The sequence below is a fragment of the Papio anubis genome, chromosome 6, assembly GCF_008728515.1.
Source record: "Papio anubis isolate 15944 chromosome 6, Panubis1.0, whole genome shotgun sequence".
NCBI lineage: Eukaryota > Metazoa > Chordata > Mammalia > Primates > Cercopithecidae > Papio > Papio anubis.
In genome coordinates this window covers 93574382-93718560 of record NC_044981.1, presented here as the reverse complement: position 1 = coordinate 93718560, position 144179 = coordinate 93574382, and the positions used below count along the sequence as shown (strand labels likewise).

General features: G+C 36.1%; 1 long non-coding RNA gene across 1 annotated transcript; it reads right to left on the bottom strand.

The window, feature by feature from the left end:
- Positions 1–34723: 34723 nt before the first annotated feature.
- On the bottom strand, positions 34724–103977 carry LOC103883874. Its single transcript, XR_646249.4, has 4 exons — positions 98166–103977; positions 96209–96334; positions 72350–72526; positions 34724–35116 (listed from the first exon to the last, which is right to left on the bottom strand). It is a non-coding gene; the product is annotated as an uncharacterized LOC103883874 (long non-coding RNA).
- Between the last annotated feature and the right edge of the window lie 40202 nt (positions 103978–144179).

Sequence of the window (144179 nt, the reverse complement as noted above, 5' to 3'; positions counted from 1 at the left end):
GTAATTCTCTCAATATTTCAAAATTTTTCATTATTATTATGTGTTATGATAATCTGTGATCAAAGATCTTAGATACTGCTATTGTAAAATGTTCTGAGACACCCAAAACCACGTCTATATAAGACAGTTAACTTGACCAATAATGTATGTTTTCTAACTGTCTCACCAAAAAGATTCCCCATCTTTTTCCCTCCGCTTGGCCTCACTGTTTCTTGAGACACAATGATATGGAAATTAGGCCAACTAATAACTGTATAATGGCCTCTAAGCGTTCAAGTGAAAGGAAGAGTCACCTCTTGGAGTGAGAAGTCTACCTTAAGAAGAGTTTGGAAAAAGTTGATTCTAATCTTCATGGATGACTTTGAGAGATTCAATACTTCAGTGGAGAAAGTCATTACAGATGTGAAATTAGCAAGACAGCTAGAAGTAGAGGTGGAGCCTGAAGTTAAGAGTCAGTTATTAATCTTATGCTAAAACTTGAAAGGAGGAGGATTTGCTTCTTATAGATGAGCAAAGAAAGTGTTTTCTTGAGATAGAATCTACTCAAGAAAGGTATTGGAATGACATCAAAGAATTTAGAATATTACATAAACTTAGTTGATAAAGCAGTGGAAGGATTTGAGAGAATTGACTCCAATTTTGAAAGAAGTTCTACTATGAGTAAAATGATATTAAACGACATCACATACTACAGAGAAATCTTTCATTAGAGGAAGAGTCAATCAATATGTCAAACATACCTGTTGTCTTATTTTAAGACGTTGCCACAGCCACCCCAACTTTTAGCAACTACCACCTTGATCAGTCAGCAGCCATCAGTATGGAGGCAAGACCTCCACCAGCAAAAAGATTATGACTTGCCGAAGGCTCAGATGATCATTAGCATTTTTAGCAATAGAGTGGTTTTTTTTTTGTTTTGTTTTTTTTGTTTGTTTGTTTTTTTACCGTAAAGTCTTTTTAAATTAAGGATATATTTTAACTTTTGTGGATATAATTCTTATTGCACACTGAATAGAGTACAGTATAATGTAAATGTAACTTTTATATGTACTGAGAAACCAAAATATTCATGTGACTCACTTTATTGTGATATTTACTTCATTATGGTGGTCTAGAGCTGAACCCACAGTATCTCCAAGATATGCCTGTATTTCTTTCTGATTATTCTTTAGATTTTTTATCTCTCTGCTTATGTTTCCCATTTATTCCTGAATCTTGTCTACTTCTTCCATTAGAGCCCTTGACATATTAATATAGCTATTTAAAATTCCCTCTCTGATAATTCCAATATTTATCTTTTATTTGCATTTATTTATCTATTTATTTTAAAGTTGTTTATTTTTAAATGTTGTGGGTACATAGTAAATGTATATATTTATGGGGTACATGGGCTATTGATGCAGGCATGCAATACATAATAATCACGTAACGAAAACTGGGATATCCCTCCTCTCAAACATTTATTCTTTGTGTTACAAAGAATCCAATTATACTCTTTTAGTTATTTTAAAATGTATAATTAAATTATTATTGACTATAGTCACTCTGTTGTGCTATCAAATACTAGTTCTCCTTCTTTCTAATTTGTTTTTGTACCCATTAACCATCCCCATCTCCCCTCCACTTTCCCTACCTGCCACCCCCAGCCTGTGATAACCATCCTTCTATTGTCTATCTCCATGAGTTCAATTGGTTTGATTTTTAGACCCACAATAAATGAGAACATGAAATGTTTGTCTTTTTGTGTCTAGCTTATTTCACTTAACATAACAACCTCCAACTCCATCTATGTTGTGGCAAAAGACAGGATCTCATTCTTTGGTGTAGCTGAATAGTACTTCATTGTGTATATGTACCACATTTTCTTTATCTATTCATCTGTTGATGTACATTTAGGTTGCTCCCAAATCTTGGCTACTGTGAACAGTGCTGCAACAAACATAGGAATGCAGATATCTCTTTGATATATTGATTTCCTTTCTTTTGAGTATATATCTAGCAGTGGGTTTGGTGGATCATATTCACATGGTAGCTAAATTTTTAGTTTTTTGAAGAATCTCCAAACTGTTCTCCATTGTGTTTTACTAATTTACATTCCCTCCAATAGTGTACAAGGGGTCCCTTTTCTCCATATCCTCATCAGCATTTGTTATTGTCTGTTGTTATGGTTTGGTTGTGTCTCCACCCAAATCTCAACTTAAATTGTAGCTCCCAGAATTGCCATGAGTTGTGGGAGGTACCCAGGGGAGGTAATTGAATCATAGGGGCTGGTCTTTCCTGTGCTATTCTCGTGGTGGTGAATAAGGCTCACAAGATCTGATGGGTTTATCAGGGGTTTCCACTTTCGCTTCTCTCTCATTCTTTCTTGCTGTTGCCATGTAAGAAGTGCCTTTTGCCTCCCGCCGTGATTCTGAGATTCTGAGGCCTCCCCAGCCATGTGGAACTGTAAATCCAATTAAACCTCTTTTTCTTCCCAGTCTTGGGTATGTCTTTATCGGCAGTGTAAAATCGGAATAATACACCTGTCTTTTGGATAAAAGCCATTTTAACTTGGATGAAATAATATCTCATAGCAGTTTTGATTTGCATTTCCTTGAAGATCAGTGATGTTAAGCACCTTTCCATATGCCAGTTTGCCATATGTATGTCTTCTTTTGAGAAATGTCTGTTCAAATCATCTCCCTATTTTTCAATGGATTATTAGATGTTTTTTCCTATAGAGTTGTTTGAACTCCTCATATATTCTGGTCATTAATCCCTAGTCAGATGGGTGATTTGCAAATATTTTCTCTGTGGGTTATCTCTTCACTTTGTTGATTGTTTCTTTTTCTCTGCATAAGCTTTTCAACTAGATGTGATCCCATTTGTCCATCTTTGCTTTGGTTACCTGTTCTTATATGGTATTGCTCAAATTTTTTCCCAGACTAATATCCTGGAGAGTTTCCCCAGTGTTTTCTTGTAGTAGTTTCAGAGTTTGAGGTCTTAGGTTTAAGTCTTTAATAAATTCTGATTTGATTTTTGTATATGGTGAGAGATAGGTGTCTAGTTTCATTCTACTGCATTTGCATCTCCAGTTTTCCCAGCACCCTTTATTGAAGAGATTGTCTTTTTCCAAAGTGTGTTCTTGGCACCTTTGTTGAAAATGAGTTCACTGTAGGTGTGTGGATTTGTTTCCGGATTCTCTATTCTGCTCCATTGGTCTATGTGTCTGTTTTTGGGCCAGTACCTTGTTGTTTTGATTACTATAGTTCTGTAGTATAATTTGAAGACAAGTAATGTGATTCCTCCAGTTTTGTTCTTTTTCTCAGAATAACTTTGGTTTATTCTGGGCCTATTGTGGTTCCATATAGATTTTAGAACCTTTTTTTTTTTTTTTTCTATTTCTGTGAAGAATGTCGTTGGCATTATGATAGCCATTGTGTTGAATCTGTGTGGACATTTTAAGAAGACTGGGTAGTATAGATGTTTTAATAAAATTGATTTGTCCAGTCAATTGAACATGAAATATCTTTCCAATTTTTGAGTTCCCTTCAACTTCGTTTATCAGTATTTACAGTTTTCATTATAGAGATCTTTCATTTCTTTGGTTAAGTTTATTCCTAGGTATTTTATTTTATTTGCAGCTATTGTAAATGGTATTACTGTTTTGATTTCCTTTTCAGACTGCCCACTGTTGGCATATAGAAATGCTACTGATTTTTGTGTATTGATTGTTCACCTTAATTTTTGGTTCCTGTGACAGTGCTTTTTTGTGTGCAATAGTTGTTAACATTTGGTGTTCCTACAATAGGGATGAACTGTGTCAGTTTCTATTTGACCATCTCGCTCTGCCTTCCTTATTTGAATTTAGTTCTAGTGCTTGCTTTGTCTCTTCAGGTTGTTTTTTCTTGCCTTTTGGCATAACTTTTAATTTTTTGTTGAATTTGGATATGCTGTGTAGGGTAATAGGAACTAAGGTAAATAGGCATTTAGTGTGACAGTTTATGTTAATTTGGTTAGGATTTAAGCTGTGTGTAATGCTTATTGTAGCTGTAGATACTAGAGGCTTAAAACTCCTTTAGTGTCTTTGTTTGTGTCTTCCCTTTTAGCTTTGGAGTTTTCCTATGCATTGCTCTAGGAGAGAGTCTGTGCTTTGCAGATCTTTCAGCCATAGTCCAATGTTATTAAACTGGAGCATCATTGGTATGACCATAGTGTGGTGGGAGGAGCATTCTATGTTCTAATTAAGACTCAGCATTTTAGTGGACCTGTGTCTCAGAGCTGTAGCCTACATAGCAATTTGTATCCCTCTTCCAGTGGTGTAGTGTTTTTCTCTTTTTTCCTACTGCCCTCTTCCTAATAAATATATTCCCCTGAAGCCCTATCTCCTGTTTACTATTTTTCAGTCTTACCCCTCAAATGAGACAGAATCATCTGGAATGGGGTGGAGTGGGGACTTATTTTCTTCTTCCATCTAGGATAAAGTTTCAGAATTGTGCTATGGCCGTGTCCTTTTCCCTGGAGAGTAGGCCTTCGTTATGGAGAAGGCTCCTCATATAGTTCACAATCTTTTTCAGATCCTCCCCGTCAGAAGCTTAGAAGTTTCCCTTAGGAGGGAAAACCTAGGAAAATGCGAGACTCCCTTAAGACTGGACCCCCAGGAGTTTCTCATTTTCACCTTAGTCCACATTCAGTAATTTGTCAAATTTACCATTGAAATGTTCTGACTAGTTTATGGCTGTAATAGCTCCTGTTCTAGAGAAGTGTATTTCAGTCTTGTATTTCTCTTGAATGCACGTTCCTCTTCAGATTTTTAGGCAACAATTTGTCCTGGAACCTTAGATCTCTGATGGGTTAAATTAAAGTTATTGATTTTTAGATTTTCTATTATTTTGTTGTTGTTGTTGTTGTTGTAAGGATGAGTGAGAGTGATAGCTTTCAAGATCTTTAAATATTAGAGCTAAAACCAGAAATTTCTCTCAACTCTATATCTAATTATAAAAGTATAGTTGACTTAAGAAAGAAAACATCTGGACAATAAAACAATAATCTAGAATTTATTCCAAAATTATGTAGGTGAACAGTTCCTTAGACCTTTATGCGAACTGTTTGGGAATTGTTTACCAAGCTCTGTATTTGAGGTGCTCCCAGGTTATACAGTATGGTCAATTTCTAGGTAGACTTCAGCTCACTGAGAAGTTATGGATATGGTTGTGGTTATGGTTATGGTTAGAAAAGAAGTGGTATCTGAACATGCAAGTCTCTTTACTTTTGTTGACATATTGGCAAATATAGATATTTGACCTTGGCCTTTTTCTTAGGTCTCCTCACAGTTTTTTTTCTATCTAATATTAAGTATAGATCCTAATATATATTTCTATGAAGAGCAAACAAACATTCATGTATGAATGAGTAAAGATGTTATAGCTACTATTACACCAGTAGCTTCACTTTGCTATTTTTACATAAAACTTGAATGCTGATATTGCTATAAATAGCAGCTACAAAAGAATTTTGGGTGCATTGCTGGCAGGTTTCTGGTACACAAATGAACATGACTTGCAAATAACAATTTTACAGTTTCCACATATGGAAATTCAGTTCTGTGTATAATATTCTGCTTCAAGGTTTAGAACAAGTATGCAGAGCAATGTTCATTCACACAACTTTGAAAAATGTGTTTGTGTAGCTATTTTGATTTCTTTCATGGAAGAGTCCCAATTGCATCAAGAGTTACTGTGCTCTGAGTTCAAGGTTGTTGTGCTCAAAGGGTTCAGGACAAACTTGGATCCAAGTCAATGGATTTTCTGGCTCATCTTTGAGATTTTCTGGTAGTCCTTCATCACAGCATTCAAAGTAGAAGTTTCTTTTACATGTGAGTTTCAAGTCTTGGCATCCCATATCTCTGAATCATTTCTGGAGAGAACTGCTCAGCCTCAGACTACATTTCTCAGATCCTATTGTTACTATGTGGTGCCATGTAACAGGTACTTGGCAATAAATGTGAACAAAAATGGTGTGGGTCACTTCTGAACCACATGAACGTCTCACTATATGCTTTCATTTGTTTTCCACTTCTTGAGTGCAGAGTATTCAGAGCACTGTAAGATAGTTGTGCCAAAAGGTGGTAGGAGTATCGTTCTCTGAAACCAACAAATGGAGGAAAGCTGCCCACCAACTAGAAGCACTATATTGCTTCTTTATATAAGTGCCAATAAACTTCATTGTGTTATGCCACTGGTATAGTTTATATATATGCTAGCAGTTAGCATTAACCTATAGAAATTATTAGTGAAAATGATAAGCTGCTGCAGCAGTTAGTGGCAATAATCCACTTGTAGTCCACTGAAATAAACCATTTAAAGCATGTTGTCCTTGATTTATAGCTACCAGCATCTACATTTCTTTGCATGAAGATAAAGACATTTGTGCCCACACCTATGGCAGGCTCAACATCAGACAGAATTAGTTGAAGCCCCAGCAGACTTCAATCAACGGATGGAGAGAACTGGTCTATAAATGAATACATATTTTTTTTTCTGGTGGAGTCTGTACAAAATTCATTTGACTGTGTCAGAAATTCCATGTTCATCCTTGCTTAGTGTAGAGTTATTACTCCCTTTCCCTCTTTGTAGTGGGTGGTAGCGATCTCTGTGTCCCTAGAGGATAACAGAGCAACACAGTAGAAAGAACCTGAGTCTGTTCGTCACCATGCTGAAGTAAGCCACTTGACTGAGCGAGAGAGAAACTTATTTGAGGTTAAGCCTCTAAAATTTCAGGAGTTTATTTCTTATAGTAGTTTGTCTTGCATTAACTAATAATAGAGGTAAACTAAAGAGATCTTCTTCAAGAAAGATAATAATATCAAACATGAGTCAGGAAAGCATGTCTTTTAATCACCAACCAATGGCAGAAAATATTAGGATCCAAATTACTGAAGAAAACAGAGGGTTGGAGAATTAAGGAAGATGAGAGTAATATGCAGTAGGTTAGAACAAGCAAGTAGAAATAGGTTTGGACTAATGCCACACAAACAGTTTTTTTCTATGAAAGTTTTTTATGTTCACCTGCCTGCAGGTTGTATGAAAACACTGGATTCATGGAACAGGGCTAACTTGAGATGAACCATTTACTTGAGATCTGACCTTTGTGATCTTTTTAAGAGAGATGATTGGAAAGGCTACAACAGGGATCTGCCATTCCCATAAACTCTACATTGTGATTTAGTATTATAGGGTTTCAGCAAAAGCCATAAAAAGACAAAAAAATCCCATTGAGGACATTAAGCCTAAACTATTGCTCAGTATAAAAATCTTTTTTGTGATATTACAGAAGATTAAGTATAGAGTTTCACTCGAAGCTTTCCAACGATTAGAGAACTAATGACCTTATGATGCATCTGGTTCCATAGTTGGCTAGGACTCATTGCTAAAGATTACCAAAGTGTTAATTTATTTTGATTATGTAACCTCCTGGTTTATTCTTTTGGCTTCCATTCTTTTTAGGTAAGTTCTCTTCTTTGTCTAGGCCCCCAAAAGTTGCTCTTCTTCTATAACCTACTGAGGCTCTACTCTTATCTCTTTACTGTCTCCCTGTGTGAGCTCAGGTTCCCACTACAACCCACATGCTCATAATCTCAAATAAATGCAACCAGTTAAGTGGCTTGTCCTGAATTTACATGTGTCTTTCCATTTGTCCACTGCCCATCTCCATGAGCATGTGCTATGGGCACCTCAATCTCAGTGTACTAAGCTTAATTCCTCAGCTGCTCCTGAAAAGCCTCTCCTCCTTCTGAGTTTCCTATCTCAGTGAATGGCTTATAGTTCTATCTCCTAAATAGTTCATAAATTAAAGCAACTTACTCTCGCACTACTGGTGATACTTTAATGCAGGTCAGAACTGTCTCTTGCCTAGATTATTACAAATTCTTCAAAAATGTTCTCCATTTTTCCAATCTTGCTTTTCCAGTCTATTGTCTAGGTAGCAGGCACGACAATATTTCTGACTTGTGTTTGATTATGTCACTTCTCTGCTTAAAAAATCCCTTCAGAGTCTCTGAGAATAAGAGCCTAAATCTTTAACACGATTTATACTCCAAAATCTTCCTCGTGTTTACATTCAGGCTCAACTTTTAAACTGCTTGCTTACATTCTGTAGTCTGTCTTCGGACTTCTTTTGATTTCTCAAATATTCAAATATATTCTGCTTTTGTATTCCTAGAATACTTTCCTTACCTTGTCTTAACTTCATCAGTTTACCTCCTATCCATCTTTTACATCTTGGCTTAGATATGTTCTGGAAAGACTGAACTGACTACCAAAAACAAAACAAAACCCTGAATTATTAGTGTCCTCATATGCCCTTGTAGTTTCTGTATTATAACAATTGTATGTGTTTTTTTAATATAAAATGGGATCTTATATGTCATAAAACAATTAAATTTCTTTCATTTGACAATATATCACAGACATAGTTACATGTCAGTGTAAATACAATAACCTCATTTTGCTAAGTCTCTGTAACTTTCCATTTTAGTGTTATAACAAGATTTATTTAACCTTTACCCTATTGGTTCATGTTCAGTAATCAATACTTCTAGATTATAGGTTTCAATCAGTGGAAAAATAAATATACAAAAATATTCTTATGATGAGATATATGTAGGTATGATATATAAATCTTGAATTCAATGTATCTTCTCATTTCTGGATTTTAGCCATCTGTAGTTTCCTAAACTTTTTCATGAATCTGTAATTAACATCACTTAATCCAAACCTAGTGATTTGCCACTGCCCTACTCTGAATCTCTGAGAAAAAGTTAAACAAACAACAGGTATGGGGTTGATTTGTGTGATATGGAGTGATGACAGTGTACCCAGAAAGTTATCTTTGGAAGGCAAATAGAATGTAAGAATGCAAAGGCTTAATGAAAGAAAGACTATATTTTAAGTCAAAATATTTAGGAAAGTTCCCATAGTATAACAGTTTAAAGAAAGATCGTATCATTTTAAAGAAAGATTGTATCTAGCACAAAAAGGAAAGCCTTATTTGGGCTTCAGTAACTGTCTTCAAACACCGGAAATGTTCTCAGAATTTGTTAGCTTCAAGCAATCAGTTTTTCTTTGCTGTTGTTTGTTTAATCTCAGTGAAACCTCTAAGAAATATGTCACCAAATGATAATGTCTTAGTCTGTTTGAGCTGCTATAACAAAATAGACTGGGAAGCATATAAAAATGGGAAGTTATCTCCTACAGTTCTGTAAGCTGGGAAGTCTAAGATCAAATCAAGGCACTGGCAGATTTGGTGTCTGGTGAGCACCCATTTCCCAGTTCATAGATGGTGCCTCCTTGCCATATCCTTCTGCAGTGGAAGGGGGAAAAAAAAAGAGCTATCTTTGGCCTCTTTTACAAGGACACTAATCCCATCCATGAGGACTCCACCCGCATGATCTAATCGTCTCCCAAAGGTCCAACCTCCTAATGCCATTGCTTTGGGGATTAGGATTTTAACATGTGAACTGGGTTGGCAAGAAGGGTTGTGGGGTGGCAAACATTCTGACCATGGATGATTTGTGTGTTTGCCAAATGATGATTACAGATCATTATAATGCGTTAGGTTTTAGTATACTTGATTTATATGTTTTCTTTGCAAAGGTGCTACATTAATGTGTACTAGAAATGTGTGTAAAGTAACATCTAATGAAATTGTTCCATTGCATTCTATTTGAATACATACATATATATCTGTGTGTATATATATATCTATACATATATATGTGTATATATATATCTATACATATCTATCTCTATCTATATCTATATACATAGAGAGAGAGAGAGAGAGAGAGAAAGACAAGGTCTCGCTTTGTCACCCAGGCTGGAGTGCAATGACGTGATCTCACTGCAACCTCTGCCTCCCAGACTCAAGCAATTCTCCTGCCTCAGTCTCCCGAGTAGCTAGGACAACAGGTTCCTGCCACCATGCCAGGTTAATTTTTGTATTTTTCGTACAGATGGGGTTTCACCATACTGCCCAGGGTCTCAAACCTCTGGCCTCACATGATCCACCTGCTCCAGCCTCCCAGAGTGCTGGGCTTATAGGCCTGAGCCATTGTGCCTGGCCTGGATATTTTCATTGTTAAATTCTTAGGCCGAAAGGACTCTTTTCATTCTTTCCTGCTCAGTCTGATCAATGATGAAGGCAATTTCTGGACATATGTTTTATGGTTAGTTGAAACTGTACCAAATTAGACAAGTTTCCTAAATTATGATTAGTAATACAAAAATAATTGTTCTGGTCAAGTAGAATTTGGTGGGAAAATTCTCCAACCTGAAAAGTACCTAAAAACCAAACCGTAAGAACATCGTATCTGACCAAATCCCACAGGGAGTTGGTTTTATGTGACTTTTATAAACATTTTGCTTTGAGTTCTATGACTTGCTCAGATATATACATACAACCACAGCAATCTAAATGTTTCAGTTAAATCATCCATTTTAACCATTTCCATTATGTAAATTTTCAGATAATTAATTGACAGTCCCCGAAGACTTCATTTTGCACTACATCAACCTGATTTCTTCAGAATTGCAGCTAGTTCTTCCGTAGTTTTTAAAGCAGTCTCACCTAACTTCCACATAGGAATTTATAAGCTAAAAAAATATATATATATATTCTAGATTAACTGTCTTTTTATGATCTATGCAACACTTTAAACAGGTAGCTGATTAAATGCCCTACATGTACATACACTGAGAAAGCACACTCGTTTAGCCCTAGGACAGACACTGAATATCTTACTACCTCTGCCAAATAAGGAAAATAATGAACCTGCTCTGAAAGCCATACCCATGGGTAAGCTGCAAGGCATGCTTCATAAGGGTTAACTCTCCAGTGAATGCCAGGATGTATTCAGCCTTCAACAAGATGTCTGTGCATTTAGCTCTTATGTAGGCATACTCCAGTCTTCAGAAAGGTGAAACTGGGCTGAGAGGATGTCATGCACTACTGTTTGAGCAGGATGGAAGGCAAGATGGGTCTTTTCAAGTGTGTGCTGTAAGCCCGAAGGAAGAATAGCAACGTCCTTGGAGCCTTCCAAGGAGAGGCGAGCCTGGCTGAATAATCAGTGTGCAGAAACCAAAACCCTGCAACTTATCAGGCAAAGGGACATGAAGGCTAGAGTTGCTGTGATGATGCAAATGAAGGGCAAAATGGTACAAATTCCTGTCTCCCAGAAGGTGTAATTAGGGAGCTACAGTAGAAAAACAGCTATCTCTAGAAATGCAGAGCAGATACATATGCAGACTACCTCAGGCCTGGGTTAACAGTTAAAAGATATTGACGATTTTCATTTCTTGCCTTCGTTTTATGTAAAAGTTTGCCTAAGTTCCAATTGATAATACTAATAACAGATCACAAAATAGACACAGCACAATGTTAAAGCAGAAGCCATGCACACAAAGCACTTAAAACATCTGAGCCAAAGGAAACCTGGGCCAAATATGAAAAACATATCTATGATAATCAATCTAAAATTATGCACATAAAGTCTCAGTTTAAATCATGTGAACTATTTGACATTCTAGCCATAAGAAAAGCCAAGTTACTTCTAAATGCTTTGCTTTGATAACACAATAATAAATTCTACTTCTATTCTACTCCCATTTAAATGGTATTTATGCTCTATGGCGTTTATAAATGGGCATATACAGTGCACACATGTTGGGCAGTTGCCATGGTGTTTTTTCTTACCATTGGAAGTTATTCCAGTAGCTTCAGCGTAGGGTCAATGAGATAGTTTGCTTTGCAGGGACATCAGTATCGGAGACCTGCAAAGTATTTTCTCATGTACAAACACAGAGGACATTTCAGTTGTTTTATGAGTCTGCATTAGCCAATAAAACTCTTAATTTAGCCTAGTGTTGTTGGTGAGATGGTCTTATCTCTTCTTGATACTGTTTAAGTTGCTTTCAGTTTTCTTCATGTTAGATGATGGTTTTCCTCTTTATACACTTGGCTAATTAAAATAACAAATCTTCACAACCGTCTTTTTGGAATTCCTTCTTATCACTCTAAACTAATTAAACTGGAGGGGAGAAAAAGAACCTGCTGCAACCTAGTAGCAAATCTTCACGTATCAACTATATTTAGTATCCTCTATAAAATAAAAATATTTTATCTTGGACAACTCTCTTCTTCATGGCTAATACATTGTCCCTTGTAATACTCAATCCTTTTCTATTCTATTTCCAAGTGGAGAAACTTCTGGGTCTGTGTTTCCAAGTGGGCATCAGGAAGAACAGAATACATTTTGCAGAACTCTCATTGAATGGAATCAATCTTAAATCCAATATCTACACTCTGAAAGGTAATCGGTATGAAAACAATGAAATATTGAATGGCCAATAGGAAAAAAAATCTGAAACGGCAAACTTTAGCATGTGAATGCTATGGGCAGTCAGGAAATTTTATACAAAGTGAAGTTCTCTTGCCCGATGGAGCTATCATTCTCTTATTCTAACTGTGGAGATACAGAGCTTCTTTAATGGTTAAGATTCATGTACATTTATATTTGCTTGGGACATTTTAGATGTGGCCTGAAATAACTTCTCAAGTTTCCTTCCAACCATTTGATACTGAAATATTTAGCAACTTTGAATACCACATTTTTTCACTCTCTGGAACCTCAAATTATAACTCCATGTCAAAAAATTTGAATAGGGAGATGAGGTTAATCTTGGCATCCGATATATTATTAGTCTTTCTATTTATTTGAACTATATACAATAATTGTGCTATATCTTAATTTACATAATACATTGTATTTTCTTATAGAATCTTCCCTTATGGATATTCTAAGTTAACCAGACTGATCTGCAGTCTCCTTCAGTTTTATTTCTGAAGAGTTTAAGATCAAGCACATTGAATGTGAACAATAAAGCCTAACTAAATAGTTAGAGATTAAGTAAATTAATTGCTGGATTTAAAATTCAGTGAACAACTAATTTATTTACTGTATAATTTGTTCCATGAGGCACTCAGAGAGGAATCCATAAAGGAGTTAATTTTCAAGGATTCCAGTGCCCAGAGCATCTTGGAATTAAGTGATTACTATGAGGCACATTTGGTAGAAGAATGGTCAGAATGATGGATTACCATCTGAGGACATTTTAAATTGAGGAAAGTAGCAAACTGAAAGAGAAAACTAAAGCAAAAGTGGCCTGGCAGATTTCAAATGGGGGTACTCTTATGATCTCTAACCTAGGTCAGTCCGAGGCTGCTCAGCAGAGTTCTGCTGAGCACCACTCAATTGGTTCTGACCTTAAAATCTACCTTTCTTCCATTCAGTTACACATTTGGGAAGGTGGGGTTGAAAAAACTAAAACCTCACATTTATTGGGTATTTTATGTACCATCCATTATTCTAAGTGCTTTATGTGTGTTAACTCACTACCATCAAAACAACTCAATGAGGCAGGCACTGTTATTAGCCTCATTTTATAGACAAGGAAGCTGAACAGAGAGAGGTAAATAACTTGCCCAAAGTCACACAGCTTACCAGGGGTAGAGCCAGAATTTGACCTCAGGAAGACTGGCTCCAGAACTCACTCTTAAATACGTTCTACAGTGGCTCTGTGGGAAGGTAGTACCATCATTTTATTTAGTACTTTTAGGATAATTCCTAAATTGTCTATAATTCCTATAAGGTATCAAGAAACTATCAAGTCCATGAATCCTCAAGTCATTTAGGACTATTACAATTAGCATGAATCCTTTAATATAGAGTTAAAATTAATTTTTGAAGATTTTATCCAAGAAGTCTAGCTTACCATAAATGTTGACTTGAAATAAACAGAAAAGATTACTCCAATTACTAATCCATTTCGAAATATATAACAATGCTTACCAACGAAAAGTTCAAAACAAAAATATTAAACTTTTCTTCATTGTATACGAAGATGGAGTTTCAAAACTGTTATTGAAGATAAGGGAAAGTAGAAGGTATACTTAAGCTAGGGTTGTTTGAAGTTTCTTCATATATAGGATGGTTACTCAGTAAAGGATTGTTGCAAGAATGAATCTAAAATGAACTAATGTATTCCTGATGTCTTTGTCTGCTTGTGCTGTTATAACAGAACACCATAGACTGGGTGTCTTATAAACAACAGAAACTTACTTCTCATGGTTATGGAGCCTGGGAAGTCCTGGATCAAAGTGCCAGCAGACTCACTGTAGGGTGAGGGCAAGTTTTGGGTTCAAAGACGGTGTTTTTCTTGTTCTGTCCTCAAATGGTAGAAAGAACTCTTTGGGGTCCCATTTATAAGGGCACTAATCCCATTAACCAGGGCTCTGTCCTCAGGACTTAATCACCCCCTAAATTTCCCCACCTCCAAATCACACTGGGGATTAGATTTCAACATACAAATTCTGGGAAGACATAAACATTCAGTCTATAACACCTGCCTTTTGGAAAGATGTTCTCTAGGGGCCCATTCTTTTAATGACACCTGGTATTTATAATCAATCCATGTGATGTCTTCTGAGTTGCAGACAATATAATACCTTCAGACCCTAGACCTTCAAATAAGTCTTTTTTTCTTTATTTTTATTTGATTTTCATCTGTTATAAGCAACAAGCTCTCCCAGGACACACTATTACTTCATAATTACAAGTATAATACTAGCCCTATGTTACTGATTTAATACTATGTTTCTCAAGAAAAACTGCAGCTTTAAAAATTTGGATTTCTCCTGACAAAAGCAATAATGGGGAAAGGATTCCCTATTTAATAAATGGTGTTGGGAAAACTGGCTAGCCATATGCAGAAAACTGAAACTGGACTCCCTCTCCTTACACCTTATACAAGAATTAACTCAAGATGGATAAAAGACTGAAACCTAAGACCTAAAACCATTAAAACCCTAGAAGAAAACCTAGGCAATGCCATTCATGACACAGGCATGGGCAAGGACTTCATGACTAAAACATCAAAAGCAATGAAAGCAAAACCCAAAATTGACAAATGGGATCTAATTAAACTAAAGAGCTTCTGCAGAGCAAAAGAAACTATCATCAGAGTGAACAGGCGACCCACACAATAGGATAAAAGTTTTGCAATCTATCCGTCTGACAAAGGGTTAATATCCAGAATCTACAAGAGACTTAAACAAATTTACAAGAAAAAAACAAACAAGCCCATCAAAAAGTGGGCAAAGGATATGAACAGACACTTCTCAAAAGAAGACATTTATGGGGCCAACAAACATGAAAAAAAGCTCTCCATCACTGGTCATTAGAGAAATGCAAATCAAAACCACAATGAGATACCATCTCATGGCAGTTAAAATGGTAATCATTAAAATTCGGGAAACAACAAATGCTGGCGAGGATGTGGAGAAATAGGAATGCTGTTACACTGGTGGTGGGAGTGTAAATTAGTTCAACCATTGTGGAAGACAGTGTGGCAATTCCTCAAGGATCTAGAACCAGAAATACCATTTGACCCAGCAATCCCATTACTGAGTATATACCCAAAAGATTATAAATCATTCTACTATAAAGACACATGCACACTTTTGTTTACTGCAGCACTGTTCACAAGAGCAAAGATTTGGAACTAACACAAATGCCCATCAATGATAGACTGGATAAAGAAAATGTGGCACATATACTCCATGGAATACTATGCAGCCATAAAAAAGAATGAGTTCATGTCCTTTGCAGGGACATGGAGGAAGCTGGAAGCCATCATCCTAAGCAAACTAACACGGGAACAGAAAACCAAACACCGCATGTTCTCACTCATATATGGGCGTTAAACAATGAGAGCACATGGACACAGGGAGGGGAACATCACACCCCAGGGCCTGTCAGGGGTTGGGGGACTAGGGGAGGGATAGCATTAGGAGAAATACCTAATGTAGATGACAGGCTGATGGTTGCAGCAAACCACCATGGCATGTGTGTACCTACATAACAAACCTGCATGTTCTGCACATGTATCCTAGAACTTAAAGTGTAATAAAAAAAAGATGAGGATTTCTACTTTAGCAAAATCACTGGGCCCATTTCTTATGCTATTCTGAGTTTGGAAGAGCTCAGCTGAGCCAAGATGAGTGTGGAGGGAGGTGAGATGCAGTCCGACTGAGATTTGCTTCATTATATAAAGGGGTTTTCTATTCTGCATCCAGTAGCCTCAAATTGTAAGTGCTTTAGGACCAACCAAGTGTGAGATATTGCTCGAACAACAGTCATTGCATTCATTTAAAAAATGTGTGTAAGTAGAATTACTTATTTAAAGAAATGAAAGTAATACTTTCCTGTCTTCAGCTATAAAGTTGAGCTTGCAGTGACTCATTTAAAATGTTTAGTTGATAATTGTTAGGTCAGTGGTTGGGAGGGCAATCCAAATTCTATACAGATAATAGAGTTCTCTAGTCCAGTGAATATTTGATTTTTTTTTTTTAAGTAAGCTTATGTTTGGTTAGTATTTACTATGCGGATACACAGATCTGCAGTTCTCAAGTGCCAAATTCAGGAGTAAGTGAATTTAGATTTTATCAGTATTCCTTTTTGATGCAGCACATATAAAAAATGTTAAGGGAAATGTGCCTGATGCTAGCTCAACTTGGAAATGCAGATATTATAAGTCAATCACCTACAAGAACATAGTTTCCATTCTGCAGTATGTATGTGTACAATGTATACTTCCTGACTAAAGGTTTATTATCAAGAAAACTAGCTACCAAACAGTGCATCAGCACATCAGCTAGCCTCAGACCCTTAACAAATTTGCAGTCATTTTTAAGTCCAGTATAACTGAGATAGATGTACCATTGATATTATATACATGCTTTTTAAAACTGTCTTCATGGTTTATATGAACCTAAGCAACAAAAATTAAAATGAATGTCATGAAAAATGAGATGATAGAGCCATCTGTGTTAGATTAATACCATTATTCAGAAAGATGAGTCCTGTATACCAGGTGTTAGAAGAGGAAAGAAGGTGGAGCACATTGTCAAGGATTCTAGTGCAAACATATATTCCTGGAGTTGGTGAACTGCTGGTTCTAACTGGCACAACTAGGGGGGTTGGAAATGAACTGGCTGTATGACACAGTGGCATTGTTCAACTTGAAGGCAAAGGGATAAAGCCAGAAACAGAGCTAATGACTGCAGTCATAATACCATTTTAAAAAATGACTTCAGATCAAGGTGTGCATGGAGTAAATACACAAGTTAACACTCTGATCTCTTTCATCTATTTTTATAAAGGATCATTCTATAGAGTTCAAGATATTTCTAAAATGTAGATATTATTTGTGAAAGGTGGAGAGCCTATTAGTGGGTCTCAATTCAGTGGGATGATTCCATCAAAAATGTGAGTGGACATTCTTAACAGTCCTCACCTGACTGAATGTACTTTTGAATGAATTAAGAAATTAAAACTTGCAAGGCATTTTAGGAAGTTTTGAGATAAAATAGGATATGAAAATGAAGTAAAATTATCATTAGACACTCCTACATAAAGTAGGTTACATGTTGTTTTATATTTAGTAGTAAAGGAATTACTATTGAATTACAAAGTTTATTTACTTCCTCGAAGGTAGCTATTTTTGATTTCTCAATTTCAGTGCCTGTAGTTCCCCATCTTCAAATTAAATCATGACCAATTTCCCTCTGGCTTTAGGTGTTTCCATGGCTCAAATGTCATATGAAATTTTGTTTGATATTCTTTTTCTTTAATTTGTTAGGTCACCTTTTTGTGGGGTGACCTAACCAAGGTAAGAGATAAGACTACATTTTAACATCTGTAGCTCAAAACTTTAACTGACACCTGACTTTTATTTATATATGTATATATTTTAAAAATTAATAGTATACTCATTTAATTTTGATTTGTTTACATATCCTTCGCCTTCCTGGCTTTGCCACTATCTATTCCTATGACTTCTGGGAGTCATTTAATATCAACAAGTCTAAATTTCCCTATCTATATAATAGGATTAATGAGATTACAGTGTGATGTTTCTTCAGTGGTATATTTTACTAAGAAGCTTTTTAGAATATTTTGATGCCGCATCATTAACTTATAAATTTTTAATATGGAGAGTTTACATTTAGATAAGGGGAGTTTTTCCTAGTTACTACTTTCTTTCTAAATCGTGAAAGAATTGTATGAGAGGTTTGTAGATGTCAGCAGCTATGCCGGTTGTGTACTGTGTTAGATTTTTCACATTAAAACTGAATGGGCCCAAGTATGAGAAAGCAATACAGTTCCCATGAATTTTTTTTTATTATTATACTTTAAGTTCTGGGATACATATGCAGAACATGTAGGTTTGTTACATAGGTATACACATGCCCTGCAGTGAGTATCAACCCTTCATGTGGTTTGCTGCAACTATCAACCCTTCATGTATAATAGGTATTTCTCCTAATGCTATTCCACCTCCAAGCCTCCTACCCCGACAGGCCCTAGTGTACGATGTTCCCCTCCCTGTGTCCATGTGTTCTTATTGTTCAACTCCCACTTATGAGTGGGAACATGCAATGTTTGGTTTTCTGTTCCTGTGTTAGTTTGCTTAGGATGATGGTTTCCAGCTTCAACCATGTCCCTGCAAAGGACATGAACTCATCCATTTTTATGGCTGCATAGTATTCCATGGTGTATATGTGCCACATTTTCTTTATCCAGTCTATCATTGATGAGCATTTGGGTTCGTTCCAAGTCTTTGCTATTGCGAATATTACCACAAGAAACATATGTGCGCATGTGTCTTTAGAGTCGCATGATTTATAATTCTTTGGGTATATACCCAGTAATGGGATTTCTGGGTCAAATGGTATTTCTGGTTCTAGATCCTTGAGGAATTGCCACACTGTCTTCCACAATGGTTGAGCTAATTTACACTCCCATCAACAGTGTAACAGCATTCCTATTTCTCCACATCCTCTCCAGCATTTGTTTTTTTCCTGACCTTTTGATGATCGCCTTTCTAACTGGTGTGAGATGGTATCTCATTGTGGGTTTGATTTGCATTTCTCTAATGACCAGTGATGATGAACTTTTTAAATATGTTTATTGTCCGCATAAATGCCCTCTTTTGAGATGTGTCTGTTCATATCCTTTGCCCACTTTTTGATGGAGTTGTTAGTTTTTTTCTAGTAAATTTGTTTAAGTTCCTTGTAGATTATGGCTATTAGCCCTTTGTCAGATGGATAGATTGCAAAACTTTCCTCCCATTCTGTGGGTTGCCTGTTCACTCTGATGACAGTTTCTTTTGCTCTGCAGAAGCTCTTTAGTTTAATTAGATCCCATTTGCCAATTTTGGCTTTTGTTTTCATTGCTTTTGGTGTTTTAGTCATGAAGTCCTTGCCCATGCCTATGTCCTGAATGGCATTGCCTAGGTTTTCTTCTAGGGTTTTTATGGTTTTAGATCTTAGGTTTAAGTCTTTAATTCATCTTGAGTTAATTTTTGTTTAAAGTGTAAGGAGAGGGGGTCCAGTTTCAGTTTTCTATGTATGGCTAGCCAGTTTTCCCAACACCATTTATTAAATAGGGAATCCTTTCCCCATTGCTTGTTTTTGTCCAGTTGTCAAAGATCAGATGGTTGTAGGTGTGTGGCATTGTTTCTGAGCCTTCTGTTCTGTTTTGTTGGTCTATGTATCTGTTTTAGTACCAGTACCATGCTGTTTTGGTTACTGAAGCCTTGAAGTATAGTTTAAAGTCAGGTAGCATGATGTCTCCAGCTGTGTTCTTTTTGCTTAGGATTGTCTTGGCCATGGGCTGTTTTTTGGTTCCATATGAAATTTAAAGTAGTTTTTTCTAATTCTGTGAAGAAAGTCAATGGGGATAGCATTGCATCTGTAAATTACTTTGGGCAGTATGGCCATTTTCATGATATTGATTCTTCCTATCCATGAGCATGGAATATTTTTCCATTTGTTTGTGTCCTCTCTTATTTTCCTGAGCAGTGGTTTGTATTTCTTTTTGAAGTGTTTCTTCACATCCTTTGTAAGTTGTATTTCTAGGTATTTTATCCTCTTTGTAGCAATTGTGAATGGGAGTTCTCTCATGATTTGGCTCTCTGTTTGTCTATTATTGGTGTATAGGAATGCTTGTGATTTTTCCACATTGATTTTGTATCCTGAGACTGCTGAAGTTGCTTATCAGCTTAAGGAGATTTTGGGCTGAGACAATGAGGTTTTCTAAATATACAATCATGTCATCTGCAAACAGAGACAATTTGACTTTCTCTTCTTGAATACCCTTTCTATCTTTCTCTTGCCTGATTGCCCTAGTGAGAGCTTCCAATACTACATTGAATAGGAGTGGTGAGAGAGGGCATCCTTGTCTTGTACCAGTTTTCAAAGGGAATGCTCCCAGTTTTTGCCCATTCAGTATGTTACTGGCTGTGGGTTTGTCATAAATAGCCCTTAATATTTTCGGATATGTTCCATCTATACCTAGTTTATTGAGAGTTTTTGCAGGAAGGGGCGTTTAATTTTATCGAAAGCCTTTTCTTCATCTATTGAGATAATCGTGGTTTTTGCCATTGGCTCTGTTTATGTGATGGATTACATTTATTGATTTGCATATGTTGAAGCAGCCTTGCACCTCAGGGATGAAGCCAACTTGATCGTGGTGGATAAGCTTTTTGTTGTGCTGCTGGATTTGGTTTGCAGTATTTTATTCAGGATTTTTGCATTGATGTTCATTAGGGATATTGGCCTAAAATTTTCTTTTTCTGTTGTGTCTCTGCCAGGTTTTAGTATCAGGATGATGCTGGCCTCATAAAATGAGTTAGGAAGGAGTCCCTCTTCTTCTATTGTTTAGAATGGTTTCAGAAAGAGTGGTACCATCTCCTCCCTGTACCTCTGGTAGAATTCGGCTGTGAATCCATCTGGTCCTGGGCTTTTTTGGTTGGTAGGCTATTAATTACTGCCTCAATTTCAGAACTTGTTATTGGTCTTTTCAGTGATTTGACTTCTTCCTAGTTTAGCCTTGGAAGGGTGTACATGCCCACAAATTTATCCATTTTTTCTAGATTTTCTAGTTTATTTGTGCAGAGGTGTTTATAGTATTCTCTGACGGTAGTTTGTATTTCTGTGGGATCAGTGGTGATATCCCCTTCATCATTTTTTATTGTTTCTCTTTGATTCTTCTCTCTTTTCTTATTAGTCTGCCTAGCAGTCTACCTATTTTGTTAATCTTTTCAAAAAACCACCTCCTGCATTCATTGATTTTTTTGAAGGACTATTCGTATCTGTATCTCCTTCAGTCCTCCGCTGATCTTAGTTATTTCTTGTCTTCTTCTAGCTTTTGAATTTGTTTACCCAAAAAAAAAAAAAAAAAAAAAAAAAAAAAAAAAAAAAAAAAAAAAAAAGCAGGGATTGCAATCCTAGTCTCTTGCAAAACAGACTTTAAACCAACAAAATTCAAAAAAGACAAAGAAAGGCATTACGTAATTTTAAAGGGATCAATGCAACAAGAAGAGCTAACTATCCTAAATATATATGCACCCAATACAGGAGCACCCAGATTCATAAAGCAAGTATTTGGAGACCTACAAAGAGACTTAGACTCCCACACAATAATAGTGGGAGGCTTTAACATCCCACTGTCAATATTAGACAGCTCAATGAGACAGAAAATTAACAAGGAATTCAGGACTTGAATTCAGCTCTGGACTAAGAAGACCTAATAGATATCTACAGAATTCTCCACCCAAATCAACAGAATATACATTCTTCTCAGCACCTCATCACACTTATTTTAAAATTGACCAGATAATTGGAAGTAAAACACTCCTCAGCAAATGCAAAAGAATGAGAATCATAACAAACAATCTCTCAGACCACAGTGCAATCAAATTAGAACTCAGGATTAAGAAATTCACTCAAAACTGCACAACTACATGGAAACTGAACAACCTGCTTCCGAGTGACTACTGGGTAAATAACAAAATTAAGGTAGAAATAAATAAGGTCTTTGAAATCAATGAGAACAAAGACACATCATACCAGAATCTCTGGGACACAACTAAAGCAGTGTTTAGAGGGGAATTTATAGTACTAAATGCCCTCAGGAGAAAGTAGGAAAGGTCTAAAATTGACACCCTAATATCACAATTAAAAGAACTAGAGAGAAGCAAGAGTTCCCATGAATTTTTAAAGCAATTGGTTTACAGAAAAGAGAAAGTTACAACAGATATAAACCTTGAAAGGAACCAAATTACATTTCACTCTGTTTACTTTATAGCAAGTCAGTGGCATTCTGTTAAAAGATCAATGGCATTAGAATGTATAGGAGCAAATTATTTTTAAATTTGTCAGGTGACTTTTAGTATATTTTCTTCAGTTATTTTGCTAATCTAAGAAACAGTGCTGTAAAAGAGTGTTGTGCTGGTTACTTTTACATATCAATTTGAATGGGCCATGGGTTGCCCAGAGATTTGGTTAAACATTGTTCTGGGTGTGTCTGTGAGGATGTTTCTGGATGAGATTAACATTCAAATCAGTAGGTTGAGTAAAAACAGATGAATCTTCCTAATGTGGGGCAGCCTCATCCAATCTATTGAAGGTCTGAATGGAATAAAAAGATGAGTAAGAAAGAATTATTTTTCTCTGCCTGCCCATTTTCCAGCTAGACATCAGTCTTCTGTCTTTAAACTTTGACCATGGCTTATATCAATGGGTCTTCTTGTTCTCAGGGTCTCAGAGGACTCAGACCGGAACTTACTCTGTTTGCTCTTCCGGTTCACAGTTCTTCTGACTCAAACTGAACTCTACTATTGGCTCTCCTGGATTTCCACCTTGCCAGATATAGACCTTAGACTTCTTGGCATTCATAATCACGTGAGCCAGTGACATATATATATATTTTAATATGTATTTATATATTAACATAATATATAATTAATTGCATATTAATTATACATTATATAATTAATATATTATATAATTAATTTAAAATATATTTATATATTAATATACTACATAATTAATTATATATTATATAATTAATACATTATATAATTATATATAATTAATATATTATATAATTATATATAATTAATTAAAATATATATTGATATATTAATATACTATATAATTAATATATAATATATTATATGTATTATATATACATATATAATTCTTCAATTAATATAATATATTATATGTGTAATATTATATATTACATATATATATTTAAATCCTATTGGTTTTGATTCTCCAGGGAACCCAGATTAATATAGAATTTTGTATTGAAAGTGGTTCCAGAGGAACAGAACTTTAAGGATGTGTTTTCTGAATTGATTCTGGGATTTTGGGAATTCTGTGCCTAATCTGATTAGATTTAACAACACTAATGACTCTTTCCAGTGGTAAAGAGAACACTGATAGTCTATTCCATGGTCTTGCAATAAAGATATGCATATGCAAAATATCTGCTTCATATATTTCTAATCAACAACTTATAAACAGCAAGGGGTTGGGTGACTGTGCATATGATATTTTTGAACATCTTTGAATATTTAACTTCTATTGAGGGAATGTGTACATCCCCCCGCACATCCTCCAACTCACCAACTCATGTGTTGAAACCTAATCCCCACTCTAATGGCCTTTAAATGTGGGGCCTTAGATAAGTGATAAGGTCATGAGGGTATAACTGTTATGAATGAAACAAATGCCCTTTAAAAGGGACCCCAGAGAGCACCCTTGCTGCTTCCACCATATGAAGACACAATGGGAAGATGGCCATCTGTGAATAAGGAGGCAGGCGCTCACCATACACCTAATCTGCCAGCACTTTTGTCTTGGACTTCCCATCCTCCAGAACTATGAGGAATAAATTTCTGTTTTTTATAAGCCAGCCAGTTTAGTACTTTGTTATAGTTACATGGATGGACTGGGACACTCTCAAATATAGTGAGGTTGGCTAGTTACTCCTAATGTCACTGGGCAGAGGGGTGAAATGAAGGCATGAGATAAGAAATTCAAAGTCTCAGCTCAAGCACTGCTTAAATGACCTGGATGCTTTATGTGTGTCTTTTCTTTTATAGCCACAGAACTGGGATTCCTGAAAATCAAATACAAAACTCATCGTACTATTGATTGAATTACAATGTAAGTTCAACTCCTAGACCCTCAATGTATCTACTGTTAAAGTGAGAACTTTGATTGTGAGAAAACTGGGATCCTGTAAGTTGTAATGTGGATGAGTGGGAAGACCCTAATGAAGCTGAGGACATTGAACTCCTGAATTCTGATGTCTTCTTTGCCAGTGGAAGAGGCCTGCTCCCCTCCAGCAGAAGTGGCCTCTCCAATCACAGCTGCTTTCCTGCCTTGGTGGTCTCAGCCTCTCCACCCTTGTCTGAGGGGATTAATCCTGCATTGCCTAAGGAAACTGTAATGACCTTCTCTGAGGCAGTTTCCATGCAAGACAATGTTCATTCTTCTCAGGACCTGTCTCTTCCACCCCGCTTTGCTTCTAGACCTAGTAGTAGACTAAAGTTCCAGCCAGCCCCTAAAGGGAGGTGCTCATTGTGACCCATGGTGCACTACTTTCCAAAGGAATAGCTTAAGTTTTCTAATATAGGTAAGCAGAAATCCAGGAAACACTTATGGGAATAGATATTAAGGGTGTGTGATAATGGGTGCTAAGAACATTAAGTTGAATCAGTATGAATTCATTGATATGGGCTCACATAGCAGAGATTCTCTAATATCATAGCTCAGAAGTTAGATTCTAATCTAAGGTATGCAGACCTTTCAGAATGGGCAAAAAGTGTGAAGATATTTGTGTCCCATGTGAATGCCCATCAGATGGTGAACTCAGCAGAGGAGGATTTTACTAATCAAGTGGACAGAATGACTTTTCCTGTGGATATTCAGGAGTTAGAAAGCGTTCTAACAGTTTGTTTGCTTAGTTGGTTGAAACATGGACTGAATGGTGGCCCACAGTGAGCAAATGAGAAATACAGGACCTGCCTTGGTTTAACACAGAGGAAGGGAGTCACCACACGATTGGAAAGTATTAGAGTGGATTTGTCATTTAATGCTTATTCAGCCACACTAGAAGGGTACAGAAAACATACTTATTTATTACTCTTACCATGAGAAATAAATTTTTGAGGGGATTCATGGCATCTTTAAAGAGCTCTGTGGTTGCTGTTCTCTGTAGGACAGACCTTACCATAGTGCCTGCAGACCACTGGGAAAACTAAAGGCAATGGGGACGATTGTATCCCAGGTGGCTGCAGTCATGTGGCTGCACTCAACCACCAAATGCAAAGTGAGTGTGTGGTTACTGTAATGGACAGCAGGGTCAAAGAGGCAATCAGAATAGCCTGATTCATACAAACTTATGGTGCTGGCTAGTTAACCATGGTGTTCCCAAAGTGAAATAGATAGGAAGCCTACCACATTCCTTTTCAATTTATATAAGCAGAAAAGCTTTATGTCACATGAGCAAAAGTCTAACCTGAATTGTAATAATAGAGTCACAGCCTCTCAAGCAATTATCAGGATTGAGCCAGTTTTCAAACCCAGAACTGCTAGAATGAAGGGAAAGGTCAAGACCCCTAGAGAAAGGATCTTGGTAAAGTACTGAAAATTTGTACTGTTAATTTTTCTCCCAGCCTTCCCCAAAGGGACTTATGGCCTTTTACCAGGGTAACTGTGTACTGGGGAAAAGGAAATAATCAGACCTTTCAGGTACTACTGGACACCAACTATGAAATCATATTGATTCCAGGAGACCCAAAATGTCACTGTGGCTCACTACTTAGGATAGAGGGTTATGGTAGGCAGTGAACCAAGGAAGTTTTATCTCAAGTTTGTCTCTTAATGGGCCCAGTGTGTCCTTGACCCCATCCTATGGTTATTTCCCCAGTTTGGGGATGTAAAATTGGAATAGATACATTAAGCATCTGGCAAAAGACTCACACTGATTCTCTAACCTATGATGTGAGGGCCATGGTAGCGATAAAGACCAAGTGAGAGCCACTAGAATGATGACTTCCTAGCAAAATAGTAAACTGCAAGTAATACTGCATTCCTGGAGGGATTGCAGAGAATAATGCCACCATCAAGGACTTGAATGATGCAGGGTAGTGATTCCTACCACATTGCTGTTCAATTCACCTACTTGGCTTGTGCAAAAGACAGAGGAACCTCGGGGAATGACAGCAGATTATCATAAGCTTAATCATGTGGTGACTCCAATTGTAGCTGCTGTGCCAGATATGATTTCATTGCTAAAGAAAATTAATATTAATACGTCCCCTGATACCTGGTGTGCAGCTATTGATCTGGCAAATGCTTTTTTATTGATATCTGTTAGTAAAGATCACTAGAAGCAGTTTGCTTTCAGCTGCCAAGGCCAGCAATACACCTTCACTGTCCTACCTCAGGGGGATATCACTTTTCCAACCCTGTGTCATCATTTAGTTTACAGGGATCTTTGCCTTACTACAAGACATCACACTGGTCCACTACATTGATGACATTATGCTAATTGGACTTAATGAGCAAGCAACAGCAACTAATTTAGGCTTAATGATAAGACATTTGTGTAGCAGAGGATGTGAAATAAATTTCAAAATTCAGAGGCCTTGTACTCTGGGAAATTTCTTAGGGTCCTGTGATGTGGGGCATGTTGAGATATACCTCCCAAGGTAAAGAATACGTTGTTGCAGCTGGACTCTCCTTAAAACCAAGAAAAGGGGGCACAACATTTAGTGGGCTCATTTATCAAATGACCCCCAAAGTTGCTAGTTTTGAATGGAGACAAGAGGTGGCTGTGCAACAGGTCCAAGCTGCCGTGCAAGCTGCTCTGACACTTGGGCCATATGATCCATTGTATCCATTGGTGTTTGAAGTTTCAGTGGCAGATAAAGATGCTTTTTGAAACCCTTGGCAGGCCCCTACTGATGAATCATGAATAAGGCCCTTAGGATTTTGGAGCAAAGCTCTGCCATCTTCTGCAAGTAAATACTCTCTTTGAGAAACAGCTCTTGGCCTGTTACTGGACCTTAGTAGAGACTGAACACGGAAGCATGGACCACCATGTTACCATCCAACCTGAGCTGTCCCTTATGAATTGGGTGTTATCTGACTCACCAAGGCCTAAAGTTGGGCATGCCCATCAGCACTCCATAATAAAGTGGAAATGATATGTATGCGAGGGGACCCAAATAGACCTTAAGGAAACAGGTAAGTTACATGAAGAAGTGGCCCCAAAGCCTAAGGTCTTCACTTCTGCTACTCGGCCTTCTCTTTCTCAGCCCATACCTGTCACCACATGGGAAGATCCTGATGATAAGCTGGCAAAAGAAAACATCTAGGGCCTGGGATGTGAATTATATGCAGACACAACCTGAATGTAGGTAGCTGTAGCACTGTAGCCTTGTTCTTTGGTATCCTAAATGAGAATGGTAAAGGGAAATCCTTCTGTCAAGCAGACTATGGTGGTTCACTTAGCTCAGAAGGAAAACTGGCCAGATGTATATACTGATTAATGGGCTGTCAATGGTTTAACAGTATGGTCAGGGTCATGGAAGGAATATCACTGAAAAATTGGTCAGAAGAAAAATTTTAGATTAGAGGTATGCAGACCTTTCAGAATGGGCAAAATATGTGATGATATTTGTGTCCCATATGAATGCTCACCAAATGGTGAACTCAGTAGAGGAGGATTTTACTAATCAAGTGGACAGAATGACTTCTCCTGTGGATATTCAGTCAGCCTCTTTCTCCAGCCACCCCTGTCATCACATAATGAACTTATGAACAAAGTGGCCATGTTGGCAGAGATGGAGGTTATTCATGGGCTTAGCAACATGGAATTCCACTCACCAAGGCAGACCTGGCTATGGCCACTGCTGAGTGCCCAATCTGCCAGCAGCAGAGACTATCACTGAATCCCTGATATAGCACCATTCCTTGGGGTGATCAGTCAGCTACCTAGTAAGAGATTGACTACATTATACTGCTTTCATCATGGAAGGGACTGTGTTCTGTTCTTTCTGGAAAAGACATTTACTGTTTTTTATTTTTGTTTTCTAATCTTAAAGCTTTTTATCCCTAATAGACATTACTTTGAATATGGATTTTCCTCCCCTGCATGCAATGTTTTTGCCATCTATGGACTTACAGAATACCTTATCCATCGTCATGATATTCCACACAGCATCGCTTGTGACCAAGATACTCACTTCACAGCCAAGGAAATGTGGTGATGGACCCACATTTATGAGATTTACTGCTTTTACCATGTTCTCCACCATCTTGAAACAGCTGGCTTGATAGAAAGGTAGAATGGCCTTTTGAAGACTCTTTTATACTTCCAAATATATGGCAATAACTTACAGGGTTAGGGCAGGTTCTATGAAAGGCTATATATTCTCTGACTTCAATATATTGTGCTATTTCTCTAATAGCTAGGATGCATGGGTCCAAGAATCATGAAGTGGAAATGGGAGTGGCATCACTCACTATTAACCATAGTGATGCATTAACAAAATTTTTCTTCCCGTTCCTGTCAACTTATGTTCTGCTGGCCTAGAATTCTTAGTTCAGAAGGGAGTAATGCTTCTACCAAAAAACATAAGAATGTTTTCCATTGAATTGGAAGTTAAAATTGCAGCCTGACCACTTTGGACTCCTCATGCCTCTGAATCAATAAGCAAAGAAAGAAGTTACCATGCTTAGTGACCACCTGACTACCAAGTGGAAATTGGACTGCTACTTCACAATGAAGGTAAGGAAGAGTATGTCTGGTATACCGAAAGTCATCCCTAAAGTCATCTCTTACTATTACCGCACCATATGATTAAGGTCAGTGGAAAACTGCAACAATCAAATCCTGGCAGCAAAACTAATGACTCACATCCTTTAGGAATGAAAGCTTGTGTCTTTCCACCAGGTAAAGAACTATGAGCAACTGAGGTACTTGCTGAAGGCAATGGGAATGCAGAATGAGTAGTGAAAGAAGGAAGTTATATGTACTAGCTATGGCTACGTGTCCAGTTACAGAAATGAAGACTGTAATTGTCATGAATATTTATTCATTATTTTGTTATAAACATGTTTTTGTATATGTATGTGTGTATATCTTTGTTTTATTTGTCCTTTATTTTATTATTATATAATGTAAAATATTTGGATTTATATCGTATTTAAGTGTGGTTAATTTTATATCATAGTATTTAAGTTATGAAATATTGAGAAGACTAAATATCACTTAAGGACTTTGACTCCTCTGTGGAAAGGGTTAATGTCTTTCTGATTATATGCAGTATAATTATATCATGTTAGACATAATTATGACCTTATTATCATCTTCATTTGGAGTTTAGGTATAGTTTAAAGAAATGCATATGGGTGCCAAGTTAATAAGGAGTGGACTTGCGATGGTTAATTTCATTCCTCAGTTTAAGTGGACAATGGGATGCCCAGATATTTGGTTAAGCATCATTCTGGGAGTGTCTATGGGGGTGTTTCTGGATGATATTAACATTCAAATAAGTAGAGTGAGTGAAACAGATTTCTCTCCACAATATGAGTGGACCTCATCCAAATTGTTGAAGGCCTGAATAGAATAAAATGATTCTTTCTGCTTGACTGCCTTCTAGCTGGGACATTAGTCTTCTCCTCCCTTTAGACTTGGACTGAAACTTATACTATCAGCTCTTTCTGACTGCAGATCTTGGACTTTCCAGGTTTTTTAATTGTGTGCACCAATTTCTTATTGTTAGTGTGTGTGAGTTTATCTCCTATTGAGTCTGCTTCTCTGGAGAACCTAGATTAATACAAGTGTCTAGGGGAAGACTGAAAATTAACAAAATCCTTTGGAGGATGATTTCAAAAACGATCAGACACATTGTTGATATGTCAATATGTTTTTAAGTATTTTGTTATTCTTTATAAAAATTGTTCTATACCTAAATGGTAATAATTTTGAAAAGTAGTCACTGGTATATTATATTTTTCTCATTGTCTTAATTTCTTTGAGAATATATATGGTCTAATAGCTTCATAGTGTTTTTATATGAAGTAGTTTTATCATGTGATCACTACACAAAGTAAGTTTAAAGTTTCTAAGTTTTTGACCAAAGGTTTTTTATTTAACTTTAATGTCTTCTTTTATAAAACAGCCTTGAAATGTTCTAGAACAGAATGGAGTAAACTTCTTCCAATTTGTTTCTGTGAATTTTATCCTTCTTTGAAAACCCTGAATTTCTTCACCCAGGTTCTACTTTAATTGGGCACTTACAAAGCAATTCTTCAGTCAGTGTCTCTAATGTCTCCCCGCTTCCCAACAAATCTATGAAGACAGAACAAAAGATGCAACTCACAGAAACACAGAAAATTAAGACTGTCAGAGGACATAATGCTTGATTCGGAGGTGGTTGGGAGAAAGATTTTCACTGAATAGCAGAGTAATGGAAGATTATGATAAAAATAATTAATGGTCTTCTCCAATCTCTTTCCCTACAACAGAGGAGTCATGTTTCCTTAAAAACAACAGGCAGACGTCTCATTGAAACCTCACTGAATGCCCACAATCTAGAGACACCAGGTCAGAACCTAACAGGACACTAGGCCGTCATTCTTATGTAAAAGTGTTGTTTCTTAAGGTACCAAGGCTCACTTATCCTCCACCTTCCCCTAACACCTCTTCCAACCCCATCACACATGAGTATGCACATCTGAATTAAAAACACAAGCAGGTGGTACAGGGTTGAACAGGGGGAGTTACATCTTAGAAAATATCATCCTCCAGGTGTGGAACCATAAATGGACTATAGGCAGAAGCTCCTAAAGTAGTACAGTATAGTATTGCCCTTGTATTTCATCTGCAAAGTGTCAATGATACAGATAATGGAGTTGGAAAATGGTTCTATTTCAGTCTAGAGACATGAAACTGATAAACTTTTGTTAGACACTGATGTATGGCTAAGACTCAGACATTAGGTACCCTTTCATCTATACTGATATTAAAAGGTGATTTGGTTAGTACCTGGTAGAGAGTGAGCAGCATCAAATGAAATTGATACATTTTCTGATGGTAAACACTGAATCTGGATGACTTTGACTTAAGAATAGCAAAGAGGAAAAAACAAAAACAACACCACAAGGTCTCGCAGGAAAGATAAAGAGAACATTATACTGAGGCCCAAGAAGAATCTGAAAATGATTTATTACAGAAATCTGAGCTCACATAAGAAAACGATATGAGAGTATTAAGCACTAAGACATGGCCTCTAGAAACCTTTTGAACCTCAACCAGAGAATTTAGCGAAGGAAAGTCAGGTGTTTTAGTAATAGACATAGAAATGTGTATGTGTGTGTTGTAGTATATGCTATGCATGCAACTACATATATATGCATCTTAATGTATAGAGTGATATTTATATATGTGAATAGACAGGGAGATAAATAGATAAGTAAGTAGGTAGGTAGATATAGATAGGTAATACAAGAGGAAATCCCATAAGATTTATTTTGATCTCATTTGTTGGTAAAAATGCCTTCAATAGCACTCACCACTCATTCCTAATTTTTCAAAATTAATTCCTACCAAATTATGAATTGATAACATACCTTAAAAATTATTTTTAAAACTATTGAATATTATATTTACAAAAAAAGAGTATTTGCTAATACCCTTACTAATTAACACAGACTTTGACTTTCTTGCCAAGGCAATAAAATATAATACTGAAATAAGTGAAGGCAAATTTTTGTTATTATTTGTAGACAATATGACTATTTAAATAGAGAACTCAAGAGAATAATCTGCAAAAGTCTGAGAATTAATATTAAAGTTCATTACAGTGATTGGATACAAATTAAATGGCAAAAGTTGATAGTTTTTCTGTACAGCAGCAATAACCAATTAGTGTACCTAATGTGAAAAGGTACTATTCACAAAATAGTAATATGTTATTAAGAAATGTACACAACCTATATCAGGAGTCTTAAAATACTTTATTAAACAATATAAATAAAAACTTCGATATAATGAAAATAGAAACTGTATTTCCATAACGGAGCACTGGATTTTTAAAAATATGCAAATAACTTTCAAATTAATGATAGGGTTAATAAATGTTATTTGAGATCATGGTAAAATAATTCAAAGTTCATTTGTGAGAACAAACAGGTAAATGTATCTATGAACATTATGGAGAAAGAAAAATAATTCACCTCTTTTAATATATTAAGACAGGTGTTTAAATATGTTATGACGTTAAAACACTGTAGTTCTGGTTCATGAACTACAGTCAGATTAATAGAACAGAATAGATAGTATTTGGACACACTATAGTATATATCATAATTTAGGTTATGGCAAAAACAGAGGGCATCATAAACCAAAGGATTAAAAGATGTAAGTTTCTAAACAAATGGTATTGGGAGAATTAATTATTGAGTTAAAAAAGAGCCCTAATTCATAATATTTACTAAACAAATAACTTGCAAAAAGTTGTTAAATAAATAAAGCAAACAAATAAATGAATATACAATGACGCTTTAAAAATTTTTTAAAGTATACTTTAAGTTTTCCTTCCTTCCTTCCTTCCTTCCTTCCTTCCTTCCTTCCTTCCTTCATTTCTCCCTCCTTCCCTCCCTCCCTCTCTCCCTCTTTTTCTTTCTCTCTTTCTCCCTTTCTCTCTCTCTCTCTCTCCCTTTCTTTCTTTTGTTTTGGAAGTCTCGCTGTGTTGCCCAGGCTGGAGTTCAGTGGCACAATGTTGGCTCACAGCAAGCTATGCTTATCAGGTTCAAGGGATTCTCTTGTCTCAGGCTCCCGAGTAGCTGAGACTACAGGGGTGCCCTGCCACACCCAGCTAATTTTTTTTATTTTTAGTAGAGACAGGGTTTTGCCATGTTGGCCAGTCTGGTCTCAAACTTCTGACCTTGGGTTATCCACCCACCTCGGCCTCCCAAAAATTTGGGATTAGAGGCACGAGCCACCACACCTGGCCTGGTTTACGTTTTTTATATGGTCTTGGAACAGATAAATAGCTTCTATATAGGTCAACTAAAATGTATTCTGAGACACACCAACCGCACGAAATGCTTTATGAATGGAGGGTGCCATAGTCAAATATGTTTTGTCAATGCCCTTTGGCACTACAGTGTGTATTAGCTTCCTACAAACATAAAAAATATGAAAGAAAACCACTTAAATTCATATATCTTCATTTTCATCAAACTTATTACACCATATAATTTTATTTATTTAACAAAACTTTTTAGAAGCCTAGTGTTTCATAGATTAAACTTTGGGAAAAACTATTCTAAGTATAAAAATAATAGCATATATAATAATGTTTAAAGTATCAATGTATTTTATTAATCATTATAGACTTTTTATGCAAAATAATTCATAAGAAATTAAAAGGTAATTGATAAAGAAAATATTCAAAATAAAAATAATAAAGGGATAATATTGCTACTACATAATATAGTGTTTTTTAACACAAAATCTAGAGAAAAAAGAAATATACTGATAAACAATAAATAAAAGACAAGAAAATTCACAGAAGAAATATGAATGGTCAATAAATATAAGACATAACCCACTGATAATAAAAGAAAGTTTAAGCATTCATTTTCCTAGTAATTGAGCAAGTATATGTACGTCATTATTAGCAACAAAATTTACAATAATACCATTATGTATGATACCTCATTATATGAGACACTATGAAAGGTACTTTAAATGAGTTCTTTAATTTATTCAAAATAAAATACAGTGCAAAATGCTAAAAATTAAGGAAGAGAAAAACTTTTACATATTTGGGCATTGTACCGTTATTCACTAAACTTACTGAGGGCTTTGGGCATCCAGTGGAAAGAGCATTAAAATAATGTATACACCTTATGGAGTAAAATCCTAACATTATAACATTATATTATGTAAGATTGTATAAACATTATATTAAATAGAAAATAATAAAAACATTAAAACAAAACTTATAAATGAGGTTATTTAAGAAGATACTGTGTGGCAGTGATAAATTGCAATTACAAAATGTATGTTAATAGGGAAATGACTGGATGAATCACTGTATATTCACTTTCCAGAATATTCTGTAATAATTACAATTATGTTTTCATAGAATATTGGTGAGACAAAATGCTCATGATATAGTATCTTGTACTTAGCAGGATATTAACTTTATACGCTAATTGAAAATTACTGTGTGTTTAAGTGTGTGCACTCATCTGTGTTTTGTTGCAGGGTGATGAGTTCATGTGATTTTTTAAAGATGTTTAATTCTTAAATATTTTATGTATTTTCTAAAATAAGCATGGATATTTTATGGCAGAAAGTATTTAAAAATAAATTTCTTATTAACTTGTCGTTCCCCTCTTCCCCACCTCCATTACAGGCATTAATTGCCTTCCATTTTGTCATCTTTATTTTTACATGTCTGACTTGTTCACTTTGCAACCCTTGTTCCTTGCAGGGTGGCTTCCAGATTTAGGTGGTTTCAAAAACACTCGTATTACTTGAAATCTATTTCAGTATTTAGCAGTTAGGGCCAATAGAAATTTATTTTGCAAATTGTTGTCCTCTTGTATATTTAAGGGGTGAGGCTTGGAGAAATAAAACTTGGAAGGTATCATTAAAACAAGAAGTAAGGGAGGAGAGAGAAAATAGAAATGATGTGTTAATCCATGTAATCATTAACCAATCAATCTAATCATTCACAGATTTGGTTGGAAAACACAATATATTTATTATCTTGTTTCTTGCTAGATTTACAGATCATTGAAGACATGGCCTCTGCTCATTCTAGTCTTCCACAGGCGGAGAGGCAAGCTTAGGCATTAAACAAAAAGAATGAAGGTGGGACTCTGAGCTCCTGGGGAAAATAAAATTGTAACAATGGCAGCATCCAAAGTTTTGTGTAATATTGGGGGCAGAGAAATTAATTTGTCTTTCTCATCAGCCATAATTTCATTTAAATAGGGGGATGGTTTCACTCTTATTGGGTCTGGGACCCATGTTGGTTTATCACGCATTGCAGTGATGTTTTTCTCAACAGCGTTCCATCAGGTGGGATAAGTGTGGAGAATGGACGGCAGCTGGGCACCCGAGTGGTTCCTGCAGAGACAAGAGAAACAAAGTGAGAAGAGAAAAAAATAATTCCTTCCAAATCCTCTGAAGAATATATACCAAACAGATAGAGCATAGGTCCTGGGAGATAAAGCCGACTAGCACTGAAGTTGGGATGGGGTGGGGTGGGGGAGTGGCATGTCATTTTCTGAACCTTGAAATATATATATGTCTTTATTGAGTTATAACTCATATAACATGAAATTTACATCATAAAGCATATAATTAAAAGGTTGTGGTGTATTCACAGAGTTGTGCAACCATCACCAGATTCTAAGTTTATAACATTTTCTTTGTTGAGAACTTTTTAAAAACAAGTTTATGGGAATAATTTTTAGAATCAAATTCTTTAAATATTTGCCACGTGTACAAATCAAAATCAGTTTGGCAAACAGTGTTTTCAGTACATTAGCAAAAAAAAAAAAAAAAGCAATCTCTTTTCCTTTTCATGTTTCCTCAACATTTACGAGAGTATGACTTAATTATATATTTTCATACGATACTGTTAAGTGAACTTCTCACTATTTTTTCAAATCTTGTCCCCTCAGTTGGTGAGTAAGATCCTAGGGGCTGGGAATTTACAAATATGTATACATGAAAACAAGGTCATCGATCTTCCAAAGAGAAAAAAAAAAGAGGGGGGAAGATTTTCCTAAAATTTCTGCTATTTTCCACATTGTGCTTCTAACTCTACAAAACATTGGTTAAAAACTGCATGCCGAGGTGGGCAGATCACTTGAAGCCAAGAGTTTGAGACCAGACTGGCCAACACAGTAAGCCGTTTCTACTAAAAATACAAAAAATTAGCCAGATGTGGTGGTGCACACCTGTAGTTCCAGCTACTCGGAAGGCTGAGTCACCAGAATTGCTTGAACCCAGGAGGCTGAGGTTAAAGTGAGCCAAGATTGTGCCACTGCACTACAGCCTGGGTCACAGAGCGAGACCCTACCTCAAACAAACAAACAAAACTAAAACAAAAACTGCATGCCTTTTAAAGGTAGGCAGCAAAGCCTCCAAAAATACAGTCTCCCAGGTCATTGCTTTCAGGCTGAGAATCATTTCTTTGGAACGTTCTGTATCTTGAGCAATAATTTTGGGATTCAGGAAAATTATGGAGAGAGTTAACTAGCAGAAAGATATAAAATCTACCTTTTTCTCACATAATATAGGATTTTGAAATTGCTAATAATTATTACTCATCAGAAATGAGAAGCCTGTCATAATATGAAATGAAGCCTATTGATATGATTTGCAACTTTAATATAAAGCAAACTCGAGCCTCAATGCTTTGAGGTGACACTGACTGTAAAGCCCCTCATCATCTCGTCATTCAGTAAAGACGTTCTATGGGGATAACTGTGGAGACTGAGAATGAATGAGGGAAATAAACTCAGAACAGGTTATTGTTGTTTTCTGAAGGCAGGTATAATTTCAACTTATAAGAAAATCCATGTTAACTGAATGATGAGTATATCTTCTTTTCAAAAGGGATAATATTTAGTATTAAACCTTCATTGTTTTAATTCAAATAATGCTGGTCCCCTGATCTTTTATCCAGAAAGGACTGAATCCCTAAACCTTAATTCAAATGTTCCTATTTATTCCCAGTAGCCTTAGGCAAAGATATTCAACCTCCATGCCTCATTTTCTCCATCTGTAGAATGGCAGTAATGATGCTTACCTGTCTTTCAGGAGTGTTACAAGGCTTCATTAGTTGTTTGTAAAGTACTTTGTAGATGAAGAACTCAGCATAAATGCTAAGTACCATTGTTATTACGGCAGTTTTATGTTCTGTGCATAATTGCATTTTTTTCTTTTAAAAATATTTCAATTTTCCATCTGTCATTTGTAATATATCAAACAAAAGCTAAATTCTAAAATTTTCTCACATTACCCTGCTGAGAAATGTACATAACTAAAAGTCTCCAGACAGTATGCACAGTCCCCAAATGCTTCAGGGCAGTCTCACAAAACTCACTGTCACCAAGCAACAATATTACACAGCCCATGTATAACTATTTTCAGAAATGCTCATCGTCCTGCAAATATTAAGATACTGAAAATAAATGAAAATCAGTGATGGTTTGGTCTTTGAATATTATCAGGACTGCGTTTTGATTTCACAATAGTGAAAAGCCATTTGAGGTGTTGGTGGGTTTTGCCTCCTTTTCCTCCTCACTTCCTCTTTCCCATGCCTTCTACTTTCCTTGTCCTGCCTTCATTCTTTTAAAGATATTGTCAAACAAAGCAATTTAACATGGACTGAATCAGAATTCATAAATACTTTTTAAAAAATCTTACATGTAGGTGATGGCTCACTGTGGCTACTTGTATTGTGTTTTTTTTGCAAAAACAAGTTTTTCCAATACCATTTCCCTTCTGTTTGGACCTACTTCAACACAGCCAACATTAAACGGTGAGCAACAAATAAAGACACATTACAGCAGGTCTAAGCACAATTGTCTCCCCAATCCATGTACTTGATAAATGCCCTGTTTCAGCTAAAAAAGATGTATAACGTTTCCCTTATACTAAATTTAGTGGTGAAAATCTTTAATAACTAAAACTGACTATAATTTCCTTCTTTCGACTGTTCTATTTCAAGGTCTCATAAATCCTTTTTATTGATTAGTTTTACACAGAATGCTGTAGAGCTCTAAACACAAGAAATTAAACTGAATGGCAGGTGGATTTTTTTCATGGTCTTTTCAGCTAACCCAGCAAAAATGAATTTTAATGTAATGGTTGACTTTGTGAATATTTCTTCCTTTTTATTATTTTTAAAGTTTCTGCTAATGTGTGTAATTTTATGTCACATACTTTTATTCTGAACTTAATTATAGAAAAGGATAACAACAACTTAAAATACTGCCCCAATTTTATTTTTGCTTCTTTGAAGTGTATCATCTGAATTCACATGTTGATATACATTATCTCTTAAGAAGAAATAATGAAATTTCTCATCAAAATGATTGGCATATAATTATGAAACTGGCTTCTGAATCGAATGTCAAGAAAATCTCCTGCATGGAAGCTAGGAAATAGATTTTTCACCTCTCTTGTATATGGAAAAAACACACTAGCCTTAGATTTAGGTAATTAATACAGTCTTCCAATAACATATTTGAATGGGAAAAACAGTTCCTACTAAAAAAATACACAATATAGCACAAATAGTTAAAAGATTTTAATGCATTAAAAGGGAGTATAGATGTTTGGAGGCAATTTGCAGCTTCTGCATATTGTGCTTACAAATTCTGTTTTCTCTGAAGAGGAGATAGGTTTTCATAAGAGGAAAAAGAATAGGAGTAGCATCCCTGAGGTCTTTCCTTGAGTTTTTGGGTATTTGCTTTTCTTAAGTCACTCTATTAGGAAGCTTCTAGCTCCAAAACACAACTGTGGTACACAGAGTATGAAAATAAGAGGTGTTAGAGATCTCATATCTCATAGTTAAGGTGACACCTCTTGGGGAAGACCTGTGTGGAACCAATGATAACTCTGGGTACAGAATGGACAATAGCTGCCTTCTTTGGTTAAGAAGATCAGAGTAAATAATGACTGTGAGATGCCTGGAGTTCACTTATTTTGAGATCATGTGATTCAAACTAGTAAATGACAAGGAGCTTATATTTAGGGAGAGAATAAAAGGGAATTCAAATCCTGAGAAGCAGATAGAGAAGTGGAATGAGAAGTGGGTACTGCTTATCCTAATTCAGCCATTATAAAATATGGAAGACTCAGTCTAGGACAGAAACATGAAACATATTAAAAGCAAAATAATTTTTAAAATACTCAGCTAGAAGAAAGAAAAATCATAACAGCAGCCACAAAGAAGTTAAAGAAAATGTGCTACCTTTTAAAACAGATTAGGAAAATTAAGAGGTTTTAAGGAGACACATTTTCTTTCAGAGTTATTGGTTCTGCAGAGAATATGTATGGGTACATAAAGATGACATCACGGAAGCCAGCACTGTATGTCTTTGGATCTCTCCCTTAATGGAAAGATTTGATCCAACATTGGTAAAGTAGAAATCATTTCTGTGCTGTGTTCCCTGTAATTAGTGATATACATGTATATACTAACTGCAAAATCACAATACAGGGACATCTTATTTTTTCTTTAATAATGTCTTTGCAATTAGAAAAAAAGATTCTAAAATTATACGGAGTCAACAAACAGCCCAAATAACCAAAGCAAGTCTAAGCAAAAGGAATGGATATGGAGGCATCATATTACCTGACTTCAAATTATACTACAAGGTTATAGTAACCAAAACAGTATGGTACTGGTATAAAAGTAGACATATATTGGATAGTCACATGTGAAATTGTGACTCCTATAGCCACAGTGAAATTGGATCCCTATCTCTTATCACATACAAAGATTAATTTAAGATGAATTAAAGACTTAAATTAAGACCTGAAACCATATAGATTCTAGAAGAAAACCTAGGAAAAACTCTTCTGGGCATTGGCCTAGGCAAAAAATTTATGACTAAGACCTCAAAGGCAAAGACAACAAAAAGGAAAATAAATAAATGGGACATAATTAAACTAAAATACTTCTGCACATCAAAAGGAATAATTCATAGAGTAAACAGACAACCTACAGAATGGAAGAAAACATTTGCAAACTATGCATCTGATGAAGGAGTAATGTCCAGAATCTACAAGGAACTCTAACAAATCATCAAGAAAAAAAAAAAAAAACAATTCCATTAAAAAGATTAAAAAGTGGGCAAATGACGTGAGCAGACATTTATCCAAAGAAGATATACAAACATCCAACAAACATATGAAAAAAATGTTCCACATCAATAATCATCAAGGAAATGCAAATTAAAACCACAATGAGATACCATCTTACCCCAACCAGAATGGCCATTATTAAAAAGTCAAAAAACAATAGATGTGAATGAATGTGAAAGGGAACTCTTACACACTGCTAGTGGGAATGTAAATTCGTATAGTATGGAGATTTCTTGAAGAACTAAAAGTAGATCTACCATTCAATCCAGCAATCTCACTACTGGATATCTATCCGAAGGAAGGGAAGTCATTACATCAAAAAAACACTTGCATGCATATGTTTATTGCAGCATAATTCACAATTTCAAAGATGTAGAATCAACCTAAGTGTCCATCAACTGATGAGTGAATAGGGAAAATGTGATTGAGATATATATATATATATATCATAAAATACTACTCAGCCATAAAAAGGAATGAAATGTCTTTTGCAGCAAGCATTATCTTCAGCAAAATCACTCAGGAATAGACAACCAAATACCACATGTTCTTACATAAGTGGGAGCTAAGCTACGTGTATACAAAGCCATATAGAGTGGCTTAATGGACATTGAATACTCAAGGAGGGAGGATGGAAGGGGGATGAGGGATGAAAAAAATCAAGCATTGGGAACAACGTACACTATTTGGCTGATAGGCACACTAAAAGCCCAGACTTCACCAATATACAATTAATCCATGTAACTAAAAACTACATGTACCCCTAAAGCTACTCAAATAAAAAATTAAAAAGAAAATGATGTCTTTGCTTCCTGAATCTCCAGGTAAATAGCTTCATCTTTACACCTTTAAAATGGAAACACTTAAGTCATTGTACCCAACAAAACATCCAATGTTGATCCAAGAACCCAGATACACTTGACCTTGAAAGATGGTGCCAACCCATCTGTTACATGGCTGCTACTGATCAAACCAGCAAAAGAGCAGGGAACAAGCTTTAATCAAGGTAACTTAGGCTTGTTACCCCCCAAAACTGTTCACAGTAAAATAACTCAATAAGTAGATGAATGAAAGTCTGCTTAGCACTGTGCTTGATACTGATATTAACATTGCTGTTACTATCATTACTATTATATTCTAAAGAACAGTATACAAAATAATATGTATACTATTATTATACTATATATTATATTATGCTTATATACATTAAATATTATATAATATAAAAACATGCATTAAAATACATCATACATAGTATATATTCTGTAATAGTACTCTGATATATTACATATTTTATAGTATATAGATTCTAATATAAAATACATATTCTATATATGTATTACAAATATTGATATTCTATAAATTAACATATTATACATATAAATGCATTATAAATATTATATATTTTAAAATTTAGAATAAATAATATAAATATTATAATATATAATATGATATAATATATTTTATGTTATGAGTATAGAAGATATGGAATATTAACTTACATATTATATATAAATTATATATTTATAATATATTAAATATATAATTAGGATATTAATTATTTTTCTTAATATATAATAAATATTAATATAATTAATATATTTTAAATATAAATTTTTATATCTTCCATACATAGAAGATATGAGAAATTTATCTTCTATATACAGAATCATATATATTCTATATGTAGAATATTTATATGAGATTTTTGTGAACACAAGTGGCATATGTGAGTATTTGATTTAGTTTTTAAAACTTTCAAATAAGTCAGTAGTGAGAATTGTATTTAGGTTTTATTTAGGTCCATAGTTTTGCTCCTGATTGTGTTGAGATTAAGTGGTAAATAAAAGGTATAGACTCTGTTTTGCCACACTGACAGAAAAATGCATATTTTCTAATCAAGCCTCCTCTTGGGGGGGAAAAAAATATATATATATATATATATTTCCTCTTAGGTAAAAATATATTATACATAATATAATATTATAATATATTATTATAATACATATTATTAACACATAACAATATATTAGTATAGATATGCTAATAGTATTCCAATTTTCTTGTGTTAAACATCAAAACTTCTTATAACATTTCTTCTTCATCCCTATAAAATCTTTTAAAATGTTATGGATGATGGTATTTGGTTAATACCAACAAACTAAGCTGAAAATCATGCAACACTTTCCAGTTTTCAAATTAGAGTGTTTGTGATCAATAGCTTGCTTTTATAATTGTCCATTACTGTATTACTGTGGGCTATCTTTGTTTTAGGAATGTTTTACTTGCTGTAGGCTAAGGCTTTATTAAGACAATGGTTGTCAACCAGGAGTGATTTTGACTCCAGGGACATTTGGCAATATCGTTGCCATTTTTTTGTTGTCCCAACTCAGGGCTGGAGCCACTGGTATCTAGAGGGTAGGTCCAGAGATGCTAAACACCTTACAATGTGAGCAAACAGCCCCTTATAACAAAGATTTATTTGGCTGTAAAGGTCAATAATGCTGAAGTTGAGAATTCGTGCCTTAAAATATGAGCACTTGCCTAAGTGCTATTCAGAAAGCAAGTCAGAAAACACACACTTTGATCTAAAATTAAGTCATAATAATATTAAAATATTTTAAAATATTCTTTTAAAAATATGATCTTGAAATTGTATTGGTCAGTAAAGAGTTCTGTCCAAGTTTTCAGTGATTTTCATTGCTGCATTTAGAGAAATGACAAGGTCAGCTAGGGATCTCAGAATCTCATAGGCTGTGTGTGTCTGCGCGCACACTAGCTTTCCACTTTCAGTTAATTAATTAATTCATTATTTATTTTGTTTTTGATTAATTCAATATTCTTCTAAGAGGAGGATTGACTAGAAAATATGCAATTATCTGGCAATGCATCAAAATAGAGTCCATCTATTATATTTAACTCTTAACCTCAACATAATCAGCAGCAAAACTATAGACTTAAATAAAATCTAAATACAATTCTCACCACTGACTTACTTCAAAGATTTGAAAAATAAATTAAATACTCACATATGCTACTTGGGTTCCCAAAAATCCCATGCATAAGAACTAAACGGCTAACCCCTTTGCTTCTCAAAGGCTCATTTAAAGCTCTTTACATATAAGGCAGCTGTACTATTGCCTACTCATTCTGACTGCACCTTTTGGCTGATTTTGAGTGTGTAAGCAATCAGCCATGTGTGCACCTTTTACAGGGAGAAGTGATTGACAAAAACTTGGAAATAATCTTTGGCTGAACTGCCCTGTTCTATGAACAAAGAGTGGCTTATCCGATCGCCTGGAAGTTACAAGCATAGGAGCTCTGTTTTGCTCTCCGTTTTACCCTGAGATAAAGAGCTTGAATTATGAGTTAGATGTTACTCTTTGCACAAAGAATGTTTTTCCTAAGAAAGGATAAATGTGCATTATAAATTGTCATTTTAGAAACACTTATCATACCCCAAAACGAGGTCACTTGATCTCCTTCAGAGCGAAAAACAGTTTCCTGTTAGATGATTCTTACCAACAGAGCTGTTCACGTTGAGAGAGAGAGAGAGAGAAAAGAAAAAGAACGGAAAAAATAACCCTCACAATTGCACAAAGGACGACTTTATAGGAGACCTTCAAACACTGAAAATCAGCCCAACGTCCTGCCGATCATTATTGAGACATCTGTATTCACTTCACACGGACCCAGGCACTAATCAGCCAGGAAGTGCAACAAGCACTGGCAGAAAGTATACAAAGATAAAGTACCAAATGGTATGAATATTAAAATCATAAATACAATAAAACAAGATAATGAGTGTCCTCAATTATAATAAAGCTAAAGCCCAATTAAAACATAATCACTGACTTATTATTCACAATTTTTTTTTAGAGATCATATTTAGCTGATTTGTTACACTCATTTCCCTTTAAAAGATTTCATCATCACTTTTTTTGCATATCCACTTTTAAGAAGATTCATTTATCCATCTAATTGAATAATTAGGCTTTTTTGATTAATTGTTTTAAACAGTTTCATGTCATGGGTATCTTCCCACTGAAATGCTTTTATATTATCTTCTGTGCCTTGATGTTCCTGCTATAAATTACAAGTAATCACATCTTTTCACCTCTCCTTCTGGCACATCCAAAGAGGACTGGGTTTAGTTGGAGAGCTTCCTACTGGTTCTCTTCTCCATCCCTCACTTTCTTTTCTGGTTCTCACAGCTGCAAGTAGTTCTGAGCTTCACCATACGTGATCATTTTAAACAACTAAGCTATGAAGCAATGGTGACTCTCTACCTTCGTATGTTCATCCCTGCCATTGCGTACAAGATTCACAGCTTCAAAGGTTTCCCCAGGGGTCCTAGCCCAGCAGAAAATCCTGATTATAAGTGACATTTGAGTGGATTTTTAGAATTAGTTTATTAACAATTATATCCAACCCAAGGCTTTTTATTAACAGTATCAAGACAGTCATCCAGGGCAGAACCCAATACTGCTGTGTTATCTTGGCATGAAAGCAATTTTTCACATGGGAAATTATCTCAAAGATTATCTGAAGGTCAGCATTGGGGGGATGATACCTCTTTCTAAGATTGGAGAGTCTAAAATCATGGAAGCTGGTCTGGGGGGCTGGCAGTGGGACTTGACTTTGTGATGGCCACCTTGCTTCTCCCTCAGGATCAGGCATTTCCATTTGATAAATTAGACAGGCAAGTCTGTCTGCCAGGGCTTGACTGCAGCATATCTTCAACACACCTCACCCACTAATCCCACTTCTACAAAAGAAGCTGAAGTGAAGCCTTTCTGTTGCCTTGAATACAAACTAGGTCTTCACTTGTCCCCAAAAGTGATTTAATTGACTCATAATCATTTCAAATATTTATTGAATATTGCTCTTTTACCAACAGACTGGTGTGTTTGTGATAGCTTCTTAAATATCAACAATTCATATGTGACAATTTTATAAATAGGGCAGTAGTAGAGTCATTTCAGCTTCTCTTATGGGACAGTGACTGAGAAGTCTCAAATAGTGTTGTACTGATGTGAGAGCATGGTACAATGTCTGCTTTATTTTCAGGAGTATATTGTGTCTGCCCAGAAATGAAATGCAACCAGGTGAGGCCTTTTATGAATCTGGATTAGAATATCTAGTTTTGGATTAAATATAAATGAAATTGAGCTATTAACACTCCAGGAGAAGAAGAAGAAAAAAAATAGCTCTCTTTCTCAATGTTTTATCAGTAATCATGTCATTGGGGAACAAATGGGGGAGTAGCATGATTATTAAAAAAAAGCATTTGTGATTACAGAGTACAATTATGGCTACTTTATATATTGATTAATCTTTTTTTTTAAGGTAATAACTATGTTACCATTTGATTTCTAAGAAAGGAGCACATTTTCTTTTAAGGACTTGTAATACTGAAGATTATGGATAAGTCAAGTATCAGGACAAGGTGATTACTTAACATCTGTGACCAAGTAAAAGGCTAAGGGAGAAAATCAACCAACATCTGCACTGTCAGTAAAATACTTGGGGGAAAAAAACACAAGTGAAGTGTGATTAATCACCATGGATGTATGATTGAGTCAATTGACTGTTACTTTTTCATGATGATTAATCAGCTACAAAAATTAAAATTGTCCCACTTCTAGTGGCTGCATGCTGTGCCCGATGACATCAGCTGGGGCTATAGATACTCAATGTGTGGTTTTCAAAAGGATATGCAAATATGACTGGGTAAAGAGGGGTGGGGCTTCAACTCCATTGTAAGAAACACCACGAGTCCTTGCCCTTCTATTATGGTTGGAGTTTTCTTAGCAGCTTCCAGAGAGGGCAGTTCTTGTGCTATTATGACTATTTCATAACCTCATCACCACCACAAGGGAAAATTAGAGAAACCCATTTCTGCAAATTGGCCATTGTGATCTTGTTCAGGAGATGATCAGATACTCAGTAATTCATTTTCTTCCTTTCCACTGATTTCTTTTGTGATTAGTACAAAATGGTGACATAAATATATGTGCAAGGAATGATACTAGCAGGGAGTGGCTGGGGACCTGGGCTTTCAGCTTGTTTGTACATTTGACTCCTTCAGCATATTTGTGGAGCGAGCCAAAGAAACTGGGATTACAAATGTCCATCAGAACTTATAAAGGAACATCTGTTCATTAGCTGTGACTCTCTATAGAGAAGTGCCATCATCAGAACAGGATTGCTTGTAGGTGTGAATTTTTTTTTTTTAAAGAATACTTTCCCTAACATTCCTAAAACCCCAAGGTGGTAATAAATCTTTGCAGCTGTCTCTGCTTACCTATTCCTCAAGGGACTACTGAGAATCACCTAGTAGAGAATGAAGCACAGTGCCCATGTTTCTCTATAGGTTGGAATTTACTAGTAACACTGAGAATGTCGTCATGGGGTTGAATATAGCTTTTTATCATTCTGCTTGATCCACTCATCTTTAAATGATTATTTTAAATTTCTCGTTAATCAGAAAATCTTAAAGTACTAAAGTCTGACAAAATAACCTAACTGATTAATTATCCCAAAGCAACTGGGTTTTATCGGAGTAGAACTAAACATACTGATATACTCTGCAGAAGAGCAGCACAGGGCAAAACCCTGGTCGCTGCATGCATTCACTATTTACGTTTCGCTATCTTTCACCTTGAGATGCCAAACTACTTTTGGAAAATGTAGCCCACTTAAGACTTGAAATTCAGACACTTAGCCTTTCAAAACGGGATGATTTCTTTTTAAAAAACCTTAGAGATAACATCTTTAAAGAAAAGAATCATCCTTTACATTCATTAAATTAAAAAGAAAGGATTTCAAATATCTTCCCAGCTAGTTCTAAGCAGGCAATACCTTTTTGAGCCTTCAGCTGTGCATAAAGTCCCCATTAATGATCTGTAATGAAGTACTTCTTTTTGCACATCCAGCATTTTCCCTTTAAAGTTCAAGAAATAGCACAAATTTGCCAACACTGTTCCCCTTTTAGCACATTGACTGTACTTTTGAACCAAACCACTAACATGACTGGAAAAAAATAGTAATTTTTCTACTGTGGGTCTTGGAGTATCTACCCACTCCAGTGCAATAAAACATAACCTATGAACATTTGTCACTCCTAATTTATTATATTTTAAATATACATTATTAACAGCTCTTATATACACATGTTCTCTAAACCCATAGAGGCCTTCAATTTTATTAATATGAATCACGGAAGTCTCTCTCACTTCTTGTATTTAGATAAGAAAGAGAAATGTGGGAGCTCCAGTCTCTTGAGCTTTCTCTAGGTACCTACTAATTGTTAATTATTAGAGACTAACTAAGTCACTGAAGTGAGTCATTTGGCTGGTGTCTCAAATGCTGTCATTTACTACTACACAAATCAGCCTGGTGATAGAGTGTCTTTAAATTAGGTTACAACCATGCAGTTATTGGACAGGGAGTAATTGATAAAACCATTAGTAACACTTGTAGAGATAACAGCTAGCAAAATCATGCAACCATAATTATTCCTAATGGATACGTGCTATAAATTGTGGTAAGAAAAAAATCTTACATTATCTTTCAATCAAATCTGACAGTCCTGGAAGATTACCTTAGACTAAATGCTTGTGTATAAGAAAGTGACCTATCAGAATCTCTCTGCTTTTTCTTATCCTTTTTTTCCTATCAAATTATGGGTTTTCTTTTATAATTTCCCTCTCTGATAGCTTTTGGTGTAAAATACAGGTCTTTTATTAGTTGTCTTTTCTGTTAGTTTTAAAAAGTATATATCCTATATATTTTTTAATCACATGCCAGATACTGTAAGACATTTCATAATGAAACGCAGAGACAGTTATAGTTTGAGGCAAAGAATTCCAAGTAATAGGCTATTTTTTAATAGCAAAACTTATTATTTAGTAATATGTAACTTTTCTCTGAATTTTGATATCAATATTCATTTAAAAAAAAATTAGTGTTGTAATAAAAATACACAATGGTTGATTTACTTTGATTCTCCTCCATAAAGGATAAATCTCTATGGAGAAAATACAAGAGACTTTAACAAAGCTTTCTCACTCTAATGATACCCTCTGTGGTGGGGCATTCCCAAGACATATAGACAGCAATAAGTGAGGAAAACATACCTACATCTTTTCTGAGCACAACATTTTTTAAATGTGTAAATAAAGTTTTCTTTGTTTTCATTCATTTTGTTGAAATTATAAATTGGACAAAAATCTTTCCAATGACTTTAGTCGCTTTCTGTGTCGTGACTCTCTTTTCTAGTATGAAGAGATTTCCATTTGTAAAGAATTAGTGATTGCCTTAATTGAATTTATTAGGAATCTGAGATATAAAGTATTTAAATAATTTTATAAATCTAAAAAATATTTTAGGAAAAGCTGTATCTAGAACCCAGGTCTAATGGGACCTGGTCAGTATTGTTTTCCATTAAGTGACAAAATTATGGAAACATAAAATAGAAATGGAAATTGGAAATAGAGCATAGATGAGTTTATAGATAAGTGTCCAAAATGTGTTTTAGAGCATAGATGAGTTTATAGATAAGTGTCCAAAATGTGTTTACTTGACTCAAATAGTATTAACACATTAACAAAAAATATAGGTGTAAAATTTGTAAAGATGAGTGATGAATATTTTCTCTTAAAATTGGATTTTGAGAAAGGGCTTAGAGGGAAAGCAGTTAAAGACACCATAATTTACTAATGCACACACATATTCCCACATACAGCTGCTTCTCAACTCATCCCAATTTTCCCATTTCTCCCACATTATTCTTGAGATAATAGTAAGTAGGCTTGGATAGAGCTGCCCCTTTCAAAAGGACTAACACTCAAGAACTGCACAGGTGACACTGTAAACATACCATCAAAAAAAAAGGGAGAGAATAAAACAAATAATACAGTTCAGACAAATATTCCTCTTTGTTCTAATAAATTTAAAGAAACACATTAGTGCTGAAAAAAGCCTGAGAAACAAGAGCAGAAATAATCAATGAAAATACACTAGAAGAATGTAACACATAAGCTGATAGGGCTCCAAGGAGAAACTAAGTCAATAAAACACCCATTTTATAAATTAAGACTGCATAAATGTGATTTATCACATAAACAGAATTACAGATAAAAAATCACATGGTTATCACAATAGATGCAGAAAAGGCTTTTGATACAATTTCACATCCCTTCACATTATAACCCTTAATAAACTAGGCATTAAAGGAGCATACTTCAAAATAATAAGAGCCATCTATGATAAACACACAGCCAACATTATACTGAATGGGCAAAAGCTGAAAGTTTTCCCCTTAAAAACTGGCACAAGACAAGGATGACCTCTCTCACCATCACTCCTATTCAACATAGTATTGAAAGTCCTGGCCAGAGCAATAAAGTAAGAGAAAGAAATAAAGGGCATCCAGATAGGAAGAGAGGAGGTCAAACTATTCTGGTTTGCAGATGACATGATTCTATATCTAGAAAATCTCATAATCTTGGCCCAAAAGATCCGTAAGCTGATAAACAAACAACTTCAGCAAAGTCTCAGGATACAAAATCAATGTACAAAAATTACTAGCACTCCTATACACCGACAACAACCAAGCCGAGAGTCAAACGAGGAACACAATCCCATTCACCACAGCCACAAAAAGAATAAAATAGCTAGGTATACAAGAATAAAATACCTAGGAATACAGCTAAGCAGGGAGGTGAAAGACTTCTACAATAAGAATTACAAAACACTGCTCAGAGAAATCAGGGTGACACAAACAAATGAAAGAACATTCCATGCTCATGGAACGAAAGAATCAATACCATTAAAATGACCATATTTCTCCAAGTAATTTATGGATTCAATGCTATCAAACTACCAATGACATTCTTCACAGAACTAGAAAAAAGTATTCTAAAGTTCATATGGAACCAAAAGAGAGCCCCAATAGCCAATGCAATCCTAGGCAAAAAGAACAAAACTGGAGGAATCACATTGCCGAACTTCAAAGTGTACTTACAAGGACACAGTAACCAAAAGAGCATGGTACTGGTGCAAAAACAGACACCTAGACCAACAGAACAGAATAGAGAGCTCAGAAATAAAGCCACACACCTACAACCATCTGACCTTTGGCAAAACTGAAAAAGAAAAAAAAAAAAAAAAAAACAAGCAGAGGGAAAAGGACTCCCTATTAATAAATGATGCTGGGATAACTGACTAGCTATATGCAGAAGATTGAAACTGGACCCCTTCCTTACACCATATAAAAATCAACTCTAGATAGATTAAAGACCTAAGTGTAAAACCTAAAACTATAAAAACCCTGGAACATAACTTAGGAAATACTATTTTGGACATAAGAATTGGCAAAGATTTCATGATGAAAACATCAAAAGCAATTGCAACAAAACAAAAAATTGACAAATTAGACCTAATTAAACTAAAGAGCTTCTTCAGCACAGCAAAAGAAACTATAAATGGGGTAAACAGGCAGCCTACAGAATGGGAGAAAATATTTGCAAACTATATACCTAACAAAGGTCTAAAATTCAGAATCTACATAAAACTTAAATATATAAGTGTAAAACAGTGCCATTAAAAAGTGGATAAAGGACGTGAACAGACACTTTTCAAAAGAAGACATATGTGTTGCCAACAATCATATGAAAAGAACCTCAACATCACGGATCATTAGCAAAAGGCAAATCAAACCCACAATGAGGTACCATCTCACACCAGGCAGAATGGCCATTATTAAAAAGTCAATGCAAACAAACAAACAAACAAAATAAAACCAGGATGTCGGTGAGGTTGTAGAGAAAAGGGAATGCTTATCTACTACTACTGGGAGTGTAAATTAGTTCAACTATTCTGGATAGCAGTGTGGTGATTCTTCAGAGAACTAAAAACAGAACTACTATTTGATCCAGCAATCCTACTACTGAATATATATCCAAAGAAATATAAATAATTCGACTATAAAGACACTTGCAGGCATATGTTCATTGCAGCACTATTCACAATAGCAAAGACATGGAATCAACCTAACTGCCCATCAATGGTAGACTGGATTACAAATGTAGTACATATACACCATGGAATACTATGCAGCCATAAAAAATGAGATCATGTCCTTTGCAGTAACATGGAGGGACTGGAGGCCATTATCCTTAGCAAACTAATGGAGGAACAGAAAACCAAATATTGTATGTTTCACTTTTAAGTGGGAGCTACATAATGAGAACAAATGGACACCGAAAGGGGAACAACAGACACTGGGGCCTACTTGAGTGAGGAGGTTGGGAGGAGGCAGAGGTTCAGAGAAAAAAAAAAAAAGAGTCGGCCCGGCGCGGTGGCTCAAGCCTGTAATCCCAGCACTTTGGGAAGCCGAGACGGGTGGATCACGAGGTCAGGAGATCGAGACCATCCTGGCTAACACGGTGAAACCCCGTCTCTACTAAAAATACAAAAAAATAAGCCGGGCGAGGTGGCGGGCGCCTGTAGTCCCAGCTGCTCGGGAGGCTGAGGCAGGAGAATTGCGCGAACCCGGGAGGCGGAGCTTGCAGTGAGCGGAGATCTGGCCACTGCACTCCAGCCTGGGCGACAGAGCGAGACTCCGTCTCAAAAAACAAACAAACAAACAAACAAACAAACAAAAAAGAGTCAGGTACTATGCTTAGTACCCAGGTGATGAAATAATCTGTACATCAAACCCCTGAGTGGTGAGTTTACCTATATGACAAACCTGCACATGTACCCATGAACCTAAAATAAAAGTTAAAAATTAATAATAAATAAATACATTAAGACTGCAAAATGAAGTATAAAGAAGCAGAATAGATACTGCTGCAAACAGAGTCATTAGCTCACGCCTGAAAAAATTATGTAAGACAGAATGTAAAAGAATAAGGAAGAAAAAAGAGGATTAAAGAGGAACATAATGGATATTGAAGAAAGTTAATATCATATGTATACATATTTGCATTTCTAAAAAACAGATAAAAACAAGTAGGAGAAAAAATAAGTAATAATCAAAGTATTAATAATCAAACTAATAATCAAAGAAAACTTCTCCAAAAGTTGGATAGAAAATAGAAACTGATATTTCAGGGGAAACAGCATGTATTTAGAACAACCAACACACACACACATATATATACATATATTTTTCCTTTATTTATTTATTTATTATTATTATTATACTTTAAGTTCTAGGATACATGTGCATAACGTGCAGGTTTGTTACATATGTATACTCTAGTGCCATGTGGCTGCTAAAACTGTCAACGTTTGCTTACATCAGGTATAACTCCCAATGCAATCCCTCCCTCCCCTCCCCCATGATAGCCCTGTGTGATGTCTCCCCTTCCCAAGTCCAAGTGATCTACTAACTCAGTTTCCACCCAAGGAGTGAGAACATGTGGTGTTTGGTTGTTCTGTGATAGTTTGCTGAGAACATGGTTTCCAGCTGCATCCATGTCCCTACAAAGGACACACAAACTCATCCTTTTATGGCTGCATAGTATTCCATGGTGTATATGTGCCACATTTTCTTAATCCAGTCTGTCACTGGCTGGACATTTGGGTTGATTCCCAAAGTTCTTTAAGACAGGAATAGTGCTGCACAAACATACATGTGTGCATGTGTCTTTATAGCAGCATGATTTATAACTTTTGGGTATATAAATTACCAATGGGATGGCTGGGTCATATGGCACATCTAGTTCTAGATCCTTGAGGAATCGCCATACTGTTTTCCATAATGGTTGAACTAGTTTACAATCCCACCAATTATGTAAAAGGGTTCCCATTTCTCCACATCCCTCTCCAGCACCTGTTGTTTCCTGACTTTTTAATGATTGCCATTCAACTGGTGTGAGATGGTATCTCACAGGTTTTGATTTTGCATTTCTGATGGCCAGTGATGATGAGCATTTTTCATGTGCCTGTTGCCTGTATGCATGTCTCTTTTGAGAAATGTCTATTCATGTTCTTTTGTCTCATGACAGTTGTTTGTTTTTCCAGAATTTGTTTGAGTTCTTTGTAGGTTCTGATATTAGCTCTTGTCAGATGAGAAGATTGCAAAATTTTCTCCCATTCTGTAGGCTGCCTGTTCACTCTGGATGGTAGTTTCTTTTGCTGTGCAGAGCTCTTTAGTTTAATTAGATCCCATTTGTCAATTTTGGCTTTGTTGCCATTGCTTTTGGTGTTTTAGACATGAAGTCTTTGGCCCATGCCTATGTCGTGAATGGTACTACCTAGGTTTTCTAGGATTTCTATGGTATTAGGTCAATCATTTAAGTCTCTCTAATCCATCTTGAATTAATTTTCATATAAGGAGTAAGGAAAGGATCCAGTTTCAGCTTTACATTTATGGCTAGCCAATTTTCCCAGCACCATTTATTAAATAGGGAATCCTTTCCCATTTCTTGTTTTTCTCAGGTTTACTCAAAGATCAGATGGCTGTAGATGTTTGGTATATTTGAGGACTCTGTTCCGTTCCCATTGGTCTATATCTCTGTTTTGGTACCAGTACCATGCTGTTTTGTTACTGTAGCCTTATAGTATAGTTTTAAGTCAGGTAGTGATGCCTCCAGCTTTATTCTTTTTGACTTAGGATTGTCTTGGAGATGGGCTCTTTTTGGTTCCATATGAACTTTAAAGCAGTTTTTCCAATTCCCAGAAGAAACCTCATTGGTAGCTTGGATGGGGATGGCATTGAATCTATAAATTCACCTTTGGGCAGTATGGCCATTTTCACAATATGGATTCTTCCTATCCAAGAGAAGTGTATGTTCCTTCCATTTGTTTATGTCCTCTTATTTCAATTGAGCAGTGGTTTAGTTCTCCTTGAAGAGGTCCTTTACATCCCTTGTAAGTTGGATTCCTAGGTATTTTATTCTCTTTGAAGCAATTGTGAATGGAAGTTCATTCATGATTTGGCTCTGTTTGTCTGTTACTATGTATAAGAATGCTTGTGATTTTTGCACATTAATTTTGTATCCTGAGACTTTTGCTGAAATTTCTTATCAGCTTAAGGGAGATTTTGGGCTGAGACAATGGGGTTTTCTAAATATACAACTATCATGTCATCTGCAAACAGGGACAATTGACTCTTTCTTTCCTAACTGAATACCTTGATTTCTTTCTCTTGGCCTGATTGCCCTAGCCAGAACTTCCAACACCATGTTGAATAGGAGGGTGAGAGAGGGCATCCCTGTCTTCGTGCCATTTTTCAAAGCGGAATTTTTCCAGTTTTGCCCATTCAGTATGATATTGGCTGTGGGTTTGTCATAAATAGCCTTTATTATTTTGAGGTAATGCCCATCATCACCGAAGTTTATTGAGCTTTAGCATGAAGGGTTGTTGAATTTTGTCGTTTCTTTTCTGCATCTATTGAGATAATCATGGTTTTTGTCTTTGGTTCTGCTTATATGCTGGATTATGTTTATTGATTTGCAATGTTGAACCAGCCTTGCATCCCAGGGATGAAGCCCACTTGATCATGGTGGATAAGCTTTTTGATGCCAAGTTGAATCCAGTTTGCCAGTATTTTATTGAGGATTTTTGCATCGATGTCTCATCAGGGATATTGTCTAAAATTCTCTTTCTTTGTTGTGTCTCTGCCAGGCTTTGGTATCACATGATGTTGGCCTCATAAAATGAGTTAGAGGATTCTTTTCATTGATTGGAATAGTTTAAGAAGGAAATGGTACCAGCTCCTCCCTTTGGTACCTCTGGTAGAATTCAGCTGTGAAATCCATCTGGTCTTGACTTTTTTGTTGGTAGGCATAATTATTGCCTCAATTTCAGAGCCTGCTATTGGTCTATTCAGGGATTCAACTTCTTCCTGGTTTAGTCTTGGAAGAGTGTAAGTGTCCGTGGAAATTATCCATTTCTTCTAGATTTTCTAGTTTATTTGTGTAGAGAGGTGTTTATAGTATTCGATGGTAGTTTGTATTCTGTGGGGTCGGTGGTGCTATCCCTTTATCATTTTATTGCATCTATTTGATCTTTTCTCTTTTCTTCTTTATTAGTCTTGCTAGCGGTCTGTCAATTTTGTTGATCTTTCAAAAACCAACTCCTGGACCATTGATTTTGGAGTGGTTTTTAGTCTCTATCTCCTTCAGTTCTGCCTGATCTTAGTTATTTCTTTGCCTTCAGCTGAATGTTTGCTCTGTTTCTCTAGTTCTTTTAATTGTGATGTTAGAGTGTCAATTTTAGATCTTCTGCTTCTCTCTTGTGGGCATTTAGTGCTATAGATTTCACACACTGGGCTTTTAAATGTGTCCCAGACCTTTGGTATGTTGTATCTTTGTTCTCCTTGGTTTCAAAGAACATCTTTATTTCTGCCTTCATTTCGTTATGTACCCAGTGTAGTCATTCAGGAGCAGGTTGTTCAGTTTCCATGGTTGAGCGGTTTTGGATTGAGTTTCTTAGTCCTGGAGTTCTAGTTTGATTGCCCTGTGGTCTGAGAGACAGTTTGTTATAATTTCTGTTCTTGTACATTTGCTGAGGAGTGCTTTACTTCCAATTATGTGGTCAATTTTGGAAATAAGTGCGATGTGGTGCTGAGAAGAATGTATATTCCTCTGTTGATTTGGGGTGAGAGTTCTATAGATGTCTATTAGGTCTGCTTGCAGAGATGAGTTCACCCTGGATATCCTTTGTTAACTTTCTGTCTCATTGATCTGTCTAATGTTGACAGTGGAGTGCTGAAGTCTCCCATTATTATTGTATGGGAGCCCAGTCACTTTGGGTGTAAGTCTCTAAGGACTTGTTTTATGAATCTGGGGTGCTCCTTGGGTATTGGGTGCATATATATTTAGGATAGTTGGCTCTTCCTGTTGAATTGATCCTTTACCATTATGTAATGGCCTTCTTTGTCTCTTTTGATTTTTGATGGTTTAAAGTCTGTTTTATCAGAGACTAGTATTGCAACCCCTGCTTTTTTTTGTTCTCCATTACATATATATGTTAATAAATGTATTTAGCTGCAATGGTAGTAAAAAAATCATCCTATGGGAAAATGATCAGAAATATTAAATAACTCATAATAAAGGTAACCAAAAGTGACTACAAGCACATTATATTTCCAAAAACAATGAATAAACGTTCACAGCACACTAAAAGAAAAAAAATAAAAATTGACCAAAGAGTTTTATGGCCTATCAAATTGTGGTATAAGCATAAAAGCAACAGAAAGATGTTCCATAACCTGCAAGAATCCAAGAGATAAGGAATCCAGAGGTCTTTTGAAAAGAACTAATTAGTGATTATATTCATCCATGAATCAATAAAAATTTGACAAGTAAGATGTGGTATGAAATACCTATTATAAATTATGGGTAAATAGCTAAATAGAAATCTTGACATTAAAAAAGTAATAACAATACACCTAACCAAAAATGGAACACTGTCAGGGAGGGAAGATGGAAGAAAATGTAAGGCTACTCATCTCCTTTTCTTTTCTTTTCCTTTTTATTTATTTATTTTTTGAGACAGAGTCTCAGTCTGTTGCGCAACCTAGAGTGCAGTGGCATAATCTCAGCTCACTGCAACCTCCACCTCCCAGGTTCAAGCAATTCTCCTGCCTCAGCCTCCTGAGTAGCAAGGATTACAGGTGCATGCCACCACGTCTGGCTAATTTTTGTATTTTCAGTAGAGGTAGGGTCTCATCATGTTGGTCAGGCTGGTCTCGAACTCCTGACCTCAGGATCTACCCACCTCAGCCTCCCAAAGTGCTGGGATTACAGGCGTGAGCCACCACGCCCACCCCTGGCTACTCATTGTCTTTATATAAGGTTATTGGAAGAAATGTAAGTTTAATCAAAGTGAGGATCTATAATGGAAAAGAGTTACATCACTAAATAGTGTTTTATTAATTTTTCTTATTCAAGAAAAAGATATTAAGCAAGTTTATTTTATTTATGCTCTTCCAAGTGTTAAAATATAATCAGTCAAAGAATAACAATCCTTGTAGATACTTAAAAAGCTAAGGGATGTAAGGGAGGCTGAAAAAGAACAACAAAAACTTATTTCATAAAATAATAAACTAAGACAGTAAAATATAAATGAGATGAATTTACCTACAAAAAGGGTCTTGCTGGATAGCATAATATAATTCAACTTTATGCAGTGTATAAGACACATAACTAACAGACACAATCAGATGTGTGGAAAGTAAAAGAACGGGACTGGGGGGAGAAGACAAAGCGAAAGAGGAAGAAAGGAAGATGGAGGAAGAAAGGAAGATGGAGAAAAAAAGTTAGGATCTCAACATCTAAAATGGCTTAAATAAGTGCAAAATGCATTATAAAAGACCAATTGTGTAATGATAGAAAGTATAAGTCACAATAAAAACACAACTGTAACAAAAATGTGACAAATAACATAGCATCACAATGTATAGAGCAAAAATCTTCAGGATTATAAGAACACACGTCAGCCTTTAACAAACTAAGTAGAATACAAATAAGAACAATGATTGAGATCTAAATAAAATTAATGTGATAGAGGAAGATATACACTTGAAATTATGCATATTACTTAATATTAGGTCATACAGTAAACCACAATAAAAATATGTTTAGTTAATTTTGACTACATTCTATGATTACACATTGTAAAATGAGACATTATTACTGAAATTGTAAGAAAAACTTCCAATAATTTGAAAACTTTAAATATAAAATCTCAAGAAACACATAAAAATTTTTATAGAAAGGAGAAATTACAAACTAAATTAGAAATTATAGATAAAATAAAATTATATGAATATACTGTGTGGCAGAACCTGTAGGACACATCCACAGCTGTTCTCAGAAAAATCTGGAGTGTTAATATATAGGAATTAGAGAAAGACAAGCAAAAGACAGGGAAGGAATTAATTGAGATAAAATAAAAATATAAATTGACAGAAATTAGAAAAAACTGGAATTTTCAAACAGGTCAAAAAGCAAGTTTGCCCGCTGGATAAAAAGTAATAAATTTGGTTAATCAATGTTTCTTTGAAACACAGAGAAAACATCCATTAGAATGAAGAATGCAATTACAAACATCTATACAAAGGAAAGTTAAGAGGATGCTTTTCTGATTCTACACAAAAATGTTTTAAAAGTTTATGAAGTGAATGCATTTCAGAAAATATGTTAACAAAAGTTGACGAAAGACTAATGTTTCTTATTTTCTCCATTTTATTTCATTTCTTTTCCTTTTTTTTTTTTTTTTTTTTGTTTTTTTGAAACATCATCTCTCTCTGTCACCCAGGCTGGAAGAGGGGCTTATCAGAGTTCACTGCAGCCTCAAACTCCTGGGCTCAAGCAATCCTCCTGCCTCAGCCTTCCACATAGCTGGGATGACAGGTATGCACCACTAGACCCGGTTAAATAAATTTTTTTTTTTTTTTTTTTTTTTTGTAGAGATGGAGTCTCACTATGTTGCCCAGGCTCGTTCTCATGTTTCTTATTTTGCAATACCTAGATACCTATCATCATCATCTTATCACTACTAGAACTCATAATGATCATGGCAGTAAAATGCATTTGAAACTTTGTCCTGCAGGCTCAGTCATAGACTTGGAGACTATTTCTCCATTTTAAGAGAAGATAGACTGGCAATGCCAATTGGATAGAGAAAGGTGGAAGTAATACTCTGTCTGAAAGCTGCTTTCATGTTGTTTTATTAAATAACTAATTCTTGGAGAATTCCTCAAGGTTTATAGTGGCAAAATAAATTATATGAGATATTTCTTTGATTATTTAGACACAAAATAGTTTTCTGTTCTATAAAGATCTTAATAATAAAACATATTTACATTAAAAAAGGCAAAATCCCCCAAAATCTCATATTAGGTGTTGTAAGATTTCCCTTTCATTCACCCTTGAGCATTAATTAGAACTTGTTTTCTTCTTTTCCTTCCTTTTGAAAAGAATGCTTGAGAGCTTGTTTCATAGACACTTAAAATACTAATCATTTATTTCATAAATGAAAATGTGATGCCAAATTCATAGTTTGAGGATTAAAGTAGTATTGTGTTTCTGTCACTCTCTTCCTTATGCCCAATTTCCCTTCTCTTGTAAACTTGTATCTTTTTTTTCTGATATCTCTGTATTTTATTGTTTTTAAGACAGCAAAATTTACATTGGAAAATATTACTATAATTTTAGCTGTTACTGTAATTATCTTTTTTTATATTTTATATTTTTGTGTTTCATTGACAATGTAACTACTAACGTGATTGCATCAAAATGTACTTTGTCTAATTTAAATGTAACAAAACTTATAAACATTTAAGTGTCCATGGGACTAGTGGCCATTTGGTTTCTATCATGGTGCAATCTACAGTTTTTTATAAAGATAAATAAAAAATAACATGAGACATGAGCCACTGATGAAATTCAATTTCCATCCCTATTTGCATATAATTAGCAAATATCATTTCTCAAGTGTTTCTGTGACCCAGTCATAGATGCATGGAAGAAGATAAAGTAAGCCAGTACACACACAGTATCTGACAATAGAAGGCATATAAGCTGATAGGAAAACAGAATAATCACAGAAAATGACTTTAAAAGTCTTACAAAGCACATGCAGAATAAAATTAATGTAAATATTGAATTGTGATGGACAACATATAAGAGAGATTGGGTGGAGTAGGGTTAAACAAGAGAAGTTTCTGGCAATAGCTACATTTTGAAAAGGTAAAGGATATTTAGGAAGAAATATTGTGAATGTCATGCTCAAATGTAATTATTTTGTCTTGTTAACTCAGTTTCCACAAACCCAGAAACATTGAGATTAATCACAAAATAAGCCAATTTATCCCCACATTTACTCATTTGATAAATCTTAGGGCAGTGATCTTCTCTGGTTAAAAAATATATATATATATTTTAAATATGTTTCCATAACATAAAAGTCCTAACATATTGCCTTTTAACTGATCATTTTGATGTACTTTATAACCATTAACTTATTAATTCTCAGTATAACCCTTTGAGAAAGATAGAAGAGAGAATTATTATAACACCTGATTATTAGTCAGAGAGTGAATCAGAGAAAGGTGAAACATCTCATATCAGGTCACACAATTGGTTAGTAGCAGAGGCAAAAATGAACCATGTCAGAAGTCCCCAGCCATAGGCAACCGAGGCTGCCTTCAAAACATCAATCAGTGAACATATTATGTTTTTTTAATGACATGTTAATGGTTTTAAAAAACCTCTCCTGGTTTAGAATATAAACTGGTATGTGAATATCACAAATTAAGTCAGTTAAATTAGTTCCAGTGAAACCCTTTGTCCTTTAAATGAAAAATTAACCAACTTGGTACATAGATCAGAGCCAGACTAGCTTTAATACGCTCAAATTCATATAAACCTCGTACTTCCCTGGAGAAAGTTGAGTGTCTAAAGATTTAATTCAAGTTCCAAGGTCAAGCTAAATAGATCTGAATTTCTTCTTAAAATGAGAGTTTCATTCCAGTAAGTATCTGACTTCAATTTATTGCTTCTCATATTGGGATGGCATGGCCCAGGTCACCAAAGAGATCAAATCATATGTTGCTACAAAGGAATGTCCTAGAAAGGTTATTTTTCCACTGGTCAGGCAGGGGGCAAATAAGCAATTAAGTGAACAGTTCTCTCCAAGAAGATGAGGTGAGAGGCAACAACTTGTGGTCTGCTTTACATAGAGAAACTTGAGTAAATGGTGCCCTACCTTGCTTTCCAAAGGCTTTTGGTACACATGGATAGCTTTAATCATATTTCATGAGCTTGAAAGTGTTGAAAAATATGTTTAAAAAACCCACAAAGCTATTATAAATGAAATACATGAAAAAAACCCCACAAAACATTTCTATTCTACTTTTAAAAATAATGCCATATCAAAAAGATTACAAGTCCAGGGTATGAACATACATGAAAAACCTCACCTTAATTTCTAATTGATAACCATGCTTCATTTTGCCATCATTTCAGTCAACATTAAGTTTTGTTTCTGTTTTTGTTATTGCGTGTGCTTGCTCACATTTTTTAGAAGCGTTCTAACAATACAAATGGCTGAAGTTCCTAATTTTGTAATCGTTTTACTTTTAAAGATTTGGGGAGGTGGGAGGGTAGTGTCCTTGATTTTTAATTCACATTTAATTCTGAATATCTGATCAATTAGAGATAACTGAAAAGTGCTGAATAGATAAGAACCATTTTCATCGGAATTTTTAGCAAAATGCTGTCCTTTGGTGTACTAAAAACACTTTCAATAATAGTGACAACAATATGTGTTTTAGTGACACACAAAAACAATATTCAAGAACTTCATCAGTGAGGTAGTACCATATTTTTAACATAATTTCAGATGAGATCTTATTAAATTGAAGAAAATAATGAATCTTAATTAACAGCATAATTTTTAACCAAGCTTTTAGAAAGAACATTTAAAAGCATAACTTAAAAATAGCAAAGTCTCGGTTTTGTTACTAAGAGAATCAGAACTTTAAAATACATTTTGGAGAGATATAGAGTCTTGAAAATTCAGGATGACTTTTCCATAGACCTTTGGAAAGTGATTTCAAAGACAAATATATGTAGATAATTAAAGTATACTTATAAGAATATGAGACCCTGAGTGGATGGTGCTCTTTGGAGATCATGTCAAACTAACAAAATTGCAGATGGGATATTGTTGTATGTTGTACTTGACAATGTGGCAAGGTTGAAGAAATGAACCTTGAGGACAGAATGGAACACTTGAAAGTGTGAAGTTTAAAACAAAAATCACTTGGGTATATTTAGTTCAATTATTTAAATTTTTAAATGGCCCAGATAATATCAATATGAACTGTTATTTTCTGTGTGGCACAGAAATACAGGACAAGGACAACATAAATAGCAACAAAAAGAGAACACATTCAAAACAGACGTAGGTATTATTCATGCCAAGAATAATAAATGTGCAAAAAAAATCCATAAAATGGTTTCAGAAGAAAGAATATTATAGCAAAAATCCTGAGGAAGGTTAGAACAAAAGGGAAATTCTAAAAGGAAAAAATCACTAAACAATCTGGGTGTGCAACCCATACTTTTGCCATTTTCTATTCCCCCTAGTCCAGTACTTGGCACTAAGAAGCAACTCAAATGTACTTGCTTGGTACCTCTCAGCATCCAGGACAGTGGCAAGCTAATAGCATACATATAATGTTTCCTATAAACATTTAACAACAGGTTGGCACAATTAAAAAAAAAAACAATAATAGAGTTATCCTAACTTACACTTCTCCACTATCTCAAATTAAAATTTAAAGCTAAAGTTAAAGTAGCTAATGTCTTATTCATTTCAGTCTGCTATAACAATATACCATAGACTGGGTAGCTTATAAAAAACAGAAATTTATTTCTCACTGTTCTGTTGGCTGGGAAGTCCAAAAGCAAGGAGCAGGCAGAGTCAGTGCCTGGTGAGGGCCCATTTCCTGATTCATAGGTGGCACCTTCCCATTGTGTCTTTACGTGGTAGAAGCGGCAAGGTTGTTCTCTGGACGTCTTTTATGAGGACAGCAGTCCTATTCATAACAGCTCCACCTAATCACCTCCCAAAAGGCTTCACCTCCTAATGCCATCAACTTGGGGGTTAGAATTTCAATGTGTAAGTGTTTGGGGAACACAAATATTTACAGCATAGCGACCAGCATTCAAAATCAAAAGCTATCATTATTCAATGAAAACCCAGTGTAGTGTTTCCCACTAGCTCTGCAGCAAATTAAAGGAGATGTGTGGACCAAAATGTGTTATCACTAGGAAATATGTGAAATCACAGACCATTCCCTGCTCTTGGAGATTCACCATGCTCGCAAGCTGATTAAAGGCTCTGGGAAGTCTTTCAATACACAATCAATTCCTCCTTATTGGATTTAACCTGGTGTTTCTTAAACTTTCTTATCCACAAACATTTTTCTTTAGGAGGTAGAATGACAACCATCTATTGACCTCCCTGAAGCTAGAAAACAGCTTAGAAAATGATGATCTGGAGTATCTGATCCCCAGTTGCCTCTGATGATCATGTTACAGGGCCATTCAGTCTATACCTTTCTAGAGAATTAGATAACAGGGGATCCAAATAAAACTATACGAAGGCAAGAATTTTGGACTTGCCTAGTTAATCTAAATTTCTTTGAAGTCTTTAAGCCAACCTTGCATGAGATCAGGAACTTGACAGACCATATAAAAAGGTTCAGAGTGACTCTGGTCTCCTAATGACCATTTCTATCTTTCCAGCTCCTTTTTATGACTTTAGCCAGTATTCTTTGACCTTATAGAAACCTTCTTAATCTATTTTATCATGTCTGTCCTATTTCTTTCCCCCACCCATTATGATTGAGTTCCCATGTTGATCATCTGAACTGCTCCTTTCCCAGAACCTGTTTCTTTGGTACCTTCATTTTTTTGTTTACCATACTCATCAAGTTCAATGCTAATCTGCCTTCTCTATGCCTACCTTGGGACAACTGAGTATTGTGGGAGAAAACAACAACCATGCAGAACAAATGTATGATCTTGAACCCCAGCTGGCCTATTATTACCTCACCTCTTCAGTTCCCCTACCTGTTCTCAGAATGGTCGCTTTTTCCTCCACATTCTCCACAGCCAGTTATCTCTACCCTTATCTTTATCTTCAACCTTTTCTGTATTATATTGCCAGCATATTTTCCTCAGGCTGAAAACATACTCAAATGTCTCTCATCCAAGAAAATGTTTCCTTAATTCACTATTTCCAAATAACCAGCTTGGCACTGGCTGAGCTTGATATTCTCTTTTTCATCCAAATTCCTTGAAACACTAGTTTGCGCCCACCATTTCAACTCTTCACTGCTCTACCTTCAGGCCTCCACTGTCTCAACTCCAGTGAAACTATACTCATTAAGTTACTAATAGCCCTTGAAATCCAAAGGTATTATTTTCAAGGCTTTAGTTGCGTGCGGGTTTTACTTCATTTTTGACATGGCTGATTACTTGTTCTAACTTAGGAGTCTTTATCTTGTTGGAACTTATCACGTCTCAGTTTTGGTTTTTCTTCCATCTCCATTTGTCCTCCTCTGACTCCTTTGTAAATTCTTTTTCTTAACTTACTCATAATGTTTTCATATCCCAGTTCTGCCCTTAGTTCACTAAACTTTTTATTTTGGATACCCTGCCCAAGGGATCTTACTCATGCTTTTCTTTAATGGTTTCCCATTGTAAAGTACTGTCAGTTCAAGCCCCTTTTATCTCTTGCATGGATTACTGAAACAAGATGCTGAAGAATAGTAGTCATATCTCTGGTCCTTTCCTCAGAAAATATTCCCTTCGTTTGGTGGCCAAAGCGATCTAGTTAAATGTAAATCTGACTCCTCTGTTTCTCATATCTTATAAGGTGCATTCAGAGGAGGTCTACCTGCTCCGTGTCTACCTCTTCAGCCTCTTTCTTCTCTACTCCCTGCCTCACTGAACTGCTTGCTTACATACATGCTTTGCAGATAATCTATCATTTATTTCTTCTCATCTTTGCTCATGATGTCCCTGAAATGTACTCATATTGCTCTCTTTTCCCACCACTTGCTTAGATAACTCTTGCTCATCCTTTAAAGTTCAGCTAATGGGTTACTTCACATAAATCTTTCCTAACCTTCCCAAGTTGCCTTAGTTATCTTTCTTCTGTAGACCATTTTGCAGTATATAGTTTGCTATATATAATTTGCTTCACTTACTACACTATAATTATTCTAAGTTTGTGTTATTATTTCATGCAGTAGATTGTAGATTTCTTCTGGCAAAATGTCATATCTAATTAATTTGGTATCTCCAGTGCCTGGCACTCTGCCTAAAACAGAACGATTGCCAATAAATACTAATTGAAGGAAATAATGAATGAACAATACCAGCTCAGTTCACCTAGCCCACTGCAACATGGAGTATCGCTGCATCTTCCTACAGATGACAAAATAGAAAACTTCCACAGATCCCCAAATTAAGCATTCCTCATTTAAGATATGTAATCATCACATTTTGTCTTTTTGAATTTTTGTTTGAATCATATATTAAATGTACTTTGGAATTTCAATTTAAAGGAAAGAACAATGCATCCAGTCCTTTCATAAAGCAAAGAATCTTCTAAACATAGGAATTACTTTAGTCTTTTTCTTTCCCCTTTCCTTTATGTATAAAAAACCTAATTTTTTTCCCTATCAATTTGTATTTCCAGGCTTTGAGTTACTCAAAGTGAAATATACCTAGTACTAAACTATATTAAGAGTCCAGGAAAACAGCCCAGCTCAGAATATGTGATTAAGCTTCATGTTCCTTGTGGCTTTTCCAGTTTTGTGCCATTTGCTCATTAGGATAATGAGGATTTCAGCAGTTTCATGGAAAAAGCTTTGAGTTCCTCTAGTGAAGGGAATCACATAAACATAAAGTACTTTTCAGAACAGCAAGTGCAATATTCAACACTCACTTACGTCTTACTGTCATTATCTCTTAAAAAAGTGAGTGGATTTTTCCCCTGGAATTATCTTCAAAGACTTCTTTGTAGTTGTATTAGTCAGGAAAAATTCAATGTCATAGGCTGAACTTTCCTTTTTCCCCACAACTCCATATACGTCCCATTGTTCCACAAATAAAGAGAGGTGACTGGATGATAAGGGGATTTTTCAGTCATTTTCAATTAGCTGCAGAATGTTTCTTTACAGTAGCTTGGTTTCTGGTTAGCTGACCCACAGAACAATGACGACCACTTTACACTGCAGAGACAGTGCTGACAGCGGGATAATGAGAGAAACTGTCTCGGGGTTTCCCATTAACAAGTGTAACCAAAGCCCCCATTGGCCTTGCTAATGGGTAATAGCATATTACGCTATTGGTGAAGGCCTTTAGGAGATGGCGGACAAAGTTGCTTAATTAGTGGCATCTGAAGTGTTACCTCTACTGCTCCCCTGAATCTTCCGTTTCCCTACAGTTTCTAATTATTTTCTTTTGAGTAAGAATACAGTACCAGATTTCCCAACTTGATTATGCTTTTCCCCCTCATCTGAATGGGTAATCAAGCACACTTATTTCAATCAAAATACACTCAAATGGAACCTAACCACAGACGTATGAATACAAGCAGTTCTGGTATTGATATTGATTTCCCAGTAAATCATCTTAAGCCCAAATGATCAAAAATCAAGACAGGTCAACATCAAAGAAACAGGAATATTGGCATGAAAGCAAGCTCCGTTGATTGGTACAAATTAAAAGATCATTTATTAGTGATTATGCTGTATAATACTGCCAGTGCCAAATGAATGCAATTAAGATGAAATGGGCCCCTGCAGCTATAGGGGTTAATAAAGACTGAATTCCTAATGATTTTTCCATTAATTATGAAGATGTCCACAAAACAGCCTTAACAAAGTGGTGGCCACCTCAGACAAATCTTTGTAATCTGGGTAAAACACCTTCTTTAATTGGCACATTATTAGGATAGTGTAAAGATTTCAACAGTTCCTAATCATCACTTGCTGGATACAAGGTAGGTAGAAAAAGGGTTTAGACCTTATGTGAGGAACAAAAGCAAGAGAACTGATGTTTTGAAAAATCTGAAATAACTCTTATCAGAGTCTGATTAATGACATTGTTTCAAGCCCAGAAGAACAAATATAAAGAGCATCTTCCTTTTTACATAATCAAATTACTCCCCCATATATCAACAGACTTCTTTTCTTTTCCATAAATATGATTTCTGTAAGCCCAAAGGAGGAGAGGAGGGAAGAGAGGAGAAAAGAAGGAGTAGAGAAAGAATGAGGGAAGGAAAACCCCAGAGGGGATAAATTCATAAACAATTCTGAATTGGATGGGGAACACCACATTTCTTCTATTAATGATCAGGCACAAAAGGAATCAGTTCAAAGATGTGCATTCAATCTGCATTTCAGCTTAGATATAGAATTGAATCTGTGGCATCCACTTGGACCTAACAACCTGCTGGTCCTATCCATGGCTAGTCTAATTTAATCCCAATAAAACCAAAAAAACATAAAATCTAAATTAAAATAATAAAATACAAAATACAAATTTTTAAATTAACTACAAGTTGGCTGACCTCTGAAAAAGTATATTTGTGTGTATATACATATACAGTACAAATATATGTTACTTTTTCTTAAAGAAAAACATATTACAATGTGCTTTTGAAATTCAGTAATTTTGTACCTTTGTACCCCTCCTTAAAAAAAAAATCACAAGACAATTCACCACTATAAAAAGAGATGATCAGGGTCATAATCAAAATGCGCAATGTCAAAATGAGAAAATGTTGCAAGACGCGTGGGTTTCTGATGCTGTCTCATAGTTCACATACTCTGAGAAATTAACATGCCAGCTGTAACACATACTGGTCTCATCATTATTCCTCTCTTCAGGCTGCCCTTTCTGTGCCTTTTATGTTGGGCCCTATAGTAGACATTTCTGTTTGGTAAGCATGTTCATACCCATTTTAGAGACGTGCAAGACCTACTACACATGACCATCTGCCATTCTGATGCCCTTAGGCTATGAGGGACAGGCACTGTGCAGATGCGCCTCAAAGCAAAATGGTTTGGATACCGCCTCTAGTACTTATCATATCTTTGACCTTGAGAAAGTCACTTCACTTGTGGGAGCCTCTGTTTTCCTACCTGTGAAATGGCCAATTAATTTGCTCATCTCACAGTTATGACACAAAATCTAAGTAAGATAATATATATGAAGTTCTCAACCTAATGCTTACTACACAGTAAGTATTCAATAACTGGCTGATGTATTTTTCCCTCTTTTAATTTATAAATGTTATTATTTTAAAATCATGTTAATATTATTTTAACACTTGTGTTGCTCAGTAAATTAGAAAGAACAAAGCTCTAGAGAGCCTCACAAAATCTTGGCTGGGCCTGCAGTTGGTTAATCATGAAAATTAATTTTCAACCCAAGTAGTTATCAATGTGTGCTCTGAAAATTGTTTACTATGTTTGCATTTACACCTATTTGTGATATACAGAAACATTCTTCTCCTTGTTTTATATATTTTTACTTATACAATAAATACACAATAAGTAGGAAGAAGGAACATTGGGGGAGGGATTTTCTTTAATTAAAATATTTTCAATGAAATTTCATTCTTCTTGTTCTTTAACCCAGGAAAATAAATTTAAATATCCTTTTGTTGTTTTTGTGTGTGTTGTGTTTCTGCTCTTTTGTGGCATAAAATACATTTCTTAGTAGGTGTGAAAACAGCTTGAAAGCCACTGAATTGGAGTGCAAGCTTCTTAAGGACAGGGCTGGATCATTTTTACTCTTTGTAAAGCATTAAGTATACCGTCAAGAGTAAGAAAAGTGATAGACATCACCGAAAGGAGGCTTGCCTCAAGTCAGAATTTATGAAAAACTATGTATTTGTGGATAAAGACTTCCCAGGAGATAGGAGGCTCAGTTCCAGCCAGCACTTTTACTTTTCAGCTTTGATAAGCAGCAAAATTTCCAGCAATATTAAAATATAAATATCTCTATGAAGATTACTGCTCTGGAGGTCATTTTCTGATTTCCTTTAAAGTCATCCAGTTCACTCAAATGTATTTTTCTGAGTGCCTTGACGGCCTTCCTATTGTGCTTCAAGGATAACCACAAGGGCTGTGTAGCAAGTGTGGATTTTTTTTTTCCTTTGGAGAAGCTATTTCATGTAATGCAAAAAGGGTTATATCCTCTCAACCTCAGGCTTGAGAGGCAAGCGAGCCTGTCTAGCTACTTCAACGGAAGAAACTTTTAAAATTATTATGGGGCTGGCTGACTTCTTTTTTCTTTCTTTTTTTTTTTTCATGACTTGATTTTATGCTTTTCCTGAGATGTGGTTTTCCAAATTTTATTTTTATTTTGCACATGTTGTTTCAGACTGGTGAAATGTTCATGAATAATGCTAGTTTATTTTCATAACTTTGTTTTATGAGAAGAAAGTTGCCGAGAGACATTTTCTCAGAATGGAGCAGATATGTTTGGTAGGTGAGGACAGACAGATGGTGTCAGGAGAAATTTTGTGTTATAGAGAAGAATAATCAGTGCTGTGCTTTTCCCAGATATCCACAGCCAGTCAGGCTCCTCTGGGGAAAGGTGCAATTTGCATGTTTCTTTCATCAAATTTTTCTGATGTCATATTAATGACTTAAAGGAAGATAAGCAGCTTTTTTCTTTTGTGTTATTCAAATACAGAATGGTTCTTTTTTAACAGAATTAGTTTATACGTAAATAAAACACCTGAAAATGGTCATTCCTGGTATATCTCTAAACTTCTGGTCCAATTATGACAAAATCAGATCCATGATAATTTAGCAATTGACATAGCATGCTGGTTAATTTTTACTCATCATATGCTGACAGTGAGCAATATCACTTTATTGGATTGATAACAGAAACTTTACCTTCTTTAGATTTTCAGTAATAAGTTTCATTGTATAATATGTACTGTATACCTTTATCGGGTTGATAATATTGTATACTATTGATATATCAGTGGTTTTGAATTTATAGGTACACCTTTTATACCATTTTCAGACAACAAATAATTGCAATAAGGTTTTGATGTGAATTTTTAGCCTTCTCTCAAGTTTTCCTGATAGAATCTTATTTGTGAATACTCAAGTATATGAGACCAATTCCCTTAACTGTACCAAAAGAGAAGATGTACAGTAGAATTTGGCAGCTGTATTTGGAACGATACGTTCTTGGCTTTCTTGTGTTCTTCTCAGGTGCAAGTTTTTCAGCTGATGGAATCATATATGTCCTATCTCTGAGCAAACCTTGTCCAAATACACATAAAATGTGGAATTAGTCTTACTCTGTTCACTAACACAATATATACCCTGCTTATGCTCCCCACTCCCTACAAAGCAAATCTCACATTTTGCAAATGCACTTACACACACACACACACACACACACACACACACACACACCCCTCCAACAACAGCAGGCACCTGCTGCTAAAACTTAACTCTCTTTTTCCCCTTTCACTCAACCAGCACGAACTCCTACCAAACCCATACCTATACTTTCCAACTTTCCTTTCTCACACTCCAGTACCCCCCAGCGCTCAACAGCCCCCAGTTCATTATACTGTAGATTTACAGCTTTCACTCAGTCAGCTTATATTTATTAAGCTCTACTCATTAAGCTCCAGTTAGTGATTCACAGTAGGCAAAGCTCTGGGATATGACAATGAATAGGATGGACATGTCACTGTCCTTAATTTCAGTTCCTGACAAGGAGATAAGCAACTGCAATATATTAGGACACATGCTGGGTTAGCAGCAACAGATCTCATGAGGGCACACCTTACTGGGTCAAGTAATGTAAGAAGACTCGCTGAACTTGAGGTAGACTCTCTCTGTAGCTACTTCTCTGACTGAAGCCCATCATGAAACCGGGCAGCCCTAATGGGGTCCTACTTCTTGGTCCATTCCATGTGCTTAGTAGGAACTACTGTACTCCAAACCAGATGGGACCACATCTATGACCCTTCTCTGTACACTGCTGCTGTGGCCACATCCAGTCTTTCCCCACATCTCCCTTGGTTGCCTCCCCCTCTGAACACTGCACTTGGGTCTGCTGGCCATCCCTCTCTCCTTCCCGTCTTCCCTCTAACCTCACTGTTACTTCCTCAAGCCCATCACCATTTGCCTTTGAAACTTAGTACTGTTCCTACTCTATCCCTGGCCTCTGTGGATTTTCATAAAGATAATGTTATAGAAAACATTTACAGACCCCACAATTTGGGAGCAAAATATTACTACAATTTCTTAATGACTGAAGACTATATATGAGGCCTCTATACACATTCAAAACCAGTAGTATATCAAAGGGCTCTTTACTGTCCTATATCAAAACTACTGTTTTGTTATGGCTATTTAAGAGACAAGGAAATTACATGGTGATTAAAAGCATAGAAGTCTAAAACCTATCTGTCTGCATTTTTATTCTGACTCCACTGCTATGTGACATTATTTCTTCACATTTCTGTATCTCAATTTCCTCACCTGAAAAGCAAGGATAAGAGTATCTACATATAAGATTATTTCAGGGGTTTAAAGCTAAATATATGTAGAACACTTAGAAGAGCACCTGGCACAGATAGTGGGCATTCGATTAACATTAGCCATAATTATTAATATATTATTGTTATTTGTTATTGTTGTTATTGTTAGAGAGGTAAGGGACTCCAGAAGAAGAGCAGAGAATCAGGATTTCAACCCTGTTTTGTTCTATTCAGTGAATGAATTAATGACTGAATGATACCACTCTGCCTCCCTCAAAGGGGAACAAGATTTTCCCTCCACTTTGGTCTTCAGTTGCACACTGGATTAATTATACTGCTTAGGTCACCATTTTATCATAAGTCTATGCATAACCTTATTTTCCTTAATTAATTTTTTCCCATAATGCAATAATCACCTGTGGACTACCCCCTTCAAAAAATCCAGGGCCTTAGCAATACATTGTAGCAGACTGTGTTTTCCAAAAGTGACCACAATAATATTTCCAGTTCCACTACTCTTTGAAAACCTTGTCTTCTCCCCCTCCTCATCAAGTGGTAAATCTTTTTCCTCTTCCCTTCAACTCAGGAAGGGCTTTGTGACCACCTTGATGAATAGAGAATAAGGTGTAAGTGGTACTGCTTAGCTTCTGGAACTGGATCATGGGAGATAATATGGCTTCTGCCTGTTTCTCAATCTGTCTCTCTTTCTGTTTCATGATGCTCATCCTCAGAGGATAGCTCTAGGCTATGAGAAAGCCCAAAGTAGCCCACTCAGAGGGAATACATAAAAAGGCCCACTTGGAGAGTGTCTGAGGTCTGCAGCAGACAGCACCAATTTTCAGACATATCAGTGAATAACACTATATGATTATATTCCTCTAGTCTTTGACTATTATAGCTGAGGCATCAGACCTGATGAGGGAGAGACAATTGTCATTATTCTGCCTGGTCATAAATTCTTATGACCATCATAAATGACTGTTTTTTACCACTAAGTTTTGGGGAAACTTTTCATGTAGTTATATTAAGGAACAGAAATCAGTACCTGAAAGTGGGTTGCTACCATAACAAAAATCTACAAAAGTGGCAGGGGAAATTGGAAGAGTGTTGAAGAGATTGATAGTATCCCAATACAGAGTCATTTGGAAGCTGGAGAAGTTTCATTACTCGCACTGCTGCCACATTGTAGTCATCCAGGCAGTCAAAAAGTCTCAACCAGATTCAAGAGGAAGAAAATAGTCCCCATATCTTTATGTTAAAATGATAAACTTTTGAAGAGCCTATGGGACAAGAAACATTGCTTTGACCATTTTTGGAAAATAAAATCTGCCACAGTCCACTCTTTGATGACCACATTTACATCCCTCCTGCATTAAAAATATATATACTCACCACCTTCCTAAGAGCCTTCATATTGTCTTGCAACTTCAAATGGAAAATGTCAAGGGGATGGAATCATCTGAAGGCTCATTCACTCACAGAGTTGGTGGTTAATTCTGGTTATCAACTGGGGTAGACATCATGGAAAAGAGGCCAGCCATCATGCCACACCATGTCCGACTTTCTGACCTACAGAAACCATGAGCATAATAAATGGCTGTTTTATTATACAAAGTTTGGGAGTAATGTTTCTGCAAAGGCTTAGTAACTGAAACATACATCGAATTATGTGGTTTCCCTACCCAAGGTAATCATTATCCTGAGTCTCCAATTTGTCATACCCCAACTTTTCATGTTGTATCATTTTATTGCAACTTTATTAGTATAATAAAAGTGTATACTTTTTACTTTAGTTTTTTTAAAAAGTAGTCTGCCACTTTTGAACATCTTTTTTTTTTTTTTTTTAACTCAAGCCATTATTCCTAGAAAACTAACTCAGGAACAGAAAACCGAATACCACATGTTCTCACTTTTAAGTGGGAGCTGCCTGATGAGAACACACGGACACATAGAGGGGAACAACACACACTGGGGCCTTTCAGAGGGTAGAGGGTGGGAGGAGGGAGACGATCAGGAAAATAACTAATGGGTACTAATTAAATAATCTATACAACAAATCACCATGACACAAGTTTTTCTACATAACAAATCAGCACTTACACCCCTGAACTTAAAACAAAAGTTAAAATAAAATAATATATTGCCAAGATTCACCCATATTGATGCTTCTCACTACAGTTGGTTTGTTGTGACTATGGGCTTATATTTTATTGTGCAAATAGTCTACAATTTATTTATTGTCTTAGCAGATGAAGGGCATTTCACCTGGTGTTTGCTATCGTGAATAGAACTGCTATGAAGAGTCGGGAATATGTCTGGGAATGGAATTGCTAGGTAATACGAATATTCAACATTAAAACATAAATATTCAAATTGGTTGCACCTATTTATTCTACCTCAAGCAGTGGATAAGAGATTTTGTGGATCCCATGAAGGATTTGGGTGAAAAGAATAGGTATACATTCAAATTCTCTTGACCCTGATTAAAATGTTGCTGCTATCACATGAAGTGGACAATACTAGAGATCCCTTGCCTCACTGTGTTGATGTTTCCACATCAGCCATTGTTATAGTCAGACAATGATTTAGGTATTTTAACACACACACACAGGCACATAGATAGAGAAGAGCATCCTGCCTTGCAGTGTGTGCTCATATTCCTCCTTCCCACCATCCTTGCTGATAATCCAGGTACTTTCCCAATTCTCCTAGCCCCTGAAAGAGGAGGAAGACATGGGAAGGATAAGGATAACAAGTACAGATCTCCAGAGAAAATGTTCAAGCCTGACGAAGGAGTGACTGGCTGGATATTAAAGATTTATAATTCAACTGACTCGTGTTGATCGATTTACTTTTGTTGTTTCAGAATTTACACTAAACGTTTTCATTTACTTGTAAGGCAGTCTTGCAACTAGCACTATATAATGTGCTAAGTAGGACGAATGCTTAAGAGGCAAGCAGCTGCCGATGCAAAACAGGCATGAAGCCATACACGCACAGCATGCTTGTAAGGGAGCTCTGTTATAGCAAATCAGGGGAAAGGACAGTCAAGCCATCAATGGAGAATAGAAAATACTAAGGTGTCTATATATTATTTTGAATGACCTCAATAATGTAGCATAATTGCAGATATAACCTTGAAGATTGAAAGGGGAGAATTAGGAAAGTATTGAAGATTTTTTTTAAAGAAGAAATTGACCAATTAAAAGTCCTGTGTAACATCCTTCTATTTCTTTAGTAACCTATTGATCAGATGAAGGGAATTACAGAAAAGGACACCTAATAGAATTAGAGAAAAGGACACCAAATAGAAAGAACAGTATATCTATGTGTCTACTCATTTATCTATCTATGATAAAAGAAACCATACTTTACCATGCATTATTTCACATCCTTTTAAAAATACTTTCCTCAAGTGTGAATTTTAACAAAAATTTACAAAACATTAACAATCAATGAACCCCCAACATTTGTAAAGAAAGCACATTTATAAAGAAGTGAGATTCCCACAGGAATTCCTTGAGGAAAGCAATTCACTGTACCTCACAGGCAGCAACACTGAGAAAAAAATATACTTATTAGTCTATGTATTCAAACAGCCAAATATAGCATTTAATTCAATTATAAGAGACAGTTGACCATTGTCTTTTTAAAAAAATGACAAAATTTGACATTTCAGATGTGCATGTGTTGTATCACTTTTTTTGGGTCACTGTCAGTGCATCTTTATGCAACGTGGCTCATATTAGCATCCTGGAAATACTCTACACATTTTCGTCTATACAATGTAACTGTAAACTAAAATGATGGAGCATCGCATCCATCATTTTGTGGGAAACAAAATGATGGGTCCCACTCAATTCTATACCGTGAGAGAGTCAGAGTTCTGATGAATATGCAGATAAAGCTGAGACCTCCTTTAAGATATCCAGGAGAGCTTTGCCTGGCCTTCTGAACAGAGGGCCTCTGAACAATGTAACTATTAAATATACAATGCAGAAATAATTGCCCTTAACTGGGCAGTGTACACACTGTGGGGAATTTTTTAAGGAGTGTTTTAAAATAGAAAATGGCCCTGTTTGAAAGCAAATGGATTATAACAGTTGTGTCCTTCTGGGATCCCCAGACATTTCTGCTAGGGCTGCCTCCCCAGTGTAGCAGTGAGTCCGTCGGCACTTATCAACATTTCCCAAGCGTTAACAGGGTCATTTGTGTTCTTGCATTTAGATTGCACAAGCTCAGACTTCCAAGCTTTTTTTACTTTCAGCTATAATTATTTCTTGTTAGTATATTAATGACAAGTAATATATACTAGTAGAATCCACTGACAGCAACGAAGTTGGCAAAAAGGATGTAGTCCTATTTCTAAATTTTGTACAGATATACAGGTGTACGAACTTACTCTCCTACTCAAAGTATTTGATTACAGCTTTCCCCTAAAAATACGACTGTTGAGAAATTCCACTAAGCCCTTTATTAGTTACTGCTATAGATTTTGCTTTCAGCATAAATAGTCATGTTTTATGAGGTACTAGTTTGGAGGTTACATACAGTGATTCAGAGTTCAGACTCTAGCAACAGACAGCAGAGTGATAGAATTCTGGGTCTTTTACTTTTTAGTTTTGTAACCTTGGGCCAGTTACCTCATTTTCCCCCATAAGATGACTACAGTACTAGTATTACATAATCATGACGTTTAAATTAGATAATGCATGTAGAACATTTAGCATAGTGCCCATCACTAGCTGTTACTTTTTAAGCAACAGCTTAAAAAGTTGGGAATTAATACAATTACTTTAATTGTCAGGGCCATAGATCAAATTGATGCAATAAATTGTAATACTAAAAACCACTGAGGATGAGTTTTAAATAATGAAACAAGAAAACCTCCAGCTGATTAGACTCTGCTTGACTCTGGGGGCAGACACTTTTGCATGGAAGGCATTAGTGGGAATATGCCTTTGAGTGACTGAAGAAACTCTTCAAGGTAGCACTTAATCTGGAACACATTCTGGTTTCTGACCAAAGCCACAAAGAGGTGTAGTTGAGCACCTATACACTGAAGTAAGCTTCTTGGGAGAGTAGCATCGCCAACAGAATCTACAGTTGTGTAGTAATAAACTTCAGTAGCAATATAAGGAATTAAACCAGACCATTAAATTGCTGTGTCTAAAATCTGTGTGGTTGAGATATGAGGGATTTTTAAACTATTATTGAAGTAGCTTAGAGAAGTAGAGGCAGGAAGACTGAAAAGCCTCTGCAATACTTGTGATTAAGAGCCAAGACTTCAGAGCTGAGCCAATACGGATTTTCTTTTTTACTCTACCACTTACTGGCTATATGACTTTGAAGAAATGACTTGACCTTTCTGAATCTTAGTATCTCACCTATAAAATAAGTACAATAATGTCTATTGTAGAGTTGCCTTCAGGATTAAATGGAACAAGGAATAGAAATTGTCTTGTAGGGTTTCAGCTTATTATGAATTTTCTAACTAACAGCATTATTATATTGCATTTATCAAATCAGCATTGTTAGGAGAAAACAAACATCTATCAATCAGTGGATACTGATTGAGGACCTACTGTACAACAGGTGCCATGGTGATATCATAAATATATATATATATATATATATATATATATATATATATATGCAGGGACAGAGAGAGAGAGAGAGAGAGAGAGAGAGAGATGCTCTTTTATCCCTAAGGATCCAGAGAGTGCTAAAGCATAGGAGCTATAGAAACAAAGAGAAAGGAATATCTAAGTGAACTTGAGGCCCAGAGTATTAAAGAGTCAAGCTTAAATTGAGAGTTGACAGATAAATAGCAGGGGCCAGGGAAATTTGTTCCAGAGAGCATTTCTGGGAATACGGACACCACATTCTCAAATGAAGCATCAGCATGTGGCATGTTCAGAGACTAGATGCTGAGTCAGATCAACATGGGTTGGAACACAAGGAAAATATTTAAAATAAGATTTTTAAGGCAAAAGGTGTCTAACCCTACAACACAAATTCTGGTTGCATTGATCTAAATACTTCATTAATTGGGGGGAATAACAAATGTACATGCTAATCCACAGGCTGACCTTTTGGTCCTCTGATCAAAAAATAAGTGACAAGTACTGAAAAACAGTAGTCTTTCCCTTTTCTTGTCTTTCATGTTGTACTAATCTGATGTTTATCATGTCTTCAAGGTTATTCTCATATTGCAAAACTCCTAAGAGAAAAAGAGCGGAACTGAAGGAGGAGAGAAGCAAACGCTTTACAATTTAGCAAGATATATGTGAAGACATCTCATTAAAACATTGACTGTATGGTTACTCTGTATATAATTATATTGGTAATGTGTACATGGCTCATTTAGTATGTGTTTGTCCAGAAATGATCTTGTTTCTGGCTTCTTTAAATATAATAGCTGGTTAAATTAAATCAGGTAACTGATCCCATGCTAAGCTGTATACATTTGATACCACATGAGATCTCACAGAACAATGATAAAGTAGGTACACTTTGCATTTTACATATGTAGAAAGTGAAGCTTAGAGAAATAATGTGACTTGTTCAGTTTCAAGGAATGAAGAGGAGAGGTCTGGGGACTTGAACCCATCCTTTGTGAGTTGAAAGCCTATGCTCTTTGCATTACATTAAACAATAATTTGCTACCCAACAGGAGAGACCATGCCATGCCATGGAAAAGCCCACCTGCACGTTCAGGCATGGTCTTGGAGCCTGAATCCAAGCACTCAGAAAAGCAAAGCCCTACATTAAAACAAGACTTCATTAAACAACTGTATTTGTAATAAGTCCTAAAAAACCACTTATCTCAGTTAATTGGTCCAGTGCTTCTCCAATATATGAAGAGTTAAAATGTTTTTCCCAAGGATGGAATTATATGTCATTAGGACAGAGTTAAAACAGCAGATATGAGAAAAGAAAGCACTTGAGATTGCGACTAAAACAAAGTAAACGAAACGTTTATTCTTCCAGATATCCCAAAGTATAGTCAAAAATGTGGCATGGAAACTCAAGCATTAATCAAAATTAGCCATTTGCCTTGTAAATGAGGCCATTAATGCTCAACTTAAGGTGGACAGTAACCTGTTGCTTCCCTCTAATTGTGTAAGAAAGTTACATACAGCATATATCTGACTGCAGTCTTCTGTAGTTAGCTGTGATTTCCAAATGGCTCGATGTGAAATACAAATCTTACAAGCCATTAGGCTATTAATAGTTGTAGCAAATATTTCAAAATTGTCCATTAGCCAAATAGAGTTGGCTATATTATTGCTTAGATAAATGTCGTAGTGTATCTAGGATAGTAATAAAGTCAAACTTACCTCTCAAATTCCATTCCTTGTGTGCTGTTCCAATCAGGGCACACCATTATGTGAAGAAGTTAATAAATATCAATGAATTGTATTTTGAAAGATATTAAACAAGTGAACATGTGACACAAAGGAAAGTAGAGTAACTTTTAAAATTCCATAAATATACCAGAAATTAAATGTGTAAACACTGGGTGTGCTTTCTCTTAATAGTCTTCAGAATTGTTCAGGGAAGCCTGTAAATTGTAATAAGGGGAAGAAGCTCTCAGAGAGAAAAGCCTCAAACTGTTCTTAGCTTTGGTAAGCACAGTGCTCTGAACACAGTAGGAACACAATCAATGCCGTGACCAATGGACTCATAAATGTGGAGCGTCTTGAAATTAATGATAACTTTAACATGTCTGAGGCCTTGAACTTATCTTACAAATTGGTCCTTGGAAAGAATAAAAGAAGAAAAATATTAGGCAATCAGAAGTAATGAAGATCTTGTAAAAATAGCTATCTACAAAAGCAGGCTAAGTGAGTCCTTGGACAGTCAGCATATCTACAAATCAGCAGGTCCAGATGATATACCTTCTATCTGTGGGATGAAAGAAACTGGCAAGCATGCTAACTGCATCATTTACAGTTATTTTTGAAAAACTGTGGGGATCTAGAGAACTGCAAGAGATGAAAAGGAAAGAAAATACAATGTTCTACTTACATTTACAAAAGAGATGAAAATGACCCCCAGAAAACTCAATGATAATTAAAGTTAAGGAAAAGGGGGATATTCCAATGGCTTATATAAAGATGACAATTAGAGAACATGTCCATATTCAGATAAAAGATTTTTTAAGGTTAAAATACAAAAGGAATTTGAATATAAAATAATGTGAATTTGAGTAACACTTCAAAGTGTTTGTTCGTAATTGTTTAAGCAATACAATTTTCTCAAACATAAGCTATAGCTACCCGGGCAAAAAATAGTTGTAAGATTATAAATAATAATTATGAACATGCAGTTATCATTTCAAAAATACTAAGGAAATATGATGGTCTTTAACGTCACCTTTCTGTAGATAACATTATTGTGTTTTCATTGAACAAATGTTAATTGAACGTCTCTTATGTACCAAACACCACACTGTATGCTGAGATCATAAAGATGAATAAGGCAGGCTTCTTGACCGGTTACACAAGAAGTGTTTAATTAGTACAGGATCTTGAATATACTAAGCATGTAATAAAGTTGACTATAATTATTGCTAGTTATTAATTTACAAAAACATTTTTACATAGTGGACTTCCAGTTATTTTCCTATTTGACCTAATCATTGTCTTAATAACTGATTTCTGACAGAGAGATCAAAGGGGGACGTTTTGTGAAATTTTAAGTGGGTAGCGACAGGACACTGATCTTACCCTTTCTCTGTCTCCAGAAAAGGTGACTCATGACTTTTGCCAGTTTTGTTACCTCTTCCCTCCACCCCTACCCCACCACACTTTAAAGCTATTAATCAGGATAAATTTTACTCTTTATGTGCACATTAAATGTATGTATAGCTTTTTGTTCTGGATTCCTATAAGAACTGGAGAACTCTAGCCTTAGTTTCTCATTTTACAGGACTTACTTGTTTTGTATCTTAGACTGTGTTTAAATGAATTTTCATTTCAGAAATACCCTAAGGATTGAATGGAATTTCTGCTTAGTTGTTCTATATCCTTCTCATATTTTGTGCAATTGTGTCAACAGAAGATAGTCTGGACTGTGACGTCAGGTAATAATTTTCATCCTTTAAATAGTGTTTAATGTGCATTTCATTTTAGGGATGCATTTTATTTATATTTCATTAAAATTAGTTTTTAATATTTTTAAATGGAATATTTAGAAGACAGAGGTATCTCTGACTTTAGAATATGACAATTTATGCATTGAAATTTATAATCTTTTGAGATAATTTAAAGTAGATTATATTAAATAATCAGTGATTTTAAAATAAATATATATGTTATATAGACATTTTTATGCTTATAATTTCACTGGTCATAGATGGCAGATAACTCACAATTGGTGTCATATGAAAAATAAATAACAAGAGCTATCATTTGCTGAGGGCTTACTATATACTGGGCACCATGTTAAGGGTTTAGCGTATTACTTTCTTAATTTTCAAACAGCGTCTAGGTTGATATCATTATTACCAATTTATACATGAAAGTGTTAAAGCTCTATCAAAATCAGAAACCTGAGCTCTTAACCTCAGTTTAACATCTAACGGTGATGTTAAACTATTTCATGAAGTGGCCAAGTACCAGCCTTTCAGAATTAATGTCCTGAAATACATTATATTGGGGGAAGCGGGGGAAAGGAGGAAGGAGGAGCAGTCAGTATATCTTTGTCTGATTCTGAAAGGATACGTACAACAAATGAGTCCTCGATTTCATAAAAACATAAAGTTATAGGTAAATGCCCACACAAAACTGGAGTGAAAGAAAGATGTCCTAGAACCAAAATGAGAAAATAAACAAAGAGAGAGGAGTTAATATTTACTGTGTGCTACACCCTGGGGAACGTATCACATCTCCATGGACTCAGTGACTATGCAAGACAGGCATCTCCCTGTTTCTTCGATGCTGAGATGTCACTGATTATAAGATTTCAATAGTTATAATAATGGGTTTGTTTTAGGAAAAAAAGCTACATGTAATATATAAGTTTCAAACTGACTATACAACTTTACGGTGTAAAAAGTAGGTCACAGAACTGAGTAAATAACGCATGGTCGGCCAGGCACGGTGGCTCACGCCTGTAATCCCAGCACTTTGGGAGGCCGAGGCGGGCGGATCACGAGGTCAGGAGATCGAGACCATCCTGGCTAACACGGTGAAATCCCGTCTCTACTAAAAAAAAAAATACAAAAACTAGCCGGGCGAGGCGGCGGGCGCCTGTAGTCCCAGCTACTCGGGAGGCTGCGGCAGGAGAATGGCGTGAACCCGGGAGGCGGAGCTTGCAGTGAGCCGAGATCGCGCCACTGCACTCCAGCCTGGGCGACTAAGCGAGACTCTGTCTCCAAAAAAAAAAAAAAAAAAAAAAAAAAAAAAAAAAAAAAAAATAACGCATGGTCCCCATTTTGACAGATGTAGAAACTGAAATACAAAGAGCTTAAGCTCAATCCAAAGAGCTGAGATTTATTGAGCCCTTACTATGTACTAGGCACTATTCCAAACACTCTTCATATATTAACTATTTTTAAAACTCACAGCAATCCTCTGAGGTAGGTAGATACCTTTATTATGCCATTTTACTGATGAAGGACGTGAGACCCAAGAGAGTCTATGAAGTGGATAGCTACGTGGTTGAGAATCACTAAAGGCTCATCTACATCCCACCTCTACACAGTAGGCTGTCCTCACCAGTCATATTAGCCTCTGCTTTCTGATCTGCAGAGAGGGTCCCACAATTGAGAGTGTCAGATTCTGGGGCCCAGTTCCTTCTGGTTGGCCTTGGGACACAGAAATTAACCTATCAATTACATGACTGTTTTTTGAGCTCTGGCAGCAAGTTGCCTGACTTCAAACTGTACTACAAGGCTACAGTAACCAAAACAGCATGGTACTGGTACCCAAACAGAGATATAGACTAATGGAACAGAACAGAGCCCTCAGAAATAATACCATTTTTGTTAAAAACTGAAATGTAAATCGACACAAACCTAAACCTCTGTTATTTTTTATTGTCCTTTCAATAATTCTTCATCTTGCCATGAGATCAATCATCCTATAGCATTTTGGTCTTTTCACATATGACCCTCCAAATCTTCAATGACTCTTTATTGCTACGTTCATTTTTTTAGCCTGCCATTCCAGAGACTTTGAGATCTGGCTCAGACTCTCTGTGACCCTGTCTTGCATTGGAAAATAGTGAAAAACACAGGATTTTGGGACATGCTGTTTGGATGTGAATCCAGGTTCTCTCATTTGTTAGCTATATATCTTTAGACAATCATTTTCCCTTTCTGAATTTCAGTTTCTTAATTTGTAACAAAATTTATTGAACATTTACTTTGTGCCCATAATTGTTTCATTATAATATTTGATCCTTACAATAACCCTATGAATTATCTCCCTTATAACTAAGAGGAATCGGGGCCTGAATCAGTTTTGTTTAATGGTCAAAAGCACACACATAGAAAACAAGGGCTGAAGATTTGAGTTTAAGTCCACTTCAGAGTCTGAACATCTCATCATTCTTGTTTATCGACTGCCATGGCATGAATATGAAAATACCACTAGAATGCAAGCTCCAGGAGACCAAAAGCCTCTCTCTTCCTCACTGCTACATCATAGCTGGATTTCTGGGTATGGTGTGTGCAGTGCATGTTTCAGGAGAAATTATCTAATGAAAACGCTTTGAAAACCCCCGATTTATATACATTATTTGGGAGACAATCAACCAGTTTTTATATTGACTCTGTGCTGTAAAGAGAGAGGAATTTTTCCTGGCACTTAGCTGAGGTTCAACGAATACCTGCTGATTAATTCACTGAATAATAAATTCATATTAGACAATATACAGACGTTTAGGGATACCATCAGAGTATCAATCCTTGTAAAAGACTCCCAGGGGGTTCTGTCTGCAGTGTCCAGCTCAGTCTAGAATAACCTATATTGAAGACACTGTTGGTCTTCCTCTTGTGTGTTTCAGGAGATGAGGAAAAGGAATATGGCAACAACCTGTGTTCGAGACTCAGGCATATCAGTTGTTTCTTATTCACTAATTCTGCCTTGGCAGTCAGGAAGCTCAGAGTTAAATGTGATGCACAATTGCAGAGCCCAACTGTAACTCATTGTTTCTGATATAATTATGTTCCCTCTTTTATTACTTGATGGATTCATTTATCTTTATTTTAATGTTTTTCTTATATCTGTATTTTGCAAGCTAAAACACTTAAATTATTTTTAAAAATATGCAAGTTTATACATAATAGGCAAATAGATCGTGATATGCTTGCAAATACCTGCCTTGTTAATTCTGAATTCTCAGACTATAGGCTCAGGCCACTGAGAACTGTGGCAGGATATCTTTAGCCTTAGTCAATGCCCTTGGGAGTGGACTTGTCTGTCTGTCTGTTCTGTACTTCCCAAATTTTTATAGAACTGTTGGAACCCAATTAAGAGAGTCTGCCAGGCAACTTCTGCCTTGTCCTGGACATACTCCTATTACTTCTCAGCTACCTTGTTCATGTTAGTGACACTTTACTCCATCTAAAACCTTTAACACTCATGCCACAAACCACTAGGGCTGGTTCACTCTGAAACAAATTTCTTATCATGGGAGAATATAAGGTTACCTTTATTCACAGAAAATTAATTATCTTTATCCAAAATTTACAGAAAGACACCACATTGTATCTGGATAAGACAAAACATATATATTTTTTAAGTTAACTATTTCTGGTTTCAAATTCCAGCTTCACTTTCTATAGTATTTTACTTCTCTGTGCTTTGGTTTCCTAATCCTTAAAATGGTCTAATAAAGGCCTCTTCATATGGTGATGGTGAGAATTCATTTGAAATAATACAAGTGAAAATATGACAGTTTGAATATTCTTTTGTTCCTTCCTGGATTTTTATAAATGGCCCACATACATTATATTCTTTTTTATTATTACCTACTTTGAGACAGGGCTGGCTTTGTCACCCAGACTGTAGTACAGTTGCACAATCATAGCTCACTGAAAACTCCACCTTCCTGGCTGAAGCCATCCTCTCACTTCAGCCTCTGAGTAGCTGGGACTACAGGCATGTGCCACCACACCCGTCTAATTTTTTTGTGGAGATAGGGTTTTGCCATGTTGCCCAGGCTGGAGTTGAACTCCTGGGCTCAAGCAATCCACTTGCCTCAGCCTCCAAAGTGTTGAGATTACAGGTGTGAGCCACAGTGCCTGGCCCACACACTTTACATTCTACTGTGGAATATGAATCATCAGACACATTTTCTCTGAATAGCAGATAGCAAAAGGCCTAGGGGAGGAGAAAAAAAAAGGGGAAGAATGTTATCTTTCATATTTAAGAGAGAACAAAGTTGATTTTATTGCTCCTAGGGGGATAACATAGGGTACTCTTGTGGGTTCCAGTAAGAAGGAGGCAGATTTTCACCCCACAGCCAGAGGAAAATTTTAATAATTATAGCTTTCCAAACTTTTAATATGCTGGCTCATTTGATGAGCTTCACTTCACAGGAAGTATTCAAGCAAAAATACTCATCATCTAGTACCCTTCTCCAAGGAAAGTCTTCTGAGTTGGGTGGGAGTTTAAACAACACACCTATAGGATGTCTCAAAGCACATATGCTAAAGGTGAGGGCAATCTGACTGTGACATCTCTCTGGGTTTTTTGACTCTCTTTTTGTCTTTCTTGAAGCTACAACCTGGATTGAAAAGGCCATTTTTCCTAGAAAAAAAGAGGACTATTTTTAGTCAAGGGTTCATGATTCTAAGTACTTATTTCTGTATGAAATATTCATTGTGTTTCAGACACAGTTGAGGTGTGAAAAAATATAAAAAGACATTTCCTCATTTGGATATTGATTTATTTATTAATCCATTCATTCATATGTGTATTTATATATTCATCCAACGATTATAGTGTTTTTACTGAATGTCTTACTAGGTTTATGGAAATATTTTAGGCTCTGAAGATATACCAATATATTCATAGATTTTACGTTTTACTGGAAGAGACTACAATAAAGTCTACAAATAAATAATAATTTTAAATTTATTTTTTAAGTATTTTTTTCATCTGGCAGAAAACTAAAATAAATCACAAAACATCAGTGTAAAGTCCCCTTGAAAAGCAGAGGGCAAATCCCTTCTAAACCAAGTCTCTGTAGATCAGAGTAGATCAGGACTTTACACTGGTAGATCAGATGCACACAGTTCTCCCCCTCCTGCCACTAAGAAAATGCACCAGCTGTAGATCAGGAAGCCTCTCTTGGTGGGATCTAAACAATGATGGTTTTATCTGAACCTTCTTCTGTGCTCAATATACTGTGTATATTCAGATGGGCAAAATCATCTGGCATGGTTCACCTCTATCCAGGTAGACTTATTCTTCTGTTTTACCTGACAAGCATTTATATAACCGCTATCATTAGCAAGGCCCAGACCTTCACAGTATCTGGAACTTAGAATTTTCAACGTTTTGAGGATAACAGATGATTACTACGTGGTGTCTATTAGTTATCCCCAATTTTTCATCTCTTTAAAGTATGTCTTTTCTTGATTTTCCATACGCATTCAGAAAATGAATAAAGAGGAGAGAGAACATAGGCCATACTAATAATTAGACCTCATAATTACTGAGTGCTGACCACACGCCAGGCACCATGGTGTGTGTTTTATGCACATTATCTTAGGTAATCCTTATAAAAACCCCATGAGGTAAGCATTATTATCTCCATTTACATTGGAAGAAATCAAGTCTAGCAAGGTGCCCAAGCTCATCTAACCAGACAGTGCCTAGCCAGGATAGGCACTCACTGCCTCCCCACCTTTGGCAGTTACCTCTATACCTCCTTCCTGCTCCAGTTTTAGGATGAGAAGAAATGCGGACTTAAAGCATAGCTTTGTGCATCTGCCCTAGGATTGTGTCACTGCTGGTAGCTTTAGCTATATGTGTAGCCACACAGCTGTGACAGAGAAGTAGATTTTCAAAGAAGTAATGTTGCAAGTTTTTCTTTAAAAGGTTTTCTTTAATGAATATGCCTTTTTGTCTCACTAGGCTGTCAATTTCTTTCTGATTTTTCTCTCCATGTTTACCTTAAAGAATAAATTATTTCATGTCACCTGAATTGGCTTAGTAATTTAGAGGAAAATCTGGCTGATAAATCATCTCTAAATAGAAGAATAAAGCTTCCCTTAATTCAAGGAAAAAATATGTAAAAGTAACTGTCTGATGGCAAAAAATATTATTAATTCTGAGAGGTTATCTGAAGAGAATTCCTAATATAAATGGTAGGGTGTAAGGTGACTCTAATCTTTGAAGAGAGGTTATCATTGTCTGAATGATTTTCTGTTAGAAATGAAGACTCAAGAAAATAAAGGTTAGCATTTTTTATATAAGAATATAATTGGGAAAACAAAAGAAGGGAGAGGAGAAAGCAGAAAGAGGTAGAAGAAAACAATTAATTCCCCTAAGAAGGAACCCTTAGCCTACTCATCAATGTTCATTTCAATCCTCATTTGTCATCCTTACTTCAGTTACAAATTTCTTTTGAAAAGCCCATCCTAAGAAGGCCTTTTGCTGACCACATTATTTAAAATGGCATCTGCATTACTCTTTTTAACTTTTCTAGTAATTATCAATTGCTATTTTAAAAATATTTAAATATCTTTCTTCTTGTTTATTTATTGTCCATATTTCCTATTAAAATATCAACTTTATGAAAAAGAGACTACATTTTATTGATTGCCTATCCACAACTCGTAAAAATAAACCAGGTATAAGGAAGGTCTTCAACATATTTTTGTAGAATGTAAACCCATGTATTGAAACATAAATATGTTTATTCAAATATTAGAATTTTTAAATTGCATATACTCAGCAAATAAACCTAGGTAACTTAAGTTGCCTTCAAAGTTGTCATACACATGAATGTATGTACAGTTATAAAAAATTACTATTCCTTTTTAATAATAATCTGAGTGCCAGCTTGTCTTATGCAATAGGTTATGCATTATAAATACATAGAAAGAAGTTCAGATAATACAGATAACCTGATCATAGTATAGAACTAATAAAATGGGGAGAATAATAAATGACAAGAACAAAAGAAAGGACCAAAGGAACTTGGTCACTTTGATAAAGATGGCTTGCTGACACCAGGCCTCATATGTCTTTAGGATGCCCAACTTATAACTACAATGGAATGACACTGTAGTTATTGTTTTTTCATAAAAGTTTAGACTTGATTCTATGCTACATACTATATTCTTACTGCTATAACTTCAATGCTGTGGGAGCCAAAACAAAACAAAACAAAAAAACGATATTTTAATGTTTTGTCTGATACTGAACAAAATGGCATGTCCACTTTTGATTTGTAGTACCACGAAGTGTATTATAACAGTGTTCTTTGGTCTATATTCTTCCTTCTTACTCCCTAAAGCATTAGTTCTATTGATGTGAATACTCTGATTCATAATATTCTGGACTCTAATTAATTTCCTCACTATTTCAGTGCAACCATGCAAATTAATACAAGCTATAAATGTGAGGCTTAAAAGAAATGAGGCCAAGCCAAGAAGATATTGGTGCATAAGCAATAGGATTTTAAAGGAAAATGGAGCCATAGCTCCTTGGTCTAATATTTCTCAGATACTGTTCCTCATTAGCATTGGGTCTATCATCCCTGGCAGGAAGCAGGAAATGGAGAGAATGGCACTTTGTGGGTTCTCCCATGTCTATCAAAAGAAGTCACAAAGAAATACTTTGAAATGCACAGTCCCAATACCATGATGATAAATGAAAAAAATGCCAGAGAGAATCAAAGGGACACAGTTTTGGAGTGCCTGTAAAAAGACTGTAGCTCAGTCCTCATGGGCCCCAATGTACTGCAGTTCTCAGCACATGACTGTGAAACACTCATGCTGTGTATCAAGTTGATGTACAAGAAAGAGACCTGGGCCGGTAGAGGCAGGGTGGATTTCCCAGTCACTGCTTTTAAGTCCTGGGGCCTCAGGTAGGGCTCATTTGTAACACCTGGACTACAACATCCAAGTGGTTAAGCTTACCTGAGGTAAAACGCGAAAATGCACAGCATGGAGTTTAGCCTCAACTAGCCCACGTAAATGTGGCCTACTCTGAAGGTACATCTAAAGTAATGGCTGTTTTAGAGGTGGAAGCATGAAGTAATTAGATGATCCTTTGTGACTTCTGGAAATCAGATTATAATTATAGTTTGCACACATAAGTAAATGTGTGCATCATTTTCATAACTATGTCTCAAGAGTAAAAGAAATATTTCCTTTAGTAGAGGCTATACACAAAGACTAAACTAAGGGCTTGAAGGTTGTGATTATGATGTATGCTTCTTAGTACCTCTCCACGCAACCTAGCAGAGTGTTAGATATTTGATAATTATCTACTTAACTTAGTGTAATTGACAGAGGAAGAAACATGAGGCGGCCCTGGTGAAAATTTCTATAAATGCTCTGATTTTCAATAGATTGCCAAATCCTTAGGATATCCATCAACATAAACTATGCTAACTTGTGATAATAAATGAGCCCCAAATTTTGGTAAGTTACAATTTCTTTCATGTTCCTGTTACATGTCCATTGTGGGTCAGTTGTGGCTCTGCTCCTTTTCTCTGTTCTGGGAGCCAGGCTGATGGAGTATCCCTTTTCTGGAATATTGCCAGACTTGCAGCAAAGGAACAAGCATGTGAGGAAACAACAGAATGGTCTTTAAAACTTTTGTTTTGATGTGTCATGAACCTTTCTGTGCACATTTCATGGGGGAAAAAAAAAAACAAACTCATGTGGCCACTCCTGATGTATGATCCTTTTGCTCCGAGGGGCACTTCCAGTTACATGACTAAATCTGAAGTCATGGGGAAGTATAATCCATCCCCAGGGGAAGGCAGCAAATACTTTGAACAATAATATAGTATAATACAGTTTTAAAAAAGAACTCCGAAAACAAAGGCAAAGTGAAAAACAAATTCCTACATTACCTTCCGGAACTGCAGAGTTCAAACTAAATTAACACTTCATTAACATGTAAAAAAAAAGCCAGTACATTATATGTATATGTTTATACTGCTGGTTTTTATTACTAACACAATGGCTGCTACCCTTTAACCCCAGTATGTCAGCTTGATTACTGAAGCAAGAGAATGAAAACTTTCCCCCTGAACATCACACTAAAACATGGTGCCTGCCACAGACGAAGACCTGAAATCTCTTCATTTACCTGGTATCTCCTTCTTGTCAACTATCCCACATTTGAGTAATTAGCTTAAAATTGAATGATTGTAAGTAAAATATTTTTGTATCATAAAAATGAGCAAGTTACCTAATTTCTCATTAAAGTGTATCCTAAGAACCATGTACCGTATTCTGTCTAGAATTGTCAGCTCTGATTTTTCAATGAACCTTTAACCATTTGTCTCTTCATTACATTCCATGAACCAGGTAATAATGATGTCATTTATTTTGGTTTCTCCTATTATCTGTGTGTGTGTGTGTGTGTGTGTGTGTGTGTGTGTGTGTGTGTTGCTCATTCAGGCCTCACAGGAATGCAACCACAGGCAAGTTCTCTGAATGAGGTGTGATTGCTTTCCTCAGAAAATTACTTTGCACTTTAATTATTTTTCTGACATTTTTACCAATAAATAATAAAAAGTTTTCAAACAGCACAACATAGAGGTTGAACTCTGAGCCTGGAGGTGAGGAAGACTTTCATTTATCTCTGTCCACCTGATATGAGTTATTGGTTACTTGCTTTTCAACAAAGACCCATTATAGGAAAATTATATTCTAAGGTAGCTGTATTTAATGAATTTTGCTTAATCTTTGCCTACATTTGATTTGCCAGATCTCACACTTATGGCATTTTCTTCCTTTTTTTTTTTTTCATTGATAAAAGCTGCAGATTGTCCTGAAAAGCTATTGTAGTTCAATATGGCTGTCTTCCTTGACATTTACATGGATCTCAACTTTATTTATTTTACTGCATAGTACCTAGCTGCCTGGCTGGAAAAATGAAGATCGCACATTCAGCAATTTATGCGATCCCAGTCAAAAGACTATTTTACTGTCTGTTGAATAATTAGCAATGTCCGTGAAGAAAGAATATACAGTAACTTGCCTGACTTTGGGCAAAAAAAAAAAAAAAAAAGATTAGAATGACAAATAGTCAGACTCTAGGGTCAAATGCTTTGCCAGTAGTTGCATATGTTTATGCCAAAATACATAAAGAAATGTCACTTCAGCACATGAGTGATGACAAACACTCCAAGTGGGGCTGCAGTTCATCAATCATTTCAAATGTGCAGATTGGGTTTACCTATATAAACAAAAGCAATAAAACTACTCAAAGCCTCACCTTAAACAATTCAAGCATGACATAAACACAGTTACTGCACAGTCAAGCCCCATTTTACTTAAGAAGCAGTCAGAAATACCGCGACAAACTGTGATTTATTAAGATTAATAAACCACATCTTTAATAAAAAAAGGTGTGCTAATATTTTGCATAAGTAAGTATGAGAATCTCATTCAGCATCATAGCACATCAGAAAGCGTATGCAGCAGGGAGTGTGATTAACGAACCTTAAAACTGTGGATTTGCAGTCATTCTCAACAAGGTTTCAGGTTCAGGGTGGTAAGCACAGAGAGAGCTTGAAGCAAGAATCCACAACAGGTAGGCTGCTCTAAGCTCAATTTTAATGAGTCGTTAAAAAGAAGGTGAATTAATAAAACTATTACATGTTTCTAAGTAATTTTTTTTCTCCCCAGGATACTTTTGAAACATTGATTCTTTAAACACCTGCTAATATCTTAGGAGAGTGAATACTTTATTACGGTCCCTCCTTGGTAAAGAGAAGGCCAAGAAGGTCAAGGTCATAGGAGTGTGGCACGGAATTGAAGTCAGAAGTTTGTGCAAGATTACATATCATACCTCTTCTTTGAGAAGGTGTATTTGTAAGCATGAAACCTGTGTTCTTGTTCTCCTATTCCACCTGCATGCTGTGTCTGACACTAATGTTATGAGTGGCTCTCTAGAAGATACAAGTGGAAGTGGAAGTTAGCCATGCCACTACTACATAATTAAGAAAGATTTGGTTTAGAAGAAGCAACACAATCTACTAATAACCAATGAAGGCCCTTCTGTACCTGCCCATAGAGAAGTTAAATGTTTTTATTTTGTTTGTATTAATTTAAAACATTTCTTATTGATGTATACTTGACAAATAAAAAATTGTCTTTTATGGTGTACAATATAATGCTTTGATACATGTATACATTGTGAAATGATTACCACACTCAAGCTAATTAACATATCCATCATCTCACATAGTTACAGTTTGTGTAAGTCTGTGTTTAGAACATTTAAGATCCATTCTCTGAGCAATTTTCAAGCACAATGCAGTACTGCCAATTATGGTCACCACGCTATAAAACAGATCTTCAGAACTTATTTATCCTGTTAACTACACTTTATAACCCTTGACTGACATCTCCCAGCATTAAGTGTTCTGATTCCTGAAATGAGGGACTTGGCTTAGTTGAACTGTACATTCTCTGAAATTTCAACTCAAATTTAACAAGAAGTGAGCAGGGTTTCTTTTCTTTAATTTCACTGAACTTTTAAGATGTAATTGAATGATAAAGGAGAAACTCTCTGTTCAGGATACAATTGGAAGATCTTAAGTCTTCTGACAATTTTTCCTTTCATTGGGCCAATTTTGTAGATTTAGAGGGGTTAAATAATTCAGAGAAGATTTAACTATATTTGAAATAAACTAAATCCTTTACAAGAGGTCATTTTGTTGCTTCCTGAAAAGTAGAAACAAACTCAGTGGGCTTTGATATACTTTCATTAAGGTGTGACCTGATGACAATATTCAAACTGAAGAGTTGATTGAAATAAATTTTTCCAACACTCCAAAATGATAAAATATGGGAAATACATACTTAGGGATAACAAAAGAATGCTGCTTTAAAGTGGCTACAAAATAATTGGCTTGCCTAATTGACCATTCTTACATTACATCCACATTCCTTGGGAATAACAGCACACTAGGAATCAAGGGACTAGAGCACAATCCTCATCTGCCACAAATTCAATAACCATATGGACATTTGCTGCGCAGAGACAAACTGAAAGTTGTGAGAAATTCAAAGATGAAACAAGACCCAAACATTCCAAAGAATGCACAGTCCAACGAGGAAAAAAAAATTAAAGTTGGAGTTGTCATCTAGAAAAAGAAGAGCCTTGTTTCATGGAAAGCTTTATGTAAACTTTAACTTCATCACTGTTCAGACCCAAGTACTTTGAAACTCATTCAGGTTGAACTTAAATGGCTGATTTTCAGCCTCTTTTTTCCCAGGCATTATTAGATTTTAATTTAGCTCTTCCCCTCCAACCTGTTTGCATCAAATTAAAAGAGCAAGTGGAATTTTTCTTGACAAGCCTAAGAAAGCAAATTGGTCTGATAGCCTATACTCAGGCACAGTTAACAGCTCAATTTGTTGTGGGAGCTGTGCCATATATTGTAGAATACTTAGCATCATCCTGGCCTCTACCCACTAGATGCCAATAGCCCCCGCCTCCAAGTCGTGAAAACCAAAAATGTCTCCTGACATGGCCAAATATCCCCAGGGGCTGGGAGAGAGGAGAAAAATAAGACACGGTTGAGAACTGGCATAGAATGACATCCAGAAGGAGAAAAAGTCAATGCAAGGATATGTTATTAAACTACTCACTAGCTTAATAATAACTGGAAACAACCGGCAACTGGGGTTCTGTTTTGCTGGGGACCTCTGAGTATATAACTATGCCTTGTTTACCTGAAGGATGCAAGGGGGGTGTATTTATCTACTGGATCACATCTGTCATCTGTCCAGGGTCATCCTGTAGGGGACTGATGCCTTGCACTACTTTGTGATCATGTCAGAACAACTTGGTTGGCATTGTACAAGTTATGAAAAAGCTCTAGGTCAAAAAGTAAAGAAATGCTGCTGAGGCCAGGTTTCTGGTTATACCTGTGTGAGACTGGTTGCCATAGCCATAGTTGGAGTAGAAAGTGGATAGGAGAGATGTAAGGTAGGGTTGAAAGGGTGTCAGATGTAACCTAAAGACACATTACGTTACTATTTAAGACTTTGAATATTTCTTCTTTGTATGCATTTAGAGGAGAATAGGAGAACATATGTTGGTTTATATATGTAATTCAGGACTTTTTCCTCTGTAGAAAGTGAGAGCTACAATTACATGCACCCAGGAGACACAGAAAAGTATCCACAGTGTAGAATGTGCCAAAAATAGAGACACTATATTAAAATTAATATTCACCCCAGTCAATGACTTTGGATTTTGCCCTTTAATTCATGCATTTAAAATGTATTTAAACTATAATATCAGGTAAGAGAAACACATAGATATTATGTCAAATTCTTACAGAGTAGTAAAATGTGAGGTGCATAAAAATAAGATTAAAAGTATGAAATCCAATTAAAATTTCACAGGAAATTTGCTGCAAGGATATATTTAGTAAAAAATCCTAATCACAATTTTTCAAATAAAATTTATATTTGTATTTGAATTTTATTTTTTAAAGAAGACATTTAGCTTGTCAGGTGCATATTTAACTAAATATATATTTACATTGTTAAATGATAAGAATATGTGCATGTATAGCTATACACATATGTATGCATTTATACACATGCTCAGGATTCTTTCCCACTTTTCATTTAGCTTATTAAAAATGAATACAAACAGAATCTGAGCTCCAGGACCCTCTAAGAGCTTATAGCCTGTAGCAGCTTTCAAGATAACAGCTTCTTTAACCAGAGGAGTTCTGACTTCTCGGTCAGGCTATTTGAAGTTTCCAAGGCTTGGGGAGAGGGTGGTCTTTTCAGAAAAAAAGCCAGTATTTCAAAGAAAAGACATACCTTTTTCCCCCTTTTTAGTGCCAAGATTTGAAATTCTCTGAAGAGGAGAAAAAAAAATCTTCCCTTTAAAATGTAGTAGTTCTCTGAAGAGACCCATCCCTCGGCCTGGCAGACTCCAGACATGCTCCCTACCAAGGACTCTGTGCCCAGAGGCTCTGGGCCATACCCTGAAATCAACCATTCCAGTAGCGTTCTTCTCATAGTGACCACCTAAAATCAATTATCCTGAAAGAGTTCCCTATTTCAGGAAGTTTACCAGACATATAAATTATGTTGGAATGGTACTCATTAATTGGTTAATGTAGATGATTTATTCTCAAATATTCATAAACTATTTCTTTAATCTGGACTTAAGCAATTCTTATTTAAAGAAAAAATTTAACTTAAGGTTGGTAAAACAATATTAAATTATAATATATAGTAGTATTTTTCTAAAGGTAAATACAGCTAAAGCAGCTACTGAAGGTAATTATTCTGAAAGAGGAAGGAAATCTGGTGTCTGCACAGTTGCCTGACCTTAGGCAACTTACTTAATCTGTTGGGGTTTGGACTTTCTCATCTTCAGATGAAACCATGTCACAGAACTGTTGTGAATATTAAATGATGTAATATCTACAAAACACCTGACATTGATAAGGCATTAACCTGAACTTGTACTAGTCCTTTTCTCCATCATCTAGTCATAGAAATAATCAGTCTAATGTGACATCTCCAGTCTCATTTTATATATTTGTAAAAGAGCAAGAAACATGTATTTCAGAGGGTTGTGGAAAGAGTAAAGGAAGTGGCCTATATAAAACACTTGCACAGTTCTTGCCTGATGATAACTGCCCCACACATATTCCGTAGCAAGTGCTGGTAGTTAAGAGTAGTTGTGGAACAACTTCATTATCGTCACAATCACGATTAACAGAAATAAAAAGCATCTGGACTGTGCATGGCATTGTGCTAAGTGCTGGGGGTTGAGTGGTAGGGAGCATTGGCCTGTAAGATGAAAAGGCACACAAATATGAGAGTACTTTGACAAATTAACATACAAGTAATGAAAGACAAATACAGACTTTAAGTGCCAGAGAAGTAGCAAGGAAGGAAAAATTACTGTTTGCAGGAGTATTTGGGGCAAGAGATGATGAGAAATGAGACCTAATGTTGAAGAAAAGGTAGAATTTATTTGAGTGGCAGAGAAGAAAGGAGATATTTCAGTTAGGAAGTAATGATAAAATGATAGAAAGGCACATTGTGTTTTAAGAGAACAAAAGATCAACCAGTTTGTCTAGGGCAAGATGTCATGGAAGAGACATATTAAGAGGGAGAGAATCCAGTTGGAGTGTCAGAGACCAGGCTTAAGAGTTTTATTCCCTTCTCCAGGAAGAGAAGGTTAATGGAAGGGTTTTGAACAGCAAAATGACAAGTATAGCCAAATTTTAGGAAGATTGAGTACAATACATTTAAACTTTTTCTTAAAATTGCTTAGCCAATTCAAAAACTCATCAAAAGTAAGTATGTTGGCTGGTAATATTACTTATTCCAAGTAGATCTCTTAAAATTTAATTTCAAATATGAAAAACTATCACCTCTCCTAAGATATATTGCAAAGCTTGGTGTTTATTCTGGCTCAACTGGGGACACAATTCTTTCTCTCCCTCCCTCCCTCTCTCTCTCTCTCTCTCTCTTTGTGTCTCTATCCCAGAGAGAGACAAAGACATTTACTAAGTAAGGTCCTTTATAAAGAATAATATATACTTCTAAACTTCTCTAACAGGTTATGGGAATTTTTTGACAAAATTAATGCAGCACTGTAGGAAAAGAAAGAGAAGCGGGATAACAAGAAAAGAAACAAAGCCAGGTGGTAGTTATGCACACTTAGTTTGAAAGACTAAACCAAGGACTAGACATTTAGGAATAAAAATAAATAAAAACTAGCTCCTTTTGTGGGAGACTAAAGCTGGGAGAATTTGAAGCAATGAAACCTTTAGTTTGAGCTTAAGGGTTACCGTTCTTGAAGCTGTCCAAAATCGCTTGGACACAGGCAGCACTCAGTCATCGATAATGAGCTCAGCCCTGAACACATTTTATCAGAGAAACTTCTATCCCCCACTCTGTGCAATGGCAGAATTGGATCTCTTAAAAAAAATTTGAACTCAGTATTCAGTCATAAGATTAAAAAATGGAAAGATAGGTATCTTAGCTCCAGCTATCTTAACAAAAACCATCTACTGAGTTACTGAAACCACAGATATCTGTCTTACCATACTGGAAGTTGGAAGTCCAAGATCAAGATTCCTGCAGAGTTCTGTTTCTGATGAGGTCCCGCTTCCTGGCTTGCAGATAGCTGCATCTGACTCAAGATGAGCGCTCTGGTGTTTTTTCTCTTCCTGTAAGGTCACCAGACCTGTTAGATTAGGGCCCTACTCTTAATGGCCTCATTTAACCTTAGTTACCTCCTTATAAACCCTATGTCCAAAGACAGTCATATTGGTAGTTAAGACATCAGCCTATGAGTTTGTGAGACACAAGTCAGTCCATTGCAATAGGGGTTTAGAAAATTTCATTCTAAATTCTAGTTTGATAAATTATTACCTGTGTGTCCTTGGGTTGATTATTTAAACTTCTTGAGTCCCATATTTCCCACAGTAAAATGGAAGAGGATGAAGTAATATTGCTGAGCTAGAAACTTCTAAGGACGCTCTTAGCTTTAATATTACCACATTCTATAATTATGAATTTTGGTATAAACTAGTTTCATAGGTTCATTCAAAAAAAGGGAAAGAAACCTTGGTAGAACCAATGTAAATGTAACCATAAATATTAAAGTGCTGTTGTCAACAGCTGGAATGGGGTGACCGCAGCAGCAGATGAACTGGGCTGGCAAGCTTCAGGTTAGGATGTGACTGCTCATTTAGTTTAAAAATATCTGGATTTCTGTTACCAAAACTCTGTCTCTTTTGGAAAACAAACAAACAAGTATTCCAACCAGGTTTACTTGCTAGGAACCAAAGCATAATGCCATATTTCACAAATGGATTCTGACTCACTTTCACTCTTAATCTTTAAATGCACATCTTTGTTGACAACAGCACATTCTTTGCAACTATTGTTATCAAAGTTAGTTGGAATCACTTTCTACCTTATCTAGTACTACTTAATAAATAACTTCAAAAGTCAAGAATAACAAGTACAGTGAGCTTGTCAGAGAAACTGATAAGTCATGTTTAAGATAATTAAAAACTTATAGTTGATGGAGAAACTTTGAGACAAACATTGTGGGTTCAGTGAAAAAATATGACAGTGACTGTCATAGCATCTTTCTCTATTCCATTGAATTCTATTGTATTAGAAACCAAAGAACATATTAATAAAGCCACTATTGTCTAATTTATTATAGCTACCAGAATTCACCCCCAGCCGAACAGATCCAAGATCACTAGCAGCCCTGAGGAGGCAGGAGAGATGCAAATCTGAGAGATAAAAGTGAAAAACTCAGCAGTGCAGAAGTAAGGATTATTGGACAGAGTTTCTCCATCTAGCATCCCAACTGGTGAGTAATACCTTCTGCCTCTTTAAGGTAACTATTTATTTGCCTTAGTATGGACAGAGAACATTTGCTTTGGCTTAAAAAAAAAAAGAATGTGTGCTCTAATGGAAGAATCAAATTATATCAGAAAAGGAAGCACTTTAAGCTTTATTGCTGTAGATCACTCTGCCTCCAGCTGTGAAACTGATTGATGTTTAAAGCCCCTGAGGCACTGGCAGCTGTGGTGGCTGATTCAAATAAGAAAAAAATAAAGTGTGTGAGTGTGCATGTGGGTGAGTGGAATGAGTGTGCAAATGTGTGTAGGTGGGGAATAAGCTATATATTTATTTTAACAACTTTCCTCTGAAGATTTTTTAAATAAAATTCTTCTAAAATAAATAGATGGATCAAAAGATACACGTATAATAGCTACTTAAATATTTAAGCAGCGAAATAGAAAAGCATATATATATATATATATATATACACACACACACACACACACGTATGTATATATATCTGGGGGGAGAGAGAGAGAGATCCATCTACACGCTCAATTAGATGATCCTTTATGTCCCTGCCACCAAAGGAAGGGCAGATGAGTTATTAAAGGAACCAAGTTTAGGTTAGAGAAAGAGTCAATAAGTGGTTGCAAGGTATAATGAATTGAATTGAATTAAAAAGATACCTACCCTAGAAGTACTGTTCCACTCTTGCTTTCCTGATGCAACAACTGGATACAGAGATTCATTATATGGAGAAGAACAAGGCACTGCTGGGAAGGACCCAACTCCAATCAAATAAACCAAATAATTGTTAAATGTACACTTTCTACCCAGCATTACAGCTGCAAACAGAAAGCGTGGGTCTGGAAGAATCTCTTTCTCCACATTCCAAGTGGATACCTAGCAAGAACATTTGGCATTGGTTACACTTGCATAAAACATGTCAAGACTTTCTTACTCTCTTGAAAAATTTACAGATTTTCTCTATGACTCTACTCTTTTGTGCTCATTCCAAAAGGCCTGAAACATAACTCGACAAACCATATTCTCTTTATTGAAGGAGTTGATGGGAAAAAAACAGTTCATGTTTATTTGTTTACAATAAATAAATCTTGGAATAGACCAATTTTCAAAGAGGAGATATATAGTCTAGCACCTACAACGTAAACTCCTTTAATAGGACTAAAGAGATGTTAAAAAAATAACAGCCCAAAGCAGGTTAGGATCATCTAGTGTAGGCTGGTTACAACTCTTATCTTAGGATGAATTTTTGCTCATAAGAATAAAATAGTATTTTTAATTGTACCTCTTAGCACTCCAGTGAACACTTTTCCCAGTGAAAAAAACCCTCCTAATCCCATTATAAGCCTGCAGTTTTCCTTCCTGCTGTCTGCTAAAGGCTTTCTGCACACAGCCTTCGAAATTTTTCAGCTTACCTCTTTTTTAAAAACATAATTTCATTATTGCATGGTGAGTTAAATAGTTTAAATTGATTTCTGAGACCTATCATCCTGGAAATTAATTTTAAAATTTATTAAGAACATTTCAAAGGAATGCTTGTGTTTCTTTTTTCTCACTCACAACTTTTATATAATTTCAAGCTCCCCTCACAGAGCTTATAAACAGAGCCCTCAAAAGACAAGTCAAAAAGGAATGAGCTATTTTTATCATAAAGTATAAAACTGTATCATTGTTGTATAGACAAATATTGCTAGCACCTTTCTAGTGGCATAACCAAAATGGAGAAGAATATGGCCATTGTGCAAGATGTGTCTTGAATTATTTTGTTTCTTTTGTAGAATATTCTTTTTCCTTCTACTGCATATATTAATATAATTCTCTTGCAGTTCAGATGATAAACACTCCAAATCAGACGTTTATTCTCCGTTATCCATTTGGATTGAGTCACTATTTGCCATGACACAGGTCGTCCTGACTACTTACCTATAGCAGCGGCTAAATCAGATTGAATGAGTTTCAACAAGAGCACTACCTCTGGAGTTTCTATATAAGAGGGATTGGGGTGAAAAGCTAGTTGCAGGGACAGCTACTTGTCTTGAAGCTGCATGTGTTTAGAAAATACACTGTTTTAAACATGACCTTGTATTATTTAGAACATCTTCAGGGTGGCAGGCCTGCTGTGGTTTGAATGTCTGGGTTCCCACAAAAAGTCATATGTTGGAACCTAATATCCAGTATGAGTCTTTTTGAATGTGTAGTCTTTGGGAGGTGATGACGCCATGAGGTGGAGCCTTCATGAATAAGATTAGTGCCCTTATAAAAGAGACCCAGAGAGATTTCTAGCCTCTTCCACTATGTGCAATTACAGTGAGAAGATGGCCATCTATGAGAAAGTGGGGCCTCACCAGACACTGAATCTGCTGGCTCCTAGATCGTGGACTTCTTAGGCTTCTGAACTGTGAGAAATCTGTTTATTGGTTATCAGGCATGCAGTTTATGTTATTTTTATTATAGAAGTGCCAGTGGACTAAGATAAGACTTTAATCTACATCAAGGCTCTGCTAATTATCCATGGAGACACTCCCACCCATCATTCTGCACTTTTGAACCCTTCTCTTCCAAATCAGTCCTCAAAAGGAAGTGCAATTAAGCTTGCTGACATTCAGTGACCCACAGTGATGTACAGGGAATGTGGTAATACTAGGAAGATAAATAACATAAATGCTCTCATTGTGGATTGTAGAACTCTGCATCACCTTGTGCTTTTATCCTCTTATATATTTTTTAAAGTTTTTCACATACATTATTATATTGGACCATTTGCTCCGTCAGCAGATATTTAACTATTAACTAGATGTAAGGCTTTTAGGAACTGGATGTATGTTGATGGGCATGACATCAGTATACATAAAACAGGCATGGTTCTATACAGTCATGGAGCTATAGCAGGGTGGAGAAACATTGCATACCTAACTATAAAGCAAATTATTTATCTATAGTTATTTTTAATGCTTTCAAGAAGCATCAAGTGTTTGAACTTTCTTTGTCTTTGTGGATACAGAAGATTTCTCAAAGGAAATGACAATTAATGAGGATCTTCAAGATGAGTAAGACTTTGCTAGTTTAAGGGTTGTCATGATTATGATGGTAACACTTCAAGCAGAAGGAGATCTTTTACTAAAACCACACAAAAGACACAAATGATCTGGTCCTTCTGAGGGAAAGGAAGAATGTCAGCGTGGTTGAAGTCTCAAGAATGGACTGAGTAGGAGAAGCCAATTCTCACAATAACTCTTTAAGGAACATAAACAGGTATAATGTCTGATGTCCTAACAGATGCAGGTGACAAATGTGACCAGATCAGTCTTTGCTCTTCCCCTTCCCTAATCCTATTCTTCCTTCTCTATATATTGTTTGTATTTCTGCCATACATCTGGTAGCATTCCTGGGTTGTAAATAACAGAAATGCTCACTGATGACTTTATTGAAAAGAGACTGAGTAACTTATAAAACAAAGAAGAATTAAATAATCAGGACTCAGATAGAGGAAGAACAAGAGCAAGTCCTGAGAATTGAGTAACAGCAATTCACAAAATGTAACTTTAGGCCATTTCATCAAACTACCCAGGTTTAATTTTATTATGTCCTAGGAGAAAAAAGTCTGATTGGCCTAGCTTGGGCCAAGTGTCCTTGGATTTAGCAGAGGAAAGGTCCTGGGATTGCCAGTTCCAGGAGAATTCCAAGAGGGGTAGAAAGGGGGAGTTCACTAAAGGAAGGGATACTAGCTATACTAGACACGGACTGATTACCTAGAAGCAGGTTGCTACCACCTTCTATGTTCCCATTTTGCTTGCAGCTAAGCTCCTTTTAGTGTCTACCGGCTGCTGCTTTGCCGAATTACTACAGCTAGAAATGTGCAGGTCTATAACTAAGAAGTGTATTTTTAATGTAAATTCAAGAGCTTTGTGTCTCTGAAGTTCTGGCTAGAAATAGTGACTGAAACCCCCAGGAACCCCACTTTCCACATCTCCAGAAGATATTTATGCAATGAATTCTTTTGGGAAAGTGAAGCTTGGGTTATTATCATCAGTCAGATAAACAAGGGCTCCTTGTTTTTAAACATTTTGGTCACTTCTATTTTTATTTTCCAATGAATCATTCTTTTAAAATCCCATTTTACTTTTTAAATGGTGGATTTTAAAAAGGCAGCACAAATGGCTGTGAGAACAAGTATGACCTTAGAAAAGAAACTTTGATAGTGGAAAAGCTGATAGTCTTATTTTTTAAATACATCTTTTTGTTAATTTTTAGGAATATTATGTTTATTTAAAAATTCTAAGACGACTAGTAAAATATACATAAGAAAATAAAAATCAACCATAATAAGATAAACATGATTTATATGTGGATATACTCCTCACATCTTTTATTTGTATATTTATATTTTTAAAAAGTGGGATTATATTGTACATAGTTTGTGTTTTGCTTTTTTCACTTAACATGAGACAATGACCATTTCTCCAGGTCATTAATCTTCAACAGCATGTTCTTTCAAATGAATGCTTAGAATTCTGTATTATGGATAAACCGCAATTTATTTAACCATTTCTCAACAGGTAACATTTAGTAAGGTTGTAAATTTTGTTATATTGTTGCAATCAGCATTCCCAGTACATAAAACTCTACATGTACATTTGATTATTTTGATAGATTATATTCCTAGGAGTGCAATTACTAGTAAAAATATTTTAATCAGATAATTGAGCAATGAACCTACGGAGCCCTAGAACCAGTTTACCACTCTCACAAAATGCGCTTTGGAGAATTTGGGAAAATGCAAAAATGTATATGAAAGAAAAAGAAGAAAAATCCTCTATAATCTCAATGGTGAGAAGTAACAGTGACTAACATTCTAGTTCGAATTCTTCTCAGTATTTTTCTGTACATCTATGTGTACATGTATTGCGTGTGTGTATGTTTACATATAAAATGGATCTTTGCTTTCTTTATAGTGCTCTTTCCAGCTTTATTCATTTTATTATACAACAATTGTTAAGAAATTTTTTGTAATGGTTAACAATATTCTATCCTATGGATCTTGTGTTGAATACTTAGGATGGATAATCCAAATTTTTATTATATATAGTGCTTTAATGAACACTTGTATATAAATTTTAGTGTATGTCTCTGATGAGTATCTTGGCATTAATTTCTAGAAGTAGAACTATCTGAGCAAAAAGCATAAGTATTGTGCTTGATATATGTTGCCAAATTGTCTTTCAGAAAGGTTTTAGCAATTTATAATTCCACTAGCAATGTATGAGAGCATCCATTTGTTTCTACCTTTTTTAACATTGAATACTACTAATAGTTTCTAATCTTGGTTATTGAGTATTCAAAAGCGGTAGTTTGTTTCTCCAATTTACATGTCTTTGATAACTAAAATGATTTTGACTTTTTATATTAAATGTACACTTGTATTTTCCTTTTGTGATTTTCTGGTTTAGCATCATTGCAATTTTTTAAATTGAGAGATTCTTCTTTTCCTTATTGGCTTATGAGCGCCACATAATAAAAACAATAACACTTTTCTGCAAGGAAAAAATCAAGCAGCTAGACTCCCTGTGTTCTCAAAGAGTGATTCCAAGACTAGTTGCAGAGACAGTTGAGAACTTTATTAGAAATGGAAATTCTAGGGCCCCATTCCCTTCCCATTGCAGCTGTGTCTTAACAAGCCTTCCGGGCTTGCTGATGCATGCTGAAGTTTGAAGGCCACCAAGTTAGAGAATCAAGATGTCTTCTCAAACGATAGGATGTAATCAGTCCCTCCTGTGAATGTCTGTAATACCTGGTTTGCATTAAGTGAAACATATGAAATTGCTGATACATTATTGCTTTTGAACTACAAAAATGTCAGTTTCATGTGTCCAACTTTTCAAATCTCTAACAATACTTTTTACCAGAGATGATATTTAAAATGTTTTTTTACTTTCCAATGAACCATTCTTTTTAATTTACATTTTACTTTTTAAATGGTGAATTGAAAAAATATAGCAGCACGAATGACTGTGAAAATAATTATGAACTTAGAAAAGGAGCTTCAAGAAAACTACAGACCAATAACCCTGATGAATATAGACGCCAACATCCTCAACAAAATATTAGCTAACAGAATGCAACAGCATATCAAAAAGATAATCTACCATCACCAAGTGGGTTTGTACCAGGGATGCAGGGATGGTTTAACATTCACGAGTCAATAAATGTGATACACCACATAACAGAATTAAAAACAAAAAATCACATGATCTTCTCAATAGATAGAGAAAAAACATTTGACAAAATCCAGTATCCTTTTATGATTAAAACTCTCAGCAAAATCCACATAGAAGGGACATGACTTAAGGCAGTAAAAGCCATCTAAAATAAACCCACAGACAACATTATACTGAACAGGAAGAAGTTGAAAGCATTCCCCCTGAGAACTGGAACAAGACAAGGATGCCCACTTTTACCACTTCTATTCAATATAGTACTGAAATTCCTAGCCAGAGCAATCAGACAAGAGAAAGAAATAAAGGGCATCCGAATTAGTAAAGAGGAAGTCAGACTGTCACTGTTTGCTGATGACAGGATTGTATACCCAGAAAACCCTAAAGCCTCATCTGAAAAGCTTCTAGAACTGGTAAATGAATTCAGCAAAGTTTCAGGATACATTAATATACACAAATCATTAGTCCTGCTACACACCAACAGTGACCAAGTTGAGAATCAAATCAAGAACTCAACCCCCTTTACAATAGCTGCAAAAAAAAGAAAAAAAGAAAAAAAAATACTTAGGAATATACATAACCAAGGAGGTGAAAGACCTCTACAAGGAAAACTTCAAAACACTGCTGAAAGAAATCATAGATGACACAAATTGAAACACATCCCATGCTCCTGGATAGGTAGAATCAATATTGTGAAAATGACCTATCTACAAATTCAATGCAATTCCCATCAAAATATCATCATCATTCTTCATGGAACTAGAAAAAAATCCTAAAATTCATATGGAACCAAAAAACCCACATAGCCAAAGCAAGAATAAGCAAAAATAATAAATTTGGAGGCATCACATTACCCAATTTCAAACTATACTATAAGGCCATAGTGACCAAAACAACATGGTACAGGTATAAAAACAGACATATAGACCAATGGAATAGAATAGAGAACTCGTAAATAAAGCCAAATACTTACAGTCAACTGATCTTTGACAAAGCAAACAAAAACATAAAGTGGGGAAAGGACACCCTATTCAACAAATGGTGCTGGGATAATTGGCAAGCCACATGTAGCAGAATGAAACTGGACCCTCATCTGTAACCTTATGCAAAAATCAACTCAGGATGTATTGAAGACCTAAATCTAAGACCTGAAATTATAAAAATTCTAGAAGATAACTTTGGAAAAACCCTTCTAGGCATTGGCTTAGGCAAAGACTTGATGACCAAGAACCCAAAAGCAATGGCAACAAAAAATAAAGAAAGATGAGACTTAATTAAACTAAAAAGCTTCTGCACAGCAAAAGAAATAATCAGCAGAGTAAACAGACAACCCAAAGAGTGGGAGAAAATCTTTACAATCTATACATCCGACAAAGGACTAATATCCAGAATCTACAAGGAACGCAAACAAATCAGCAAGAAAAAAAACAAACAAACCTATCAAAAAGTTAGCTAAGGAAATGAGTAAACAATTCTCAAAAGAAGACGTACAAATGGCCAACAAACATATGAAAAAATGCTCAACATCACTAATGAAATGCAAATCAAAACCACAATGCAATACCACTTTACTCAAGCAAGACTGGCCATAATCAAAATAATAGATGTTGGCATGGATGTGGTGAAAAGGGAACACTTCTATACTGTTGGTCAGAATGTAAACTTGTACAATCACTAGGAAAAACAGTGTAGAAATTCTGTAAAGAACTAAAAGTAGATCTATCATTTGATCCAGCAGTCCCACTCCTGGGTATCTACTCAGAGGAAAATAAGTCATTGTATGAAAAAGATACTTGCACATGCGTGTTTATAGCAGCACAATTCACAATTGCAAAAATACGGAACCAATCCAAATGCCCATCAATCAACGAGTGGATAAAGAAAATGTGGCATATTTATACACACCCACATACACTTGTATATACACACACACACACATACACAAACACACACACACATATATACACACACACACACAAATGGAGTACTACTCAGCCATAAAAAGGAATGAAATAATGTCATTTGCAGCAAACTGAATGGAACTGGAGACCATTATTCTAAGTGAAGTTACTCAGGAATAGAACATCAAACACCCTATGTCCTCACTCATAAGTGGGAGCTAAGCTGTGAGGATGCATATAATGGACTTGGGGACTCCAGGGAATAGGATGGGAGTGGGTGAGGGATAAAAGACTACATACCGGGTACAGAGTACACTGATCAGGTGATAGGTGCACTAAAATCTCAGAAATCACCACTAAAGGACTTAGTCATGTAACCAAACACCACCTGTTCTCCCAAAAAACTATTACAATAAAATAAATATATAAATAAATACATAAAAATAAATAAAAATTAAGTGTATGGCAAATAAAAAATAGAAATCATGCTGAGGTTAATGTTCTGGAAGTGAAACTTGTAGCCACGTCTGTTTTCTTATTTAAAAATTCTTATTTCGGCATATTTAGAAATATATGAAACCCATTAAAAATGCAAGTGAATAATCAACATAAGATTTAAAATAACATTTTCTGCACATGAAGAGAAGGGCTTGGTGTGACAGAAACCACAAAGTTAGATGTAAGTTCTAACTCTTTTTTTCTTTTGAGGTAGGGGGTGATTCACTGTGTTAATTCTATTATGGAAAATAACCAAATAAATTAATAAATAAAAAAGCAGACATGTAAGGATCATGAGGATCATGCTAATTCTAATTCTGTGTTCCTCTAATCCAAAAAGAAAGAGTATATATATATATAGTTATGGAACAGAAGGACCAATATATACACATAATTGGGGTTCTAGAGAATAAATTTGAAAATAGAAGAGATAGCAAAAACAACAAAAATAAGCTTTGATACTGGAAAAGCTGATAGTCTTAATTTTTAATATGCTTTTTTAGTAATTTTTACGAATGTTGTTTAATTTAAAATTTCAAGAAAATAGAAATGTCTAGTGTGATATTTAACTTCTGGCTAAAGATAAATTTATTCTTGAAACAGAGCTCAAAAGGAGTTTTTGCGTTTCTTTTGTTTTTCTTTTTCTTTCTTTCTTTTTATTTATTTATTTATTTATTTTTTTGAGACGGAGTCTCGTTCTGTCTCCCAGGCTGGCGTGCAGTGGCCAGATCTCGGCTCACTGCAAGCTCCGCCTCCTGGGTTCACGCCATTACCCTGCCTCAGCCTCCGGAGTAGCTGGGACTACAGACGCCCGCCCCCACGCCCGTATTTTTAGTAGACACGGGGTTTCACAGTATTAGCCAGTATGGTCTTGATCTCCTGATCTCGTGATCCGCCCTCCTCGGCCTCCCAAAGTGTTGGGATTACAGGCGAGAGCCACCGTGCCCGGCCATCTTTGCGTTTCTTTAGTTTAGACAGTAGTTTTGCCCAAGACCCCACCTTTGCCCTCAGCACTTCTGTAGGCTTCTTTTTGAAACGTGAAATAAATGCCAGGCATTTTGTTTGGTGTTTCTGGCTTTGATTTTATAATACCACCTACTAGGCTTAAGCACACCTGTGTTCTGAACCCCAGTGGAACAGAACATAGTTGTATCTTTGGGCAAACACTGAGGACACCACCAGCACTAGGATACATGTGATTTCAAGGCCTTTAATAACAATATTTAAAATATAGTTTTGGTATCAGATGGTCCATAATGAATTTGTGTGATATTGAAAAATGTAACCAGAAGAACAATTTTATACATATTTTTAAGTCCTCACAACATTTTCTTATAAGTAAATATCTAAATCAGTGCTGGCTTCCCAAATTCAGCAAGCAAGCATTACTGCACAATGTATCATGTTGTTATGACAACTGATGATCTAGAACAAGCAAAACCTGTAAGGATGAAGTACACCATTCAGCATAATGCACTTTATTCTCTTAAAAAGAAAAGTTATTTTCTTCCTCTACAAATGAGACGATATGATGGGGAAATTAAATTAAATGGTGATGTTATTCCCTGAGGGCAAAACAATTCCATTCAATAAATTAATTTTACATCAGTAACTCTTTCTTTTCTTGAAACTGACAGTAATAACCTGACAGCTTAAAGCTCTAATAAACTTCAAGATCAGTACAACTACACTACTTGTACAAAAAGGAAGTCAGGAGTATCACAGGTATGATAATCATTCTCTGTTCATCACAAAGAGGGGAAAATTCTCTAAATTCAATTTAACTAACTGCATTTACTTGATGAAACAGAGTACTTAAAATAGTTTTTGACAGCATGTGGTTTGAGCATCCTAACATTCCCATTCTTTGGAAAGGTCTCTAAACCTCACTGACATTCCCCATTAAGCTATTCTAAATAAATAACACTTGAAATCTGGAAACCTATCACAGGAAAAATTCTATCATCCTAAAGAAAAAAGAATAAAGAAGGGGAGAAAGAGAAAACTGTAATGGGGCCTCAGACTTAGATAAAACCAGCAAGTATAAATGTTTTAACTTAGTGACTTAGGGATTTGTTAGGGCCTTCACATTTTAAGCAATTGAGCTATGTAGAAGCTACTATTTATAATGAGCAATGGCAAGAGGGAACTCAAGGCTTTGTGCCTTTATCTCCCCATCTCAACCTCTGCTATCCTCAAATGAGCCAACAAGAACAAATATTAACCCCCGAGGCATACAAGAACTCATTTCTTTTACTATTCTTCTCATAAAAACTTTATGTTTCTCTGAAAGTATTTTACAACCATGACAGAAAACATTATCACTAATTCCGGTAGATTCACATCGGCCCAAACCTGGGAATTCAGCCAGAACTGAAGAACAAGCTCTCTTTTGCATCCTCTCCAGGGTATGACTTCATCACTAACACTTTTGTACCTACATACCAACTCTTGAGTAACAAACCGGATGTATTGTGCCAAATATCATTGCACTTATCATTTTTCATTTTCAGATGATACTGATAAATGATTTGTGAATGTAGAAAAAAACATTAAATGGAATAATAAAGAGTTGCTCAGTTTCTTTGCTGCATTGAGTGGTTCTAATTAGAGGCTGAAGGAGTCCTGCTGCTTTTTCATCATTCAAGTTTATGATATAGCAAACATCCCAGAGGTCCCAGGGTCCTGAAGACTCAAAGAGAGATGTCACCTGTACATCCAAATAGATTACAGAGGGTTGCCAATCTGCAAAACCACAGGTCTATCTAAAGCAGAAGGCATGTGCTGCCTGTTTTGTAGAAAGCACAATTTAATTGCTACAGTTCTGCAATTATTCACAAACCATGTTGAACAGTGAACAATTAATCCCAAATCTTAGCTTGACAGCCTTTGCTACAGTTAGAGAGTTACATTTTAAAATGTTTAAGGCAGTTAGCCACACACATTTTTCAGCTCAAGCTAACAGACTTGTCAAGGTTTTGTCATCTTTACCATCAATCAGTCTAACCTCGAAACCCTTGTTTTTTGAATGGAGTATTGAAGTGTCACATAAAAAGAGGGGCACATTTCTTTCTGAAAGAGTCTCAACCTCTCCCCCTAAAGACAAAGTTCTTAGGTGCCAGAGCTTCTATGAATGGCTACACAGAAAAGGGAGAAGTCACTGGTTTTGGTTTCACTACTGAAATCTCTAGTGCCACCAGAGATCAAACAAAATACTTTCTATCTTGTCTTTTCATTGGGAGCAAGAGGCTATATTGTTGACTAAAAGCGTAAAGTCAGAGTGGACTCTACATTTTCCGCTGGACCTAAATAACCAATGCCCACTACAATCGTGCATTCGAAATGGATTCGCTCTTATCTCTCACTTGGTGGATAACAAGATGCAAACAGGCCTGAAAAGGTCACACAGGTGATTTCAATTGGTACCTTAAAGCAATTTTAGTCCTGCATAACTGCTCTCAGAGGGCTTATTTAATGGCCCTATTACAGCAGTGGTTCTGTAACAATATAATTGGTGTAATAACAATACCTCTACCAGTTGTTTTACACTGTATTTAAAGTCAACACTAGGAGATGACCATTTTTACTTAGAATGAATGATATTCAAAAAATGTCTTGTGTTTTTTTTAGTTGAAAAACAACACTAAGGAACATCATCAAAACCCTTCCAATATTTATTATAGATCCCTAGCCATGTAAAATTTCAACTCAACTTTGTTTTCTTATCAAGATCCTTAAATCACAAAGCCGCAAGACTTCATTTATTCATCAGACAATATATTCTTATTGGATACTTAATATGTGCCAGTTAAGACTGTATGGTTCTAGTGACAAAGAAGAGAATAAAATAAACACAAACACCTGTCCTTCTGAAGCTTATATTCACAGAGGTTGGCAAGTTTGCTGCAAAGGGCTAGATAGTAAATACGTATTTTAGGCTTTTGGAGTCATACCAAAGTGATCATAACACATAAACATATGGGTGCAGCTGTGTTCCAATCAAACTTTACAAAAATGGGGAGCCAGATTTTGTCTATGGGCTATATCTTATTGACCTTTAGCACCAAGTGGAGGAGTCAGACAAAAAAATAAAAATAAGTAACTGTGGCATTTATTAAGAAGAAAACAAAAGGAGGCAATGGTGATAGAAATGTGTGTGTGCATATGCCTGTGTTGTTAGAGAGCTTGCAATTATAGATGAGGGGGCCAGAGAAGTTTTCACTTGAATGAGGACCTAAAGAAAGTGAAGGCATCATGCTAATATCTGGAGTAACAAACAGCCATTCAGGTCAAGAGAATTGCAGATGTAAATGCTCTGAGGGTCCCCACATAGGGGGCTCTAGCCAAAGATGTTCAGTAGTCAAGGGGGACAGGCAGTAGTAGAAGATGAAGTCAGAGAGCAGGAAGAGAAAGGAAGCATATGTGGGATATGGGATCATAGAGGGAATTGTAAATGTATGTATTTTGTAATCTGAGTAAGATAGGAAGTCACAATAGAGATTTGAGAGGAAGAATAAAATGATCATCTTGGCTGCTGCCCTGACAAAGAGAATCCAGGGAGGCAAGCATAGAAACAGAAGGACCAGACCCCAGGCTACAGTGGTCATCCAGGCAGCAGCTAACGGTGAGCTGAATCTAGATTGTAGTAACCGAGGTGAAAGCAAGTGATGGGAATTGTGGTTACGGTTTTTAAATATAGCCAGAATTTTCTGAGCATTTGCAAGATATAAGAGAAAGAAGAAATTCAAGAATGGCTCCAAGGTATTCACTTGAGCAACCACAGGAATGGAATTGCCATTTATGGAAATGAAGACACCTGGTGTAAAAGCAGAACCTACTGGGGGCATTGGGACTGTCTTGGAAGTAATAAGTTTGAGATTTCTTTTTTTTTTTTTTTTTTTCCCGTTTTGAGACTCACTTTGTTGCCCAGACTGGAGTGCAGTGGTGGGATCTTGACTCACTGCAACCTCTGCCTCCCAGATTCTAGAGAGTCTCGTGCCTCAGATTCCCAAGTAGCTGGGACTACAGGCATGCACCACCACACTCAGCTAATTTTTGTGTTGTTAGTAGGGATGGGGTTTTACCATGTTGGCCAGGCTGGTCTTGAACTCCTGACCTCAAGTGATCCGCCCACCTTGGCCTCTCAAAGTGCAGGGATTACAGGTATGAGCTACCACACCCGGCAAGATTTCTTTTGACCTTGAAATGGAGATGTCACATAGGCAGTTGGACATATCAGTTGACAAGAGTTCTAGGCTAGGGTTATAAATTAGCAAGTTGTCAGCATATGGATGATATTTGAAGAGATGAGATTTGATGAGGTCACTAAGAAAATGAATGCATATAGGAAAGAAAACGTCTGAGGACTGAGCTGTGGGGCACTCCAATGTTGAGAAGTCAGGAAGATTAGAAATAACCTGCAAAGACCGTCTCTACACTTAGGCTCCTTAGAAATCAGTTTACATCTTTAGATATATGACATGTTTTAAAAATTGCAAGCATAATTAAAAGCTGAATACATTAACAAATATTTTCCAGAAATTTAAAGAAGAATTTGCAAATAGTATTTTTTCCTTCATTAGAATTTTATATATGTATATTTATATGACTGAAGGATACAAAATATATGCAACACTGGTGAGATGTTTATAACTCTAAAACCCCCCTTGTCCTCTGTATACTTTAGAAAATAAAAATGAGCAAAAGAGTCTTCATGGAAGGGGTAAGACAGGAAATGCAGTTAGTCCAAGCCTCTTTCCACTCCCGGGGTCCTCGACACAAGACACAGCTCTTAAGCAATGAACTGTAGGAACTGTCCAGCCAGCAACTGCAGAAGTGTCTACCCCAATCACACACCATACCATAACTGTTAAAACACATTTAAACAGACCCTAAAGTTTGAAAAGAGACATATAAAGTGGTTTTTGCCACAGGGAACATCTTTGAAACTCGCACAGACAATTCCCAGATGGGTTGTCTGTAGATGCAATCTGGGCTGGGGCTGTCTGTCACCTCCAGCTAGGAGACAATCTGGCAGCACACAAAAAGAGCATGGAGAAAAAAGGAAGATAGAAGCGGTCAATGCAGCTCTTATAAAGTGACTGTAATTTTCATCTACTTCACTTTTGTTTGAAAAGTTTCCTTGTTTTATTTTGTTGCTACTGTGTAGTGAAAGTATAAATTCTGTCAAGAAGATATTGCATCTGTTCAAATGGAGAACCACACATGATCCCTTGAATTTTACATGAAATATAAAATGTGAGTATATAAAATATTTTGGCAAAATCCTGAATTCCTTGTATATTTAAAGAATTATGTAACACGTATTGCCATAAAATATTAGCAAATATCACTTGGAAAACTTAACCTGAGCCAGAGTAACTTATGAATTCAATAGGAAAAATGTCAAAAAAAAAAAAGGTTATGAAAGAATGTTAACAAATGTCGTTTATAGATGAGAAAACTACACTCAGAGAGACTGATTTGCCAATGTTACATCATGAGGAGATTGCAAAACCAGGATTAGAATATGCCATTTGCCTCCTTGCAGCTGCTACTTTCTACAATTTTATATATTCCCAATTGTTTGACATCAAACAGTCAAATGATTGATTTGCTTTTCAACAGGTAGCTGTAGCATTGTGCAGGCAATGTAGGAATGACATTGGCATAGACTTAATAGGAAAGAATTAACGAGTCTGACTATAAGAATGAACAATTCTGACTATAAAATGGAACAATTGCAAATCTAGCCGTACTTTTTCAAATCCAGTGATCCTCACATTACTACAAGTAATTCGGTCAGGCACCAACTTAAAATCAATCATGCTGCAGAAAAGTATATGAAAGTTCAGTATGTGTCAGTCACCAGGCATGAAGATGCAAAAGGCCTAGTCCCTGACATCGGAGTGAAACTTAGAGTTATCTATTTTAATCTCTTCATTCCCCTTATTCTTACCTTTGTGAATAAATGTCATTTATATAATATTACATATGTAAGTATAATACAATATATAAAATATATATTAAATACAATATATATAGATATTACATTGCATTTTAAAGATATGCTATAATGGACAAGAGAGGTTTGTAGAGTTGATTCCCTATAAAATGGCATGAAAAGATACATTTGTGTTGGCCAGATGGGATAAAAAGGAATTGCTGACTTGAGCCCCTGGGATAACAGTAAGAGGCAGCTGAGAGCCTGGGAGTTGATGGGGGTTGGAAGCAGAGAAGAGAAAGACAGGAAAGCAATGGGGCACGTAGGGTATTCAGGATGTTTATTCAAAGTGGAATGTTCAGTTAAAAGGAACGAATGGAATGAAATATATTGCAGCACCCTTTTTAACTTTTAGAGCACTTGGCGAGGAGTACAACTGTTTTCCCCATATTTTCATACTAGGTTTATCTTGTATCCCTTTCAGATGTGGCAGGATGGGATGACACACTTACCTGTGTGAAGGCTAAATTTCAATATTATTGAATTTTGGACAGTTGGAATGTTAATCCTTCTCCCAACAAAGCACACTAGTAGTATGCCACCATGTCACCTTTAGTATTAGCAGAATGGGCCATCGAGGGAGAGAAGATCTAGTGCAAGTGTATATGGTATTAGCAATATTTAATTATTGGGGAAGGAATGATAGGGAGACAAATATGATCACAGAAGAGTTCCTGGGGGAAGAAAACTTTAAAAATGGAATGTTATATTATGATTGTTTATTCAAAATATTCTGATGAATTTTGTACAAAATCAATGAGGAGAAAAAGTCGTAAGCAGTGATAAATATCCATTGGGGAATTTTTAAAGAATAATAGATTGTTTCCAAAGAAAGATAAAAGATCCAGGAACAAAGTGGTGGCACTGGTAGATGAATCCCAGTCAACCAGAGATCTGGCTCTTGAAAAAGCAGTGGAAAAAAGGACACTTGGTGCTTCTCAAAAGTACAGTTTGGAGGACAGGGTGGAGCAGGTGCCAAGAAAAGAATAATATGAACTATGAATTGAACAAACTAGGGTAATGTTACAAGAATAGAATGCTTCAATGACTTAGGTGCAAGCAAGCATTGGGAACTATAAAAGATCTCACCTCAGTGTGACATTCCAATATACACTTAAAAGAAGGCAGCTCCTAGACCAGACAGGCTGTTGATTGCCAGAATAGACTCAATTGTAGAAATCATTGAGGAAGCATGTCCCAATATCTTGATATCCAGGCAGATAGAAGATAAAATTATTTCCAACTGTACTGTAAGGCTAAAAAAGAAACTTTCGTGTAGTATGGTAGTTGAGATTAAACAAATCAACAAATACCAAAAGGAGTTTGGGTATCTGCCAGGAACCAGATCTCATGGCAGTTGCTCATAAAGGTCCAGGCTCACTCAGTTAGCCAGCCTTAGAAAGCTTGAGAGGCACTTTTTTTGCTATTACAACAAATTGTAATTGAATAGACTGGATAAAGAAAATGTGGTACATATACGCCATGGAATACTATGCAGCCATAGAAAAGAATGAAATCATGTCCTTTGTAGGGACATAGATGAAGTTGAAGGCCATCATCCTTAGCTAACTAATGTAGGAAGATAAAAACCAAATGTCACATGTTCTCACTTAAAAGTAGGAGCTAAATGATGATAACTCATGGACACAAAGAAAGAAACAACATACACTGGAGCCTATTGGAGAGTGGAGAGTGGGAGGAGGGAGAGGATCAGGAAAAAGTAACTAATAGCTGCTAGGCTTAATACCTGAGTTATAAAATCATCCGTACAACTAACCCCCATGACAGAAGTTTACCTATGTAACAAACCTGCACTTGTACCCCTGAACTTAAAAGTTAAAAACAAAAGAAGAGAAAAATAAGATGATCAAGAATCAGAAAGAAATAGGATGGTATCTTGGTTCAGATTTCTAAATAAAGAAGCTAGCAGTAACCGTAGAGAGGTTAGATACTGCCCACTTTTTCAAAAATGGTTGAGATTGAGAACTTATTCTTTCCTTGATGATGATAAAGAAAGTTGGGTTATCTTCTACCTTTTCCTCTCTTCTCTTCTCTGCATTGAGCATCATTCACCTTCTGTTTTCCATTGTAGACAGTAGGATACATACTAGAAAATTAGGAGATTCTTGGATAATTCCTCCCTAATGTGAGGGAAGAAATTGGAATTAGTGGAGATGGCTGGGAAACTATGGGGACTTCAGGACTGATCAGAGGGAAACAAGATGTAAATTGTTCAAATCCACATCAGCATCCCAAGCTCCAAGACCTCCAACATGGACTGCAGAATTCCAATCAGGGTTTCTCATAGGGATCAGTGGGATACCAAGAAAATGTGTCCATAACAGTTGAAAGGAAGTATGCTGAGTTATTTTCCTATTGCTGCTTAACAAATTACTGCAAGTTTAGCCACTAAAAACCACACACATTTATCATCTCAAATGTATTCTCTCACAGGCATTGCCTAGTTGGGTTCTTGGCTCAGGGTCTCACAAGTCTAAAATCAAGGTGTTGGTTGGGGTGTATTCTCATCTGTAGCTCAGGGTCGTCTTCCAAAATTATAAAGATTGTTGAGAGAATTAAGATTCCCAGCATTTTACCACTTTTTAGTTCCTTTGGGCTGAAGGATGAAGGCTATCAGCTCCTAGAGGCCACCTGTCTCCATAGGCAGTTTCTAACATGGATATTTGCTTCTTCAAGAGCAGCAGGAAAGCATCTCTCTCTTCAGGACGGGTCCAGTCCCTCTTCTAAGGACTCTCACCTGATTAAGTCTGGCAGACTCAGGATAATCTCCTTTTGAATTAACTCAGTATTAACTAACTTGGGACCTTAATTACTTCTAAAAAAGGATAATCTCCTTTTGAATTAACTCAGTATTAACTAACTTGGGACCTTAATTACTTCTACAAAATTTTTTCACCTTTTCACTGGAGTGATATCACACCAGATTCAAAGGTCCCAACCACACTCAGGAGAAGGGAGTTACACAGGACCTCTACACCAAAAGATGATGATGTTGGTGCTATCTTAGAATTTTGCCTATGATATATGCAAAGGAAGGCTATATGTGCATCTCAAATAATACTTAGTTCTCAACTATTTTATCTAGGAGCTCTACCTGACTGCAATTCCCTCTCAGAGTCTGAAAAGATTATAGATATTTGCGGTCTAAATATGCAATGTTACCTGCCTGAGGTATGTTGTGTTGAGGCTGGAGTCTCTATCACACTGTGGGGTGAGTTAGTGGATACTTTCCCTGTGCTGAGATGCATGGTGGGTTTGATCACAGTGGTGACATTAACTGGGTTCAACCTCTACTGTGTGTTGTTTCACTACTATGGCCACTGCTATGCAGGAGGGATCCTCCTCCCTCCCCACAGCCACTTTGTGCTAACACATGTGGTGAGGTAAATGCTGAGAGACTCATGGTGCAGCCTCTCTACTCCGCAGCCAACATGTTTCCAAATGTGAAGAAGTGGCAGCAGAGTGTAGGCTGCTTTAATTGGGGATTTCTGTGGAGCCCACAGAAGGGGAGGCTATGGATTAGAAGGCAAGTGTTTTTTCTTCATGAGTTCAGAATCTAGAGGAGAACAGCATTTTCTGGGTTGAATTAGAACCATTTAGTTAGTGTTCTAGGGAGACCATTCCATCAGCAACCTTGATTTAAGGAACCCAGTCCATCGACCAAAAAGCATAGTTTTGTGAATTCCACAGACGTTAACGATAGTACCAGAATTTACACACCATATTGGTGATTCTTTCCTTAAACATACACAAATTCCAAATTGCTCTGTGTGGTATGGTTGTAGGGGTGAAATTTTTTCTTGGATTATAGATCCATTCTGACCAAGGGAGAAATGTAGAGAACTATGCCTTTGGAAAGAAATCTAATTGGCAGGAATCAAGAGATAGAATTATGTCTATTATTCTTAAGAGGACCTTCTCTCTTCAATCCAGGAGAGCTAATGCGACTTTACTAAATCTGCTGGGTATATGTGGTCAGGGTAGAAGGGGAAGGAGAGCCTGTAAAAATTCATTTAGAGCAGACTATTAGTTTTACAATCTCTGTCTTGATGTTTAGAAGCAACTCCACTGCCAATTGACCTATGTCTTGGGGTTAGTGACAAAGGGGCAGATTAGGAAGGCCTGACTCTGACACAACTAAACCGAGAAGCAAACCTCCAGACCCTCTGTGGCTAGCAGCTCTGGCAAATCATTATAATACTGGGTGCCAGAATAAACACTGTGACAGCTGTGTATGGTGTCCTGAGTTTCAGTCAGATCTCATGTGAGATTTGGAAATAAGAAATCAGTAAAACCAAGGGAATGTCAAAAGTGCTCCTAGATATTTCAGTGTGTCTCTTATGGTTATTGCAATCCCAAAGCCAAAGCTGTGACTATTAAAAATCTGCAATTCATGCTGGAAAACTGCTATAAAGGGGAGAAAATTCATGCCAATCTAGAATAATCATAGTGAAATCTACAGTTTAGTTACTTCTATTTATGTAGGACCAGAAAGGAATCCTATCTTCACCTTCACAGAGGAGATGTTTTGAGGGAAAAAGGAGAAAAAAAAAATAAGTGGCATCCTTAAGGTACAACCTTGATGATACTTCAGATTTGGGAAAGGGGACACCTCTCATTGCCTCTCCAGGAGACAACTTCCCTCCCCACACCGTAATCTGAAAACCACAGATATCAAGTCTGCAGGGCCTTGTTTCATCTTAGAAATGTGGGCAATGTACTGTGCTAAAAAGGTTGACTTCTGATGAACCAGGGACAGCTCCTGAAGAAGTTTTGGCTAAAGTCATCCATATGGTGATTATTCAAAAACTAACTGTCTTTGTCCAAGGAGATACTGGTTGGGTGTCTGTGAAGCAAGGCCAGAGCCCCACTCACTTATTTAGAAGAGGGTGACCTTCCACTCTGGAAAGACTGAAGAATTTGCCGTTGGAAGAGAATGTGGCAAGACAGGTGTCTCTATCTACTTAACCTCTTCCTTCTTTCCTGTCTTCACCCACTGTAGGGAGGGAGCTTCTTAGCTTAATAACACTGCAGAGTTATCAATGGTCGTTATTATTCTCAATGGTTGTCATGTAATTGACATGTTCTCCCATGTAATTGACATGTACTCTGTGTACTGGGAGAACTCAGGAAGCAGATAGGTGAATGGACTGTGCTGACCTTGGCCACAAGTGTGGAAGAAAACTTAAGAATTTTAGACACAAGGCACAATTGAACCCAAACTCAGAGAGCAGAAACAAGATGAAACTAGTATTTTAAAGGGTGGAAGGAGGATTAGAAAAAGTAAAAGGAACGAAACAAAAGAAAGCAATGTCACCCATACTTCCAAGATGGATTGTTGTAAGAATAAGAAACAGATCATTCAGGGACAGTGAAACAGCACCTGCAGCATCCTCCTATTTCAAGCCACAGGTTAGATATGGTTCTTTGCAGTACTTGAGCATGCCTGCATATCCTTTAGACTGCAAAGTGCACTGGTAGAGTTACCTGTTGTTCAGCCTTGTAAACTACATTCCCAGCATTTTACCTCTTTTCAGTAAAAGCGTTGCATGGTTTGAATAAAGCAACAAATGACATCAGTTGTGTAGTTGAATAAAGGGGACGAGGAGGGCAGTCTCCTTTCTATACTTGGATTCAGGTTAGAGCAGTGGTTACAGTAAACCTTAGATTAGCACAAAGATTTGAGCAGCTGTAAGAGCGGACACATATGGAGGATGCACGTGCTTTTATGAAATGGGAATATCCCTGTAAATCATATCTTGGTAAGTTAAATGGTGTTTCAGATAACCTGAGATGTTTTCAATGCAGTGAAACCTTTGTAAGATGTTCTGTTTCCTCGGCTATTTTGAATACCCCATCTGTTTGCAAGCTCTTTCAGTTTTCTACAGCTGTTTTCTGGGGTTGAGCAACTGCAGGGAAACATGATCAGGATACCTATGACAAAGATATGGCCCATCTTCTCCACTCACGTGACTCCAGGCTGGGGAGTAAGACACCTTAAACTACCTCAATTAAGATGGGGTTTACAAAACAGTGTTTTGAATTTTGTCATGTTAATTCTCTCTTTAAACTATCAGACTTTTTCTCTTTTTAAGATAAAGAAGTTCTGGTAACAAAAACAATGGTATGTGAATAACAAGACATAAAATACAGAGATACAGAAGTGGCCACCAGAATCAATTCAGGGGTCTCTGAATAAATGACATTCCATTTTATTTGTTTTACTTAGTTGAAAACTTTGTATTTTTGCTGTTTAGGATGTAAAAATTCCATGCCCTGAATGGAACGAGGGGAGTTAAAGAAATTATTAATTCACTAATGAAAACAATCCAAAACAAAGTTCTCAGCAAATAATTATTTCGTATAAATGTATATGATTATTAGTTTGTGTATTATATATTATCTATAATTGATAGCTATAATATTTCAGCTTTCTGTAGGAGGCTAGACCATTTTACCCAATGATTGATTGTCAGCATATCACCTATCACTTTACAGATAGCTTCTATCAATTTTATCTACGTATATATATCATTGAAAATGAAAGATAATATTTAACAGGTTCTATTTTGATCAATTATGATGCATAGACTTTGTTATGGATGCCAAACTTCCTTAGAAACATAATACTGTACATTTGTGCTTTGGTTTACAGTTTTCAAAATGTAGTCAAATTTACTATATGTGTCCAAAATAATATTTTATAGACAAATGTTGAATTTTAAAATACTGAAAAGAATGAGGATGTTCAAAAATATCAGAAACTTTACAATAAATAAATAATCATAAACAGAGCTGTGTGGAGCAGCCTTTGTTGACCATCCTGCCATGTCCTGATTAAGTCTCTGAACTCCTTGCTCTCCAAAGTTCCATTGGTAAAGCAGCAGTCTACTAACCTCACCAGGAATGTTGTTAAAATACATTAAAAATATTTGATTTTAGAGGCTAATGAAGCAGTTTTATAATAATATGACAGAGGAATTTAGGGGGATATGTGTGGTTATATATTTTTTGGCACTGCCTGTAGGCTAAAGCTCTGCAAGCAGAATCTGAAGACCAGAGTGATGCATGAGAGTGGTAAAAGGATGTGAGTGTGTGAACGTGGTGAGTATGACAGAGAGAGGAGTGTGCATGTGTATGTGTGCATGTGCTTGCACTTGCACAGGTATAGGTGGACACTGGGCAAAGGTGCCCAAGTAGAGGGAATATTTGCTGAGAATATTTGAAAATGTGATGGAAGGTTAATTTTTTTTGTTGACAGTATAAAGTTAATAAAGCCTACAGTGCCACCTTGGCAAAGTGCATAGGGAAGGTGAGAATGCATATGAGACTCAATTCCTGACTTCAAGAAGCTTAATCTCATCAGAGAAACAAGAAATATATGGATGAAACAATTAGAGAACAAAATCTAATATATTGCGTAAACTTCTTTTTTTGCTTTTGAGACAGGATCTTCCTCTGTTGCCCTGGCTGGAATGCAGTGACGTGATCAGAGCTCACTAGAGCTTGGAACTTCTGGGCTCAAGCTCTTGCTTCAGCCTCCTGAGTAGCTACAACTACAGGCACAAGCCACTACATCTGACTAATTTTTAAAAATTTTTTGTAGAGACAGGATCTCGAAATGTTGCCCAGGCTCGTCTGGAACTTCTGGCCTCAAGTGATCCCCCAACCTTGGTCTACCAAAGTGCTGGGATTACAGGCATGAGCCATCACACCCAGCCCTAATATATAAACTTCTGGATTGACTGCATAAGTGTGTATGTGAGTGTGTGTGTGTGTGTGTCTGTAGTGTTGGTGTGGAAGGAAAGATGATGTACTAATTATAAATTAAAATTTTAAGCAGAGAGTGATGAATGTGGGCTAGAAACATTCCGGAAAATATATTGGAAAGCGAGTATTTAAGTTGGTTTAGCAAACGTTTCAGATGTGTGTGCTTGTGAGTGTGTATGTGTATATGTGTATATGTGTGTGTCTTAGGGGAAGACGGCCATAATGAGAGAATAAACATTCTCAACCAGGAAGAAGAAAATCCTCAAAGCATGACAAGACAGTCATTCATTCGACAAGACAGTCATTCATTCAACAAAACAGAATACAAAATCCACCAGCTCTGTGCTTGGTATCGAGGATACAAAGCACACATTTGCCTTTTTGTTATCACTTATATACAAAAAGAATAAGTATATTCACATTTCATGGTATGGTTTTTATGGTTTTCAGATCCTAAGGTCGAATCCCCATGGGCTGACAGAACTTGTCAAAAACCCTGCCTAGTTTCCTTTCCTGAAAGACAACAAAGAAACAAACCTACAAACCCCCAAACTACAGGTCCAACATATTTTAAAAATACATCTGTTTTTATTTCATTTTTTCAGATAATTAGATTAATTACACTTTGAGATCTTAGTGGATCCTATAATTACTGCAATTTAAGTAATAAAAGCCTGCGAGGGCTCAGAGAAACAGGGTTAGAAACCTACTAAATAAAATTAGACATTAACTTAGCAACCTCACAAGCCCTTCATTCTCACTGCAGCATCCCCTGCTCTAGGTCTCCTTCTCTGATCCAGTCTGGGCTCCTTGAGTACCTCTGCTTCCAAGGCATCTCTCATACCCTCCTGTGATTCTACTTGTCCCATGGTTTGTGTCTGTCTTCCCCATTCGGCTGAAAATTTATTTATTTATTTATTTTAACAATTATTACTGACACCACAACTAGCATCCATTGGGTTTGCATGAATGTTTGCTGCACATTGTCAAATAATTTGGAGTTCCTGGTCAGAAATCGTGTAAGATCTTATAGGTATAAGCCATAGAGGACCAACTTTTGCAGCTGCAGTTTTTGAAAAGGCAAATTTGAGAGCCTTCTAGATTTTAGAGAGTGAAAATAAAGTTTTTAAAAAGTATATATTTTATTACTTCATCCCATAAATATATCACACTGGTGGAAAGAGAGAAAGATAGAAGCCTACACCAACAGAATGGAGGCTTTTACTCTAGGAATATAAAGTAGAATTGAACTGAATGTCACTTGAAATTTTGTCTTTGGGTGGATGGGGGGAAGGGGAGAGGCACTCACCACTGTCTAAAGTCTAAGTGAATCCTTTTGGAAACAAAGTGCAGAAGCGTTCATGCTCACAGCAAGAAACAGGTTCCAAGAGTAAAGATCTGGGCTTTGAATCCCACTGTGAAGGGCGACTGTTTCCAAATCAAAGGGTACGAAAGGGCTGTAGTTCTGCTCTTCGACTCTCGCACTGATCAAAGCCTTTATTTGCTTCTGCTCTTTCAAAGAGCAAGCTATGAATGGCAGATTAGTGCCTTAATCCTCATATTCTCAACTCGTCCCATTCCAAATGTAGAGAACCAGGATTTTCTAACACTCTCGGAATGCAGAGCTGAACTACACCTGTGGTTTCCTTCAATACAATAAACTCTCATTTATCTGGTTGTCAATGGTTTACAATTGGCCATCAAATGAATGCTTACTTCTCACTAGATAGAGCTCTCAAAAACACCTTTCTTTGTTTAAGCAAAGCCTAATATGTTTAAATAATAGCAAAGAGAAACGAACCTACAAGAAGAGGGAAAAACAGAGAGATCATCCTATTTCATTGCCTGACCAATATAGCTCTGGGAAAAATTACTGTCATGTGACCAGCTATATAGGCTTGTTTCTGACTCAGCAGTTCCTTACATTAAAGTTTAAGTTCCTCTCAAATCCCCACTTCTTCCACTGTGTTGACTGCACAAGGAAAGTCTTCAGGCTGTTTCCTTTCTTCCCTAATACAGGCAGGTAACACTAGAGAAATAGCAGACTACCAGTGCGTCTGGAGTAAAAGGTGAGAGAAGAAAGTCAGAGAGAAGGTCTAAGATAAGGGGCAAAGGCAGATCATGTATCACCTTGTAAATTCACAGAAAAATTGACAAGTGGGACCTAATTAAACTAAACAGCATCTCACATCAAAAGAAGCTATCAACAGAGTTAACAGACAACCTACAGAATGGGAGAAAATATTTGCAAACTATGTATCCAACAAAGGTCTATATCAAAAATCTACAAGGAACACAAATCAACAAGCAAGAAACAAATAATTCAATTAAAATGTGGACAAAGGACATGCTCATTTTTTTTAGAAACTTCTCAAAAGAAGTTCTCAAATGGCCAACAAACATATGAAAAAAAATGCTCATCAACAATAATTATTAGAGAAATGCAAATCAAAGCCACAATGAGAAACCATCCTAACACCAGTCAAAATGGCTATTTTTAAAAAGTCAAAAAACAACAGATGCTGGTGAGGCTGTGGAGAAAAGGGAACATTTTTACACTGTTGGTAGAAATGCAAATTAGTTCAGCCACTATGAAAAAAGGTAGGAGATTTCTCAAAGAACTTAATACAGAATTACTATTCAACCTAGCAATCCCATTACTAGGTATATATCCGAATGAATTAAATTTTTCTACCAATAAGATACATGCATTTTCATGTTTATGGCAGTGCTATTGACAATAACAAAGACATGGACTCAATCTAGGTTGTTATCAACAGTGGATTGGATTAAAAAAATGGGGAAACATATACACTATGGAATAGTACGCAGCCACAAGAAAGAATGAAATCATGTCCTTTGCAGCAGCATGCATAGAGTTGGAGGCCATTATCCTAAGTGAATTCTGCAGGAATAGAAAACCCAATACTATATGTTCTCACCTATAGAGCTAAAAATTGAGTATATAGTGACTACTGTATACGAGTGACTACTAGAGGAAGGAGTGGGCTGCAAAACTACTAATTTGGTACAATGCTCACTACCTAGGTGATAGAATCATCTATACCCCAAACCTCAGTATCATGGAACATGCCCATGTAATAAACCTGTACATGCACTCTCTGAATTCAAAATAAAAGTCATTAAAAAAAATTTGGCTTTTCTTCTGAGAAAAATGAAATGTCTCACTAACAGCTTGTGAGCAGGGGTGTGATGTGATCTGATTTATGTTGCAAAAGGAACACTTGGGTTGCTATGATGAGAATAGTCTAGGGAGGCAAGGACAGACAAAGGGAGACCTGCCAACAATCATCCAGGTGGAAGTTACTGTGGGTGAACCATGTGGAGGCGGTGGCGGTGGAGGTGGTGAGCTGTGGCTGGAGTCCGGATCTACTCAGGTAGAGCAAAGATGCTAGAAGGGTAGGGCTGTTACCAGCCAAGATAGGACAGCCTGAGGATATAGAAAATTTGAGATGTCAATGGTCCATGCCAGTATTACAACTCAAAGGCAGGTGAAAAAAGAGAAAGTTATGTTTTTCTGTTATAACTTGAGAAGCATATGAATGGGATTCTGCTCTGTCTACTGGCAATTACAAAAGATTCTATAATTTATAAACATTTAGTCAATTTAGTCAAACTAAAGGGAAATGAAAAACAAAAATATGAGATGGAGGATAAAGATAATACTTAACAGCTCTCAGATTTCAGAAACACACAGCCTAAGGCAGTGGTTCACAAACTTGTGTGTGCGGCAGAGTCATAGGGAGGGTTCGTTAAATTCTAAACTTTGCATATAACCCATGCACATTTTCTGGTATACTTTAAATTATCTCTAGGTTATTTATAATACCTAATGCCATATAAATGCTAGGTAAATAGTTATACTGTATTTGCTATTTGTATTTTTTAAATTGCTGTTATTTTGTTATTTATAAACTTATAAATTCTAAACCATGGTGTATATGTACTTCCATTTTTTAAATCCAGTCCATTGTTGATAGTGACCTAGATTGAGTCCATGTCTTTGCTATTGTGAATAGCACTGCCATAAACGTGAAAATGCATGTATCTTTTTGGCAGAAAAATTTAATTCATTCGGATGTATACCCAGTAATGGGATTGCTAGGTTGAATAGTAACTCTGTATTAAGTTCTTTGAGAAATCTCCTACCTTTTTTCATAGTGGCTGAACTAATTTGCATTTCTACCAACAGTGTAAAAATGTTCCCCTTTCTCCACAGCCTCACCAGCATCTGTTGTTTTTTGACTTTTTAAAAATCCAGTGGCGAGATCGCGTCACTGCACTCCAGCCTGGGCGACAGAGTCAGACTGTCGCCTTCAGAATTTCTTTTATTATTATTATTATTATTATTATTATTATTATTATACTTTGAGTTCTAGGGTACATGTGCATAACGTGCAGGTTTGTTACATATGTATACTTGTGCCATGTTGGTGTGCTGCAACCATCAACTCATCAGCACCCATCAATTTCTAATTCAGTAGATCTGTGTTATCCCAAGAATATTCATTTCTAGTTTTCAGGTAATACTGATATTCCTGCTGTGGAGACCACAGTTAGAGAACAACAGGCCAAAAAATAAGTAAGTCTGAGATAAGTTTAGAATTTATCAAGAAAAGAAGTGATTTGGACCTAAACCTTGCCAATCTTTAAGGAAACTGTGGTACATATACATCATAGAATACTCTGCACCATAAAAAAAAGAATGAGATCGGTCGGGCGCGGTGGCTCACGCCTGTGATCCCAGCACTTTGTGAGGCCGAGGCAGGCAGATCACGAGGTCAGGAGATCAAGACCATCCTGGCTAACACGGTGAAACCCCGTTTCTACTAAAATACAAAAAAATTAGCCGGACGCGGTGGCTAGTCCCAGCTACTCGGGAGGCTGAGGCAGGAGAATGACATGGACCTGGGAGGCGGAGCTTGCAATGAGCCGAGATCGCGCCACTGCACTCCAGCCTGGGCGACACAGCCAGACTGTCTCAAAAAAAAAAAATAAATAAATAAAAACAAAACAGAATGAGATCATGTGTTTTGCTGCAACAGGGAAACTTGGATGGAGGCAGAGGCCATTATCCTTAGCAATCTAACACAGGAACAGAAAGCCAAATACTGCATGTTCACACTTAAAAGTATGAGCTAAATGATGAGAACACATGGACACATAGAGGGGAATAACATACACTGGGAGCCTATTGGAGGGGGCAGGGTGGGAGGAGGGAGAATATCAGGAAAAATAATTAATGGGTACTAGGCTTAATAGTTGGGTGATGAAATAATCTGTATAACAAACCCCCATGACACAAATTTACTGATGTAACAAACCTGCACATGTACCCCCAAACCTAAAACAAAAGTGAAAAAAAAGAAGCTCTTAACTCTTCACAGGAGTAATACCAGGAGCTTAGTTTTGGACAGGCCGTTCAATCTGTAAGTCTGGAGTTTGGGAGAGAAGTCGAGACTTGAGATATTGAGAGTTGTAAGCTTATAGATGGAATTTATAATCATGAAAAATGAGAAACAGATGTGCAAAATGGTTAATAATATGAAAATAGAAAGGTGAAATAAAGATTGAGGGCAAAGAAAGAATGATATTTAAGTCATTCTTGATTGATAAATGCATCTAATAGCTATTCTTTTGTTGTAATAGATTTGTAGAGGCTCAAAGCAGAAAGTTTTCTTCTCTATTTCTCCTTCTCCTCAACATGAAGTATCTGAGACTGAGATATTAACTAACATGATCATTCTTCCACAGCTGCTATGACATGCTACAGTTGGCTCTCCATACCTCTGGGTTTTGCATCCACAGATTCAAGCAACAGTGTATCAAAAATATTTGGAAAACAAAATAACGGCAATTTAAAAAATACAAATAGCAAATACAGTATAACTATTTACCTAGCATTTACATGGTATTAGGTATTATAAATAATCTAGAGATACACTAAAGTATACCAGAAGATGTGCATGGGTTATATGCAATTACTATGTCATTTTATTTCAGGGTCATGAGCATGCATGGATTTCGGTGTCTGAGGGAAGTCCTGGAACCAATCCCCTGTGGATACCGAGGGATGACTATTTCCAAAGATGGTGGCAACATTATCTCCCATTCTAAGTGCCATTCTGAATTGTGACTTTGATATCTCCCTCATTAAGAGATGGGTCTTTTTTTTTCTTCCCTAAAATCTGAGCAGGCTTATGACTTGCTTGAAACCAATAAAAGGCAGTGGATGTGATACTTAGTGACTTTCCAAGTTAGGTCAGAAAATGTGTTGCAATTTTGACTTTATTTGGTGAAATACTCCTCCTAAAACTAAGAGTCTCAATATTGAAGCCTGGCCATGGTAAGGCTGCCGTACTGGAAGGAAACCCAAATCAGCCCATATAAAAAGATTGCATGGAGAAGCTCTGAGACTACATTAAGAGAGAGAGATGCCTGGCCATCATCCACACACACTAGATATCTGCTCTTCAACCCTAGCAATCATATCATCGAAAATGCACGAGCAATCCCAAGCCTTGTCTGGTCAAGCCTTTTCTGGATTTCTGACACACAGAAACTTTAAGAAATAATAGAGTTCTGTTGTTTTAAGCCACTGAGTTTGGGGGTGTTCATTCTAATTTGGTTAAGTTTTAAACCTGCTTGATCGCCAAAAATATTTTTAGTGGAAGGGGAGTAATATAACATCCTTAACATAACTTGAAATTTGCATTCCACCAGGAAAACATTTTGGAAAATATCACCCTATATTCACCACGTAAATTTTGGTTAGTAATTTGGTTTCCCAAAGACCAATTTCTACATGAGAGACGATTGTACCACAGTCAACATATATATTTATGACTTGGTACAAGCGGGTAGATTGACATTCTCACTTATCAATCATGCTTAAGTTTGATTAGCATGAATTAGTTCCCAGAGCCTCCTCACTTGGAACAAAAATATCAAGTCCTTAATGAAGAAGTCTGGCCTCCATGCCTCGCATGGATGGTGACACTTCAATGGAATTAAGTAGAATTTCTACTGATCTATTTTAACTACAAGAGAGCATACCTAATTTATTTATGTGACTTTTCTATCTCAGACAAGCCTTCTACTCCAGAAAAATAAAAGATCAGGATCTGTGAGGAATTATTAGAAGATATTTTGCCATTTGTACTTACCAAACTCTTAACTAGAAACTCCAAAATTTCAAGAGAAGTTTTCACAAGAGTCTTCCTTAGATTCTGGGTACAAATAATGCTGTTTGGAATCTAGGGAGCCAGAGGTTGAAAAGAGAGAACTCACCTTACTTCTGCATTAAGCTGTGAATGTCTTTTGCTACTTCAAGAATAACAGGTTTTGGAAATTTCTGAGAAGAGCCCCTTTGGCTCTCACAATGAGATTTCTCATAATAGGCAACATCAAAGCAATAATGCAGAGACTGAAGAGAAACCCAAGAGACAAGGCTTTAGAGAAATGTTCTCTATTCAAATAAAAGTCTACTTACAGAAACAGATACCAAGGAAGGAGTCTGTCTTTTCCTTCTAGGGTCACTCATCCATACACATAGTTTTATTTAAGATGTATAAGCTAGCTATTCCCATATTTCTATTTCTAGTACAGACTTCACATTTGAACTCCAAATGATATGTATAACTGTCTACAAAACTTCTTGATTTGGATCTCTCACAAGTACTTCAACATCAACATATTCAAAACTTAAAACATGGATGAATCCTTAAATCTCACTCTCCTTCAATTTCCATATCTCAATGAATGGTACTATCATCCAGATAGTAGTCAATCTTTTCCCTCATTCTCATATTTCATCTAATATTATTACCAATCTATTTGATCTACTTCACATTTATACCATCGGCTAAATTATTTCCCTTTCCATTGTCACCATTGAGCACAGATTACAACAACTCTTGCTTGAACTACTGTAGTGATCAGGATTCTGTATTTCAGGCAAAGCAAATCAACTCTGGGTAATTTACTCAGAAAAATCACATAAAGATATTGGGTAGGTCACTGATGACTGGAGAACACTGGTGAGGTCATTTTAGGAGAGAAAAAAAAAAGAAAAAAGAAAAAAAAAAAAACATGGGAAGTAAGACTGCAGATAACAAAGCCTTCAGAGTTACAGTTCAGTTTGGGAGCATTTGACGGCCAAGATTGGGAAATAAGATTGGGAAATTCCCAGCCATCAGGAAAGGGACATATCTGACTCACTTTGGCTTTGGATTCACCTAATGGTAGTCTCATCCAGCTTAAAAGCAGATCTTGATCTTGGGCTGACAAAAGCCATATTATTCTCATAAACATCAACTTAGTTTCTATGGTAGATTAAAGGTAACCTCGAATTCTTTGCATCTTCCTTCCCCTTGAGAACTGAAACACGACAAGGAAGCCCACTCTCACCACTTCTATTCAACAAAATACTGGAGTGCTAGACAGAGCAATTAGGCAAGAGAAAGATATAAAAGCATCCGAATAGAGAAAAAAAAAAAAAGTCAAACTATCTCTCTTCATGGATGATACAATTCTATATTTAGAAAACCCTAAATACTCCACCAGAAGGCTCCTGGAACTGGTAAAGGACTTTAGCAAAACTTCAGGATAAAAATCAATGTACATAAATCAGTAGCATTTAGTAGCATTTCTATATACCAATAACACTGAAGCTGAGAGCCAAATCAAGAATACAATTCCATTCACAATAGGCACAAAAAAGGAAAATACCTAGGAATACATCTAACCAAGGAGATGAAAGATCTGTACAAGGAGAACTACAAAGCACTGCCAAGGAAAATCATATATGACACAAACAAGTGGAAAAACATTCCATGCTCACAGATAGGAAGAATCAATGTTGTTAAAATGGTCAATAATGCCCAAAGCAATCTACAAATTCAATACTATTCCTATCAAACTACATCATTTTTCACAGAATTGGCAAAAACTATTCTAAAAATAACATGAAACCAAAGAAGAGCCAAAAGCAATCCTAAGCAAAAAGAAAAAAGCCAGAGGCATCACATTACTTGACTTCAAACTATAAGGTTACAGTAACCAAAACAGTATGGCACTGATACAAAAACAGACACATAGGCCAATGCAACAGAAAAGAGAACCTGTAAATAAAGTCACACACCTACAGTAATCTAATCTTTGACAAAATTGACAAAAATAAGCAAGGGGAAAGGACTCTCTATTCAATAAATGTTGCTGGGATAACTGGCTAGTCATATGTAGAAGAATAAAACTGGTTCTCTATCTTTAACCATAGAAAACATTAACTCAAGGTGGATTTAATAAATGTAAGATGTCAAACAGTAAGAATCCTAGAAGAAAACCCAGGAAACATTATTCTGAACATTAGCCTTGGGAAAGAATTTATGACTAAGTCCTCAAAAGCAATTGCAAGAAATTGCAACAACAACAACAAAAAATTGACAACTGGAACCTAATTAAACTAGAGAGCTTCTGCACAGTAAGAGAAACTATCAACAGAATAAACAGACAAACTACAGAATGGGAGGAAACACGTGCAAACTAGAAATCTGACTAATGTCCAGATCTATAAGGAATTTAAACTATTGAAAAAGCAAAAAATAACTAACCTTGTTTAAAACAAAGGGCAAAAGACATGAACAGACACTTCTCAAAAGAAGACATAAAAGTGGCCAACAAACTTATTTTAAAAAGCTCCTCATCACTAATCATTAAAGAAATGCAAATCAAAACCACAATGAGATACCATCTCACACTAGTCAGAATGGCTATTACTAAAAACTCAAAATACAATAGATTTTGGCAAGGTTGCAATGAAAAAGGAATGCTAAACACTCCTGGTGGGAATGTAAATTAGCTCAGCTATTGTGGGAAGCAGTTTGGCAATTTCTCAAAGAACTTATAACAACTATCATTTAACCCAGCAATTCCATTACTGGGTATATATCCAAAAGAAAACAAATCATTCTACCAAAAAGATAACATGCATTTGCATGTTCATCGCAGAACCATTCACAATAGCACAGACATGGAATCAACCTAGGTGCCCATCAATGGTGGACTGGATAAAGAAAATGTGGTACATATACACAATGGAATATTATGTAGCTACAGAAAAGAATAAAATCATGTCCTTTGCTGCAACATGGATGCAGCTGGAGGCCATGATCCTAAGCAAGTTAACCCAGGAACAGAAAACCAAATACTGTTTGTTCTCATTTACAAGTGGGAGTTAAACATTGGGTACTCATAGACATAAAGATGGGAGCAGTAGACACTGGGGACTACTAGATGAGTAAGGGAGAAAATACAGTAAGTGTTGAAAACCTATTGGGGACTATTCTCGGTATCTGTGTGATGGGATCATTTAGAACTCAAACCTCAGCATCATGCATATACCCAGGTAACAAACTGCACATGTAAGGCATAAATCTAAAATAAAGTTGAGAAAGAAAAAGATTAAATTAAATTAAAAATTAAAGATTATTTTCTTCTTTTCCTTTAGAGGTGTGTGGTCTAAATCCTCTTCCCATGAATCTAGGTTGGCTTCTCTGAGTGCTTTAATTCATGTTTTGCAATTTCTAGACTCAAGTCTTTAAAAACTGGACGAATTTACTTACTGTTTTTTGGAGCATTCACTCTTAAAACCTCAAGGCTAGCATCCTGTTAGAAGTCCAAGCTATATGGAAAGGCACTGAAAGATAAGATGTCCTCTAGGGGAGAAGAAAATATCAAAAGATTGATAGGTGAATGGATGAATGGATGGATAGATAGATAGATAACCAAGCCAGCAGATACGTAATATCTTGGAAGGAGATCTTCCAGCACCGGCTACTCCAATTACCACCATGTAAATCAGAGAACCGCCCAGCTGAACAGTCTCCTTGCATCATTTATCCTTGAGTTTCTTCTGTCTTCTGTACTGTAGCCAGAGTTATTTGTCTTAAAATATATTTATATCATAATACAATGGTTAGCACTTTTCAATAGCTTCTCAATGCTTTCAGTATCAAAATCAAAATCTTCAAACATCATCTTCAATGTCCTGAATGCTATATCCCCACTATCTGCCCCACTCTTTGACCTTCAGTTACATTTATTAAGTTCCTCCAAAATGCTATACTTCAGCTCAGAATCTTCATATCTGCTATCCCCTCTACTGGAAGCCCTTCTTCCATTTATTGAGCTTTTCTCTAGTTAACTCTTACTCATTTTTCAGTTTCGACTATCAGTTTTTCATGAAAACCTTCCTGTGTTCCCCAGGCTAGATCTGTCTCCCATAGCTCCTATATTTCTCCAACAGACCAATCACATATTAATTAAATAACCCATCATGAAAAATATATTATCATTTATCCATTTTTTTTTTCTAGAAATGAAAGATGTAAAAGATCAAGGACTGTACATCTTGTTTTTCATTATATTCATATTGCCTTGCACCATTATTTGCACATGATAGACATGCAATAAATATACTTCTCAGACTTCAAACGTGCAGATGAATCACCTGGAGGTCTTGTTAAAACGCAGATTTTGACTCAGTAGGTCTGGAATGGGGTCTCAGAATCAAGTCTCTGTTTCTAACAAGCTCCTAGGTGATGCCATTGTTGTTGGTTCTGTGGACCACTCTGAATAGCAGGGCATAATTAAGTCCTGTGGGTAACAAGGAGTAACCAATTGGGATTAGTTAATATTTTAAACCTGTGCTATCATTTTAATTTGGTTCAATTAATTTCAACAAACAATTATGAGCCAGCTATTTCCCAGGATAGGTTAAACATGAATAAGATATGGTCAGTGCACTCAGAAAGATTACAGTGTAATGGGCATAACTAAAATATAAACAAATCAATGTGGAAAATGTGCTATAATAAAAGTAGACCATAAAGATGTATTTGGGCATGAAAGAGAAAGTTCTCAACTCAAATTGGGGAGCTCAGGAAATTAGAAACTCATTGGTAATTGACCACAACTGTAAATCACTGTTTTGTTTTGTTTTGTTTTGTTATCCTATATATGTCCACCTGAATGGAGTTATTAGAAAACTAATGACTTCAATAATTAGCCTGACTTCCATATTTCATTTTCAGAATGAGCTATGAAACACTTCAGTCCTCTTGTGTACTATGGGAAGCATGTTTGTTTGTTGTCTTTTACTTCTTTCTGATGTCTGTTTATCTCTTTCATTTTCTGGATCAAGTTGCTGTACAATCTGTCATTTCTATCTTCAACTTGGTAAATCCTTTCCAGTCTTTATAGTTAGATTTGAATTAGAAAACAAAATATGCTAGAAAAAGCAATAAGAGAGTGATGAAGATGGGCAGAGACTTGGGTGGAGCCCTTGATTCAGTAGTTTGGTCTTTCAAGGAGAAATAATTATCTTTCTTCTTGCTGGGATGTTTACCCAATGGGATGAACCTATTTTAAAATTAGAGGCTGAGTTTCCCTCATTCAAAAGTTGGGGTACAGAACCACATTTCAATGTTTGTGTCTACCTTTAGCTTTATTGCCCTTACAATCCCCTGGGCTTCTCTAGGGAATAATTATCATTCTTTTAAGTTCTTCATTTTCCAGCATAAAACCTTCTTTAACCACTTTTAAAACATTTCTCCTGAGAGGAAGCTAATTAGATACACCCTTCTGATTATTACTTAATCATTATTTTTGGAGCACCCAAAGTGTTCTAAGTATAGGCAATTTCTAGCACCAAATCCTTATTCAGAGATTAATTGTTTCTTAATTTGGGCCCTTGAAACCACGTTGCTTATCCCATTTATTAATATTTATTAGCACCCGCAAAGGGCAAGGTGCTCCCCTTTTTCTAGAACATAGAATCACTATAGTTCCTGTCCTCTGAGGGCTCTCCATGCCTTGCCTCATCTCGCTTTTCCAGTCAAGCCAATGTGTTACTTCAGAATAATCTCTTTGACCCAAGTTTATATGAAACACTTCCCTCTCCTATCACATGCATCTACTAGATTTTTGTTGTCCATGAATGAAATTTAAATTCATTTGCATTTCAAGCATTTATTTATTTTTTTCTTGCTATTTCTGCAACAGTGAAGCCATTTCCTAAAATTCATACTTTCTCAGAATGTCTGCTACTTAAATGAGAAGTAAAAAGGGGGAAAGATACCTTCAGGGTTGGATTTTTGTGTCTACTCATATCCCTCTGGAGAAATCCACTTTCTCTAAAGTTGTGATGGCAGCTATTTAGCTTAGGAGTCAGTGATGACACGTTTTAAACAAGATATGTGTCTTAGGAAAGCAACATGCCTCTGTTCGGAAGAATCAGCACATTTTCACCTTCTACTTTCCAAAATGCAGCCACAGCACTCAGCTCTAAGTGTCTCCTGTGTTCAGGAAGGTAGAGAGAATAGTTGCTTCAGCTAGGAATGTAGATCATATTCTCAGAGGTTGAATATTATTGCAATTACTTTTTTCCAGTTTATGTTTTTATTTCAATGATAATGCATATATAATTCTGAATGATCTGCTTGCCAACCTTATAACTAGGTCCTGCCCATAGGATGCCAGTACCAGTTATGATTTATGTTGATGAATACATTGGTGCCCATTGCTTTCAAAAGGGATAGAATTTAATTTTAAGCTTACGGTGTTAAATAAGTACTGCCACTGCGATTAATGCTGGGTGGCTAACTGATGTGCATGTACATTCTTAAAGATGAAAGACTTATCCAACTTGAGCAACCTTGGTTAACGAAAGGCATGGACTCTGAGAAAGCCACTCCTGTATTCTAATTCAGGTTCTGGCAATTTACTAGCACATTGGCTTTTTTGAAAATCTCTTAGCATTTGTGAACTTCAGTTTCCTCACCTATGAAATGAGGTTTATAAAACAGCTACCAAGACTATAGGAGTGCAGTGAAGATTCAGATAATGCATGGGTGCTTATCTGGTGCATAACAGGTATTTAGGAAGTGATAGCTACAATTATTATTATATTTTGTCCTGTGAATCAATTTAAGTTCAGCACCTTCTGCATTAATTTTTTCCCTCTGAAGAGGGGGAGATGCTTAAACTCATGGGCATAATTTTTGAAATAGAACTGACTTCCAATGAGTATCATAAAGTTACTGGCCATATATCTTGTTTAATATAGTGTACTATTTACTTTCAATATAGGTATCCATTATTATTATTACTTGAATACTGTAACAACTGTTACCCCTATTAATACTTCTGGAGATTTCTGAAAGTGGTAGGAATATAGAAACCCAATGGAAGAATGAAAACCACAGAAATCAAGAATAGTTACCTACTGAGTGAAGAATGAGTGGTACTCACACTGTTTTACTGTATTTATCTCACTATTACATTCTGTGTGGTCCTAAACTAGCTCTCTCATTCACACAGGCAGCAAGAAATTCTTCACTGGGCCTAATAAAATAAAAGACAAAATTGCAGGGGAAAGATATATCAAGACAGTAATCTATTGGTTTAGATAGATCAAATGCCTGACTATATTGTTTATGGGAAATAAGGGTTATCCCTACTCCTCACACTTTGCTATTTTCTAAAATGGATCCACTTTGAGATGTGATTTTTCCCCCAAGTTAGTCCAATTGGATTCCATCTATCGTAATTGTGATGAATAGCAAGTGATTTGTTTCATTACGTTTTTTAATGGCTGTAGTGGGAACGTTGGAGCTATTACATGAAAAGCTGTGGTTGTGTTGTTGTGAAGCTTCCAAGGATAGAATTTTCTCTTTACTCTCTGTTTTTGCAATAGGCTCTCTTGCTCCAACAGGGATGCACACTGAGTTTTAAATCCTTTTCCGCTTGACTTGAGGGAATTTTCTTTTTTATCTGTATGTCATTGAAAAGTCCAGTATGCAGGCACTTTCCAGCCAGCCAGGACATGAAAATGGCATAAGCAATATAAGAGCTGGAACTGGTGTAAAAAATTACCATTCCTGATAGATAACAATGGAGCAAATACATTTTAAAATGTAACATACACATCTGAAAAATGACTACAATTCTCATGAACCTCTTTATTTGGTCCAATACCAACTTTTATATCTGACGGTCTCTTTTATAAATCAGTAAAAAGCTGAGTGGAGCTGGCCTCGGAGAAGACAAGATGCATAGGATCTTGTAAAGTATTTGTATGATATATTCATGAAGGGGCTAAGGCTGCCTTATGTCTTTCATGCCAAGCATAATCTTAAACAAGTTTCGACCTTAACTTAAAGATATTTTAATGTATCCATTTGACTCACAAACTCAAGCTCATATTAAATTCAAAAGAAAGCCCCTCAAAGCTCAGTTTCTAAAACACATCAAGTAAGATTTTATACATTTCTTAATTAATCCAGATGTCATCAAAGGTAATTCTTAATTAGCTGACTGTCTACCCTTGAATCAATGACAATGGTGGTTACCAACAGCGGGGGAACAAGACAGGCCTTGTTACCTCTGGGTCATTTTAAAGGTGATTTTAATATTCTCAGTAACTTTCATTCCTAAGAGTAGAATCCTGCTGTAACTCAGTCATTGGAAAACCGTGACCTTTTTGAATACAGCTTAATCGTAATTACTTCCCTAGTAGTTTTAATTTTTTAACTAACCTACAAGCATACCCAAAAGTTGCTAACAAATATTTACCAGAAATTCAAGAATGAAGAAAATTTACTGGAATAATTTTGAATTTGATAGTCTTTGTTATCCTAAAGCCTACAGTGCTTTCCTATGGATTATTTCATCTGTGTTAACACCGTCTTTGGGAAACTTGTAGGAATACTGGTCTTGCCCTGGTTTTAGAAAGGGGAGAGAGGATACAAAGTGGGTGACTAACTGAAGCTTATGCAATATCAGGACATAGACCCCACACTTTCAGCCTGTTCTGTGCCCTTAGACTGCCCATGATAAATGTGCCTGGTGGGCATCTCTCTTCCTTTGAAAAAAACATGCATATTCATGTGTTTGAAGTCAGCCAAGACTATTGACATGGACTACAATGTGTTGAAAAGAAGGGGCAGCTAAAAAGAATGGTAAAGGCACTTGAAAGAAAAAATGTAATCATTGAAATGTCTTCTATCTTAAGAGAGAGAGAAAGAGAGAGAGAGAGAATAGATGGACCATATATGAAGCAAATAAAACAAGAAAATAAACATAAAATGAAAAATGCAATTGATTTTGTATCTTCAAGTGCTTCACTTACAGGATGGGAGAACGCACAATTTAGCTTGTTTGGGTTTAGTCCTCCTAATATATTCTACAGAGTAATTTATTTTCAGGAAAAGCCTCACTGCAGTGCTCCTATTATGATAATGGGAATTTATGCACATGAGTATTTGTGATCACATCACAGAGCAGTTTTTGGAAGAACTATGGGGAAAGGGGAAAATTAACATTATAAAAATAGAGATGAAAGCTTAAAAAAAAAAAACCTCTAAACTCTCAATCTATCACTCAATCTATCTACACACACACACACTCACACACACACACACACACACAATTCCATGGTGAATTATCTTATTTGGGCTGAGTGCTTCTCCAGTGAAGAACAAAACTTGTGAGTAAAAAGCGGCATAATGCATCGAATGCTTGCATGGATTTGTTGATGAGAAGGTCGCTGCCCCTGAGATTGGAAAACATAGTTCCAGCAGCCCCAGACCTCTCTGACCACATTCACTTTGCTTACTCAGGAGCAGACAATGACAGGCAGGGAGTTAGGGGGAGGGGATGAATCAAAGCCCCTCTAACTCCTTGTCTCTCTGCTAGAATTGCTGTCAGCCTGGTGAGCTGACATCAAGTAGAGGATCAATCCAGTAGAAACAAGATGAAAATGTAAACAGGGATAAGCCCTCTGTGTGCTCTCTCCCTCTCCTCTCTCTCTTTCTTCCATCTCTTTCTCTCTATCTTTTTATACAAAATCCAGACATTTCAGAGGATAGGTGTTTTTTTCCTGTCATGAATGAAGAAATGCTCAGCACTCAGTCACTTAACAGTGGGATCATCTTTAGAGCACAGTTACATAGCTTTCAGTAAATTGTGTATGGCGATTTCAAGATTGTGTTATAGAGTGTGCCAATATCACTACACATAGTAGATCACTCCAAATACGAATACCTGTGGGAAAAATTATGGCAAAGTCACAGCTTGAGTACATTATTGAAAATAAAGCTTATTGAAGTTGCTGAACTAATAGGTCCATGCACCAAAGTTCATGGGCACAAGTCAGCTGTCACTGAGTAGGCTAAGGGAGACATAATATTCTAGTCATTTCTCTAGTGGAAGGAACATTAGCTTATTCTCTCCCTTAATTGATATTCTGCAACTGAATCAAGCACTGCTGATTGCTGACCAGCTCACACGTTCCCCATATGTCTCCAGATTGCTAAACTCAGAAATGTGAGACTGCATCGCTGAGTTAGTTTGAGGACAGCCAGCCTCAGGAGTGGTTGCTGGACCATTTGTTCCTATAAAAAACAGATGAAAATCAGGGTATGGAAAAATGTGCCTTTTCACAATGTTCTGTTAAACCTATTGGCTCATATTTGGGACACAACTAAAGGATTAAAACCGATTTTACTAGATAAACATATTTATAAAGTTTAAGTTTGCCATATCAAATGAAATATACTGTGCAAGAATTTTCTTTTCTTTTTCTATTTCTGTCCCTTGGTATAAATTCCTGTACTTATTTTCTCACAAGTAGTGAAACAAATTATGGACATAGTTAGCAAAGTTAACCATATGTTAAAATAACTTACTTGTTTTAGGTATGAATTGTTTATTAAAAATTGAGTTGCTAAAGGTAAAAAAACATAGTACAGAATATCCTATTATCACCATCTTGGAGTCAAGAGCTAAAATTGTAACTTCTTCAACCACAAATAAAGATACGTTATTTTTTTGTTTTATCTTAGGAAAAACTATTAAATATTACTATAATACCAAAACAACCTAAAATGCAAGTTATTAATTTAAGGCAATAAAGTGTATATTCCCATGTGCTCTTTTAACATATTAATTGTCCCAAAAACCATATAGCACAGGGTAGTTTTAATTTACATTTTATAGATGAAAAAGCAGAGATTTTAAAAGAAGTCAGTATCTTGATCACTGTCTCACAGCACATCTGAGGAAGACTTGGGTCTTGAACTCAGGCAGGGAGTCTTATATCAGAGCTCAAGTCTTAACTTTCTGTTACATCGATCCTTTAGTAACATTATATACATTCTAATCGTTGAATTTGGTCATATGTTCCATGTATTTTCACCATCAGAAATGCTTATTTAAAAAGGATAATAAGGCCAGGCGCGGTGGCTCACACCTGTGATCCCAAAGCTTTGGGAAGCCGAGGCAGAAGAACCCCTATAGGCCAGGAATTCAAGACTAGCCTGGACAACATACCAAGACACTATTGCTACAACATACTTTTAAAAATTAAAAATTCGCTGGTGCACACCTGTAGTCTAAGCTACTCGGGAGGCTGAGGTGGGGGGATCTCCTGAGCCCAGTAGTTTGAGGTTACAGTGAGCTATGATTATGTTATTGCACTCCAGCCTGAGCAACAGAACATGACCTTGTCTCTAAAAATAAATAAATAAACACAGAAATAAATAATATAATAGCAGAATGGGTAAAATATTTTAAACTCTTAAATCTTTTAAAATGGACTCTACCTGAACTTGCTGTTGCAACAAATTGAAAAGTAAAATCTATAAAATATATTTATCATGACCAGTCTAACCAACATGGAAAAACCCTGTCTCTACTAAAAATACAGAAATAGCTGGGTGTGGTGACGCCTGTAATCCCAGCTACTCGGGAAGCTGAGGCAGGAGAATCTCTTGAACCTGGGAGGCGGAAGTTGCAGTGAGCCAAGATCTCATCATTGCACTCCAGCCTGGGCAACAAGAACAAAACTCAGTCTCAAAACAAAAAACAAAAAACAAAAACAAAAACAAACAAATATATATATATGTGTGTGTATATATATATTCACTATGTATACACATATATATATATAGTGAAAAAGAGACACAGTGTTTTATTAACCTAATTTTTCTTATTTAAAAAAAGCCAGATGATTCTAGATTGGTCATCATAATTAGGAGTGTCACTTGTGTTTACATGGTTACTAAGTATAAATCATGGTAAACTGCTGATGACTTCCAAGTAGCTAAGATATGATGGATCATGGTGTGACTAGCTTTGAGATCTAGGTTTTTGTTTGGGAATACTTCAGAAATAAAGAATATGGCTTTCCCATAGGAGTTATGACATCTCTTTGATTTAATCAGTTGGCATTATTTGCATTATGCTCTCAGAGAAAGAATTCTCTTGTTTCATTCATCTAGAGAAAACAATAATATTCTTGCTATTTTCAGTAGTGAATAAAATCATCATTTTCCTCATGGGAACCATTTGGTGAATACTGCAAATAATTTCTCAGCAAAATATGATTCATTAAGGCAATCTTAAAATAAAGATGAAAACAAACAACAAAGCAAAAGAGATCTTATATAATTTAATAATCTCAGTATATAATCATACACAACATTAACCTCTGCTTCTTATTAAAATCAACAAGAAAGAGCTTCTACATTCATGGTGTCCCCAGAAAACAGAATAAATTGTTCTAAAATATTTTGAAGGAATTCAAGAGATTCAAATTCCTTCATGTAGTTTTTAGTCTTGCCCTGTTCTTGCCATCATTCCCCTTCACCATGATGAGATGGGGGTCATGAGACTCGCTCACTTGTTTCACAAAGTGGCGTTTGAACAGAGCTATCACTTACTGCATGTTTGCTCTGCGTCTTAAAGAAATAAAGCAGAGAAATGAGTAACGTTTTATTACCACCAGAGTCTACCGAGAAGCAAATAATATTCTCAGGTCTAGAATGAAATCTTACTGAGTGTTGGTGAAGGAAAAAAAAAGTAAATGTCAGAAAAAAGAGATTTCCAGAATTTTCTTATTAGGCAGACAGCTGAAACAGAGTCAAAGAAAGTGATTCCAAAGTGCTGCTTTATATGAAGAACTCCCGTTCTACTCATCATTTAAACAGGTAGTACACAATTCTATCCCTTCTAGCAATGGTAAAGTAGGACTATGAATCCTTGATTCATTATTTCATTCCCATGAATCCTTGATTCATTATTTCATTCCCAATAAATGCAGCCTCCAACTTACAAATAGGTTTTGTTACAAAAATTCATTTGTTAGATGGTGATGTGGGATCCCGAATGCCCTTTCCCAAAGAATCAATGTTACAAATCATTGTTGGTTTTAAGGCTGGTCCACCTACATCTGTTTAAAAAAAAAAAAAATGTTCTTCAGCTGTACTAGTGTGGACTGCTGGGGACTTGGAATGGAGATCTCTGAAGTCTGAGAACTCGGATGTGGATAACTCATTTTGCACAGGAAGAGGAAAGAGCAAGAGACTTTCTTGCCCTTTTCTTGGGCACAAGGTAGCTCACAGATACGGTGACCACAGGTTCTGAATTTAACATTGGGGACATGGCCCAAAAAGATTTTTTTTTCTATGACAAAAATAAAATTGAAAAATAAAAACTTTTCCTCCCAGAATATTCTTCTGATATAAGGTGATAATTTGAGAAATCAGAACTATCCATGCAGATTTAAATCCAGTAGATTTAGATGCTCTATACTTACAACAATTTTGAAGAGAGAAAGTTGGTTGGTTTTTGTTCATTTTGATTTGTTTTGAAAGCCCAAAAAGCAGCAGGAACCAGGGGGCTGTTACAGTTGACCAGGAGAGAGACAATGGGGCCTGAAATAAAGTCAAGCCAGAGGGGACAGAGAAGAAAAAGCAGAGCAATTTAAGATGGATTCTAAGAGGTGAAAATATCAAAACTTGTTTTTTTGGCATTAGCAAGAAGGAAGAGGTTGTATGCCCCAGGAAGGCGATTGGGTGGAAGGACTGGGAAAAGGAAGGTGGGGATGGATCAAGATCAGGGATGAACAAAAAGGAACCAACGAGCAGAAAAGAAAGTGAGCCTGCTCTTGGTCAGTTCTCTCAGGCCATTCTTACTTTACACAGCTCTCGTCTTTTCTACACTTTGAACTTTACTGATTATCTGAAAAGCACTACGATTTTAACGTGTAATCCATGAGAGTAGCACATAGTTTAATTGGGAGAGGAGACATTACAGAGGACCTATAAAAACGCCAGGTAGTATGCTGGATTTTTTTCCTTGCTTTTCTTTTGATCTCCACAACCATCTTATGAAAGAATTGTAGTCCTTTTATTATAAATGTGATAACAGAAAATCAGAAAGGTAAGGTAACTTGTTCAAGCTGGTATTGAAGACAGGTCTTCATGACACTAGCATCAGTATTTTTTGAATCACTTTATCTTATTACCTTGTGTGTCCATGAGTCACATCTCAATTTAATTCAATTCAGTCAATTCAGTTGTAAATTCAAAAAGTGTCTGATGAATACCTGGGATATGCTAGATACTCTCCTTGATACTAGTAATATGGAGAACAAAGACCTAGGCCCTACCCTTAAGAAACTGTCAATTGTGAAGTAGCCTTCTAGAAATTTGAAAGCAAGAAGACCACTCCTGGGAAAGAATCACAGATGATTAAAAAAAAAAAAAAAAAAAAAAAAAAGGAGAGAAACTAGATCTTGTGACCAAAGGTGAGCAGAGTTTCTAGGACAGATACTCAGAAACACTTGCTGGGCCACTATAGGGCCCATGCTTCATTAAAGCCCTCGGGCAAAGGCAGTGCTACATTGGTAATGGTTGTCTAGGGTACTGAAAGAATGTGGACATTGAAATGTAGGTGATCTGGGTTTGAATTTTAGCTTAGCTAATTATTAATAGTGTGACTGTGGACCATTTAGTTTTATAAATGGGTATAACATTGTGAGAATTAGACATGGCTTATGCAAGTAAAAAGTCAAGAGGGTGCTTAGCTTATGATAAATACTCAGTTTTAGCTATTATTACTATATTTAGTATTTTTATTTATTTTTAATTTTAATTTTTCTGGTTACATAATAATTTACGTATTTATGGAGTTTTTTTTTAGGATAGATTTCACTTTGTCACCCAGGGCTGGAGGTAATGCTGGCACGTGAGACATCTCAGCCCCACTGCAACCTCCCGCCTCCTAGGATCTTATGAGGGGATTCTCCTGCCTTTAGCCTCCTGAGTAGCTGGGATTACAGGCTACTCTGCCACCATGTCCAGCTGATTTTGCATTTTTTTAGTAGAGACAGGGTTTCCCACCCATGTTGGCTGGGGATCATCCTTAAACTTCCGACCTCAGGTGATCCACCCACCTCAGTCTCCTAAAGTGCTGGGATTACAGGCGTGAGCTTTCACGCGCCTGGATACACGTGATGTTTTAATACATGCATACAATATGTAATGATCAAGTCAGGGTAATTGTATATTTATCACCTTAAGCATTTATCATTTTGTGGTTTGGGAACATTATAAAACCACCCTTCTAGATATTTGAAATATACACTAAATTATTGTTAACTGTAGTTGCCCTACTTTACTACTGAACACTAGATCTTATTCCTACTACCTAACTGTACTTATGCACCTATTATTTAACCTTTCTTAATCTCCCATTTCCCACTATCCTTTCTAGCCTCTGGTAACCATCATTTTACTCTCCACCTCCATGAGATCAATATTTTTTAGCTCCCACATATGAGTGAGAACATTCAATATTTGTCTTTTGTGTCTGTTTTGTTTCAATTGACATGATGGTCTCCAGTTCCATCCATGTTGCTGACAATGACAGGATTTCATTCTTTTAGTGGCTGAATAACATTCTGTTGTGTATATGTACCACATTTTCTTTATCCACTGATCTGCTGATGGACACTTAGTTTGATTCCATATTTTGGCTATTATGAATAGTGGCTACAACAAACATGGAAGTGCAGATATTTCTTTGATATACTGATTTCCTTTCTTTTGAATAGATACCAGCAATGGGATTGTTGGATCATATGGTAGTTCTATTTTTTGGTTTTTGAGAAACTTCCATAGTGGTTATTTTCATAGTGGCTGTAGTACTTTACCTACCCCACTAAGAGTATATGAGCATTCCTCTTTCTCTGTTTCCTCTCTAGCATCCATTATTTTTTGTCTTTCTGGAAATAGCCATTCTATGTTGGGTGATAATATTTTATTGTGGTTGGTTTTTATATGTCTCTGATAATTAGTGACACCAAGTAATTTTCATATACCTGTTGACCACTTCTATGTCTCCTTTTGAG